The 143,079-nt window shown below is 46.6% G+C and overlaps 2 protein-coding genes across 2 annotated transcripts; one reads left to right on the top strand and one right to left on the bottom strand.

Annotated features, from left to right (window-relative positions):
• The first annotated feature begins 27,409 nt into the window (after window positions 1-27,409).
• Window positions 27,410-80,462, top strand: Sgpl1 (sphingosine-1-phosphate lyase 1). The gene is made up of 14 exons (XM_051153107.1): window positions 27,410-27,513; window positions 47,844-48,009; window positions 56,556-56,623; window positions 59,440-59,587; window positions 63,587-63,663; window positions 65,071-65,199; window positions 69,980-70,068; window positions 71,879-71,984; window positions 72,796-72,894; window positions 73,677-73,826; window positions 75,678-75,916; window positions 76,330-76,476; window positions 77,493-77,613; window positions 78,070-80,462. Exons 1-14 carry the CDS (start codon window positions 27,487-27,489, stop codon window positions 78,208-78,210), a joined length of 1,707 nt encoding a protein of 568 aa, XP_051009064.1. The 5' UTR covers window positions 27,410-27,486; the 3' UTR covers window positions 78,211-80,462.
• Window positions 80,463-83,269: 2,807 nt separating this feature from the next.
• On the bottom strand, window positions 83,270-88,250 carry Pcbd1 (pterin-4 alpha-carbinolamine dehydratase 1). The gene is made up of 4 exons (XM_051153108.1): window positions 88,171-88,250; window positions 84,911-85,042; window positions 84,449-84,529; window positions 83,270-83,485 (listed from the first exon to the last, which is right to left on the bottom strand). Exons 1-4 carry the CDS (start codon window positions 88,171-88,173, stop codon window positions 83,387-83,389), a joined length of 315 nt encoding a protein of 104 aa, XP_051009065.1. The 5' UTR covers window positions 88,174-88,250; the 3' UTR covers window positions 83,270-83,386.
• Between the last annotated feature and the right edge of the window lie 54,829 nt (window positions 88,251-143,079).

The raw sequence follows: 143,079 nt of genomic DNA, 5'->3' as shown, positions 1-143,079 counted from the left end.
TTAAAGTGCTTAGGACAAAGCTGGGCCTGGTAGCACACACCTTTAATCCCAGCACTCAGGAGGCAGAGGTAGGTGGATTGCTGTGAGTTCGAGGCCAGCCTGGTCTACAAAGTGAGTTCAGGACAGCCAAGGCTACACAGAGAAACCTTGTCTTGAAAAACCAAAAGAAAAAGTGCCTAGAACAGTATGTGGCATTGAGTTTGATCTCAACTATTATGTCTGTGTGAACTGAATGCCCAGCTTGTTCTGAAGAATAAAGGAACTGATGGGAGCGAAGTGCCTAACTATATTCATGCAGAAGATGCTCAAAAAGAGGGGCTAGGGAGGCAGTTTAGTCTGTAAAGTGTTTACCTTGCAAGCATGGGCAGACAGATTTAGGTGGTTCCCTGACACTCCTGGGCCATCAGCCTACTGTGTTGGCTAGGTATCTGTCAATTTGATGCAAGCTTGAGTCATTGGAGAGGAGGGAGCCTCACTTTAACATTAGGCTGTAGGCAATGGGGGAGGGCCCAGCCCATTGTGGGTGGTGCCATCCCTGGCTGCCCAGTTTGAGTTCCTGTCCTGACTTCCTTTGGTGATGAATAGTGGTGTGGAGCAGTGTGTATGTACCCCATACACACCCCTTCCTCCCCAAGTTGCTCTGGTGTTTCATCACAGCACTAGGGCACCTAGCCTATTTGGTGAAAAGAAAAAGTAGATGATGCCTGAAGAATGATATTTAAAATTGCTTTCTGGCTCATGTTCTTCACATGTGCACACATGTTCAGTAGCTGTATACACATGTACACACACAAAAGTGATACTCAAAAGAATGTGTGTTACATAAAATTCATAGCCTATTATTTTTTTTAAGGCAGGGTTTCTCTGGGTGCCCCAGCTTAATTTTTATTATTAAAGGCCTATAATTATTATGATTGTTTTATCTAACCTGCTATCATAAGCAACAAAAGACAGACACCTGATTTTAGGTAAGCCTTATTTTACCTGGGCAGATATTAGCCCCTAAACTACCCTTATCTCCCAGCCCCCATATCCCATGCCAATTGCTCTAGAAATTTCTCTCTGGGCTACTTCCCTCCGTAATTCTATAAATTCTCTCTCTCTCTCTCTCTCTCTCTCTCTCTCTCTCTGTTTTTTGTTTTGTTTTGTTTTGTTTTGTTTGTTTTTGTTTTTGTTTTTGGAGACAGGGTTTCTCTGTGTAGCCTTGGCTGTCCTGGACTCACTTTGTAGACCAGGCTGGCCTCGAACTCACAGCAATCCACTTGCTGCTGCCTCCCAAGTGCTGGGATGAAAGGCATGTGCCCACTGCGCCCGGCCCATAAATACTTTATGTTTTCCATCTGGGCTGCTTTCCTCCATCCATGCTGATCCAGCCATGTGCTTCTTTTCATGCTAACCCATGGCGGCTCCCTTCCTTCTTTCTCCTCCGGTACTTGTCTCTTTCTGTGATCTATCAGTCCCCAAAGCCCTCGAACCTTAGCTCTGCTCCTCACTTCTGCCCTACCCAGGTGTAGGTCTTTCATTCAGTCAATCGGGGATAATTTCTTAGGCAAAGATGACAAACATCATTTTGGGGTACCTGAGCGTCTGCTCATAAAAAAGCAAGCAGAACTCAGGGACCAAAATAATGAACAATCAAATGCAAAGCACCAGACTCGCTGCTGCTGTTTCCAGTCACTAAGTGGGAGTAGGATCTACAGTGGGGTGACATCTTTGTCCACAACTACCTTGCATAACTAATGTGTTTATTTCTCTGAAGTTCAACCTGGGTACAGTAAAGTAGGAACAGGTTTGTCCTTGGTCCGGGGCCTCTTATGGCCTGGGAGGCATGTGGACAGGCTCTGAAAGCCAAGAAGTTTTGAACAAGCTACTGGAAGCAGGCCTAGAAATAAGGCTGCTAGCCTAGGCATGGTGGCGCACGCCTTTAATCCCAGCACTCAGGAGGTAGAGGCAGGCAGATCGATGGGAATTTGAGGCCAGCCTGGTCTATAAAGTGAATCTAGGACACCCAGGGCTACACAGAAACCCTGTCTCAAACAAACAAACAAACAAACGAAAGAAAGAAAGAAAAGAAGACTGCTGCATTTCCAAAACTTCTGGGCTTGCTTTATGTCAGTGTTTTGTGAGGCATCTAGACTCTGTGGGTAGACACTATGGAGCAAGGAGTTTGAAATGGATAAAATAAGTGAACTTCTTTAAGCTCTCCTACTGTTCTGCCCCTCCCTGCGGACAGGAGACTCCAGCCATTGCTCAGGAAATTGGCCTCTGACTTCAAAAGCGTCCCTATTTATGTGGCTCAGAGCATTCTTTGTCTGAGAAACTTTTTATCTGGGCCTGTCTCTGCAGGGTTCAGGTGACCCTTTAGAAAACACCTTGAAAGCCCCTCTTGCATGTTTCTGGGCAGTCTAGTGAGGAGACAAGTCCTACTGTGTTGGAGAAGGAGAAGGAGAAGGAGAAAGGAGGGGGAGGAGAAGGGGGAGGAGGGGGAGGGGGGAGGAGGAGGCAGCTTTCATGACCAGCCCCTCCTGACAGCTTCTAGCACTCTGGGGATTTCCTACCAAGTCTGCTGACACAGCTAAGGAGAAACCCCCACGCCACCTTCCCCACAGTGCCCTTTAATACTTTCATTGTGTGTGTATGCATGGTGCAGCTGGGGTGGAGGATGCCGGGGATAACTTAAGAAATGTCTTTTCTGTCCTTGGGAGGTGGTGGTTTAATTCCAGTACTCAGAAGGCAGAGGCAGGTGGATCTTTTTTGTTTGTTCCTTTTGTTTTTGTTTTTTCGAGACAGGGTTTCTCTGTCCCACAGAGCCCTGGCTGTCTTGAGGTAGATGGATCTTTTTTTTGTGTTTGTTTGTTTGTTTGTTTGGTTTTTTGAGACAAGTTTTCTCTGTGTAGCATGGTTGTCCTGGACTCACTCTGTAGATCAGGCTGGCCTCGAACTCACAGTGATGAGGCAGGTGGATTTTAAGTTTACAGAGGAACTGGAAAACCCTCAGATCCTTCCCCCAGTAGTTTCAGAAAGAGGAGCGAGCTGGGCTGCATAAGGAGACTGACATAGGCCAGCCAGGGCTATACAGAGAGTTCTTGTCTACAATAAATAAATAAGACAGGAAGAGAGGAGAAGAGAGGAGAGAGAGGAGAGGAAAGGGGAGGAGATGAGAGAGAGGATGGGGTGTAGAGGAGAGGTAAGGAAGACAAGTAGAGGAGAGGGGAGAGGAGAAGAGAGGGGAGAGGAGAAGAGAGGGGAGAGGAGAAGAGAGGGGAGAGGAGAAGAGAGGGGAGAGGAGAGGAGAGGAGAGGAGAAGGAGAAGGAGGAGAGGAGAAGGAGAGGAGAAGGAGGAGAGGAGAGGGAGAGGGAGAGAGAGGTCTGCCTACGCGTGCTTTGAGATAAAGCCCTCTACCTCAGTCTCTCAGTAAAAGAGGAATAATATTAGACTTTACAGAAGAGGCAGAACAAGAGAATGACATTTCTAGCTGCGCATGATGGCACACACCTTTAATCCTGGCACTGGGGAGGCAGAGGCAGGTGGATCGCTGTGAGTTCGAGGCCAGCCTAATCTACAAAGTGAGTCTAGGACAGCTAAGGCTACATAGAGAAACCCTGTCTTGAAACAAAGAAACAAACAACGCTTCCCCCCACCCCCAATGAGAGTGACATTTCAAGAGGATGAGCCTAGTCAAATAAATATGAATTCACATTGAAACAGAAGGCACAGGGGTTATTGCACGTCTTCCAGACCATAAAGTCACAGTAAGCTCCCCCATCATGGAAAAACTTTGACAGGCTTCCTGTGTGTCAAGCACCATGGCAACCCTTTCAGATGTTTTATCTCATTTAACCCTTGGGCCAGGGAGATTTACGTGTTGTAAATGTGGGTTTTTTTTTTTTTGTTTTTTTGTTTTGTTTTGTTTTGTTTTGTTTTGTTTTGTTTTGTTTGTTTTTTTGTTTTTTTGTTTTTTAGCATCTGTGGCTTGTTCTTCTATCTTTAATGCGTTGGTTTTCTGATCTCCCCACCCTCTGCTTGGGACTGAACTTGGGGGCTCTGAGGCTCAGCTCTGGGTGCTCAGTCTGCACCACCATACCAACTCTAACAGAATTTTCTGGTAAAGATAAATTTCTAATGTCAATGAATCGTATCCTTAATAGTTTGCCTACCTGAGGCTATGAGACATTCTCCCTGTTCTCTAGAACATTCTCCGGTTTATCTTTGAAATGGGAGTCTTTGGTCATCTGGAGACAGGTTTTGTGTATCACAGGATAAGGGTAAAGAGCTGATTCCCCAGATAAATAGTTATTGAGCTGGGTGTGCTGCTACAAGCCTGTAATTGTAGCGTTTAGGAGGCCGCAGTAGGATTACTTTGAGCTCAAGGTTAGCCTGGCCTACAGAGTGAGACTCTCTGAAGAAGGAACAAAGCTGGCAAGATGGTTCAGCACGTGATGTCACTTGCCACCAAACCTGATGATCTGAGTTCAATCTCCAAGCCCTATAAGGATAAGGAGAGAAGTGACTCCTGCTAGTTATCCTCTGATCTAGACACACACACACAAACACATGCACACACACTCACTCTCACACATATTACACTCTCACACACTCCCTTACAAATAAAATTTAAAAAGCAACAGCAGGCTGGGCGTGGCGGCGTGGCGGCGTGGCGGCGTGGCGCACACCTTTAGCCTCAGCACTCAGGAGGCAGAGGCAGGTGGATCACTGTGAGTTCGAGGCCAGCCTGCTCTACAGGCAAGTCCGGGACAGCCAAGGCTACACAGAGAAACCCTGTTTTGAAAAAACAAAAAACAAAACCAAAAAAAGCAACCACAAAGCATCCTTACTTATGAATCTGCCTCTAAATTTACTGTTTGTTGAACTGCTGCACCCAGGCGCATCCTCTTAATTGCTGTCACTTTCAGGGCATCTTTCCCTCCATCCTTTCCTTCTTCTCTCCCTGCCTCCCTCTTCTCTTTTGTGGCGTGCACAGCATGGCGACCACTGCTGCTTGACAAAGCTCGGGTCGAGATTCTCCAGCATCCTTTTACTTTCGTCTTTGGTGATGTTCACCATGTGTTGTGGGAGGTTTCAGTGCTTTTCCCCTTTGGGGTGTTTTCTGTGGGCTTTGGTAGAGGCGGTGAATCTATGCAATGGTAATTGCTCTAAACAAAATAATCCTTCAGGGGAAAATCTCTGCCACCATGGAACCATAAAGTGTGACAACTCTGCCTATTCCTACGCAGGAATCCCCTTTGTGCCCATCTGTTTGCACCGAGAATAGAGTAGTTAAACATTTCTGCTTCCAGAAACTCTTATGCGCTTATACCTGGTCCCAAGGATGAGCACATGCAATCTAGAGGAACAACCAGCCTTGGCAGCTGATGGCAAGTGTTCAGCTAGTAAGTATAGAATGAAATAGCGCCCACGATTGATTGCCTGGGTACGTGACTTAAGAGGATGAGTGGCAAGATCTAGTGTGCCCCACGAGGAGCAGCTTCTGTTAAGAAGTTAGCCTGGCTTGATCTCCCTCTGCCATATACAGGAGGATACATTGGAGGGATTAGAGTGGTCTGGTATATTGGAAAAAGTATGAGGTATCAGGACCTTCCCTTTGGGGAGTGCGTGAGGAGAACAGGCCTATATTGTAAGACTGAGGCAAGAAGGAAGGCAACTAGGAAACAGCCCAGTGTGTATTATGCCTCATGGCGCAAACCCTGTATCATGCCCCCGAGGAATGGAAATTGCTCTTACGGGTTTGTTTCTTAGGACTCAAAGCCTTGCACCTCCTGACCACAAAGGCTGTGAGCGTGTCGCTGCTCCTGTCCATTTCTCCCTTCTAAGTGCACAGGCACAGCGGAGAGATGAAGTTTATTTTGTGGTTCCAAATAAGTAACTCACAGAAGAGTGGTTTAAAATAGTTCTCCGGGGTGGTGGTGGTGGTGGAGGTGGTGGTATCGGGAGACGGTTCAGTGGACCTCATTGTGATTCTCAGCACCCCTGTTAGTCTGCTCGTGCACACACAGACACCCTCCGCTCATCCACATACATGATACAAAATAAACAGATACCGAAAACTGATTACTCTGAAGTATACAGCATAGAGACTGAAGAATTAGAAATAATTCAGTTCAAGCTGGGCCTAGTGGCGCACGCCTTTAATCCCAGCACTTGGGAGGCAGAGGCAGTTGGATCACTGAGTTTGAGGATGGCCTGGTCTACAATGCTGAGTCCTGGACAGCCAAGGCTACATGGAGAAACCCTGTCTCAACACACACACACACACACACACATACACACACACACACACACACACACACACACACACACACACACACACCAGTTCACTGTGTTTGGTTGGTAAACAAGGTCAAGGTTTTGTCTTCATGACAGATACTCACCAGTGACCTTATCACCAGTGACCTTAGTGAGTAAGTTTGCATGGGGACACCACCTAGCTTTTGAAGGATGCCACCTTAAAGAACTTCCTGTTTTCTCTTCAAGCTGAACTTTGCCCTGGTAGCCGTCTTCTGCATCTCAGCCCAGAGATGCTCTGTCCACGAATCATCTTGGCAACAGTGGAGAATGCAGCATGAGCAGACGGGAGAGGGCTCGGAATACAGCGCAAGGCGGTCTGTCCTGCAGTGTCAGGGGTTTCCAGGCGGGACGTGGGCTGCTATGTCCTGCTTTCAAGTGCACGCTTCTAGCCCATGCTTTTAGTTTTCCTTGTTTTCTCTATGGATTCTATTATTTATCTATTTATTCCTCCTTATCTTCCTCATTCTTTGCCTTTTTGTTGTTGCTGTTCGTCCCCCTTTTGAATTGTTTGTATTTCTTGAGACAGGATCTTACTATGTAGTCCAAATTGACCACAGACTTTTGTTTGTTTGTTTATCAAGGCCAGGGTTGCTGCCCTGGACTCACTCTGTAGACCAGGCCGGCCTCGAACTCACAGAGATCCGCCTGCCTCTGCCTCCCGAGTGCTGAGATTAAGAGGCATGCACCACCATGCCTGGCCCAACTGTTGGCTCTCTTAATTACTAACGCCATCCTGCTCTCTCTGGGTTTACATTTCTAGTTCTTATATTTGTTGAGCAGACTATGCTTATTAATAATTAAGTTAATTGATACTTAGGTGATTTTCAAATGTTTCAATGTTTCATCTCTTTAGGGCCATCAGAGCTTCTTCCCATAAATGTGTCTGATTTTATTGGAAACAAATGGGACCCGAGCACAGCTTTACTTTGACCTATTCAATGAGTAAAACTAAGTATATTTTCATATGGCCGAATGCTGTATGTACTTCTGTGACCTTTGTCGTATCTTCCTAACATGGGTACATAGCTTTAACTACTAGAGAGACAACCTCTCTGTGGTATGAGAGAGATGGTTTTTTCCTGCTCTCCTTTGTATATCTTCTCACTCTGTTCCTGCTGTAAACTCATGTTTTAGGTGTTTTCTTCTGGTTATGCTGTACACTGGTGAAAGAGACCTTACCTGCCTTCAGAACTTGAGCGGGCTTTTTTTTTTTTTTTTTTTTAAGTTTTATTTATTTATTTATTTTCTGCTTGTTTGTTTGTTCATTCAAGACAGGGATTCTCTGTGCAGCCTTGGCTGTCCTGGACTCGTCTTTTAGACCAGACTGGCCTCGAGCTCACAGCGATCTGCCTGCCTCTGCCTCCCGAGTGCTGGGATTAAATACATACACCACCACGCCCAGCTACTTATTTACTATACAGGATTCTGCCTTCACACCAGAAGAGAGCACCAGATCTCATTACAGATGGTTGTGAGCCATGTGATTACTAGGAATTGAACTCAGGACCTTTGGAAGAGTAGTCAGTGCTCTTAACCTCTGAGCCATCTCTCCAGCCCTTATGGGGTTTAGGGGCTTTAACCCATCATGTTTTAGTGGGATTTTTGTCTAACCCCACGAGAGGGTCCACAGAACAGATGAGAAATTCCAGCAGCGATGACACTCGGGTCACCATCCTGTACCTATGTGACTATGGATGCACACTGGTAGCTTCTGGGCCTTTGCTTCCTCGTGTACAAAACAGGGGCAATGGTTCTGCTCATCCCATGGGACTGTTTGATAATTATATAAGATAATTGCCTAAATGATCAGCCAGCACAAGGCCTAGACCACTGTCTATGCAAATGAAGCAGCTGTTGAGAATGGCGGCTACCTTCTGCTGTTCTTCTCTGTGGGTGTGTGGGACGAACTCTTGTACCCACCCACTCCTGTCTCACAGGCTTTATGCTCTATGGTTTGTCTATGGATTCTGGCCAGTGTCACCAAGTTGCTCTCTGATGAGGGCTGGCTGCTCTGAACCTTGAGTCCGTGCCAGACTTTTGGCACCTGCCCCGGCTTTGTCGGTGCCCTGTTATCCTGACCTCTGTGGTAGCCTTTTGATGGAGTTGAGAAGAAAGAGGGAGGTGTGGCTGCCCATCATCCCACCTGTCTCCTCTGGGCTGACCAGCCAGGTCACCTGTCATTTGAGCAGAAGTCTCAGCTCTGGGGCTGACATGTGTGGGCTAGTCTAAATCAACACAGAGAAGGGTCGATGGCATGGAAGAGCAGGCACAGGACACAGGAAGCACCTGGGCTCTTGAGAAAGTCAAAGGTCAGGCACAAACAAGCTTCCTACACACACAGTCCTTTTCAACTAAAACGTCGTTTCTGTGGCCTTCACCCTAGTTCTCTGCTCACATTTTTCTTAGTGCCCGGTGCTCCTCATAATTCCATGCATCTCTTCTGCAAGCATACAAGCTCCAAGAAGGGAAAGGTGACCGGGCAGTGGTGGCACATGACTGTAATCCCAGCACTCAGGAGGCAGAGGCAGGCGGATCTCTGTGAGTTCGAGGCCAGCCTGGTCTACAGAGCGAGAGCCCAGGAACAGCTGGCGCTGTTACACAGAGAAACCATTTCTGGGAGTGGAAGAGGGTGGGAAGAGAAGGGAAAGGCTTCCTTTGTCTTATCACCAAACTCCTTGATATGTGTGGTAGCTCGGTGGGTGTGTTTGCTCACCTGTCAAGCTCCTGGTACAGCACCTGCTGCTCAGTATCATCGAATGAATGTATGAATCAGTTTCAGGTATGTATCTAATCCACTTATCTACCCCACGCTGGATCCTTGCCTAGTTCTCAATGAGCCCACCTAGTCTGAAGTCATTCTGCCCTGCCCAAGCTTGCCTTGTAGTTTGTGGTAATAGCTCTGTTGAGTGCAGAGTTCTTAGTACTCGTTGAAATATGTTTTTCTAGAGACTTTCAGGTAGTCTTGTTCTAGTCACCCACTATATAAGCCATTATTATTATTATTATTATTATTATTATTATTATTATTATTGCTATGCTCATCCTTCAGATACTTGAAATTGATTCTCATGCCTAGCCCCCCTCCAGGATAGTCCCAGAATTATTTATGAGAAACAACATGAAATAGGCTAAGGAGTTTAGAAACGTTAAAGAATCAACGGGCTGGAGAAGTGCCTCAGTGATTAAGAGCACTGGCTGCTCTCCAAGAGATAGTTGAGATCCTAGCACTCACATGGTGGTTCGCAACTGTCTGTACCTCCAGTTCAAAGAGGCCTGGCGCCCTCTTCTGGCCTCCACAAGTGCTGCACGTAGTGGTGCATAGACATCCACGCAGGGGTTCAGTCTGAGGATGAGCGGGAAATAGGGGAGAAGGTAAAGCGAAGCGGAGGCTGATCATAAGGGGCCTTAAGTACCAAGTCTGAGACCAGCTTTAGTTAACCAGGCTTGGAATGGTGTCTTTCTCTTTGATGGCTTCTTCAGATATGGTGGGCTTCATTGGTAGACGTGTACCATACTCTGACATGGCTACTGTTATAGCTTATACCATGTACTGAGTTCTCACTGGCCATGAGCTTTCTGCATGGCCTGGAGGAAGGCCTAGGTCATCTCTGTTGCTCCTGTCTAATGGATGTCCTCTGATCAGTTTTCTCCCAACAGGCCTTGGGCTCTGGCTTGTTTTCGTGGTTGTGATGTTGCTTTCAGAGACATTGGGCAATCCCCACAGGGCGTTCTGTTCTCAACCAGAAACTCTGCAAGGCTTCCCTGGAGTCAGCAGGAAGGCCTTGTTGCTGCTGTAAACAGTTTGTTTGCAAGGACGTGTGTGGTTTTTGTGTGGAAGGTACTTGTGTGGCTTCAGAAGAGAAGCCAGCTCAAACAGACTTGACAGTGGTAGAGTGGCGAGGAATGCTAGATGTCTGAAGAGAAACCCTGTGGAATGACTTAAACATTCGAAATGCTCAAATGGGTGGTAGCCAGTAAGATTGGACCTTCGAAATATGTCTGAGCAAGTGGTTTCCTCTCAGTGGCCCTTGCAACACTGGCTCCTATTGATACTCAGTAGCTGAGCATAGCAGTCCCTTCAAGCTGACCTACAAAGGCTAGCTAGCTTCAGGCTGCACATCCACCAGGAAGCAGGTAGGCAGTGGCTCCAACAGGGCTCTGGACTCTGCCCAACCCAGTCTCCCCACTGATATTCAGAGGGAACAAGAAGCTATTTTGTACCGAGAATGACCCTGGCACTTGTCCTATCTCCTTTGCCAGGCTATCATGGCTTGGGCTTCTCTGTGATGTCCCATGTGCTGCCCTGACAATACCCCCACAGCTTGGGAAATTTATAACAATCAGACATTCATTGACACAGAATGCTGGAGTCGGGAAGTCCAAGATGGAAGGGGCAGCATCTGCTGAGGGCCTTCCAACTCTGTCATACTCCAGGAGAAGGGCAAAGAAAGACAGAGAGCGAGATGAAAGTTGAACTTGATGATACTGACATTAATAATTCATTCATGAGAGCAGAGCCCCAACAGCCTTTTTCTTCTTCTTCTTCTTCTTCTTCTTTTCTTCTTTTGGTTTTTCGAGACAGGGTTTCTCTGTAGACCAGGCTGTCCTAGAACTCACAATGGCCCACCTGCCTCTGCCTCCCACATGCTGGGATTAAAGGCATGGGCCACCATGCCTGGCTCCTAATTGCTTCTTAAAGATCCCCAGCTGACTCATTATGATCATTTCTAGTCCAATCTATTTGTCCACAAATTTCAGGATCTCCTTGTTTTTAATAGCTGACTAGTATTCCATGGTGTAAACGTATCACCAGGGCATTTAGGTTGTTTCCAGGTTCTGGCTATTGTGAATAAGGCTGCTATGAACATGGTTGAGCATATGTCCTTGCTGTGTGGTGGAGCATTTTCTGGGTATATTCCAAGGAGTGGGATAGCTGGGTCTTGAGGAAGCCCTATTCCCAGTTTTCTGAGAAATCGCCAGATAGATTTCCAAAGTGGTTTTACAAGTTTGCATTCCCACCAGCAATGAAGGAGTGTTCCTCTTTCTCCACATCCTTGCCAGCATGTGGTGTCACTTGAGTTTTTAGATCTTAGCCATTCTAATGGGTATAAGATGGAATCTCAGAGTCATTTTTATTTGCATTTCTCTGATGACTAAAGATGTTGAGCATTTCTTTAGGTGTTTCTCAGTTATTCGTTCAGTTAACCCAGAAGCAGAAAGACTCACATGGTATACACTCACTTATAATTGAGCACTAGCCCAAAAGGCACATCCCATGAAAGTCTTCACTTACCAGGAGATTGGGATAGATGTGAGGACATCCTACTGACACTCTAGGTAAGAGAAATATAGGAGATGGGGAAATAGAAGGACACAGAGGGTCCTAGAAACCTATAAGAAGAACATCGTGATGGATGGATTGGGGCCTAGGGGTGTCTGCTCAAACTATTGCACTAACCAAGGACAATACAAGAGTAAACATTGAAACCCTACTCTGATCTACTCAATGGACAGGACATTCTTCACAGTTATGTGGAGAGCGGGGACTGACTTTGACATGAGCTCTGGTGCTCCATATTTGACCACCTCCCCTTGGTGGGGAGGCCTACTGGCACTCAAAGAAAGAATGAGGCTACCAAGATGAGACTTGATAGCCTATGACCATATAGTGGGAGAGGAGGTTCCCCCTCGGTCATAGACCTAGGGGAGGGGAATAGGGTGAAAGCAGAAGGGAGGGAGGAATGGGAGGATACAAGTGATGGGATAACAATTGAGTTGTAATCTGAATAAATTAATAAAAAAAAGATTCTCCAGCTGAGATATCCTTGCATTGCGGAAACTTATAGCACATGATCTTTAGGGACACGTGTCATCTAAATATTCAGGGCATGTTTATATGTGCAGCTTTGAAATCTAGGTTTACTCATTTGCTAAGTAGGGTGCTGAGATAAAATACTGCTGTGAATAAACAGAAATGTACTGTCTCACAGTTCTTGAGGCTAGAAGTCAGAGGTCAAGGTGTTGGGAAGGTGTAGGTTCTCCTGAAGGCTGAGGAGAAAGGTGTTTCTTGTCTCCTTCTTGCTGATGATCTAGTGCCCTTGCCTTCTTCTTTTTAAAGATTTATTTATTTATTTATTATGTATACAATGCTCTGCCTGCATGTACACCTGTAGGTCAGAAGAGGGCATCATATCTCATTATAGGTGGTTGGGAGCCACCATATGGTTGCTGGGAACTGAACTCAGGACCTCCAGAAGAGCAGTCTTAACCACTGAGCTATCTCTCCAGCCCCGCCCTTGCCTTCTTATCATCTCCATTCCACACCTGTCCAAATTTCTCCTTTTAAAGATTTACCTTAAGCTGGGTGCAGTGGCACACGCCTGTAATCCCAGCACTCGGGAGGCAGAGGCAGGAGGATCTCTCTGAGTTCAAGAGTTCAGCCTAGTCTACAAAGTGAGTCCAGGACAGCCAACGCTACACAGAAAAGCACTGTCTCAAAAACAAAACAAAACAACAACAACAACAAACCCCTTACCTTAAGTAAAGGATTATTGTGTATGTATATGCATGATGTGTGTGTGTGTGTGTGTGTGTGTGTGTGTGTGTGTGTGTGTGTGTGTGTGTTAGGGGATGGGGTACATGTAGTCAGAGGACAACTTTATGGAGTCTGTTCTCTCCTTCTATTTACATAGGCTCTGAGGTATCAAACAGCCCATGAGGCTTGAGTAACAAGTGTCTTTACTTGCTGTGCCTCAGTTACCCGTTCCTAAGGATTCCAGTCATTTGGGGCTAGGCACCCAACCTGTCCCGGTACTACAGCTATGTCTACCATGATTTCATTTTCTAGTAGTTACAATCTGGGGACCTGAGAGTTAAGAGGCCAGCACAGGGATTGTCAGGGATATAATTCATCCCTAACAAAGATGGCCTCAGCATCAGCACCAGACGCCACCCTGCCGGTTCCTGTTGTACTGAGTCGGGCTTATAGGAAACCATGACACCGGAAATCTGATGGTTAAGGGAGAGGCCCCAGTTCTGCTATGGTAAGTTGAAGGTAGAGCCCGTTAGCGATGGGGAGACAGCTCAACTGCTAAAGTCCTGCCAAAGTCAGTCCGGAGGGCCTGCCTGCTACAGCATTTGCCTGTCATGTGTGAGTCTCTGGACTGGATTGTCACCATTGCCAAAACATAATATAAAATGAAATAAAACATTGAGATCCTGTCTCAAAATAATCAATTAAGAAGCTGGGCATGGTGGCGCATGCCTTTAATCCCAGCACTTAGGAGGCAGAGGCAGGCAGATTGATGTGAGTTCGAGGCCAGCCTGGGCTACAAAAAGGCTACACAGAGAAACCTTGTCTCGAAAAACAAAACAAAACAAAACAAAAATCAATTAAGAAATAGCATAGATTAGTAAATAAAACTGAGAGATTTTTTATGGAGGGAAAAGAGATTTCTGTCTTGCCTTGGAAAATTGAGGATCGAGGTGCTGGTCCCCTTGTCCATGGCACTGGTCCCCATGACCTCTGGCATTAAGCCCCATTCTTTATCCCTGCTGCTTTCTTTCCCATAGCCCCAGCACCCTCTATCTCAACATACAGAAATGCATTATGCTTCTCTGTCTCTCCCATCAGGTCAGGGGCCAAAATCTGTTTTGCTTAGTGATACACTCCACACCCAAGATGCTGGCATTTTAATAGTTTAATGAATGCATGATTGAGCCTATGGCCCACATTCCAAGATGACAAGTCATATGACCTACCTGGGGCTCCTGAAGGCAGATCCACTGGCCATTATGGCCCAACACGCCTGAGGCTGCTGGGCTGCATGCCAGGCCCTCCTTCAGTGTGGCCTTGACTTGTCTGCCTTCACCAGTGGCTGAACAGGTGCGCTTTGCTCAGCCAGAGACTCTCCTGCCTTCCTGCCTCTACCTGGCTAAATCTTGGTTGTCTGTGTGCTCGGCTGTGACTGTCCTGGACCCCTTTTTTTAGGTTAATGCCACCAGCAAGGAGAGGAACTGACTATAGACAAAACCAAACCAAACAAAAGCTTATGGAGAAAATTCTTAACATTTAGGGTGTGTGTGTGTGTGTGTGTGTGTGTGTGTGTGTGTGTGTGTGTGTGTGTGTGTGTGTAAAGAGAGAGCAAGCAGGGGTCAACCTTGAGTGTCTCTTCCTCAATTACTCTTACCTTATTCTTTGAGACAGGGTCTCTTACTGAACTTGTAGCTCACTGGTTTACCTAGACTAGTTGGCTCCAGGAGTCCTTTTGTGGCTGCCCCACCCAGAAGAGGATTACAGGCATGTGCTACTTTGTTTCACTTTTTTAAAGTTCCCCCCAGCCCCACCCCAATCAGGGTTTTTCTGTGTAGCCTTGGCTGTCCTGGACTCACTTTGTAAACCAGGCTGGCCAGGAACTCAAAGAGATCCACCTGCCTCTACCTTCCAGAGTGCTGGGATGACAGGTGTGCGCCACCGCACCTGGCTTTACTTATATAAAATTATATAATTTTTATTATATAAAATATATCAATTATATATAATATAATTATATAGAATATATAATTGCATATAATATGAAATTATATTAAAATTTTAATTTATATGAAAATATTGCTTTATGTGGGTGGATGCTTTGGCTTATGTGTCTGTGTACCATCTGAGTGCTTGTTGTATGGATCAAGCACTCAGAGGGTGTAGGATCCCCTGGAACTTTAGTTATGAGTGGCTCTGAGCTGCCATGTGGGTGCTGGAGAGTAATCCTGGGTCCTCTGCAAAAGCCACCCTTGCTCTTAATGTCAAGTCATCCCTTTAGCCTGTGTTCAGCATTTTCACATGTGTTCTGGGGGTGGGGGGATCGAAGAGTCAGGTCCTCGTGTTTGCATGACAATATTACCAAGCCATCTTCCCAGGCATTTTATTTTAAAGACGAAGTCTCACTATGTAACCCTGGCGATCCTGGAATATGTTACACAGACCAGGCTGGTTTTGAACTTGTGTGTTGGTCCTCCCACCTCTCCCTAAATACTCTCCGTCTTTGCATCAGTCTTTAAAGATAACAAAGCCATTGCCATAGAAAGGTGGATGACTGCCAACTCTCCTGACCTCTGAACTGGAGACTCAGGTGTCACACAGCTGGACTCACCCCGTGAGTCACCCTAGAAACTGGTTCTACAGGGACATACCAGGAGAAACTGTGTGCCTAGGTTTGCAATGATTTTTATTGGTCCTCTGTTTACCCAGAACTTAGATTACTGGCCTCTTCAACAGGCTTTGTCTGTGGGAACAAGGCAGCCTGGCTTTCCAGAGGGCATCTGGCTATACTGTTCATCCTCGCAGCAGGACTAGGACAAATGACAGGTGTGCGCCACTGCACCTGGCTTTAACTTATATAAAATTATATAATTTTATTATATGAAATATATCAATTATATATAATATAATTATATAGAATATCTAATTGTATATAATATAAAATTATATTAAAATTTTATTGGTTCAACAAATGATTGTACTTCCCAGGAACCTGGAGTTATCAAACAGAGACTTCTGGGGATCAAAACCCAAGTAGGCCATAGAGAAATCTAGAAAACAGACATGGAGAGTGGTTTCCTCTCTCTACCCAATCATTGTTATTGATTGATTGATCGATTGATCGATTGTGATGGTGGTGGTACTAAGGAGTAAGACAGGGTCTCACGGTGCAACTCGAGCCTTCATTTAGAGACCTTCCTGCCGCAGCTTTCCAAATGCTGGGGTTAAAGGCTTGTATTGATACACTCAGTTTTGAGTTGAGGAAGTTGAAACCCAGAGAAGGTAAACGATGCATTTAAAGCCATAAAGCACGTATTCCCAAAGCCAATACAAGAAACAACTGTATTTTCTGGGCCTGGGTTCTGGGGCTAAAATATTAGGAATTCTAGGCTGTCTCTACTAGCTACAGGACCAAGGTGTAGGAAGAGATGAAGTCAAGTTTATCAGCTTTTACTCCAAAGTGGACAACGTACACGGCAGCCAATGATTACATTCTTTATTCACTCTATTTTCAGGAGAATCTCAACATGTGGACCGTGGAAAGCTCTTCGGAGGCTGGGCATGGTGGTCTCTGCCTGTCATCCCAGCACTTAGGAGCTGGACGTAGGCCAGCCTCAGCTACACAGTGAGTTTGAGGCCAGCTTGGGTTGCATGAGACTCTTTCCTCTGCCTGCGGAAAAAAATGCAAAGCAGAGGCTGGAGAATTGGATCAGCAATTAAAAGAACAGGCTGATCTTTCAGGGGATGGGATGCCCTCTTCTGGCTTCTGTAGGTACTGCACACACACGGTGCACAGTTATACACGCCTTCTTCCTCTGTAGCATCCTGGAAATGAGAAAACTTATGATTACAATTTCAGAAATGGTTCCTTTGGAATTCAGTGACAGAATGCGGGCCCTCATGATGAAGATCTGTACATCTTTCTTTCTTTTTTCTTTTCTTTTCTTTTTGTTTGTTTTGTTTTGTTTTTTTTGTTTTTAGAGACAAGGTTTCTCTGTGTAGCCTTGACTGTCTGGGACTCACTTTGTAGACCAGGCTGGCCTCGAACTCACAGAGATCCGCCTGCCTCTGCCTCCCGACTGTATATCTTTCATTCTGGGCACAGGATCCAAATTTTAGTTTCATGTCACATACAAGCAGCAGTGGTTTGTTTCCTTTCATTGCTTTTGTTTTTTGGTGCTGCTATTTTTTTTTTAACACTCTAATGTGTAATCCAGGCTGTCTTGGAACTTACTATACAGCCAAGACTTACCTAAAACTTGTGATCCTTCTGCCTCAACTCTCTAAGTGCTGGCATTACAAGGGTATGCTATCATGCTTGGCAGTGACATTTTACTTTTGGGAGGGCAGGGGACAGGGGGAAGAGCTGGTTTTATTATTTACTCTTTCAGGAAGAAATATTACAATGTTGCATGCTACACATGTGTTATGTTTGAAATTTTGTCAACTCATTTTTTAAAGATTTACTTTGTGTGCATGTGCATGCCGTGTGTGTGTGTGTGTGTGTGTGTGTGTACACAAACATGCGTGTGGGGTGCCTGCAGAGGCCAGAAGAGGTTGCCTGACATGGATGCTAAGACTCCAACTCATGTCTTCTGCAAGAGCAGCAAGTGCTCTGAGCCATTTCTCCAGCCCAAGAAATTGTCTGTTCTGTAGTTTTGGAAAATTACACGCCCTATGACAGAACTACTTACTTGGTGATTGAGTCACCAAGACACCATCTCTGTCTGGCCTGCATGTGTTGCACTCCCCCTTCACAAGGAGTGTGCTGTTGGTTCTGGGACAGTCCTCCTGGCGTTTTTATTGCTCTGGTATGCTGAGAGCTCTGAATTAAAGAGCCAAGGCGCTTCTGACCTCCTCCTCCTGCTCCCATCTCATCTAGGGCCCTCCTCTCCGAAGCACATTCCTTATCTACCTGGAGATCCAACAAAAGACTCAACTGTCACGTGCTTCTCCCTCCCCAGCAATGTCATTACTCAGGGCAGATTACCAGAGCAGAAAGTGACTGTAAGTAGTGTCATTGTCTGTCTCCTGTTCTAATGGCTGCCCCCTAGGCAACTGAGAGGTCTTTCCTGTACTTAGCAAGACAACCTTCATTGACTGCCTTCCCTCACTTCTGCCGTGTGGCCTATTGCCTAACCACCCTCAGCAGACACCCAACGCTTCCATTCCTCTCTGTAGCTCAGGTCAAGTGTCAATCACCCAGAGTTCTTCAAGGGTTATATTTGAGAGCCTCCTGCTGGGACCATCATGATATAATAATATGGTTTCTCTCTTGTTCATCTGCCTACCATCAAATTACTTCATAGCTAAATCATCGAACCTTCGGGGGGGAGGGGGGAGGCCTTTTCCAAACCGGGTGTGGTGGCTCACGCCTTTAATCCCAGCACTCGGGAGGCAGAGGCAGGTGGATCACTGTGAGTTTGAGACCAGCCTGGTCTACAAAGCCAGTCCAGGACAGCCAAGGCTACGCGGAGAAACCCTGTCTCGAAAAGCCAAAAAAATAAACAACAAAAAAAGGCCTTTTCTTTTGAAGTTTGTAGGGATTTGATTTTGAGGGGCTAGTTAAGGGTGCCTGCTGCCAGAGTTCAATACCTGAGACTCACATAGGTGGAAGGGGAGAACTTATTCCTGTCCTTAGCATGTCAGGAGTCACCTGCACTACACACACACACACCATAGCCTGCAGTCCCCCTGGGAGTCGGGGTGGGAATCAATACATGTAAAACATTTTTTTTAAAAGAACTTGATTTTGGGATAATAAAAGGGAGTTAGAAAAATATAAGTATGGGATCTGATAGGATTCGGGGACGCCCTGCTCTGCGAGGAGCACCACCTGCGGGCGCCACTCAGACAAGTGAGAGAGAGGCTGATGGGAGGGACCAATCGACTTGCTAGGATAAGGGCCTTAAGGATCAGAGATCAGACTTAACGGGACAAACTGGCTGGGTTTAGCTTATCACAGAACTCTGATAGGGACCTGGCTGTGGCGGAAGCAGATGGAATAATGATTTGTCAGTGTCAACTGAGAGACAGGCCCAGGGTGGGTACTGGCTGCCGCTGTTGCAATATGCCCATCTTATAAACTTTGATTTGAGACCCCTGGCTGGAAGCCCAGAGAGTTAAAACAACTTGCCTGCACCTTACTCCATCAGACATATCTGACAACCCCTACATTGCTGAGAAGAGAACTCTAATACGACAGAGACAAGAGAAAAACTCAATGCTGTCCAAAGAAGCGATGAAGTCAGACATGATGGCACACATATGCGACTCCAGCATTCTGGGGGGAGAGGCAGGAGGATCAGGAGTTTAAGCTATATAGAGACTTTAATGCTAGCCTGGACAACATATTACTCATGAAAGCAGAAGAAAGATGCACGCAAGCACGCATGAACTCACATACGGACACACCCCTAAAACTAAAAGAAAACAGCTTGCGGTTCTAGCTTAGTTGATAGAGCACTTGTTTAACATGCATGAAAGCCTCAGGTTTGAACCTCAGCGCTGCAGGAACAAGGCATGACATCACATACCTATAATGCCAGCACTTAGGCAGTGGAAGTAGGAAGAGAGAGCCATTCAAGGTTGACCACATAGTGCGTTTGAAGCCAGCTTGCACTCTATGAGCCCCTCTCTTTCGCTCTCTTTTTAAAAAAGATTTATTTATTTATTATTATGTATACAATGCTCTGCCTGCATGCACACCTGCAGGCCAGAAGAGGCACCAGATCTCATTATAGAGGGCTGTGAGCCACCATGTGGTTGCTGGGAATTGAACTCAGGACCTCTGGAGGAGCAGTCAGTGCTCTTAACCTCTGAGCCATCTCTCCAGCCGGTGTTCCTGTCTCAAAAACAACAAAAACAGCTCAAGTAAGCAGGCACGTCAAATGTACATTCTACAAAGGCATGGCTTCCTTTTGCTTTTTATCGCTGTGTAACTTGAGTGGATTGTTGTTGTTTTAAGTCATACTTGTGGTGTGTGCTTGCTCAGAGACCATCTTGTGAAGTCAGTTCTTTCTTTTTGCCATATGGACTGCAGGCATGCAGCGCAGGGCCTTAGGGTTCTGAGGCATCTCGCTGGATCCCGCTATATAACTCTGTAGCATGCAAAGGAATCGGACAGAGTTTAAAGGACGTTGCTGCCCCGTTTACCTCAAAGAATAGTAAACGCATTGGCAACAAACACTGCATCTACCCTTCACATCCACCTGGCTGGCTGGCTGGCAGTGAGGAAAAGAACTTGTGTGTTAGCGAGGGAGGGTGCTGGGTAAGAGGACAGACATTGACATTAAGATCTAATCTAAGGCATCTAAGCTGTGTGGCAGGCCCTGGCATGCAGTTTAGCCTGAGTATCTTTTATTGTTGTTTAAGTTATTTTATTTACTGGAAAGTTTTGTGGGTTTTTAATTTTGTTTTGTTTTGTTTTGTTCTTTTTGTTGCTGTTGTTGTTTTGTTTTGTTTTTTGAGACAGGGTTTCTCTGTGTAGCCTTGACTGTCCTGGACTAGTTTTGTAGACCAGGCTGGTAGCCTTGAACTCACAAAGATCTGCCAGCCTCTGCCTCTGAGTGCTGGGATTACAGGCATGTGCTACAGGCTTCTACCAGAAAGTTTTAAAATCTCTGTCTTGGGTGGGGTAGGGGAGGGGCTAGCTGAGGACCTGGAGGTGTGTCTGGTTACAGCCCCACCTGTCTTCAAAGTTGTCTTGTGGTAGCTCCTCACTGGTTTCCTTCTGCCAAAGGAAGGTTCTGTTTGTCTAGCTTTTGATATGGTCACTGTTTTTGATTATTTATTTTTTGATATTTTGTACACCGTAGGTCTCTTTGGGAAGAGTGAGGCTTCCTTGGAAAGTTGGTCTTAGTTTTGCGAAGGCTTGGTCACAGTGACTTTGGGGATCAGAGCCTAAGACATGACTCTAGGGAGAACAGGCGGCCACCCAAGCCAAGCCATGGGAGTGCAGAGGGACTCCCTGTTCCTCTCGGCTTCTTGTCACATGGAAAAGACCAGGCATTTGCTTTGTTCTGTGGGCACCTATCTTGTCTCCCCTCCCCGCTGTGTCCATCTGCCTTGCCTTTGTCTAACTCGTAGCTGGTGGCCACCAAGGTTGTTTCTGGCCCTGTCTGGGTGCACTTAGTTTATGAAACTTTTTTTTTTTTAATGATTTCATTATGTCATCCTGGCTGTTCTGGAACTCACTATGTAAACCAGGCTGGTGTTGAACTCACAGAGATCTCCCTATCTTTGCTGGTATTAAAGTGTGTGCCACCATGCCTAGCTGCTTATGAACTCCTTGTTGGATCCTGCAGGTTATTTTCCTGATTTCTTTAAGGCTCATATTTGTGGGGTTCCTGATTGACATCACACGATATAAGCATGTGGTTTTCTCTCCTGTTCATCTGCTTACCATCAGCTCATTTGTACTTTTTCAGACCCTTTCCAGAGTCTCAGAAGCCACAAATCTTAGGTCTTCCCACAGCTCTGGATGTGCGTGTATGCACACACACACACACACACACACACACACAAATGTACACACATACACACACAAAACGCACACACACAAAACGCGCACACACACAAAATGCACACATACAGACATACACACACAAATGTACACGCATACACATATAAACACACACAAAATGCACACACATACATACACAAAATGCACACACATACACACATATACACACACAAAATGCACACACACACACACACCTAAAAAGCTCCCCAGCTGAGCAAGGAGTATCAAGACTATAGGCCAGGGCCACTGTAGCCGTCTTTGGCTTTAATCTCAGCACTTGGGAGGTGAGTGTGAGACCAGCTAGAGACCCTATCAAAAAAAAAAAAAAAAAAAAAAAAAAAAAAAAAAAGGAGAGGGGGGAATGTGGTTGTCTAAGGAGGAGCAAAACTCTCACCCTCGGTCATGGATGGCTATCATTCTGAGCAGAACCAGATGTGCTGGTGTGAATGCTTTTTGCAATTGGTAGATGCAGGTGCTGCAATGAAATACTCCCAGCCTAAACTGATGACAGAAAATCCCAGAGTGGCTTCTTTCCTGTCCCCAAACTCTGCATCAGGAAGGTGGTTGGGTCCTCATTTAGTCCCTCTCAATCTCCTGTTACCCTGGGAGGCACCAAGGGTATCAAGGGGCAGCTTGGGGACCTTGTCTCCCGCTTCACACACATGCATGTTCATTAAACTCCATAAACAAGTGCAGACAAACCCATGTAATAAGAACACTGGCTTTCTCTGCAAACAGGGGTGGGGGGTGGGGAGGGGGAGCTTTTTTCCCTCAGATCTTGTTATGCGCGGATCAACCTGGAGAGCTTGTTAAAGTGTAGGTCCTGGTTTGGGTCTGGATTGGGGCTCTTAAACCCCAACTGTCTAACAAGTTCTCAGGTGATGCCAAAGCTGTTCTTGTGCAGCCCTACCCGCTGCCAGCTAAGTGCTGGGTAGGAGGAGGCTTCCAGGGCTTTAGGTTTCAGTTAGTCTTTGTCCCCATGCTCACTCCCAGTTTCTTTCTTTCTTTTCTGTCTTTCTTTCTTTTCTTTTCTTTCTTTCTTTTCTTTCTTTCTTTCTTTCTTTCTTTCTTTCTGTCTTTCTGTCTCTCTTGCTTTCTGTCTCTCTGTCTCTCTCTCTGTCTCTCTCTCTCTCTCTCACACACACACACACACACAGGTGATGGGGTGGGGTGGCAAGCAGAAGCAAGAGAGGCAGCGAGGCAGCATCAGGGCCTCACAGGGACCGTGAGAGGACAGGGCCTGCAAGCCTAGACCTGTGTTGCAGTCTCCACTCTGCTGAGAACTGCCAGGAGATGCAGCTCTCTCCAGCCCCAGTTCTGTTGTGTGTGCTCTCTAGAGTCCATCAGACAAATAGCTGACGGGGGTGGGGGGGGGTGGGGGGGAAGGGGTAGGGGGGCTCTCACTCTTTGTAATTCATAAACAAGTCTTCCCTGGGTTTCTTGGAAGTCTGGAGCCTTGGCTAAGTCCCACTCCCCCTTGCATGGCTTTGCTCTCTGTGCCCTTGTGTTTGTCAGTTGCAAAGGAGGGACTGAGAGTCAAGGAATCTGGGCAAGTCAGGACAGAGAATGAGCACGCAACAGAGACGCTGAGCATAGAGATGCTGAGCATAGAGACGCTGAACATATTCTCCTCAAAGAAAAGATCAGTCAAAACAGTTGAATTGGTTCGTATTTCAGGGAAGAATCAGGTGTGTTGGGGATGGAGGGGGGAGGTGGGGGAGGGGGGGAGGGGGGGAGGGGGGGAGGGAATCCAACTTTGCCTTCCACTCACCTGGATGCATGAATCCTAGAGTCAAGGACAAGGGGGCTAGGGAGATTGTTTAGCAGGTACAAGCATGGGGGCTTCAGTTCAAATCCCCAGAGCCACAGAAAAAGCCATGCATGGCTAAGCTCATCAGCGTTGGGGTGGCGTTAGGGAGGTTCAAACAGGTGGCTCACTGGGTCTTGATTGTCTCCCTCATCCTTAGGCCTCTGTACTCACGCACGGTATGTACAGCCACACACATGTACACTCACACAAAGGGGATATTCTTAGGCGTTAAATAATTCTACATATTTCCATGGCAGCTAAGGAGAAGCCTGGAGGCAATACCTCTGACCTGAAGAAGTAATAAAACAGGGGATGGGGCATATGCAGGGCAGGTCTTATATAGCTCTTGAAGAGCGGGCATTGGAAGAGGTGCAGGCCACATCACTCAACCTTATGGCACCGAGAACATGGTAAGAGCAGCATGGGCCTGGAGGCATCATGGTCTGACTCAGGGGATCTGGATGGCACAGAGAGATGCCTGGCTGTGGAAGAGTGTGGAAGGGCCCAGCAACCTGCCAGGTTTCTTCAGGGTCTTAACTTCTGTGAGAAGGAGATTGAAGGGGTCCTGCCATGGGATGCAGAGGAGGCAAAATGTTCCATCCCAGACTCACTAGATAGAGATAAGGATGGGGCTACTAAGGACACCCTCATTTGGGTATCTCCACTCACAAGGGGATGGAATTGGGTATCTTCATGGGTGACAATTCCATTCCGTCTCTCTCTCTCTCTCTCTCTCTCTCTCTCTCTCTCTCTCTCTCTCTCTCTCTCCAGGGTTTCTCTGTATAATAGCCCTGGCTGTCCTGGAACTCTCTTTGTAGACCAGGCTGGCCTCGAACCCACAGCAATCTGCCTGCCTCTGCCTCTGCTTCCCAAGTGCTGGGATTAAAGGTGTGTGCCACCACGCCCAGCTAGGTGTCTCTTAAAAGGCCCACCATACAAGTCATTGCTGTAACTATGCAGCTATCTGCTCCACTAAGTAAGTGCTGTCATACCTATTTGAAAGGCACTTTTCCTCCTATCTGGTATGAGAGGTGACCTTTGTGATCCTGGTAGGCCCTTCCACTTTGATAATAGTGATTACCAACTTTGCTTCTGAAAATACCGTTTCAGGGGTTGGAGAGATGGCTTAGTGGAGAAGAGCACAGTCTGCTCTTCCAGAGGTTCTGGGTTCAATTCCCAGCAACCACATGGTGGCTCACAACCATCTATATTGGGATCTGATGCCCTCTTCTGGCATGAATGTGTACATGCAGATAGAGCACTCATACACACAAAATAAATAAATCTTTATTTAAAAAAAGAAAGACCATATCATTTCTGCCCAGTATTTATACTATTTGCCTTCTATTGCCTCTGGGGAGTGAAGGCTGGGGTGATGTTTCTATTAAGCAAGTTGACATGCCGTTTTTCCTCAGACATCATTAATCTTGATAGGAAAACCAATCTCTTGCTTACTCAGTGAACTTGACACAAGCTAAAGTCAACTAAGAGGAGAGAGAATTAATTAAGAAAATGCCTTGGGCTGGAGAGATGGCTCAGAGGTTAAGAGCACTAGCTGCTCTTACAGAGGTCCTGAGTTCAATTCCCAGCAACTACATGGTGGTTCATAACCATCTATAGCGATCTGATGCCCTCTTCTGGCCTTCAGGTACACATAAAGGCAGAGCACTAAATATATAATACATAAATAAATCAATCAATCTTAAAAAAAAAAAAAAAAAAAAGCAAGCCAGGGCAACAAGCCAGTACATAACACTCCTTCATGGCCTCAGCGTCAGCTCCTAGCTCCAGGTTTTTGCCATGCTTGAGTTCCTGTCCTGACAGGACAGTAAGCCAAACAAACCCATTTTTCCCCCAAGTTTCTTTGGTCACGGTGTTTAATCACAGCAATAGAAACCCTAAGTAAGACACTCAGTAAAATCTCAAAGCTCTTTCTTTACAGACCCAGGTCAGGTGGTGGCTTAGATCAGTCTTGTCTGCAAGCCCACACTGGATGGAACTGATCAGCTGTGTCCAGAATGCTGGCCTTGGGGTGGAGCGAGGGAGTGGGAGCCTTGCTCTGAAGCCCTAGTTGGCCTCAAAATTGTAGCACTGTACCTGCCTCCGCCTCTTGAATGCTGGGCTTACGGGAGTGAACCACTACACCAGGTTCAAACTAGTTATCTCAAGTATTTATTTTTATTTATGTGTCTGTGTCTGCCAAATGTGTGTGTGTGTCTTCCAAGTGTGTGTGTGTGTGTGTCCTCAGAGGACAGAAGAGGATGTCAGACCTGGGCCTGGACGAATAGGTAGCTGGGAGCCATCTTATGTGGGTGCTGAGAGCCAATCTCACTGAGCCCTCCCTCCCAGACCCTTCAAACTATCCTTTTACAGCCAACTTTTTTGTTTGTTCTTGTTTTTTGGAGACAGAGTTTCTCTGTGTAGCCTCAGCTGTCCTGGACTGGCTTTGTAGACCAGGCTGGCCCTTGAACTCACTGAGATCTGCCTGCTTTTGCTTCCCGAGTGCTGGGATTACAGGCCTGCACCACTGCACCCGCCTAAACAACCAACTTCTTATGGCTATAATTTCAGGACTCAGGAGCCTGAGGCAGGAAGATTGATTCAAGTTCAATGCTGGTTTATAACTTACACAACAGTGAGACCCTGTCTCAAGCGAATAAACACCAACCCATCCCCCAAACTGCTGAGCATAGTGGCAGGCCCATGTCTATAATCTCAACATTTGGGAGGTGGAGGGCAGGAAGCTTGTGAGTTCAAAGTTACCCTCAGATACATGACCAATTTGAGGCCGGCATGGCCCACATCAGAACTTGTCTCAAAACAAAGATTATGGTAGAGGGATGTCATCCTAGCTTTTTGGAAGGCTATGCTGAGTTAGGAGAATACCTAAATCAAAGCCTCACCTGCAGTACAGAAAGAGCTCAAGGCCAGCCTAGGCAATTTAGTAAAAATCCGGCATCCTAAAACAGCAACAACAACAGACAACATAAGACAAAAGACAACATAAGACAAATTTAAAAAGGGAAGCCTGAAGGAGTTGTAAAACAACAGGGCCAGCCTCCGGCTCTAGCAGAGACCTCCAGACACCTCACCCGGCTAAATCACACCCTTTACTCCGCCAGCGGGCGGCGCGCACGCGCTGAGGGCGGAGTGCGCAGTGAGGCCAGAGCCGCGTCTGACGTGCGCGCGCCCCACATCGTCGTGGCCGCGCACGCCCGGGGCTCCAGGAGGCGGGCCAGTACCCTAAAGCCATTTCCGGGAGGGGCGGGAGGGGCGGGACGGGCGGCCGCGCACCTCCAATCTCGGCGGCGGCGGCGGAAAAGGGGACCCGGGTCCAGCGACCGGCCGGTCAGTCTTTAAGAGCAGAGGCGCGGGAGTTGGGCGGCGGCTGCGGCGAGCTGAGCCGCTGTTGTGGAAGAAGAAGGCGAGGGTCCTCGGCTTGAGGAGTTGGAGTCGCTGCGGTGGGCAGGACGGGGCTGGGGCTGAGGGGAGTCAGGCAGAGCTGAGGCGGGGGCGATCGGGGCTGGGCTGAGAGGAGGAGAGGAGGGAGGCCGAGCTGTGAGGAGCTGGGCCCGAGAGGGAGCCGAGCTGAGGGGTGGCGGGCCCGTGGCTGTGGGGGAGTCGGGCTGAGGGGAGCAGGTTTCCGGGCTTGGCGGGGAGCTGTGCTAAGGGAGAGAGGGTCCTGATCTGAGGAGAGCGCAGGCCAGGGTGAGGGGGAGCTGGGCTGAGGGGAGCGGGGTCCGGGCCTTGTGGGGGTACGGGGGCTGGGTGAGGGGAGCGGGACCTGGGCTGAGGTGGGTGGGTCCCGGGCTGAGATGTGGGGAGCAGGGCTGAGTCTTGGCGCCGAGGTTTGGGCATCTAGGGCTGTCAGCAGCCGAGCGGGAGAGACTGATCGGGCTGGGGTAGCCTGAGGTCTGGCTGGTGATCGGGCTGGGGTAGCCTGAGGTCTGGCTGGCGCTCGGGCTGGGGTAGCCTGAGGTCTGGCTGGCGGTGAGGCAGTGGAACTGTGGAGCTGTTGAGCTGGGGGCGCTGGGGGCTGCGCGGTCTAGTTTGTCCACCCTAGGGGGGAGGTGGGGCGGGGCGGGGCGGGGCTCCCGCGTGAACTCTTCTGAGTTCTTTTCCTTTTGGATTCTGGTGTTCTGTCTGGTTCGGCCAGCGTGCTGATAATCCAGGCAGTGAAATCCCGAGAGCCTTCCCAGGAGCCGGCGGCCCGGCAGCTGATCCAGCAGCTTTCAAGTCTTAGAGTGAAAAAAGTGTTTCCCCTTTTCAGAAGCTGAAAAAGAGGAAGCCCGAGGAGACTTCTGCAGAGGAAGATGCCTAGTACCGACCTTCTAAAGTTGGTGAGTTCCGATCAAAAAGAACCCTCATCCCTTAACTCTCAGTTAGAAGGATCTAAGTCATGTGGCCATTTTCCCTCTGTTTGCTTTTGGTAAAAGCTGAGCATTCTCTGTCACTTTTTTGTTTGTTTGTTTTTTGTTTTTAAAGTGGAGTTAATGATCAGGGTGAATAAATTGATAAATACAGTATACGTAGAACTTACAAATTCTTGGAGAATCTTTTACAGAGTCATCGCAGAAGGTTTTCAGCTCTTCCTGCTCTCCCCACTAGAGCAATTGCTTTTTTTTCCCCCCCTTCCTTCTGAAGTAACTCAGGGAGGCTGGAACTCAGCATATATACTTGGCCTTGAACGGTCAGTAATTTTCCTCCCTTTACCTCTTAGTGCTGGGATTTTTGTTTGCTTCGTTATTTATTTATTTATTTATTTATTTATTTTTGTTTTGTCTTGTTTTTGTTTGGCTTTTGGAGACAGTATCTCATTATGTAATACTGGCTGGCCTGTAACTTGCTATGTAGATCAGGCTGGCCTGGAATTCCAGGAGATTTGCCTGCTTCTGCCTCCTGAGTGCTGGGATTAAACAAAGAAATAACCACAAGCCCAGCTTGTTTTGTTTTGTTTTTGAGGCAGAAGCTCTCAATGTAGCGTAGGGTGGCCTTGAACTAGCAATCCTCCTTCTGCCTCCTAAGTGCACCATCGTGCTGGGCTCTTTTTGAGACAGCACATCACTAAGCAGACAAGATGTCTGTGAACTCCTTATCCAGCTGGAGCTGACCTTGAACTCTGTATGGTTCAGATAAGACAGGAATACTTGCTTTGCCTTCAGAGCCTAGTGAAAAGTTTACAGAAAATAGATTCTTGCCCAAATTTCATGAATTTTCAGCAGGTAATAAATAGCTGTATGAACTTCAAATTTATATTACAAGAGAATTATGTTTAGAAACATTGGAAACTAAATAAAAGGAACCTAATCTCTCTCCCTTGCCCTTCACCTCCTCCTTGCAACACTCTATTACCAAGAGACAGTTGCTGTTGGCATATTGGACAGTTAATGGGCAGCTTCTGGCTTTCCTCTACTGTATCTCAATGTGCATGTAAATGGCAAATTCCCATACAGAAGTAGAATATTTCTTCTTCATGTGAGGATTGTGCTTATTTGGGGGGAGGGGTGTTAATGAGCTCTTAAGTCTTAGCAGGGCTTGTTTTCGTTTAGTGTATTTGGAATCCTTTTTGTTCTGAGTTATTTCTCTAGCTGTCGTCATGCCCATCGATGGCTTCCTGGTACTCTAGAATGGGGATTTTTGTTTAGCTTATTGAAGTAAGGGATTGACATAGATAAGAATGATCCTTGACAAGCCATTTTTTTGAAGATAACATAGAGATTGCATAAAGTGTTTTCACTAAAAAGGCTGTCAACTCTTTCTTAACTGTAGTATGTTGTTGCCTGGGGTTGAAAGGTTTAAAAAAAAAAAAAAAAAAAGGACCAGAACTAGACTTTCAATGGGTTACTACATTTTTATCATGATCTGAGTTTAAGGTTATCATTCTGTTTTTTTACAATATTTAAAACTGATTTGTCAACTGGAAAGAAAGGACCTAAGAAAGTGAAAAGAAGCAACCTCAGGAAAATGTCTCGTGTGTGTATGTGTGTGTACACACACTTCAGAGTCTTACATGCTAGGCAAGCGCTCTTAAATCCTCAGCACTTCTTACTGTCTCAGGCAGGCTTGGAACTTAGAATCCTCCTGCTCACCAGGCCCTGATTAAAAACAATCTTAAGTCATTTGGGGAGCTTAATATTGTACATGAATCCAGATTCTCATTCCTTATGCTAGCAGAATGAGACCAGCAGTAGGTAGGAAATCAGTATGAGGTGGATTCTCGGAGAATAGAATAGTTCTTACAATTCACATCAAGATTGTATTAGATGCAGAAAGAGATAGTTTACATACTTATTAAATTTTTATTGGACTCTCTAAAAAAATATCCTGACATCCTCCTTTAATAAATGAAAAAACTAGACTCTACTGAGTTCCACAGCAGTTCGCTGGTGGAGTTGTTTTACCTCAAGTGGAATGATTTCAGAAGATCCCTCCCTTTCACCTTTGTCATACTGCCTGGAGCAGATCTCTGAGAGGTAGAGGCTGTTGATCATTGTGGCTGACAGTGGAAAGTTTGAGAAGAACAGAAATTGGAACTATTTGGGGGTGGGCACTTTGGAAATGCATGTGAGAAGAAAGATCCTTGTCTCAGTATCATCTTGCTGTGAAGTCCCCTGGTGTATTATAAAATCCTGTTTATTTTCCTTTATAACTGCAGTTACGAGATTGAAAATTTGAACTTTGTGCCTATAAGTATAATGTTCAAGTGCTTGAAGGGGCCAGGCGTGGTGGCACATGTCTGCAATCCCAGCACTCTGGGAAGCAGAGGCAGGTGGATCTCTATGAGTTCGAGCCCAGCATGGTCTACAAATCGAGTCCAGGACAGTCAAGGCCACACAGAGAAACCCTGTCTCAAAAAACAAAAAATAAACAAACAAACAAATGTCTGAAGGGCATTATGAAATATTTATTGAGAAGGGGATATTGAGTGATAGGGCTGAAAACCACTCTGAACAACATGTAGGTGAGAGAAAATGTGAAGATCACCTAGAGCTTGTACATGACCAAGGAGCTTGAGCTCTGTGTGTTCCTCCTCTCAGTTCTGTCTGTCTAGTAAGGGTGGTTTACATGTCTTTTTTCCATTTAGTTACATATGACATGTCATAGGACGGTTACACTTTCCATCTATGTCTCAGGGAGAATAAATGAACATGTTCCTCTCTAGAGGATATCACAAGAGGGAATTCAAGTTAGGCAATTTTGTAGCAGCCTTTCTTCACTCTGGTGACATTTTCATCCATATTCTCTTCAGTTCCACGTGATGATATCACTTTGCAAGTTGTCAAGTATTTATAGTTTTATAGGAAAATTTACTTTATAAAGCCAGTATATTTCATAGATGTCTTTGAGGAATAAGTTTGTAGGTATTCTAGGTAAAACAAGCTTACCTTATTTTGATGGTAATTGTTTATTTAGTAAGTTCTTTTTGTTTGTTTCTTGTTTTGTTTTGAGGCAGGGTTTCTTTGTATAGCCTTGGCTGTCCTGGACTCACTTTGTAGACCAGGCTGGCCTCTGCCTCCCGAGTGCTGGGATTAAAGGCATGCACCACCACGCCTGGCTATTTAGTAAGTTCTTAACCTAGGCAGTTTTTCTTTGAGGGGACTTGAAATGACCTTGGGAAACATTTCTTGGCTACTAGATAAAAGCCAGGAATAAATATCTAGTAACGTATCCAGTATCTAATAACGTATCTAGTAATGACCATGACCTGCCCCAATAAGAGGTGCGTTGTAAAATGTGTGCAGCCTTGAGGTTGAGAGCCCCAGTTGGAGGTCTCTAATATGGCTGATGGCTGATCTTGAGGTTTTCTTTCCTCTGAGTAGGGGAATGACCCTCCTACAGTGTTACTTAGGTTATTTTCCCCATGATTCAGCCCTGTTGTTGGGAGAGATATCTGGATGAATCTATAGTCTGGTTATCTGTAGGAGAACAAAGTCCTGAAGAAATTAATGCTTTCCCGTTCAATATTTCTGCAGCGTCCTTTGAAATCAGGCTGCCTTCAGTTTTTATTTCTGGCTCAAAAATAAAGTCTTGGGACTAAGAGATGACTCAGTGGTTAAGAGCACTGGCTACTCCTCCAGAAGACCCAAGTTTGATTCTCACATGGTGCCTAACAACTATACTTTCAGTTCTAGCCGATTCAAGGTGTTCTGGGTTCTGTACCAGGCAAGTGGTACACATGCATTCATGAAGGCAAAATACCCATCATATATATTTTTTAATGTTTCTAGGTTTAGAAGTTTTGCTTGTAATTTGTCTGTGCACTGCATTTGTGCAGTTCCACAGAGGCCAGAAGAAGGCATCAGATCCCCTATAACTAGAATTAGAGATAGTTGTGAGCCACCATGTGGGTGTTGGTAGTTAACACTGGGTCTTCTGGGCAAGCAACCAGTCAGCAGTCCTCTTAACCACTGAGCCCTCTCTCCAGCCCTGCCCGTTGTCTGGTTTTTGTTTTGTTTTTTTTTTTTTCTTTTTCTTTCTTTTCTGGAATACAGTTTTTCTGAATCTCAAATGGAATTTAAGAATAAACTGAGGTAAACTCTATCTATTATTTGAGCCAGGTTTCTTGATTGTAGTATTAATCGAAAGAAAGGAAAATTTCATTTGACTGATAGGACATTTATAATTGTGTGGGCACCCCAGAGATAATTATAGAGTGGACAGTGTAGTTGGTATTGTTCCAGTCTTACAATGAAGCAGAACTCTTAATAACTTCTCCAGCCTTTAGTCTAAAGGAAAGGTGATTATAAATAGATAAGCTACAAATCCCAAAGTTGGTTTAGCTTTGCATTCTGTGTGCCAGTAATTTTTAGTAACATTTGCCTTCTTAATTAATAAACATTACTCTAATATTACATACAGTTTGCACACATAGGTGACAGAATTTTGAAGCAGCCTGAGGTTAAGAATTTTCCATGGGGAACTGATTTGTTGTGAATCAGTCCTCATGTATAAATACACAGAGCCTAATTACTGAGAGAAAAACCTATGCAGTAAATGGAATAGTGAAGGCTGCAGTGGTACAGCTTTAACAGTCGTCTGGCACATTCAATCTGTGTGTTTTGAGTTTCAGGCACTATTCACCAAGGCAGGACAGGCTTAAAGAAAACCAGTGGGGAGCCATGAGTGGTGGTACATACTACTGAGGTTGGTGGTACATAATAGGATTTTCTTGAGGAACAACACTGATAGAATCTATCTATCTATCTATCTATCTATCTATCTATCTATCTATCTATCTAGGATTTGTTAGAGTTCTTTACAGGCTGTGGTTCAGCTAGTTCAAAAATAGCTGTCTCCTGAGAAAGTCCAAGAATCCAGCGGTTGTTCAGTTCATGAGGCTGGATGTTCTCATCTGTCCTTCAGTATTAAAGTCCCAAAGAAATGGGCCCTAATAACAGTGACTCAGCAGCAAGATATATGAGCTTGCCAATGAGAATGAGGGTAAGCAGGTGAAAAGCAAAAGCGTCTTTGTTCCATGTGCTTTACAAAGCTGCCATAAGAAGATGTGGCCCACATATAGGATGGGTCTTTCAACCTCACATCCTTTGGTCAAGAGAAATGGCTCACAGATGTGCCCAGGTGCTTGGATTTTTAGTTCATTCTAGATGTAGTCAGGTTTACAATTGAGAATAGGCATCTCACCTGTCATTCAGAACTCAAGGGGCAGGAGGATCCTGACGTAGAGACCAGAAGAGACCAGACTGGGTTAAATACTGAGCTGCTGGGCGAACTGGACTATCTAAATAAAGCAGAACAAACCCAAGAAACAAAGCTAACAAACGCAAACAAAAGACCCCAACTGGGAATGGTTTAGAACACCCTGGAGCCAGCAGATAGAGTATCTTTGTCTCTCTTAGGCCTGAAAAGGCAGAGGAGGGAGAATTCACTTTTTGAACCTTAGGAGTTCAGCTGAAGGGGAGTGGCAGCTGGCAGGGGGCTGGTCAGTAGGAAGGGAGAAACAGACTATTTTCCTATCCATTTTCCACTAAAGTTGGTATTCCCCAACAGAAACCAGAGCCTAGGTCATGTAATTCATAGAGGCAGCCTCATGAGGTACGTGGCCAAGTTAGAAAAGGTCAGGTGAAGGAACTGAGAAAGAAGCAATGCTTAGTACGCTGAAATTGTTGCATTTTACAGGAGGCAGTGCTTGAGCAGGTGATAGAAAATGGATAGGATGGACCTGTTAGTAACAGAATAGAGTCACAGGCAGAGTGTTACTGTTCTGGCAAGTCCAGAGCTGCTTTGTCCTGGTAGTAGCCATGGAATTTTAATTACCATCATGAAGGGCCTTTAGAAGCCTGAACTCTAACAGCTTCCCCCCTCTCCCTCCTTTCCCCTCTCTTCCCCTCCTCTTTCTCCTCCTCTCTTATTACACCCCTCCCCCACACCAGCACTTTTTGTAAAGAGGAGGTCTGGCTATATAGCCCAGTTTGATCTAGCACTCATCGTCCTCTTATGTCCTACCCACTCCCTCAGTTGCAGGCATGCATCACCACACCTAGCTTAAAGCCCATGTATGTGGAAGTCAGAGGTCACCTTGGTATGCTGTTCCTCAGGAGCCGTCCATACCTTGTTTGAGGCAGGATTCTGGGACCTGGGGCTTCCTGGCCAGATAGCCTAACTTAATTAGCATTTGTCACTATATTCCAAGCTTCAGGATGAAGGCCCTACCCAGCCTTCCTTTGAATATGGGTGTTGGGGGTTGAACATGAAGCAAGCACTTTACCAGTTCAACTGTCTTCCCAAGTCCAAAGGCTGGAAATTGTAATTGTACAGATCCTTACTACCCAGATCAAAACAAAGAATTCCCAGCACTCCAGCAGGTTCCTCCAGCTGGTCTGGAACTTGCTATGTAGGCCAGGCTGGCCTCAAACACACAGAGCTCCCCCTGACTCTGCCTCCTGAGTACTGGAATTAAAGGTGTGCGCCATCACACCTGGCTCACTAAACAGATTTTTGAATAAGAAAAATGACAGTGCCAGAAATTAACTTGTTCTTTGAACTTGAAGCCAGTTGTTATCCAGAATGGGAGTAAGTGTAAAGGAGAAGAGGGGATTTTCCAATTTGGGTTTTCATTTTAATGTATTTTTTTCTTAAGTGTATACTTAGGAGACAGAGGCAGGGAGACAGAGGCAGGCCGACCTCAGAGTTCAAGGTCAGCCTGGTCTAAAAAGCGAGTCCATGACAGCCAAGGTTATACAGAGAAACCTTGTTTCGAAAAACCAAAAAAAGAAAAGAAGAAAACTTTAACAATCTTGATTCATATACAAATATAAAATTATGACTTTGGTCATAATAGGGAAACTTGTCACTTACAATTAATTTAAAAGAGAAATCCAGCCAGGCATGGTGGCGCACGCCTTTAATCCCAGCACTCGGGAGGCAGAGGCAGGCAGATCGCTGTGAGTTCGAGGCCAGCCTGGTTGGTCTACAAAATGAGTCCAGGACAGTCAAGGCTATACAGAGAAACTCTGTCTTAAAAAACCAAAACAAAACAAAACAAAAACAACAAAAAAAGAGAAGTCCAAAGAACACATATATTTGTACATCAGGGATATTGAACATGAGCCCAGTGTGGTGGCACACACCTGTAATCCCAGCTCTTGGGAGGTTGATGGAAGAGAACTTCTGAGTTTGAGGCCAGCCTGGGTTTCATATTAACTAACAGATCAACCTGGAGCTACATAGTAGTAAGACCCTGTCTCAAAACAAAGGAAAACAACAACGGCAACAAAAACTAAGAAAAGAAAATGTGCAAGTGGAGATGAGACTAGTTTTTTCAGTAGTGGGAACTTTTACTGAACCTTGACAAACTTTGTTGTTTATATATGAAAATTTGTTTGCCTACCCATCAATTACCTACTGGTTGGAGAGCTGTAATGTTCCTGTAGAGTCAGGACCTGTAACCCAGAGGATGCTTCCATTGGAAGCAAACATTTCCTTGTTTGCTTTTCACAGATTATTAAAATACCTGAAACTCTGTCAGACGTTACTGTTAGATTGACTTCCCTCACTGCTTATTTCTGTTTTAAGATTGAATGATAGACTTTCCAAAGAGTGGTTATAAAAGATGTAGGTCAGAGAGCAAGATTAAATCCCTGTTTTCTATCTGGGCACACTGGTGTAATCCCAGCACTCAGGGAGGCAGAGGCAGAGAGTTCGAGGCCAGCCTGGTCTACAAAGCGAGTCTAGGACAGCCAAGGCTATACAGAGAAACCCTGTCTCAAGAAAAAAGAAAAGAAGAGAGAGAGAGAGAAAGAGAGAGAGAGAGAGAGAGAGAGAGTCCTTCTTTTGTCTTTGTGAACAGAATTCCAAGTTCTCAGTGATTTAATGACTGTTAGGCTGTGCATATTAAATTGTCTTGCTCTAATACTTATTGTAGGCAAAGATTTCCACAAATAGTTAAAAATTTAGAAAGTCAGGGCTGGAGAAATGGCTTACCAGTTAAGAGCATATTTTGTTCTTTTAGGGGACCCAAATTTGGTTCCCAGCACCCACGTCAGGTGGCTCACAACTACCTCTAACTCCAGTTCTAATGAGATCTGATGCTTCTGCAGGCACTTGTACTCATGTGACTAAACCTGCACAGACATACACCTAATTATAAAAATAAGAATAAATCTCTAAAAATTTTTAGTGGTCTGGGCTTCTTAACCCAGTGATACAACTAGTATGGTGATTATATTTGCGTAATTTATAAGCTAACTTCTTCCTCAGTTACCATATGCTCAAAGAAAGTTTGTATGAAGAATATAGCATTATTCAGTTGATTAATCAGTAAATTCACTTTTCCTTGGTGGGGGGTGGGGGATTTCCAAGACAGGGTTTCTCTGTATAGCCTTGGCTGTCCTGGACTAGCTTTCTCAGGCTGGCCTCAAACTCAGAGATCTGCCTGCTTCTGCCTCCTGAGTGTATAGTGATTACAGGCATACGCCATCATGCCTGGCTGTAAATTCACATTTCTAGTCATCAGGGAAATGCAAATCAAAATGACTCTGAGATTCTATCTTATACCCATCAGAATGGCTAAGATCAAAAACTCAAATCACAGCACAGCTTGCAAGGATGTAGAGAAAGGGGAACGTTCCTCTATTGCTGGTGCGAATGCAAACTTGTACAATTACTTTGGAAATTAATCTGGTACTTTCTCAGAATACTGGGAATAGGGCTACCTCAACACCACTCCTGAGCCTGTATCCAAAACGTGCTCCACCATACTACAAGGACGTTTGCTCAACTATGTTCATAGCAGTTTTATTTGTAATAGCCAGAATCTGGAAACAACCTAAATGTCCCTCAACCAAAGAATGGATACAGAAATTGTGGTACATTTACACAATGAATACTATTCAACTATTAAAAACAAGGAAATCAGGGCTGGGCATGGTGCCGCACGCTTTTAATCCCAGCACTTGGGAGGCAGAGGCAGGCCTGGTCTACAAAGCGAGTCCAGGACAGCGAAGACTAACAGAGAGAGCCTGTCTCCAAAAACCAAAACCAAAACCAAAACAAAATAAAAACAAAGAAATCTTGAAATTTGTATGCAAATGAATGGAACTAGAAAAGATCATCCTGAGTGACGTAACCCAAACCCAGAAAGATACACATGGTATATACTCACTTATAAGTAGATATTAACCCAACATAGATATCCTCTGAGAGACTCCACCCAGCAGGGGATCGGGACAGATGCTGAGACTTACTGGACTCATGGCAGAGTTGGGGGCATGGAAGGACCTGGATGGGTCATGAGATCTACAAGGAGACCCTCAAGGCTGGTAGATCTGGACCCAAGGGGGCCTGCACAGACTGACGCACCAACCACGGACGATGGATGCAGAGAACCTAGACCCCTGTTCAGATGTAGCTGATGGACAGCTCAGTCTCCACTTTGGATGGATGGTCAGGGAGCAGGGACTGCCTCTGACATGAGCTCTGTTGCCCGAGATTTGAACACTTCCTCTTGCTGGGGTGGCCTTGGGGGTCACACAGAGGAAAGGGATGCAGGCTATCCTGATGTGACCTAATAGGCTGTGGTCAGATGGTGGGGGAGGAGCCCTCCCCAGAGGATCAGGGGAGGGTAATAGGGTGGAAGCCGAAGGGAGAGTGGGAACAGGAAGATAAGAGCGAGGGGATAACATTTGGGATGTAATGTGAATAAACTATAAAAAAATAAGAAACATTTAAAAGAAAGCATCTTGTCTTTTTTGATGCTTTGTCCTTGATTGTACACACATGCACACCAAAAGTACCTTACCAAAAGTACCCGACAGTATTTTGACTCGTCCACTTTTGTGAGTTTTTTAAAAAGATTTTACTTTTCCATGAATGTATGCTCAATGACTTGGGAACATTGTAGTCTTTTTCCTTCGGTGGCCATCCTTCGGTGGCCGGGGTTGTTTGGTATCTCAGTGGCTGAGGAAGTGCTGGACCTAATACCTCAGGGCTGCCAGTAGAATCATTAAACTTGGAAGTACTTGTGGAATAATACTGAGCGTACAGTATAACGTACAGTGGGTTCTGGAAAGAACCTGTGGACTTTTAAGCTATCTGAGGTCATTTTCAGATACTGATCTTCTTGACTCCTCAGTGGAAGTTTAGGGGAAATGTTCAGTTTGCTCTTGATGGAGTCTCCTGTATCACAGCTCGTTGGTTGGTTGCAATGGCTGTTTGGTTTATTGCTCAATTCTCAATTCTTCTTTAATGACCCCAGAGAGTTTTTCCTTTGGGTTTGTGATCTGCTTTTGCTGATTAACTCTGCTCCCTTTTGAGGCTCCTAGAGATACTGTTTTCTTACCTGTTTACTTTGTACTTGGAAGTTTCATAGAATATGATGTGTAAGAGAATCAGATTCTGATTCTTGATCCTATGATCAGATTCTTGATAATAGAACTCTCAGGTAGTGGGTGGTCTAGGTGAAACAGGTTTTTCTTTTCCTTGGGAACCAATTTCTGCTTTAAAGCTCAGCTTTTTGCTTTTTTTGGGGTGGGGAGACAAAACAAATGGAGGCTGAATGGAAAGAAGAAACGAATACTTTTCCTACCTACCAAAAGTCAGGGTTTTTTTCCTTATCAGAATGTGTGAGAAACAGGACCTTAGCTTTGTACTAACAAATTCACCATAGTAGTGGAAACAGAACAGTTTGTTTGTTTGTTTTTCCAGACAGGGCTTTATTATGTAGCCCTGGCTGTCCTGGAACTCAATCTGTACACCAGGCTGGCCTCAAACTCAGAGTGAAACGGTTTTGGTTTGGTTTGCTTTGGTTTTGGTTTTTTGAGATAGGGATTCTCTGTGTAACAGCCCAGCTGACCTGGAACTTGCTTTGTAGACCTGGTGGCCTTAAACTCAGAGATCCACAAGATCCACCTGCCTCTACCTCCCAAGTGCTGGGATTAAAGGCATGCACCACCACGCCCAGCCTTGAGAAACAGTTTTTAATATATGATTCTGCATAAAAGGATGCCAACAAAAATGAAAGGCAAAAATGGCTGTGTGGTGATTTGGTTCAAGATAGTAGTTTCTAAAATCTCTGGTGGTGAGAAATTTCTACCCTCTTTTTCCTACAGACTGATATTTTAGAGTTACAATCTTCACATTCTGGCATAGCTCCCTCTCTGAACTTTCATCCCTCAGGATGCAAAGCCTCATCTAATTTTCTACGCCTTGTCTTTTTTTCTGGTTGTGGGCATTCAGTAAAGAACTCTTGAGTTCTGAGGAAACTGCCAGAAGGGAGAGAGGGCCTAACTCCTTGGCATATCTGTGCCTTTTATGAGACGAGCACTAAGTATACTTTATACTAAAAGTAGATGGTAATGATTTATTTCTTGCCAAGGGGATAGTGGCTTTTCTTAGTCTGGGCTTTATGCATGAGAAACAAGGGCTCTGTCACTTCTATGCCTTTCTTTGTAGGATTGCAAGGTAGAAGATTTAAATTTTCTCCAGTGTCTGTCCAAGGAGTAAATATTAGGAACAATTGATGTAGTAGACTTGGTGGATGATGTGGCTGATTAGCACTTCCTAAGAAAGTTTGGTGAATTTATTTTACTTCCTTCCCAGAGCTGGGTGATTGGGTCTCAGTAATATAAGTGAGCTATTTACTATTTCCCTTTAAAAAAAGGAGATGGGAAAGGTTCCTTCATATCTCCCTACCCTTTGTAGCAGGAACTGAACCTAGGCCTAGTCAAGAGCTCTACCACCTTATTACCTCCTCAACCCTCTTACCTGTTTCTATTATTTTATTTTGAAACAGAGTTTCACTAAGTTTTCCAGGCTGGTCTTGAACTTGTGATGCTCCTGTTTCAAAACAAATGTTTCTGGGCCATGTGAACTTCTAGTGGAGATATTCTGAACCATGGCCCTGGATAAAGTTGATGTGCTTTATTGGTTTAGTAAAAAGTGGTGAACAAGAAATTAGATTCTAGCTGGGCATGGTGGCGCACGCCATTAATCCCAGCACTTGGGAGGCAGAGGCAGGCAGATCGTTGTGAGTTTGAGGCCAGCCTGGTCTACAAAGTGAGTTCAGGATAGCCAAGGCCACACAGAGAAACCCTGTCTAAAAAAACCAAAAAAAAAAAAAAAAAGAAAGAAATTAGATTCTTTTTGCAGGTTTGAGCTGAGGGGAAGCACATTTTGAGATTGCTCTTTGAGCCTTAGTTTCTTCATTTTTGAAGTGAAGATTGGAGTAGATGATCTTGGAGATTATTTCAGATGGTAACTTTTTGTGATTTTTGAAGTCAATAATTAAAAGAAAATATGTGGATGATGTTTGCCTATGTGTGTGTGCATGCATGTGTGTTCACCACATGTGAACCTGTGGAGATCAGAAGACAGTGTCATATCTCTTGAGACTGGAGTTTCAGATGGCTGTGAGCAGCAATGTGGGTGCTGGAAACCTGTTTCCTCTGTAAGAGCAGCAAGCTTTCCTAACTACTTAGCTGTCTCTCCAGTCCTCAGAGTACTTTGTGAATTAGTTTCCATTTCTTTTAAAAGCAGGTTAACAGGTGTGTAAGTTTGCAGTTTGAGAAAGCCATGTCTAGAGGGCCTTGGCCTTTGTAGATACCGTTCTGGTCATTTGGCAGTGTTGTCTCTCTCGGGTTCAGAGGTAGTGAAGCTGTGGGTCCTTACTTTGGCCATTAAGATAAATGAGAGGGGAGGAACCGTGAGAACTGCAAGTGTTGAGCCTGTGGCTCTTCTGGTTTCTATCACTGGCAGTTTCATTCTGAAAACATGGTGATAGGAAATTAAAATGAAACAGGCTTGTGTCTACTCTCACCATTCATTTTGTAGTGTGATCTTTAGATCTCAATATCTTTGCTTATGAAGGACACGATATGCTCTGATGGCCTGAGATACGGTGATTTGTGACTTGTCAGGTGAGTGTATACAGAGTTCAGTTGGAAATGACTGGCCTCTTTTCCATATTCAGTGTGAAGCCATTGTGCCCTGAGCAGCTTAGTGATAGAGATATAAAACTTCCTAGGATCTTGCAAAACACATGGTCTAAAGGTTTTAAGGATTATAATTATTTCACATTAGTTAAGCTGGTGTTGGATTCCTACCATTGTAAAGCTGCTCTTTCAGGTGTTGTAGTTGGTAGGAGGTTAATAGCCAGCTTATTTATATTCTTCTAGCACTGGAAGACTGTGGTTTAAAATCTTTGAACTGTTCTCCCTCACTGGGTTTAATGCTTTGCTTCAGGTCAGATTCAATCACAATGCCCCTAGGCTAATGCAGTTTGGCTCTGACTGACTTATAAGAAATGATCAATCACAACATATCAGATATTTAGCACATAGAAGTGCAAAAAAGACATTGTACTGTAGTGTAAGGATCAACCTTCTGGGGCTGGAGAGATGGCTCAGTGATTAAGAGCACACTGCCTGCTCTTCCAAAGGACCCGGGTTCAATTCCCAGCATCCACATGGCAGCTCACAACTCTCTGTAACTCCAAGATCCGACACTCCCACAGGAACGGACATAAATTAAAATTAAATAAAATATTTAAAAAAAAAAAGGATCAACCTTCTGTTAGGAAATAGCTTTCCCAGAGTTCTAGTTTTATAGTGATCTGTAGAGATCAAGAAAGTCATTACTGTTTGAATGTCTTCCTGGGTTAGTTATTGACTTACTCTCTGCCTGAGGTCTCAGTTATGGCGGATGTGTGCTTTCAGACAGATAGTCAATTTGAGAGGTAGCTAGCTTGTATGTACTTTAATTTTGACTGTACAATCTTAGCTTATGTTCCACTACTTAAAAACCTATAGCCAGTTGTTGTGGGAGACAATGGTAGGTTATTAAGTGTTGGTTGAGGTGGAGTGAAAGTAAAAGAATAGACAGACTCTATGGAAGCGGATTATCCTTAATCAGAACAAGGAAGGGCAGCCGTCTATCAGGAAACAGAGACTGTGCCCAGGTGCAGGTGGCTTGGAGCTTTTATAGGGCAGAAAAGGTAACTTTGGGAGTGGAAGATTCCAAATGCAGAGCTGTTCCCCTGCAGTCTTGGTTATAAATACCAATGGAAGTTAGTATGTTGATTTCTTACCAGGAGTCCTTGGATCCTAACATCCTGAGGAAGATGTTATCAGTGTGTCAACTTCTCTGTCCAGAGTTCCTCAACTCACCTGAAATTTTGGGTTATTAGTCCTTATTAAGTTCTTGTGCCAGTGGATAGTGGTAGGTAGTTAGGATTTTATACAACTAAATACAACTTTAGTTGGATGTGAATGTATCATATAGCTAAAGTAGAGTCTACCCCGAACATAAATTATAAACAGAAAGCTCTTAAGGTACCATTGAATGTAATGTGTTATGCAGTCTTTTGCCCAGGGACACTAAGCATTGGAAGAAGACTGGAGAGGCTACGGCTGTAGCTCAGTGGTAGAGTATACTCCTGGTATTCAAGAAGGCCTTGGTTCAGTCCTCAGAACTGCAGTAGCAACAGAGAGAGGGAAGAGGTTGAATACTGAGATAGGAAACTTAGGTCTCTGGCTTTTTTTCTGTCTCAAACCTGTCTGTAGGAGCATAGGCACATCATTTCAAACCCATGAGGCTTCTGCTTATATAGTGAGAATGTTTATGTTAGACTTGATCACTAAGGCTCCCTTTAGCTCTTCCATTCTATGTTGGAGTGTTGCATCAGGACCCAACTTGGTGTTTACACTGTTTTTCAAGACCCAAAGGAGTTGCTTTTTTTTCTCAAGGGGATAATGCTAGGTTACTCCACACAACTATTCAATGAGCTGTCCATGTGATGAGGAGCTTTTTCATTGGGGACTGAGCCGTTGTTTGTAGAAATTTAGGATGAAGCCAGAAGTGATTTCTGTGACCACTTAGTTGCTTACACAAAAAACTTGTCATGACCCGTTTTGATTTGTAATTATTCTGTCTTTAAAGATAGAAAATTTACAATTAAACTGAATTCCAGGATTCCCATTGTCCTCCTAATAATCAACACAGTTGGGCCTAGAGAGACGACCAAGGGCTAAGAATACAAGCTGCTTTTTTTTTGGTTTTCAGTTTTTGATTTTTTCAAGACAGGGTCTCTCTGTTAGCCTTGGCTGTACTGGGCTCACTTTGTAGACCTGGCTAGCCTCGAACTCACAGTGATCCACCTGCCTCTGCCTCCCTGAGTGCTGGGATTACAGATGTGTGCTGCTGTGCCTGGCACAAGCTGCTCTTATAGAGGACCCTTGTTCAGTTCCCAGCACCCACATTATACACACACACACACACACACACACACACACACACACACACACACACACTTGAAAATTAAAAATAATTAGAATAAAAGAATTGACACAGTCACCAAGAAAGTATGTTCTTGGTGAGTTATATTTTGTAATTGAGTTAATGAGGATTGTTTTTATACTGTAATTTTAAGGTGTTTGCACATTTGTTTTTCATTACCCACTTCTTTGCTTTGTCTCTAATGTTCTGTTATTTTTCATTCAGTGCCATGAAGAATTGGCCACTGTCATCATAGCACCTTTGATATTGCTAACATGTAATTTCTATGTGAATGAGGAATTAGTACTGCCACTTAAAACTGTTTAATTCTGTGCTTTGATCATAGCTTTGAGCGAGTTGTCTCTAGTAGAAAAAATAGCATCCCTTTGACGGTGACAGACTCCTCTGGTCTTTCCCAATTTTTTGCTGGAATTGCCATTGCTTTGTAGGATTGAAGTTGTTGATAGCAACAGTGGACTCTGGGGACTAGATACCTATTGTAGATAAGCTGTTTCCATGGATAGCCCTCAGGGAACCTAAAACTTGCCTAATGTTAATTGTCTTTTATTAGTCCAATTACTAAAGGAATTGTTTTAGTCCATTTGGGATGTGTAGTGTAATACCTTAAACAGAGTGGCTTATAAACAACAGAACCTTATTTCTTTGACAGTTTAGGAAGCTGAGAAACCCAGGATCAACATAAATGGAGGCCCCACTTCTAGAAGGTAGCACCCAAAAGAGAGTTCATACAAGGCGTTTCTAAACAACTGTGACTTCACTGAGAAGGAGCAGGCACACTCTCTGGGGTCTGTCTCTTGTAAGGGTGCTAATTGTACTCATGGAGGCTTCTCTGTGACTTCATAACCTCTGAGGGTTCCTACCTCCTGATAACACTAGCTGGAGGCTTTGATGTCAGCAGAAGTTTGTGGGGGAACGTAAGCAATTAGTCTATAGCATGTTCAAGAAAGACTTGTTAAGTGCCTGTCCTGTTGTGTGAGCCTTCATGTTCTTGGCACAATAATAGATACCCAAGAGGAGCAGAACTCAAAAGCAGTGCCATCCTTTTTTCAAAACACCTTCTACATCTTTAGTTTTCCCTTTTTTCTAGTTCTGTCGTTGTTAGTGGTATACTAATCACTTAACTAATGATTACTTGAAAATTTGGAATTATTTGTGTTATTCTCACTCCATAATTTTTCACAGCCAAAAAGTTTGTTCTGTTTCCTTTCTGTTACTGTGATAAAACACTGATCAAAGGCATCTTAGGAGAGGAAAGGAAGTCAGGACCTGAACTTCATGCAGGAGCCATGGAGGAATGCTGCTTGTTGGCTCAGTCACAGGTTCAAGCTTAGTCAGCCCAATGCACCCAAGAACACCTACTCAGGGAATAGTGCCACCCACCACGCTCTAAGCCCTCCTACATCAGCTAAGAGTCAAGACAGTTCCCCACAGACATGGCCATAGGCCAGTTGGAACTAGCAATCCCTCATTTGAGACTCTCTCCTTACGTGACTAAACTGTGTCAGGTTGACAGATGTAGCTAACTATGACAGTCACTAACTCCAGTTTCTGCACCTTTAGAAATGTCTTTCAAATGTGTTTCTAAACTGAGTATGGTGGCTTAAATCTATAGTCACAGCTGAATCATAGTAGAAGCTGAAGCATTAGGATCACTGCTCGTTCAAGGCTATCTTGGGCCATGTAGTGCATTCTTGGACAGCCTGGGCTATAGTGTTGAGATCTTGTCTTTAAAACAAAACAAAAACCACCCCAATTTTTCTTTTTCTTTTTCTTTCTTTCTTTCTTTCTTTTCTTTCTTTCTTTCTTTCTTTCTTTCTTTCGAGAGAAGCATCTGCTTAGGGTTATGGCTTCTGAGGGGTAGAGTCCATCATGGTGGGAGAAGGCATAAACATGTGGTGGCAGGAGTTAGCTCATCTCATTTTTTTTTTTTATCTGAACATAGGAAGCACAAATCAAAAATACGTATTTTTTTTTTTTTTATCCTATCTACAGTGTTATATCACTTAAGGGCAAGCCCAGTTCATTTTTCTATTGCCCTTTCAGCAATCATTCAACTGACCTATTTGTTGCTGATGTCTGTCTACTCTTAGTCATCTTCACCAAATAATCTTTAAGCAAAAGATTTTTCTTATGCTCAACAATTTATGTCTAGCTTTTAAAAAATTATCCTGATTTGTTTCCTTTTACTCAATATTATTTTCTATAGGTTTTTCTTTATAAAAAGATCTTTATTTTAAATATTTCAACATGAGTACATAAAATGTGTTATAGTTTAACCTTTCTCTATTTGTGGACATTTACATTTCTTGAGTTTTTCTTTTGCTCTAACAAAGAACATTTGAAATGAACACACCTAGGGCCAGGTGTGGTGGCACACGCCTTTAATCCTAGCACTTGGGAGGCAGAGGCAGGCAGATCTTTGTGAGTTTTGAGGCCAATTTGGTCTACAAGCCAGGACAGCCAAGGCTACACAGAAAAACCCTGTCTCAAAAACAACAAACAAACAACAACAACAAACAACAAAAAAGAAATGAACACACTTCAACGCTTCTCTCTGTGAACATGATAGAGGTTTATAGACTCACCAAAGTGATGTTTCTGTATCAAAGAGGATACAGGATTTATAGTGTTAGTATAGATGCCGTATACTTGATTTACAAAAACTTCTTATTGATTTATAATTTTACTTTTCATGCTTTTTCTCTAAGCCTGTTATAATATATTTATTACTGTATCCTTATTGAGAAAGGGTTTCACGATGTAGACTAGGCTGGGAACTCAAATTTAGGATCCTTCTATCCTGTCTCATCCTCCAAATTCCAGGATTATAGGTATGGCATGCCTTCATGCGTAGCTTCCAAGCCCATTTTAAATATCCTCTCTGCTTGACTGATCCCTTTCCCTCAATTACTCAGTCCACAGTTGTGTTCAGTGCAGTTTGTGTGCCAGGTACCTGCTATATGGTAGGAACCCAGCACTGACTAAGATAGCAGCAGTCCCTGTTCTGTGTAGTTTCACTCTTAGCACATTGTAAGAATGTGTATTATTCCTGGGTTCTTTTTATGTATTTTCAGTTGCTATACTGTCTTCCTGGTATACCTTTTCTTTATTTCTTTTTTCTTTTTTTAACTTCCTATAGAATTTTCTCTTTCTACCTATACATTTACATTTACATTTACCCATATGCTTCCCCCAGTTTAGTGCCATAAAAATGTTGAGTAAATAATAAACTGCTCAATGAACTAAGTTTTACATCGTGGCTTAGTAAATAGGGATAAGAACTGGTCTTCAAGAAAACAAACAAACAAACAACAACAAAAAACCAGGCGTAGATGTGCACACCTGTAATCCCAGCACCTGGGGAGGCAGAGACAGGCCAATCTCTGTGACTGTGAGGCCATCCTTGTCTGCAAAGCTAGTCCAGGACAGCCAAGGCTACATGGAGAAACCCTGCCTGGAAAAACCAAAGAAGAAGAAGAAAAGGAAGAAGAAAAGAAAGAAGACGAACAGGTCTTAAAGGTCAGGGAGATAAGAAGTAGATGAGTAGACTGCAAGGCAGGTTGTGATAAGCCTATCACAAATCAATTCTTCACAGAAACTTAAAGGGAGAGATGAATTCTCAAGAGTGAGATCTCCTGGCCAGACTTGGTAGCTCAGTTCTGTAACCCCACTACTTGGGAAGTTGAGGCAAGAGGATTTAAGTTTGAGAGCTGCTTTGGCTATAAAATGAATTCAAGACTAGCCTGGCAACTTAGTCATACCTTGTCTCAAAATTAAAAGTAAAGAAGGGTTTAGGATGTAGCTGGACCTGGTGTACATAAAGGAGGTCCTAGTGTTAATCTCAGAGAGATTTTGGTAAATTTACAGATGAGAAATTTTCAGTTTGTTTGTTTGTTTGTTTTTGTTTTTTGAAACAGTGTTTTTTTGTTTTTTATGTAGCCTTGGATGTCCTAGACTCTCTTTCTAGACCAGGCTGGCCTCAAAACTCATGCAGATCTGCCTGCCTCTGCCTCCCGAGTGCTGGGATTAAAGGTGTGCGCCACCATGCCTGGCTGCAGGTGGGATTTTTGTTGTTGATGTTGTTTTTTGCCAGATACTATGTGGGATAAAATAAAATACTGTGAATATTGTGCCAGACTTCGAGTGGGTAAGTGAGTTTTTAGAGTAGGATTAGACAGCAATAACCTCATAGTCAAATCTGTCTCTGAACCAAGAATGATTTTAGCTTTTATTTTTTCCTTTTAGAGACAGAGTCTCATTATGTAGTCCAGGCCTCTGACTTGTGGTCATGCTTCAGTGCTGCGATTATTTGCAGGAATCACCTCACACGCTTGAGTTTTACATTTTCAGATTATTGGGAAAAATGAATATTTTGTGGCTTAGGAATTCTATGAAATTCAGATTTCAGTGTGCATACAGTTAAGTTGTGTAGGAATCCAGCTGCATTACTTAGCACACTGTCTGTACATTGTGCTGCAGCACCAGAGCTGAGTAGCTGTACCTGAATCAGTTCACAGCACCTAAAATGGTCACAGTCTGGATCCACACAGAACAACTTTGTTTATGGCTGGGGTAGAGCAGAGAAAAAGTGGCACTCACATGGAGAACTGGTTTAAAAGAGAGGAACTGTTGGGAGTACTAGCAATGAGATAAAGGTGACAGATCACACTGACTTGATCAAGATTAATTCCTTATTTTGCAAACTAAGCAGATCAAAAGTTGTGTCAGAGTCCACATTGCACTGTTAGGTCAGAGCAGCTGGTGTAGAAACTTTGAGCGCTGTAGCCCATGATAAGATTATTGCTGAGGTGGCCTCGTCATAAGTAACAGCCTTGCCCTGGGTGAGAATTGAAGAGCAAACTTAAGAACAGACTTTCTTCCTCTGAATGTAATGCTTCTGTTTTTCCTTTTAAATTTCTAGAAGGACTTTGAGCCTTACTTGGAGATTTTGGAAGCATATTCCACAAAAGCCAAGAATTACGTGAATGGGTATTGCACCAAATACGAGCCCTGGCAGCTCATTGCGTGGACTGTCCTGTGTACTCTGCTGGTAGTCTGGGCGCATGGGCTTATCTTCCAGCCAGAGAGTAAGTATACCACCCCTTCCATCATGGTAGACTGGAGTGTCACTCGTGGCTGATGGGTTGGAAGCATCTCTTTTGGTTTTGTTCTGCCTTTTAAAATCTATTTAGATGGGAAATAGACCCTGATTTATGAATTATGAAGTTCTGTTAGGACTTTTGGGTACTATTAACTATTTATGGTTTTGTGGATTTTTTTTTCATTTGTAGTTTGCATAAGAACTCCTTAGATATTAGTAACTATAAAGATTCGCAGATGTCTCAGAGTATAGCTTACATATTTTTCAGTACTAGTTTCTTCCTAGAACATAATTGTGCTATTTGAGATTCCCAGAGTAGAAATGTATTGCATTCATTAGTGGCCTTCCTTTTCATTAAAGATTTAGGAGTAGGCTCAAAGAGCTACCACCTGACTGCCAAGTGGGCCCTGGGAGAATCTGCATAAGTAATGTGTGGCCCTTTGTCCTTTAGAGTTAACTTCTGTTAAAGGACAGTGGTAGTGACTTGTCAGGTGGACAGCAGAGAAACAACATCATTTCTCAGTGGCCGCTGAGGATAATATACCTTTCAGTGATTGGCTTGCAAATGTCCCACCCTTCCGAAGGTGTAAACACGTCCTACGTGCCCATTTCTTCTCCACCTAGACCTCTATGTGACTGACCATTGCCCTGTGAGTTATTTTCTCCCTACAGGCTGTGCTCGGGAGGCTGTTTGATTATATTTACATCAGTGCTATTTTGTAATGCTCCCTGGGCTCTCCCCACACTTACTGATATCTTGAGAACTTCCTTGGCAGAAGACCTAAACAACTAATCATTTTTTCATTTATTTGATATTCCTCCATTGCTTCACTACCCTAATGACATCTGTTGGGGGCACATTAACTATCTTTTTTTTTTTTTTTTCTTTTCTTTCCAGTTCCCCAGTCAGTTTAGAAGCTAGATGGTTTTTATCTTTTTGGGGCAAGCTGGGGTGGGGATTGGGTTGAGACAGGGTTTCTCTGTGTCGCCCTGTCTGGAACTTTCTCTATAGTCCAGGCTGGCCTCAAACTCAGAGATCTACCTGCCTATGCCTCCCAAGTGTTAGGATTAAAGGTGTGCACCACTATTGCCACCGCTGGTTTTTAATCATTTATTTATTTACTTGTTTATTTATTATGTACATTGGTGTTTTGACTGCATGTATGTCTGTGTGAGGGTGTCAGATTCCCTGAAACAGTAGTTAACAGACAGTTGCGAGCTGCCATGTAGGTGCTGGGAATTGAACCCAGGTCCTTTGGAAGAGCAGTCAGTGGCGCCATCTCTCTAGCCCTAGTTTTTATCTTTTTATCATACAGCCACTGAGCTATTGTAGCATTGTAGTTACAGCAAACTAAATCTTGCAAAATGTGACAACTAACAGGCAAGTTCCACTGCTTTAGAGCTTTTTAATTAAAGTAGAAGTGAGACATGATTGTCTACTCTAAAATTATAGTTCACTGCAGCTTTAAAACACTGTCTTCAGGTTCTGTTCCTCATTCTTGGCTGGTTTTCTCCCACACTGTTGATGAGACTGGTCTGTCATTTCAGCTCATGGTTTACATGTGCCTATAGCCTTAGTTGTCCTTTCAGGTGTATTCCTTACTAGAAAGTGTTTCACTCAGTGAGCAAGGAGCCTCTCATATTCATTGATTCATATCTTCTCTATCTCCCTCTCTTCTCCCTCCCTCATGACTTCCCCTCCCCTCCCCCATCTCATCTGTCTTGTTTTGTTTCAAAATGAGGTATGGTCTCACTATTTAGAACAGGCTTGTTTCTTGAGTGGTCCTCCTGTCTCTACCTCTTGAATGCTAGGTTATACAGGTGTGTATCACCATGTCTGGCTTTTTTTTTTTTTTTTTTTTTTTTTTTTTTTTTTTACTGTGATACATATACATACATGTTGCCTTTTAAATTTTATTTTATATTTTATGTGTATGGGTGGTTTGCCTACGTATATGTTTTTGCACCCACACTCCTTATATTACCCTTTTAAGCTTGGGAAGGGACACATGCTGGGACCAAACATTGGGCCTTGTGCATGTCTAGGAAGTACTCTACCACTGAAATAAATATATATATATATATATTCCAGCCTCTCATTTCACTCATTTTAAAGTATACAGTTTAGTAGCATTTACATTTAATTAATATTCACATTATTGTATAATCTCTACCTTCAGAATTTTCTCTTAGTTTAAATTGAGCTTTTAACAAATAAACAATTTCTGAGCCAGGTATGGTACAACTTTGAACTCCTCACCCTTAGAAAGCTGAGGCAGAAGGATTCTTTGAAGCTAGCCTGAATAATATTGACCCTGTCTCAAAACCCAAGAAAAGTCACCACTTTCATTTTCCCTAATCTCCAAAATCACCATTCTGAGTACATCTCCTTTTAAGATTAGAGCTGTTGACATTCTTACTTATTTGTTACAATTAGTATTAATTTTAGGTATTTACTTCTTTAAATTAAAACTATCATTTAACTGCAAATATTATTTACAATGTGCTATTGTGAAGTATGTATGCATTGCTTAGTGGCTAAGCTGAGCTAGTTAACATTCATTACCAGTTGTCAGCTGGCTGTGGCATTCGGTTTGCTGAACTTGTTGCAGAAATACAAGCTGGTGCTTGCTTACTTGCTGACCCTGAACATTCCATTTGAAAACTACCAAAACCACTATATTAGTAAGATATGCTATATAAGTCTTTGTAGGTTGAACGCCAAGCCATTTTAGCTTTTAATATGTATTTTCAATAAAAAGGAGTCTATGCTCACTGTAGGAAACTTTTATAGCAATATGGATAACTCACTTACTATTAGATATACTTAAATCTTACTATTAGAGTATACCAATTATGTTAGTCAGGGTTTCTAGAGGAACTGAACCAATAAAATGAATACATATTGTGAAAAAGAGTCATTAGATTGGCTTACATGGGACTGAGTAGGTCCAGTAATGACTGTCTATACATTGGAAGGCTGAGATTCCAGTAGTTACTCAGTCAGAAGCTGAGTCTTCCAGCAGTTCCACTCTTGTGCTCACAGCCTGCCTAGAGGATTCATGAGAGTCACTGGCCTTAGTCCACCTTGGAAAGCTAAAGATGCTAGGTTCCAATGGCTGACAAGGATTAGCAAAAGAAGCATCTTTTCCTAGACCCCAAAGGTCTGTCCCACTCTGGGAGAGATTCTTCTCCCTGGGTTAATCCTTCCTGGAAATGCTTTGACAGACCTGCCTAGAGGCTTTTGACTTCCACAAGAGACATGTGCACTCCTCCCCCAAATATGTGTGTATATGTGTGTGTGTGTGTTTTGTTTGTTTTTGAGACAAGGTCTCTCTGTGTTAACCTTGGCTGTCCTGGACTCGCTTTGTAGACCAGGCTGGCCCCGAATTCACATTGATCTGCCTGCCTCTGACTCCTGAGTGCTGGGATTAAAGGCATGTGCCACCTTGCCTTGCTCCCCAAATATATTAAAAGGAAATTTTACATTATTTATTTATCTAGAGTAAGGGTCTCATGTGGCCCTGGCTGGCTTGGAGCTCACTCTGTAGACCAAACTATCCTCAAACTCACAGAATCTGCCTGGCTCTGCTTCCTCTCAAGTGCTAGGATTAAAAGCATGTGCCACCACACCCAGAAGGAAGGGAATTTTAAAATCTTTATTTTATTTATTATGGAAGTGTATATGTCTGTATGGTTATATATATGGTGTGTTTATGTGTGCCACAGCACACATGTGGTCAGAGGATAACTCTGGTCAATTCCCACTTTCTACCTTTATGTGGGTTCCTTAAATTGAACTCAGGTAGTGAGACAAGTGCCTTTACCTGCTGAATCATCTGCTTGCCCAGAAGACTTTTTTTATTATAGAAAAAGGAGTATAGTTAATTCATGTAAAAAGATTTATTTGTATATTACAGTGTCTAGAAGAAAATATTCTGAAAACAAAATAGGGCCCACATTGTTGCTTCATCATAGTCTGGGTCTCAATGGTTCTGTCACCAGGTGTTTTAGTTAGGGTTCTATTGCTGTGAATCGATACCCTGACCATGGCAACTCTAATAAAGAAAATGTGTAATTAGGGCTGGCTCACAGTTTCAGAGGTCTAGTCTGTTGTTGTCATGCAGGAAACATGGCGGATGCAGGCAGACATGGGGCTGGAGAGGAAGCTGAGAGCGCTACAGCTAGATCTGCAGGCAGCGGAGGGAGGCTGTGTGCCACACCGGGTGTAGCTTGATCTTGATCATTGGAGATGTCAAAGCTTGCCCCCACAGTGACACAGTCCCTTCAACAAGGCCATACGTCTTAATAGTGCACTGCTTATGGTCCAGACATTCAAAGGCATGAGTTGATGAGGGCCATTACTGTTCAGGCCACCACATTCCGCTCCCTGGCCCCATAGGCTTGTAGCCATACTGTAATGCAGAAATACCTTAGTCTAACTTCAAAGGTCCCCACAGTCTATAATAGTCCCAATTATTTTTTTTCCCTGGGTTTTTCAAGACATGTTTTCTCTGTGTAACAGAGCCCTGGCTGTCCTGGACTCTTGTGCTCCAGGCTGGCCTCAAACTCACAGAAATCCACCTGCCTCTGCCTCCCAAGTGCTGGGATTAAAGGCGTGCGCCACCACCACCCGGCAACAGTCTCAAATTTGCTTAAAAGTTCAGAGTCTCTTCTGAGATTCATGCAATCTTTTAACTGTCATTCCTTATAAAATCAAGATGAAAAATCAGATGACATACTTTCTACATACAGTGGCACAGAATATTCATTACCATTCTGAAAGGAAGCATAGTGAAGAAATAATAGACTAAAGCAAGACCGAAAACCAGCTGGGCAAACTCCAAACTCTGCACCTCCACATCTGATGTCAAAATGCTCTTCAGATCTCCAATTCCTTTCAGCCATGCTGCCTGCAACACATTTCTTTGTCTTGTGCTGGTTCCACTCCCTGTTAGCAGCTCTCCTCGGCAGGTATCCCCCCCTGTGGCATCTCTAATCTCTTGAGGTCTCCAAAGCAATCCAGCTTTACCTTCACAGCCACACAATGGCCTCTCTGTGCCTCCATACAGGGAGACCCCTGTCACATGCCTGGCCTCAGTGGCTTTCCTTAGTCTCAGAGGGAGATTCCATAACCTCTTTCTTCTATCCTTGACTCTAAAGCCAAGACCACATGGTCGAAGCTGCCAAATTCTGCTGCTTGTTGGGGCTGAAATATGGCTCCCTTGTTCAGTTACGTCTTCACTAGTTTTCTGTTTTCAGTGGTTTCTTTTACTGCCTAAACTTGGTTGTCCTGGAACTTGTTCTGTAGACCAGGCTGACATTGAGCTCAGATATCTTCTTGCCTCTGTCTCCTGCATGCTGGGATAAAAAGAGTGTACCACCATGGCTAGACCTAAACTGTTCTTTAATTCCTTTTCACAAGATGGAAGCTTAACTGGGTGGGATCTTGCCCTGAGGTCACCAGCCCCTTTATTCCATTTAATACCTTTAATATGTTTATCTCCTTGAAGACAGGATTTAGCTCGTCCTGGTGCCCCTTTCTCCTTGAACTACATTTTGTATTTTTCCTTGTTGAGCTTGTTCCTTTTCATCAAAACGCTCTACATAAGAGTGAACACTAATAACCATATGACAGAGTCTATACTAGGCTGTTTTAAGATCATTGCAATTAATCTTAATCTCTTCACTTTAGCCTCAGGCAGACTCTTTGGACAAGGATAGAAAGCAGCCGCATTTTTCACCAAAATATTACAAGAACAGTCTCTAGGCCACATATTAACATTCTTCTCCTTTGAAACCTTTTGAGCCAGCCCCCCCACAGTTCAAATTACCCTCAGCACCACTGTTTTCCATGCTTCTACTAGAATGCCCATTAAACAATGCTTAAAGGGGCTGGGGAGATGGCTCAGAGGTTAAGAGCACTGACTGCTCTTCCAGAGGTCCTGAGTTCAATTCCCAGCAACCACATGGTGGCTCACAACCATATATAATGTGATCTGATGCCCTCTTCTGGCTTGCAGGTATACATGCAGGCAGAGCATTGTATACTTAATAAATAAATAAATCTTAAACAAACAAACAAAAAAAGTGCTTAAAATGTTCAGCTGCTTTTCTAATCCAAAGTTGTAAAGTCAACATGCCTCCAAACAAAAGCATGGCCAGGCCTATCACAGAAATACCCCAGTCCCTGGTACCAACTTCTGTCTTAGTTGGGGTTTTATTGCTATGAAGAGACACCATGACCATGGCAGCTTATAAAGAAAAATGTTTAATTAGGGCTAGCTTACAGTTTCAGAGGTTTAGTCCATTATCATCATGGCAGGAAACGTGGGGGCGTGCAGGCAGACATGGTGCTGGAGAAGGAGCTGAGAGCTCCACATCTTAATCTGCAAGCAATAGAAGGAGGCGGTGTGCCACACTGGGTACAGCTTGAGCATAAGAGACCTCAAGGCCCACCTCGACAGTGACACACTTCCTCCAACAAGGCCACACTTCCTAATAGCGCCACCCCCTAAGGGCCAAACATTCAAACATGAGTCTATGGGGGCCATTCATGTTCAAACCATTACACCAGGGTTTACAGTGTTGATCGGATACAGTAGTAGAAGAACAGTGCCACCTAAGCAAGCACAGTAAAACAAAGATGCAGTCAGGCCTTGATGAGTGTCAGCTGAGGGAGTAAACATACCTATGTGGCACCACAGTTAGGAGTTGCCCTACCTAGATCTCTTAGGAATGTAACAAAGGTTCATATTCAGTTCATGCCTCAGATAAAAGCTAGTCTAGGATCTCCTAGGCTCACCTGGATAACAAGATAATGTCTACCGTGCATTTGAAGCAGTATAGAGTCCTGGGAGTCCTTGGCTACTCTCACTGCTCTGAACTGTGCCTTGAACAAATCCTCATTCTCTGATTCTTGTTTGCCTTTTAGCCTCTAAAGCCTTCTAGCCCAGCCTTACAATGCGGCTGCCAGTATCAGTCCATGTATTCGCATGAATGGACAAGTGGCCTTCCAACATGTTGACTTACAAATTATAGTTGACAGGATCAGAATTCTTTGCCCTTTGTAACTGTCTGAAAGTGGACCCTGATGTCCATGATTTTCAGGTTCCTTTTCAGTCTAAAAGATGTCCTCAGGACCAGTGTTGTTTGACAGACTGGAGTATAGGTCCTGAAAGAAAGCATGTGGCCATGTACTTTGGGGGTGGAAAGTCATCTGGATATTTGTAAACCTTGGGCAGGTCAGGAGCTCTGGAATGTTGACTCTGTTTCTTAGCAATTAAACTTTATTATACAACCCAACTAGCTTATACAAGAAGTAAAAAGGTTAAAGGGACAAAAGAGTGAACCTTCCAGTAGCCGGTCCACGGGACGGGTCCTTAGGTGTCTCTCTGGCCCACAAGCTGGTCCAGCTGGTCCTCTGCTCTCACGCTCTCTCGCCCAGCTGACTTTGTTGTTCTCTCTTCCCCAACTGCCTGAGTCACGTGGGAAGGACCTTCTCCTTCTCCCGATGAGGGTCCATTAGAAAGACAATAGTCCAGGTGGGGTTTCCAGGTCTGTTTCCTGAATTCCAGACCCAGGATGGCTCCACTCAGTCTGTCACAAGGTATTCATGGGGTGCCCCAAGGGTAAAGCCCGCCAAGACTGCTCCCACCTGTGACAAGGCTTATTCTTTCCCACACAGGAATCTGTGTATCATTTGACTGGCAATTCTGCTTCTGGGAATTTATTCCATGATATACTTGTATGTGTGCAGTGTGATGTGTATTAAAAGGTTATTTATTTTGAGCATGGTTGGTAACAGCCAAAATTAAGATGAGCTTATGTATCCTTCAGTGAGGTTAGATTATGAAACTTTCCTTTAATGGAATACACGTGTGCATGCACAGTGGCACATACATGAACATGGGCACACATCTTCTCATACCTTACACACACGGAGACAGGAACAAATGAGGGAATAATAACCTTTACTATTTCTAAATGGAAAAGCAAGGTCTAGTACAGTGGTTTGCTATATTACCTCTTCAGTAAAAGAAATAAATGAGAATTTATCTTTACTGTTACTGGTAAATACAACAAACTCAGGCTGGGCCTGGTGGTACATGCCTTTAATCTCAGCACTCCGGGAGGCAGAGGTAGGTGGATCACTGTGAGTTCGAGGCCAGCCTAGTCTACAAAGTGAGTCCAGGACAGCCAAAGCTACACAGAGAAACCCTGTCTCAAAAAAACAAAAAAAACCCCAACAAACTCTGCAAGTGTATGCTGGAAGCAAAGGCCTTATGTAAAGGCAGGATGAGATATGGGTGGAAGAAAAGAAGGATGAAGAAACATTACCACATGTGTCTGTTGAAAATTTGGGCCACATAAATATATTACTTAAAAATTAAAATATTTTTATCAAAAATGAAAGAAAATCTCCCTCTAGAGGAAGTGAAGTTGTAAGAGATAACTGAATAATTGCTGTCTGTTGACTAGTAGGTTATATCCATGGAACTTCATGTGACTAATAAAACTTTTTTTGTGCAGGTTTATGGTTACGGTTTAAAAAGAAATTGTTTAAGTTCATCAGGAAGATGCCACTTATTGGACGCAAGGTGGGTGCAGTCTGTGAGAGTCTTTGGTGTGCGACCTCTTCTTTCTCTTGCCAGATCAATATTCTTGAGGAAGAGGAGTGATTTTTGTCTGCCAGCCTTGGGCACTTGACTCCCCTACAGCAGATGTGGCTTAAAATGTTGGAAAGGCCAAATTTGAGAACACTTTCTCCAACGTATTTGGCCAAAGGAGAGATGAGAAGTCTTCTAAGGAACAACTTGGCAGAACCAGATAGTAAACATTTTTGAATCTGCAGGCCCAGGCAAGAAGAGGTTAGGCAGGGACTGAACCTGCCTATGTTTCAGAGAAACTATGAGCCTCTGCCAAGAATTCCCTGATCCCAGGGTTGGAAATTTAAAGAGATAATAGCTGTTTTCTTGCTCTTTGCCCCCTCTTTACAATAGAGCTGCTTTCTTCACTGTGCCCTCTTTGCTATCACACAGGGATAAGATATTTCTCCTCAGGGCTGGGTATTTTATCAAGGGTATTTTATAAGCAGGACAGGCTCTTCACAAGATGTAAGAAAGGCCTTTGAATCCTGAGTCTCTCCAAAGCCCTAGTGCCCTGCCTGTTTCTCACCTTTTCTCCAGCTTTTCCTAGCTTTACTTTCTTTTAGGTTTTCCTACATCTTTGACTCTGAGTCTTTCCACCTTTCTCCCTCAGTTTTAAGATAGGTTTGATTTGACTGATTGATTGGTTGATTTTGTAGAGTTTTTAATAAAATCAGACACCTCTCTGCCACTGAGCCACATTCTCAGAGAAACATTCCTTCTTTGATGGTGGTAGTGGTGGTAACTGGGAATTGAATCTAGTACCTCACCAATTCTAGGCAGGCACTTGACTACTGGAATGCAGAAAAATGTTCCTTTTGTTGAGGTTTGGTGGTGATGGTGTTGGTGGCATTGTTGTCAGTGGTGATGTAGGTGGCAGTGGTGGTGCTGATGGTGGCATGGTGGTGCTGATGGCAGCAGTGGTGGTGATAGTCATCAAACATGCTAGGCAAGCAGTCTACTGCTAAGCTGCATTCCTAGCCCCTTGAAAGTTGTGAGACAAACAAATGCTAGGATTTCAGAACCTATTCTAATTTTTTTGAAATTATAGAATTGAAGATCCTTAGAGGCCATATAAGTACCTTCACTTCTCAAAAGCAAATTCTGAGGCTTAGAGACAAGAAGTGTTTGTGTGTGTATAAATGTGCATTTAGGCATCATTATATACTGAACACATGTTTATTGAGTACTTTCTCAGTCCTAGTTCTTTTTACTATTGTGCTAGGGATACAGTGTTGAACAGCACCAAGTCCTTCCTCTTGTGGAACTTGCATTTTAGTAGAAGAAACAGAAAACAAACATTTAACAATTGCACTAAAAATAAATTTTATAATGTAATAGAAGTAAAAATTGGGAATGCGAAGTACTTGCTGTGCTTTTTAATATACTTCCCAATGGGCCTTTCCCCCTCCCCCCCCCCCACCTTTGTCTACTTTCCTTTCTTTTGTTTTTGTTTTTGTTTTTTAGAGACAGGGTCTCTCTGTGTTAGCCTTAGCTGGAGTCCTAGACTCACTTTGCAAACCAAGCTGACCTCAAACTCACAGCGATCTACCTGCCTCTGCCTCCTGAGTGCTGGGATTAAAGACGTGCGCCACCACACTCAGCTTATTTTCCCTTAAAACAGCATGATCTATGCAGGAACACTCAGCTTTCATAGTTTGTTCTTGTTGCATGATCCTTATGCATGTAGCGTGATCTTCTATCTACTCTGTGTCCATATATTCCTGAACATTGTCCAGGAATGTGGACTCTGCTACTTGCAGTGCTGACATATGTTAAAGTCACTTTCCTGTGGCTTCACTGAGAGCTACATATAATAAGATGCTCTTGTATTCTAATCATCCATGGCCAGGACTGAGGAGAATGGGGATAGCTGGTGTGAGATATTGGACATCAAGATTGATTGTAACACAAAGCCTTTCTCTACACTTTCAATCACCCAGGAGTCCCCAAAGTAGCAGCTCCTGCCATTTTGTGTCCATAACTTCCTCTTTTTCTCTCCTGAGCACCATTAGTAGTCTTTTCTGTCTCTCTTGGTAAAAGTAAATGTCATGAGACCAGGCCTTTTTTTTAAAACTGTTGTACCATAGATTTTTGTTTTTTAATGACTGTATCTCAAGCCTGTATTAGTAGTTCAGCAAGTATTTGTTGAGCAAATAAGTAAGTAAACGAATGAAAGAAATGGCTCAGAAAGTGTAGCTGTGAGGATGGAAAAGAATCATAGTTGATAAGTTACATGGCAGAAAGAACCATGGGTCAAGCATCCCATAGCGCCTTAAGGAGATGTAGTGTAGTCATCCTGGCACTCCTTAAGTCTGTCTGGGTATCTGGGAGCTGTGTAGATCTCCTTACTTAAGCTATTTTGCCAATATCTGTCGAGTTTACTCATCAATTGCACAACACTCAGGATCCCCTTTTATTGTAGCTTGGACAGTTTCCTGACTGTCAAACACAGTATTGCTGTGATTGCCGACACAGCCTTCAGGCTAGTTCTGACTTCAGCCTGTTGAAACCAAGTGCAGTGTACAGCCTGGAAAGGGGAAACTTACTGGCTTTTTAAATTTCTAAGAGGCATTGCACACTCTGGCTGGATAAACAGATAAAATGTTCATTTTCCTTAAAAAAAAAAAAAAGACTAAACTGTTATAATTTAGTAGCACCTATGCTATGCCTGGTGTTGAGCAATTGACTGCCTTAGAGGTGGCCTTTCTGCCTGTGTATTTCACTCTTTTTCCCATCTAGTTAACTTTTTTCCTTTGTCCTTGGAGATCCAAGAAGATATGAATAAGGCCAAGAAGGATGTCATCAAGCACATGCCATTCCTGAAGGTGAACAAGGAGTATGTGAAAACTCTGCCTGCTCAGGGTCTGAGCACAGCTGAGGTTCTGGAGAGACTCAGAGAGTACAGCTCTATGGGTAAGCCTTGGCCCTGGGTGCTGCCTTTGTCCTTATCACTGGCTAATGTTGGCACAGGCCAAGGATCACTTGGCACTTACATGTGCAAGACGACCTATTTTCTACTTCAAAGACCAAATTTCATGCTGTAGATGAAATAGAGATTTATGTCAAAATTATGGTATCTGTCTCAAGGCACAGAAGGCAATAAAAATATGAACAGAAAGTTGGGTGTAAAGGTGTCTGCCTGTAATTCCAGTACTTGGAAGATTGAGATAAGAGAATTGCCACATGACCAAGACAGCTTAGGTCATATATTATCAGGCCAGATAGGGCTTATGTGGATGCTGTTTCAAAATAGAATGGGCAAAATTTAAAAAATCAATAATGAAGAACACAGGCAATAGATAAGTAGGCAGGGACCGGAGTGATGGCTAGTGCTTAAGAGGACTGGCTGTTATTCCAGAGGCCTGGGTTCAGTTCTCAGAACCTACCCAGTGGCTTACAACCATCTATAATTCTAGTTCCAGAGGATCTAGTTCCCTCTTCTGGCCTCCCTGGCATACATACATGCAGGCAAAACGCCCATATACATTTAAAAAAATTAATTGGAAAAAAGAGGAAATAGGTAGGGGGTGGATGACTAGATGACTGGTCTGTACGAGTACGTATTTGTCTACACCTACTGAGCTATACAAGTGTCTATTGGTCTTCTGTATGCATTGGCATATACTATATAACCTCATGTTCAAGAGCATGACCTCGGAATCACTCACATTCATAATTACTTAGATTTTCAACTTTAATAGGGAGAGATATTTACCTTGTGTGTGCTCCAGTTTATCCCTACAATCTCTACTTCCCTAAAAGTCTGATTAAGAGATGAAAGGAAATCATACATGAAAATGTATGGTACCTAGTACATATCATATAGTAGTTGTTCAATAAATGTTAAGTATTACTGCTGCTATTATTAATGTAAACGCATGCATGTCTATTGTAGATGAGACTTTAAAAAATAAGCCTTTTGGTTTTTGAAACAGGGTCTTAATGTAACTGAGGGTGACTTTGAATATTTGATCTTCTTGCTGCCTTCCCAATGAGCTTGGGTTGCAGGATGTGTCACCATGACCAGTTTATGCAACTCTGGCATTGAACTTATGACCCAGTGCATGCTAGCCAAATACTTGCCAGCTAGGCAACTTCTCCCTCCAAATAAGCTTTTTAGTTTGACATCTTAATTTATAAGCAAATAGCAAAAATGTTATAGCAATTTCCTCTGTGCCCTTCACTCAACTTCTTGTAAAGCATGTTACATTTGTCAAAACTAGAAAAATAACATTGGAATAGCACTATGAACTAGGAACAAATTCTGTTTCATCTTTTTTTTTTTTTCTTCTCTGAGACAGGGTTTTTCTGTGTAGCTTTGGCTGTCCTGGACTCCTGTACAGACCAGACTGGCCTCGAACTCACAGTGATCCACCTGCCTCTGCCTCCCCAGTGCTGGGATTAAAGGCGTGCGCTACCACACCTGGCTAGTGTTTCATCGTTTTTATTTATTTATTTTTTTTAACTCATAACTATTTTCTATTCTAGGGCTCAATTCAGATAACATTTTAGCAAACAGCTTTTAAAATTTCTAACTGACATGTGTGGATTTCTTTTTTAAGATATTTATTTGTTTGTTTATTTCGTACATAGTACTTTGTCTGCATGTACAGGCACCAGATCTTAATATAGATGGTTGTGAGCTACCGTGTTGTTGCTGGGAATTGAACTCAGGACCTTTGGAAGAACAAGCAGTGCTTTTAACCTCTGAGCCATCTCTCCAGCCCCCGGGACAAGTATTTCTAACCTGTAGCCTATGGGAACACGTTTCCCAAAATAGCTGTGAATGAAGCGCAACAGGTTTGCAGAAGATAGTGCCTTATTATAATGTTAAAAGGTTGGTCACGTCTGGTCTACGATATGATGATAAGGAACAGGGGTTATAAACCCTGGGACCTGTATAGCCAAGACTTCCATGTTTTTAAGGTCATGTTGTTACCATCTTTCCTTTGGTCTTGTTTTTTTTTTTTTTTTAAATGCCATGACCCATTTGGAATGGCGAAAGGGCAGGATGCGAAGCTGTGTATCCTGTCTATCCTTAGGTGTGGTTACCATAGGCCAGAAGACATGTGTGGTACATGGCCATGTCCTGTAAGAACAGAATGAGACTCAAACTGGAAAGCACACATAGCTGTGGCAAGGAGGGCTCTGCCTATACATCCATCTGCTCTCTTTAGAGTTGGAGAACCTTCTTTTGGAGAGCAGGTGGTTCCATGTGCTTTTCAGTTAGCATGTTTCTGCAACACCCGTCTCGCAGACCACTTTCAGTAGGATGCAGCCTGTTGTAGCAGAAAGGATCCATCTTAGCAGACGTGTTAGTGCAATAGACAATGTTTCTGAGACAGCAGGTGGATCTCTGGTGGGGAACCCTTCTCAACCTTGTCTCATGGTCACTTCCGTGCCTGCTCCTGCATGTGGAAGGTGGGTACTGCGGTGTGTATTTCCAGGCCTAGAAAAAAGGGTGGAGCCTGAGATGGAGGTGCTCCCTCCTCCATGGTGTGCTTTGTGCTCTGGAGGTTCTATAGTGAGATCTCACACTTGCTCTTTTCTCAGCTTTGCTTATAGCAGTTCCTACACTTCCTGTGATTAGATGGGGAAATGAGGGGAACTACAGAGAAAAAGGGTCATATGGAGAACAGGAAATACATGAGGCAAAGAGCAGCTTTTATGTTGAAAGAAGATAGCCAAGGATACAGGCAACATTACCGTCTGTCTCCATTATAGCCTGATGTAGTTCCTGTCCTTTCCTACAACTGTTAACATTAATGAATGACCTTTTATCTTCTGTGCTGTGGTAAATGATCTTTGTTCTTAATAGAAGAACAGCACTGAGTTTTTACTGAACTTATTCTTTTACTTAAAAAAAAAACAAAAATGAAAAAACTTATTTTTCTCTATGGAACTGTCCTGGAAGATCCTCAGCTGAGAGTACAGCTCAAGTGGGAAGGGAGGTAGGACAGGATCTAAGACACTGGCTGAAACTGGGTTGGGGGCTGGACCCCCTTTCATCTTCTTTGCCTAGGTTGTTACTCCACTCACTCCCTGTCACCACCATCCCTAACTCTCAGGTGCTTCCAATTGGTGCTTCAACTCTGGCCCCTGGAGGGAGCAGTTCTTGGGCTTAGTAAGGGTTGGAAACAAGTGGGCAGGGCAGACATGCCTTGGTGCCAACCATATTCTACTTGAACTGATGTACCTGCTCAGGTGCTGTGTCCCAAGAGCCATAGTCGTGGTGGGAGGTATTGGAAAAGGGTGGCGTAGTTACAAGAATCTGCCTTGAGAGAACTTCTCTTTGCATTTACCCAGTGGTGCCCTCTCTGGCTATTTATTTCTTTAGTGCTAGGAGGGCACGGCATGGGAACTCTGATTTTTAATAAATCTTGAATTGTATTTATTAACTTGAAAGAATACTTTTTAAAATTATATATGTGGGTGTGTATCTATGTGGGAATGTGTATACTTGGGTGCAGATGCCCTCAGAAGCCAAAGAGGGCATTAGGTCCCTTAGAGCTGGAAATGTAGGAAGCTGTGAGCTGCCTGATATAGGCACTAGGAGCCGAACTCTGGTCCTCAGCAAGAGACTATGTATTCTTTTTTGTTTGTTTGTTGTGTTTTGTTTTGTTTTTAGAGAAGGATTTCTCTGTGTAGCCTTGGCTGTCCTGGACTCACTTTGTAGTGCAGGCTGGCCTTGAACTCACAGAAATCCATTTGCCTCTGCCTCCTGAGTGCTGGGATTAAAGGCGTGTGCCACTGTGCCCACCAGACTATGTATTCTTAACTGCTGAGCCATATGTCTGATTCCTGAATTTTTTACTCACATGCCCTGAGGTTTTTCCCTGTCCTATCTGTATTAATGCTTGTTTCCCCAGTGATGCCTGCCTGCTGACAGAGTGACCTTAACTTTTTCTACAGATGTCTCCTGGCAAGAAGGGAAAGCCTCAGGAACCGTGTACAGTGGAGAGCCGAAGCTCACAGAGCTGCTGGTTCAGGTGAACACTGAGTGCTTGTGTGCATAGGTGCCATTCCTAGTTTATTTAATTATTTAATTATTAATTTATTTATTAATTATTTAATTATTAATTTATTTAATCTCATTATTATTATTATTATTATAGGGAATTTTACTATTGAAGTAAAACCATAGAGATTCAGAAGTTTCATTCACTTATATAGGCAAATGTGTGAAAAAGCGTCAAATGCATCTTCAGACTGTGAAAAGGGGAAATGTCATTTATATCTCTGGACTTTACTAGTAAAGGAGCCTGCCATTTGAGGATACTGTTTTTGTTTTTTGAGACAGGGTCTTTACCTACATAGCACTGGCTATCCTTGAACTGCTTATGTAGACCAGCTGCTTCAAACTCACAGAGATCCTCCTGCCTCTGCCTCCCAAGTGCTGGGACCAAAGGTCTCTTTTCTATGCTGGACTTCATTTGAGATTGTTAATGCTAGAACCAGTGTTGTTTGATACAGGAATCAAGGCAAGACTGCTCCATCATAATGTCCTCAAAATATACTCCACAAGAAGAGCCTGACTTGAGAATGGAACATGGCTGCTTCTAATAGAGCTTAGTTTTGAAACCCATTTCTTATATGAGATTACAGTTAAAGTTGTGACTTCTCAGGCCTTGTGCTTCTTACATTTGAACTCCCACCTATCATTTTAGCCATCCCTGTTACCTTCCATGTCGACGTTCATCTTGCTCTTTCACAATTCTTTCCCACCTGTTTCATGTGATGAATTTTCATTCATCTCTTGAGGTTCCTCTCATCAAACACCTCTAGAGCACTCAGGATATTAGCAGTTGCCTCATCAGGGTCCCTTAGCACATACAGACATGTTAACTCAATAGTAGTGGCTGCTTTGTGGTAGGCCAACTATCATTGTTTTTCATGTATAATTACTGTTAGGACCCTGTAAGGTAGATGGCATTAGTCCCCTTTGCATATGAGGAAACAGTCTCAGAGGGCTTATTTGGCCTGTACAGATGAAAATGATAGGCAAAGCAGTGTCTTCAAAGTGATGGTGATCTTTTGGTGTTACCCTTTAATACTTCTGTTTTATTTCTTCCCTTATCACATTGTAGAATCATTTATTTACATGTCTTGTCTCTTACATTATATTCTCGTCTTTAAGTCTTCCATCTTCCAGTTCTTACTGTTGGACCCAGTCCCAGTACCTGAAAACCTTTGTTTGCTTGTTTGTTTTTGTTTTATTTTCCAAGAAGGGGTTTCTTTTGTATAGCCCTGGCTGTCTTAGACTCACTTTGTAGACCAGGCTGGCCTCAAACTCACAGAGATTCACCTGTCTGTCTCCCTGAGTACTGTGATTACAGGCGTGCCCCACCATGCCTGGCTGTAACAACTATCTTATACCTCCTTGCATTTCTCTGCAGGCTTATGGAGAATTCACATGGAGCAATCCACTGCATCCAGATATCTTCCCTGGACTGCGGAAGTTAGAGGCAGAAATTGTAAGGATGGCTTGTTCCCTCTTCAATGGGGGACCAGACTCCTGTGGATGTGTAAGTGGCTTATAATGGAGGTTTTAAAATAGCCTGTTATGCTATTATTATACTGTGATTGTCGAATGATTAGGATGAAGTCTAATTTTAAAATGTTACTTCTTTAAAAATCCTGAGTGTCAACATATTGGTATATATTCTAGGTATTTTTTTTTTCTTTTCAACTTCATATTTCAAAAATCTTTAAGCTTTTATAAAGTTGCTAAGACAGTTTAAAGAACACTCTGAGTTCACCAGATATTTTGCCACGTCTCTCTACTTGGCTTATTCTCTTCCTCTCTTCTCATGAACTCATCCACATACCTATTGCTGTACTACTTGTAAGCGTTAGTTTTTAATCTGTATTTTATTTGGGGTTCCTTATGCCTCTACCTACCTTACAAACCCCCCTCCCCAGGTAGGAGAGAAAGAAGGTTAGATGGGAAAGGGGACTTGGATCTCTTTAGACTTAGTAACAGCTGGTTAGGGTCATCGGGTTCTTTGGGGCAATCTCAGTCATCAGGATATCCAGCAGCAACTTCTTCCTTCTCTGTCTCCTTGAAGCATCCTCAAAGAGTCCTCCTCTCTCTGGACTTTGGTAACTGCAGCTGGCAAAGACCACACTCCTTTCTGAACTGCGTGAGGCTATTATCAGCTGTGGACAAACTAAAAACATCTCCATATCCCACATTTGGGATTAAAACAAAAACCTGTTTATATAACATAACTGAGTTTTTAAAGAAACCAAAACTTCTACTACAGCTAATCCCGCCCCCCATTTCTTTTTGGTATGTGAAATAGAGTCCCATAGCCCAGGTTGGCCTCAAACCTGCTTTGTAGCTGAGGATAACCTTGAACTCCTGATTATAGGTGTGTGGTACCACAGCCCTGCCTCTTTCTGCGTTTTCATTTTGTAAAGTGTCTTTCTTGATACCAGTGTCAAGTTATAAAAAGCCACTTTCTTCCACATCACAGAGGTTTATTTCTTAAACAATGAAGAGTTTGGGTTTTCTGCAGGTTCTTGTTGCACTGTGACCTTGGACAAACCCCTGGACTACACCCTGTTAGAGAGGGAAGATCTAGCTTTGGCAGATTGTCTTGCAGAAAGTTGGCTTATGTTTTATTTTAGGGTTTAGATGGTTTTTAATGTTAGTTCAGTGATTAATATAATTTTCTTAATGCTTTGTCAAGCTTTTTAGTTATTTTTATTAGAAAAGTTACTTAAGGTATTACTATATGTTGCTGGAAATAGAAGCTTTTTTTTTTTCCCTTACATGATAGGCCTGTATCAGTTGAAACCCCCTTTCCCTCTGAGTCTTCTTGCCCTCACGTCTTTTCTAGGCTATTTGGGTATTTGCATGATTCCTTGGGTTTCCAGCTGCCCAGGCGCTGACTGTACCACACAGCTCTCTTAAATAAAGTGGCATTGGTCTTTCTTTAAATCTGGATTCACTAAACGTATCTCAGACCCTTTTTCTGAGTCAGATTTTTTTTTTCCCCAAGACAGGGTTTCTCTGTGTAGCCTTGGCTATCCTGGCCTCTATAGACCAGGCTGGCCTCAAACTCACATTGATCCTCCTGCCTTTCGAGTGCTGGGATCAAAGGCGTGTGCCACCACTCCCGGCCATGAGTCAGAATTTTTAAATGTTCTTGACATACGTACTCCTCTGTTAGTGTCATTTGCTCCTTTGTTGTCGGTTTGTCATCTCGTTTTGTTGTTTTGTTGTCTGGCGCTGATGGTCTCCTGTTGTATTGAATTGTGATCTTATGCTCATGTGCTAGAGCAGTGGTTCTCAACCGGTGAGTCTAATGGTCAGGATCCACAGATTTGCTGTTCTGTCTTTCTGAGGTGCTCCTTTCTCCCCATCAGTCATGTCCACTACACATAGAAAGGTAGAGGATAAGGAAACCTCTGCTTCTCTGTAGCAGGAGGGTGGTCATGAGACTTCTCAAGACTTCCCTGACTACCCTGATTTCCAGAGTTGTCTAGGCTCTTGTGTTTACTTGTACCTCTGCATCTATTGTGCATTACTGTTTGTTTTAGTTAGGGTTTCTATTGGGGCTGGCTTACAGTTTAAAGGTTTAGTCCATTATTGTTATGGCAGAGGCATAGCGGCCACATGGTGCTGGAGGACTGGAAAGTTTTACATCTGGAACTGCAGGCAACAGGAAGAGAGAAACACTGGGCCTGGTTTGAGCATCTGAAACCTCAAAGCCCACCCCAGGTGGTACACTTCCTGCAACAAAGCCACAACTACTCCCAATAGTGCCACTTCCTGAGAGCTGTTTTCTTTCAAACCACCACACTGTTTCTTTGCCAATGTTTGAAATTTGTTAAATAGATTTCTCTTTCCTTATTTGGTTATTATTGCAGAGCTATTGGAATTTCTTTGTGTTTGTTCTAGTCAGTCTTCTATATTAATACAACCCTAAGGACCTTCGTACTGCTGCAGTTAAACCTTGTCTCTCTCCAGTTATCCTCTTTTTAGTGTTATGGCAGGGACCAAGAGAAAGGATGATGTCTGCTTCCCAGTCTTACGTTTAGACTTCAGTAGAGAGCTCAGCTTGTCTCACCCTCTCTCTTTAGGTTTTTTTCTTTTTTCTTTTCTTTTCTTTCTTTCTTTCTTCTTCTTCTTTTATTTTTTTTTCCCCCTGTCTCTCTCTGTATCTCTCTTGATGAGCTGTTTTTGGTGAAGGGCTGAGGAGGAGGGTGGTATTCACTGTTGAGAGAAGCAAGAAGGCTAGGCTAAATTAAAGTCTTCCCCACCCCCCGAGACAGGGTTCTAGACTCCCTTTGTAGCCCAGGCTGGCCTTGAACTCACAGCGATCCACCTGCCTCTGCCTCCTGAGTGCTGGGATTAAAGGTGTATACCACCACTCCTGGCTGGAAAATCTTTTTATTTATTTATTTATTTAAAGATTTATTTATCTATTTATTTTTTTATTATGTATACAGTGTACTGCCTGCATGCCAGAAGAGGGCACAGTATCTTCTTATAGATGGTTGTGAGCCACCATGTGGTTTCTGGGAATTGAACTCAGGACCTTTGGAAGAACAGCCAGTGTTCTTAATCTCTGACCCATCTCTCCAGCCCCTAAAAGCAAATCTTTAGACTGAAACTAGCTGAGGGTCTTAAACACTTAATCAGGTTTTTTGTTTTGTTTTTGTTTTTGTTTTTCTGCTTCAAAATATCTTTCCCTCCATTAACTTCAATTGCCTCATTCACAGTGAATTATACTAAAAAATTAGATCACAGAATGTTGCCTGGCCTGCAGGCAGATCCAACCATATCTGAAAGAAAAATGTTTTGTGTTCTGAAACACATAACTCAGAGTGAGAGTTTTTATATATGTTGAAAGAAGTTGATAGGCACTAGTGACTTGAGACCTGTTTCTGTTTTTTGTTTTTTGTTTTTACAGCGTTTCTTTCTCTGTGTTACCTTGGCTGTCCTGGACTCAGTTTGTAGACCAGGCCAGCCTCAAGCTCAAGGAGCTCCACCTACTTCTGCCTCCTGAGTTCTGAGATTAAAAGTGTGCCACCACTGCCCATCGAGGCCTCTCTTTCTTATTCCACGATGAAATTTCTGTCCTGAAGACAGGACACATGATGTAGATGACTAAGAATTTGGAAGTATTTTTGTTTAGGTCATTGTCAGACTTGGGTAAGAATGTAAGGCCTGGTAATTCCCCAACTTTCTACATAGCTGTCTCGGTACCTCATGTGACTACTCTGAGGTTTAGGCTAGACCACAGAGGGTTGTTGCTGATTTGTAGACTTAATCTCAATTATAAGCTGTCTTTTCCAACATAATGGCCTACAAACAAGGGTCCTGTGTCCACATTCTGTGAGCTATTTTAGGGTGGTCACATGTTTCATGGAGGGCTTCCTGAGTCAATAAATTACTTAATTTTCTGAGTTAATCTTCTTCGTAACTCTTGATACACTTCATGGTATTTTTATCCTGTATGTAGATGTTAGGAAAGTTTAGTAAACATTCTTCATTCTGTCTCCAGTTCATACATAATCCAAAATACAGAAAGTTTTACTTCTTATCAGCAGGTGTAATGGCTAACACTTAATGAATTGCTTAGGGACTTTAGTTTTTGTTTTGAAAAGAAAAACCCGGGCTGGAGAGATGGCTCAGTAGGTAAGAGCACTGTCTGCTCTTCCAGAGATCTTGAGTTCAAGTCCCAGCAACCACAAGGTGGCTCACTTTCATCTATAATATGATCTGATGCCCTCTTCTGGCATGCAGGAGCACTTATACATAAAATAAATAAATAAAATTTTTTTTTCAAAGAAAAGAAAAACCCAAGATTGTATAACTCTTCACAGATGCTAAATCTAAGATAATATCCTGTTAGCTCAGCACTGTAGCCTTTGACTTGTTGGGAAATAATTTAAGCTCAGTTACTACTAAAAGATAGTGAGGTGATAGTATGTGTCTACTGAATGTCAAGTTGGGTTTCAGAAGCGTTAATTGCTGGACACTGCAGCATGCCCTGTAGTCCTGAACTACACTATCTGGAAGACAGAGCATATCTGCTCTATAGCATTGTCTACATCCTTGTCTGTTTCTGCATCAAACATTTTTTAAGGTCAAAGCAGGCTGTACCTCCTTATTCCTACCCTTAACTTATTTTGAGACAGGATTCCACCGTGTAATCCTGATTGTCCTGGACTCACTTTGTAAACCAGGCTGGCCTGGAACTCACTCACCTGCCTCTGCCTCCCTGAATGCTGGGATTAAAGGTGTATGCCGCCACACCTGGTTACCCCTTGCTTCTTTTCTTCACGTAGATGACTTCTGGGGGAACAGAAAGCATCCTGATGGCCTGCAAAGCTTATCGGGACTTGGCCTTTGAGAAAGGGATCAAAACTCCAGAAATGTATGTATGTGTGTCCATTTCCCCTCAGATACTGTTTGGAGCAGTACAGTGTAAGCTGAGCCCAATCTGTTTCTCTGCTGCTTCTCTTCCTTCTACAGTGCCAGTCTCCTTGCCTTTGGCCCAGACCTTCTACCTTGTCCCTTCACATCCAGTGGTTGGTTATGCGAGCTTAAACTCAGTGCACACTATTAGCAAGAATGCCATTCTTTTTCTAGAGGTGACAGCCAGAGGCCTACATCTCTCTTTTTTTTTTTTGTTTTTTTTTTTTTTTTTTTTTTTTTTTTTGGTTTTTTGAGACAGGGTTTCTCTGTGTAGTCTTGGCCATCCTGGACTCACTTTGTAGACCAGGCTGGTCTCGAACTCACAGCGATCCGCCTGCCTCTGCCTCCCGAGTGCTGGGATTAAAGGTGTGCGCCACCACGCCCGGCTTGAGGCCTACATCTCTTTATCCTGTGTTGTTAATTTATCCAGAGCCTAAGGAAAACTGTCTGTGGAATGTAGTTGAGTGAACATTTCTGAAGTATCTTAGACTACCTCTAGTACTCCCCCGGAGCATTTCTATCTGAGTGTTAGTTCTAGAAGAAAGAATTTAAGCCGGGCACTGGGGCACACGGCTATGATCCTAGCACTCTGGGAAGCAGAGGCAGGTGGATCTCTGTGAATTTGAGGCAAGTCTGGTCTACAAAGTGAGTCTAGGACAGCCACAGAGAAACCCTATCTCTCCAAAAATAAAAAACAAAACAAAACAAAGCTGGGTGATAATGGTGCAGGCCTTTAATCCCAGCACTTGGGAGGCAGAGGCAGGCAGATCTCTATGACTTTGAGGCCAGCCTGGTCTATAAAGGGAGTCTAGGACAGTCAAGGCTGCACAGAGAAACTCTGTCTCAAAAACAAAACAAAACAAAAATAGAATTTAAAAGATATATATATATATATGTATGTATGTATGTATGTATGTATGTATGTATGTATGTACGTACGTACGTACATAGCTAAACCTCTATATACTGAGGTTTAGTTACATTGCTATTTGTGTGATTATAAGTTTAGTTCCAGGCTGACTTTCTCTTAAGCACCTTCTATATGATATACTGATACCTATACCCTTTGGGCTAATTTTTTTCTCTCCCAAGTATAGGTAACTAAATAGTTTTTATTCTGCGTGTCATTAAACTGTGAATCACTTTGCCCAGGAGAACAAATCTAGCTGCCATTATTTTCTTCACATGTAAACCTTTGGTGTCTGGTACTTAGTGATGGTAGTGATTTTTCTCCCTTAAAGGTGGTGGTAATGGTGAGAGAGAGCTATCTGGAAACAAGCATGTATCTGTGACTCTTGTGCAGGAGAGACTGATTTTAGTTTTTCATAGGTTCAGGACTGACAGTGCCCACTGGCCTGATGTTGACTGCTGCTTCTGCATCTATGCTGGGCAGCCTTACTATCGAGTAGATCAGCATTTTGCATCTCACAGAGGTCCTCTGGATGGTCAGCTCTCAGGACATTCTGCCTCATACCCCTCATCTGAACCCTCTGTCTGTTCGCTTTTTCCTCTCTGGCCCAATTTATGCTCTGTGTGCTTTTGTGTTCTGAGTTTTCCTTCCTGTTGCCAAAATGATTTCCTAAATCATAGGGAAAAATTGTCTGCAGAAAATCACTATACCTCTTTTTGTTTGCACCAAGAAAATATAAACGTAATGGTGCGAGGAAAAATAATCAGATGTTTTAACTGGTGATCTTAATTGCTTCAGTGTTCTCCTGGGTCCTGATGTGCTCTGCATTTCATCAGCACCCTTCTCCCCCATCACCTAGTGTGGCTCCTCGGAGTGCCCATGCCGCATTTGACAAAGCAGCCCATTACTTTGGAATGAAGATTATACGCGTTAAGCAGAACAAGAACATGGAGGTGGATGTGGGGGTGAGTCCTCTGAAGGTTCGAGGGGCAGGATGTCACATTGACCTCCTCTCCAGCTACACACAGATGCACTCCCCTGCTCAGCCTAGAGCAGTCAGAGCAGAAAGCAGACTGGCAGTGTGGCAGCCAGCCATGTTTCTTAGGGCTGAAGGTGCATGACCTGGTCCCTGATGCTGTAGAGCTGGCTTTTAATTTCAACACTTTTACTTTCTTTCTTTCTTTCTTTTATTTATTTATTTATTTATTTATTTATTTATTTATTTTGGTTTGTTTGTTTGTTTTTTTGAGACAAGGTTTCTCTGTGTAGCCTTGGCCATCCTGGACTAACTTTGTAGACCAGGCTGGCCTCGAACTCACAGTGATCTGCCTGCCTCAGCCTCCCAAGTGCTGGGCTTAAAGGCGTGCGCCACCACGCCCGGCTCTTTCTTTTATTTATAAAATGACTACAGATTAACTTGTCCCAGCACTCCCTTTCACGGAACTGGCCATGTTTTTATATCTCACATACGTGTAGAGGGATTTTTTTTTTTGTTTTTCTGAAGCCATTACATTATTGGAATTTTTAGGCTTCAAGGTTAAGGTAAGGTTTTACCAAATCGTCTCTGATAGGTTGTGGGGCTGGGGCTTTGTCTCCTAGCTTAGTGTTGTTTCTATTTCCATATTTCATAGTGGTTGCATTTCCATTTGGATTCTCCCAGAGTGTGGAGACTTGTGAACCTGGGCTTGTAAGCCAGTGATCCACATTGTCCTCACAACAAAAGTCATGAACAGCTGTGACTAAGATTCTTATTTCTCTTAAACTTTAAACCCCTAGGCAATGAGAAGAGCTATTTCCAGGAACACAGCTATGCTGGTCTGTTCTGCCCCACAGTTTCCTCATGGTGTGATAGATCCGATCCCCGAAGTGGCCAAGGTGAGTGAGGAGACATTTGGGCCTTGTAGATTTGTGGTGTGCAGATTTAAGGTAGATGTGATGATTCAGGGCTTTGTGAGGAGAAAGGATTTTAGGTTTGAACATAGCAGGGATTGATAGCTCTCATCAACCCAATGGCAAAAGCCCCTGCATCTTTTCTGGGAGCCTCTGAAAGTCACTGGCATCTTCATTGGGGGAAGGGTAGTATATGACTCAGGCTGCCTTTAAACTAGGTATTTTGAAATAGTAATGATTCTTAGATTCCTATCTGCCATTAGGAACATGCCTGCCACATAATGACTAAAGTAGGACCTTCTCCCCTAGAGGCTGTTAAATCAGAGCTCTGCTGTTTCTCATGTGATGGCCGAGGGAGCTTGAGGTCATGTATATTTCAATACAAATGACATGAAATACATTTCAGATGGACACCTGTGAAGACTGAATATACATGAAAGATATACATGGGATCTGGGATTATAGGTTAGTTGGTAGAGTATACTCCAAGCATGTTTGAAGTCCTGGGTTTGATCCTCAGCACTCCTAAAACTGGGCATGGTAGTATATGCTGGTCATCTCAGGCAGGAGTATCAGAAAAGTTCAAGGTCTTCCATGGGCCACATAGCAAGTTCAAGGCTAGGCTGGGATACATGGGACCCTGTCTTCAAATATATGTATAAATAGCTACTTGTTAACACCTATAAGTTGTACTGCAGAGTAGCCTACTTTTCCACTCAGTTTCTGTTTAGGGTTTATTTACATTTTCATATGTTCTTTTTAACTAGCTGGCTGTCAAATATAAAATCCCTCTTCATGTGGATGCTTGTCTTGGGGGCTTCCTCATTGTCTTCATGGAGAAAGCAGGCTACCCGCTGGAGAAACCATTTGATTTCCGGGTGAAGGGTGTGACCAGCATTTCAGCGGATACTCATAAGGTGAGGTAACCAATTGATGACAGCTAGTGATTTTAGCTATTCTCCACAAAACAAGTTGACTTTAGCACTAATTCCCCCACACACATACTGTCTCAGTGTTTCTATTGCTGTGAAGAGACACCATGAGCACAATAACTCTTATAAAGGAATATAGTGAATTGGGGTTTAGTCCATTATCATCATGGCTGGAAGCATGGCAGACATGATGCTGGGGAAGTAGCTGGGAGTTGTACTTCTGGATCCATAGGCAGCTGAAAAAGAATGCCACTCTAGACCTGGCTCGAGGATCTGAGGCATCAAAGCCTATCCCCAGTAACACACTTCCTCCAACAACACCACACCTACTCCAACAAGGCCACACCTCCCAATAGGCCATTGCCATTCAAACCATCACACATACCAACATATAAAATAAAGTCTAACTCTTGTCTGTCAGGAGGTTAGCTATCAGGTGATTACAATGAGGAGGTGATAAGAAAAGGAGCTCCTGCCCTTGCTCATACTGGGCTGAGAGGATTTACCTATCAGCCGACTGTATAGCCAGGGCCCTTGTGCAAAAAGCCCGGAAGTCTTGAAGTTATTGGAAGTGGTTAGGATTGACCCTGGAGTCACTGAGCCTAGGTGACAATATGCCAATAGCAGAGTCCTTTTGGAAGAGGAAACCCATGTGTTCAGGAGCAACTGGCTTACAGTGTTTGTTGAGAAAACATGAGAAAGCAGGCATTACCATGTGTGATTCTGCGGGCAGAGTTGCCAGATACAGCCACACTTTGACCTCTCTGCTATGTCTATGCCTGCCATCCTTGGTAGGGAGGAATGAAATCAATCTTGGTTGGCAACTCTTGAAAGTATATCCAGATGTGGAGGAAAAAATCTTAATGGCTTCCGGATGTGTACCTTATTTTTGTTTGTTTGTTTGTTTGTTTTTTGTTTTGTTCTGTTTTTTTGTACCTTGTTTTGATTATATTTCTAGAGCTTATTTTAAACTAGATCATAGTTGAAGACTTGTTTTTCAGACTCTAAATGATCTACAATAAAATTTTAATCACAAGTGGTCTGCATTACAACCTGGACAACTCCTTTGTCCTTTCCCCCTTAACTGTCCATTTTTTTGTGGGTCTGGTAGTGAAACTTGGATTAGCTGTGCTAAGCGTTCTCTAGGAAGAATCCAGTTGCACAGTATATTTCAAGATGGAGTAGTTTTGCATTTGGAACACCAGTATGTTCTTAAAAAGAAGAGTAATGCCAAGCAAAAAAGATAGGAGTCAGAAAAAAAAAAAAGATAGGAGTCAGATCAGATAATAATTTGATCTTCCAAGTGACTTGGATCCTTTGTTTGTTTGTTTGTTTTCCTGGCTTCTACTAGAAATTTGTTCTTGTTTTCATTCTGACATGCTATCCCAGAGAAAGTTTTTTGTTTTGTTTTGTTTTGTTTTTATGATAAGGTATCTATATAGCCCAAGCTGGCTTGAAATTCACTGTGTAACTGAGGATGGCCTTAAATTTCTGATTTTCCTGCCTTCACCTGCCAAGCACTAGGACTGTAGGCATATGACACTGTGCTCAGCTTCCCAGAGAAAGATTTTAAGCAAGGAAATCCAAGGGCTGAATGAGAGAGGGAGGAAACCTAGCCTTAATTTTCCCTGGATCTCAGATGGCTCATCCCTTACAAAAAGAATGTGGAGTCTCTCCTTCAAGTTCCATCTGTCTGTTAACACTGTTGAGTATGACTCTTACCTGAATGGGAAGCATCACAGAGCTCCCATGAGAAAGCAGGCATTACCATGTGTGATTCTGTGGGCAGAGTTGCCAGATACAGCCACACTTTGACCTCTCTGCTTCTCCCCTCAGTATGGCTATGCTCCCAAAGGTTCATCAGTGGTGCTGTACTCTGACGAGAAGTACAGGAAGTACCAGTTCTTTGTTGATGCAGATTGGCAAGGTGGTATCTACGCATCTCCAAGCATAGCTGGTTCACGGCCCGGTGGCATCATTGCAGCCTGTTGGGCCGCCTTAATGCACTTTGGTGAGAACGGCTATGTTGAAGCTACCAAACAGATCATCAAAACTGCTCGCTTCCTCAAGTCAGAGTATGTGTGGAAAACGGGGTCCTGCTTTATCTCTTCCTCTTTTTCCTAGTTGGCCCAAGGCATTTCTCTTGTCTGGTGGCACACCCTTTGACCACTTACTGTCTCCTGATAGACTGGGATTTAGACCAGTCCCTTTCCTAATGGTGCTGGAGGAAGAGAAACTTGCATTCTGTCATGTGACTTAGGAGTACGTAGATTGGGAAAAGCCAGTGGTTCTGGGTGGAGTTTGGGGGTTGGAACATTTCTGATGTTCTGTCTGGGATTCTGATCTCCATAAGAGCTACCCACCCCAACATAGCCTCTTTGGTGTAGAAGACAAGAAAAGTCCCAAGAGTAGGCTGTGTTCATCAACTGAGGTAAGGACCAGTGGAATGGATATTGCTCAATTTCTTTCTTCATTTACTTATTTTCAGACTGGAAAACATCAAAAACATCTTCATTTTGGGGGATCCTCAATTTTCTGTTATTGCCCTAGGCTCCCACGATTTTGACATCTACAGACTGTCTAATATGATGTCTGCTAAGGGGTGGAATTTTAACCTCTTGCAGTTCCCAAAAAGGTATGTCTAAAGCCTCCGTCCCTCCCTTCGTTTCATGACCTGAAAAGCTGAGGTAGCAAGGTAACCTGATAGAGAGTTCAGCTTCTAAAGCTCAGCTCATTGGTAGCAACTGGAGATTGTAGGTGTAAGGAACAAGACGGTTTGCTTTAAACTCTCGTAGAACTGGCTGCTAGCCTCCTGAGACAAGTTGTTGCTTGTAAGATTTTCTTCTGTTCTTTCTCTGGCCTCTGCATTCTGCGGTCCATCTTGTCAGTAGCTATCAGCTAGCTTCTCTAAGATACCATTACCTGTGCAATGTTTATTTCGCTCAGAGCCCTCTAAAAGGTTTCCCATTTCACAGGCCTGCTGGACTCTTCAATATGCTTTTCTGACTTAATATTCCACTCCAGCTAAATGGGTCTGTACTTATAGCTACAGCCCACCTTCTGCAGGTTACAGTCGTTGCTAACTCTATCCTTTCTAGAATGAGTTAGGGTTTCTTTTTCTTTTTTGGTTTTTCGAGACAGGGTTTCTCTCTGTAACCGTTCTGGCTGTCCTGGAACCCTCTCTGTAGTCAACGATGGCCTTGAACTCATGGAGCTCTACCTGCCTCTGCCTCCCAAGTGCTGGTGTTAAAGGCATGCACCACCACCGCCTGGCAAGTTAGGGTTTCTTAAGAACACTGAAGTCCTTCAAGACCCCAGCTCTGGCTTCTCCCCACCAGGGCTTACCCCTTAAGACAAAAGCCTCTTACCTTTCATTGTCCACACATGATGGAAGGTAGCCACCATTGACAGTCTGTGGCATGGAGACAGGATAGAAGAGCCAGTTGTGTTCATTTTGTTAAGATGGTTCTTAACATGCCAAAAAACACCCATCTCCTGGGTTAAAAACCCGCAAATTTAAGAGCTTGATTCCCAGAATTGGAAACAGCAGCAGTATGGAGAGTCAACCAGTATGTCCCTCCACTGGAGTGGCTTTATTTTAGGGTTTCTTTTTCAGGGTCTGTCCCTCTCACTTTCTCTCTTCTCCCACAGTATTCATTTCTGCATTACGTTAGTACATACTCGGAAGCGAGTGGCAATCCATTTCCTAAAGGATATCCGGGAGTCGGTCACACAAATCATGAAGAATCCCAAAGCTAAGACCACAGGAATGGTAAGAAAACCAGGGCATTTCTGCTTAGAAACATTAGGAGTAGTGTGGGAGTCTGAAATAATCAGACTATTTGGAGTCTGTTTCTGCCTCAGCTCAGTGTGCACAAACTCTCAACAGTTAAGGTTGCTGCTGGTTTCTGTTCCCTTCTTGTTAGGTATCTCTGATGAGATAGGAAGCAGAAGCTGTATAACCAAAGTAGGGATGCTCTTATCCTGTCTGTCTGACACAGGAAAAGCAATCAACATTCTGAAGGTTTCTTTTCTTTTCTTTTTAAACCAGTAAATGCCTGAGTAGTTTCTTTACCTGGAAAGGTAGGTTGGAAAGTACCTATGACAAATATCCTGTGGCAGTTGCTTTTTTGATAGAAAGATGCCTGGGCTAGGCATGGGGGCTGGATGCATAAGGGTGGCAGCTGTGCTTACATCACTAATAATATGTCCTTGATTGGATTTGCAGGGTGCCATCTATGGCACGGCCCAGGCAACCATTGACAGGAACCTGGTTGCAGACATATCCTCCGTCTTCTTGGATAGCCTTTATAGTACGGACCCTGTGAGCCAGGGCAGCCAGATGAATGGTTCTCCAAAGCCCCGCTGAACTTTGACCCTTGTTAGTTCCATGGAGCGTCGGGGCCTTCAGAAGGCTCTTGGTGTTCGGAACAGAGCACACACAACATCTGGACTGGCTCCTTAGAGCACAATACGCTAAACCATAAGATAGCTTCAGCCTCAGGACTCCTCTTGTTTCCTTTCATGGCTTTGAATTTGAAGACCCTGAAGGATTCCACTGCATAATGAGTCTGCCCTGGTTATAAATGTTACCCTAGAAATTGTTTTAACCATATTCTTCTCTAATGTCTTTAGCATCCTCTTCACGTAATCATTGTGTGGTGGCTCTAACCTGCCCCGATTACTTAGGGAAAGTGTGATATAGCAAGAGGGTGTCTTTGCTACCTCAGTCAAATGTTTTGGCTGTCAGACAGGAGGCATTTATATACTGTGTACCCCATGTGGGTGTTAGTATGTCCCACACAGGAGGTGATTTCAGCCTCTGCTTCAGGTGATCAGGTGACCTGTCTCTCGGGATCACTTTCATTGCAGCTTGTTTTACTTTTCCAAGCACAGGTTGGCCAGGTCATTGACCTCTTTCTTGCATAATCGGAGCATGTTCCCTTGGCAGGTTTTGAAGTGCTCGTTTCTCTTCCATGCATGGCCATGGTTGCTACCATCTTTGGAGATGCCTGTTGGCAGTGATGCTCACACTTGTTTGTTCTTATTGCTGTAGGGTAGGGAAGGAACATGTTTTTCAGAGAATCTAGGGCTTTCTGGCTGTGGTGCCACCTCTCTGGAGTAGGGGTAGATCATACCTGAGCCCTCTCCTAAGCCAGAGAGCCAAAACCAGACCCTTTCCTATAGTATCTTGACTAGCAGCATAGGTAAGCCCCCGTGTGCACATGTGGCCAGTGGTCCTCCCTTCCACATTGCCTTAATCCATCATGTAATGAGAATCTGTTTTTATTAAAGGAAACACTCCACAAGTGTCCTTGACTTCCCTCAGTGGGTATGAGGATGTGCTTTCCTATCAGTGTGTTCCTCTTGCCCCTCCCCCTTTATTCAGCTTCCAAAGGTACGATGACATTTTAATGTTCCTCAGCCCCCACTAAAAGGTAATAGCACAGGACAAAAGGCATTTTGGAGTAGGAATGCTTAGCTGCAGCCATTACGCCTGGGGTCTGGGATTTCCTTCATAAGACTGATTGCCCAGGGTGATGCAGGGACAGGACCAACCCCTGTGCCAACTTGCCACTTGCTTCTCCCTTTTAGGGATTGGGGTTCTGACTGAGGCTGAGCCCCTGTCCTCCTCTGATGATCATACCACGTGCCTTTCTCCCCAGCAGTGAGTAGTAAACTTACTCCTCATCTAGGCCCTGGCAGAAACGGACCAGTCTTTGAGGTGTGTCTGTTTGTAGGAGAGAACTTGAGACAAGTCAGAGCTTTGCTCTGTCCTGTCCCCATTTCAGGGATTCCTGAGTATTCAGCCTGAGTATAGCTAGCTGGGAGAGCCAAACCACTAGGCTCTTCCTCACCGTCTTTGGGAAGTGTTCCTCAGCACTGTTCTGACCCCATAGCCATTACTAGCTAGCTCATTTCAGGGCAAGTGTGTATGTCCACTTCCCTCCTGTACGCTCTACGGTGAGTTGTCAGGGTCAGGGATGGTTGATGTTCCCATGTGTCAGAGAGAGACTGAGTTCTTGAGCTCACACACGTCCATTGGATAAAGCTTGCAGGACTCAACTCTGGGTCTACAGTGCATCATTGCTGGAGAGGACCAGGGACTACCCAGCAGGCACCACTAGCTTACTAGTGGCAAAAATGGAGAAGCAGGTCCTCTATAGTCTCAACAGAACCAGGGACTGAGCCACTCCCTTTTTGGCAGCACCGGGGTGGGGTGCTGGTGGTTTTCAGAGGGACCTGCTGCAACCATTTTAATTTATGGTTAGGAACCTTAGTGTGACTTAACACTTTCGTTTTTTTGTGTGTTTGCATGTGCATGCCATGCCTAGCCGGTGCAGGGTGGGTAGGGTCTAGTATCATGGTATCATGTGACTTAGTAGGTACCACGGTGGCTTCTGCAAATACTACTGTCTTGTTTCTGTATTAGATGTAGATAGTACTGTGAATATACTGCCATGTCACTTTTAATATTACCAGTTTTTATAATCGGAAAATGGTACTTGCCTCTTTGAATTCTGTTTTGTCTTCTCTAATGTCCCAGTCATCTCCATGCCCTTTCCTGACTGCAGCAATAACTCTTAAAAAGCAACTGAATAATAAATGTCCTGAACTGTAGTCACTGGATAGTTGCATTATTTTCTACAGATCACAGATAAAGTAGTTGCTGAATGGGAAACTGATGAACACCCCTCCATCACTCCTCCCCTCAGGGGTGGGGGAGTTAAGTTGTTACACACCTGTAGCAGGCGCTTCAGCAGGGAGCTTAGTCGTCTCCAGGAGCTGTAGTTATGTCCATCTGGGGAGGTCTTCCTGGGGCTTTGGCCCTGAATGATCTCCTCTCCATCCACTTCTACCAGAACATACTGATGGATTAGCTGTCTGGGTGGTCACCCACTAACTGCACAGCCTGGCTCTGTCTGACCAGTCAAAAGCTCGTCGTTCATTTTGGGAGCCTATACTGCTCCTGGATAATGAGTGGATGTTAGGGGTCACATTCTGTTCTAAATAACAAAGAGAAGGATTCCCATGGTTCAGGGAGGTTTAACACCAGCGAGCTTTTGGGGCATTCCAACTTGTCCGGTACAAAGGCAAAGAAGGTTATCTTTTCTGTGGTTCCTGACAAATGGCCTAGATCCCTGGTCACCAGAAAACCCTAAGATCGTCACCAGTATACGTGAAGATAATCAACCTAAGGCGATTGATGGATCCGCAGTATGCTTTGGGCAGACCTGGGTGAGCTCAACAGAAAGCAGCCGAGGTGCTGGTTGTATACCTTTCTGTCTTCTATGTGGGTCCTGATAATACTGAGCTGCCTCTGCCATACCCAGTGATGACAAAAGCAATGGCAGGATTACCCTGATAGCCACCAAGTATAGCCTGGGTGGGCAAAAGTCAGCCTTTGACAACCTGTTCCCCCCTCCACCCCCCACCCCAACCGTAATGCTGGGTATTGAACCGAGAGCCACATGTGTAGTGGGCAAACGTGCTACCACCAAGCTGTTTTCCCAGCCCTTTTTTTATCTTGAGTTAGATTCTCACTCAGTTGCCCAGACTTAGGATTGAACGTGTGATTCTCATACCACAGCCTCCCAAGTAGGCGGATTCCAGGCCTCTGCCGTCAGGCGCAGTTTGACAGCCTTTTGTTGCTACTGTGTTTCCACTTGTGATCTCATGTGATCTTCCTTTCACCTTGTCTCTGTTTAGTTACCTGGGTTGATCTGAGAATAAAACTAGATTCTAAAAGCTGTTGCCCGTCATTTGTGGATAGGTGTGCCTTATTCAGATGTGGAGCCACTTGGGTTGGCATTTTCAAATCCAGGTCCATGGTAAGTAGAATAGGAAGGCCATTAACAAGAGTTGGGTTCTCCATGCTTCCTGTCTTTGTCCCATGTCCTCAGCTGTTAGATCTGAGCATACTCGGGAACAGTCTGAAGTAGTAGAACAGATGGTTGGTTTTGCTGTTAAGCTGTGTGGTCAGGTTGATGTCATAGTGCCAGCCTCTGCCTTTTCTGGCCCTGGGAGGACCAACTTATTCATGCTGCCTCAGCTCCAGGCCAGGGGTCATAGGTGAGGACTACAGTGGGGAGGATTGTTCTGTCCCCTGCTCTGAGTGTCTTACGGCACACACGAGTGAAGAGGCCTTGGCTCCTATTTTTCCCGTTTTGTCATTTCTTGGGCATTTTCTACCCCTGAGAATTGCTAGCCAGGGTCCTTAATAGCCCATCATTATTCACTCTACTTCGTGTCTAAGACTGAGAATTGCAAAAGCTGTCAGAACTGGAAGTCTTAAGGTGTTTCTGGTCTTTGATTTAGGCCAGTGTATTAGAAAGTGCATTGGAAACAGCCTTTATGTGAGGAACCGATTCCAACGATAATGGAAGCCAACTTGGCTATCTGGAAGAGCAGTTCCAGTCTAGAGCTCAAGACCCACGAAGTCAGTGATACATACCAGCTCAAAAAGGAGTCCAGAACTCTATATAGGCCTTCAACTGATTGAATGAAGCTCACTTATATTAGAACAATCTGCTTTACTAAGGGCCAAAGTTTAACCTCACCCAGAACACCCCTGCTCCAACACACCCAGAATCCTATTTGATTTAATGTCTGGTACCTCATGGCATATCTAGGTTCATTCATACAAAGTTAGTCATTGTAGCAGAAGGAAGAACATACCTGCAGCACACTGCCTTTTTAGATGTAGGTTCACATGCCTTGTACACACTGTCCTCTTGCAGATGCCCTATTGGCAATTGTGGTCTCTGAGGCATAACTGGTATCCTCCTTTGTCACCATTACTCACTTCTCTGTGTTCCCTTAGCTCACGTCTCATCTTGTCTAGTAGCAGCTTATGGTTTTCCTCTTGCCGGTTTCCAATATTTCCAGCATAACAATGAACCTGAAGATAGGGTTGCTCCTCTCCCTCCATCTCCCTCAGTACCTTGTGACCATTCTATTGCATTTGGGCTGGAGACAGGCTCAGTGCCTTACTGAGATAATTCCTGTTGGCTGAGCATGTGCAAAGAAAGCCCTGGGTCTTATCCCCAGAGCCACAAAGACAGGACAGACCCCTCAAAACTAAACATGACTGATTCCAGTTTCGCATGACCCATGGAAAAGAAGGTTCTAGAAGCTGAGCCAATTGATAGCATTGTTTTTATTGGAGGCATGAAGTACATATTTCCATAATACAGTGGGGCTTGATTTAGTTGTGGGGTCTGAGACTGGACTTTGTGTCATGGTTTAATCACAGCTACTTGGAAAATGAACTAGAAAGGAGCAAGATACAACCTAGAAAGAATACTACTGCCATTGGGAACCCTACAGAGAAAGGGAGAGCTTATTCAAATTAGTGTAACATGGCAGCGCCCCAGTGAGAAGAGTGACATAGGTAAAGATCTGCTGTTGACACTAACACTGACATCTTTCTTTTTTTTTCTTTTGACACTGACACCTTGCTGAGGGCCAGCCTCCTTGGTTTCCTCCCTAGGTCCCTCATTCACTCACCCCCTACCCCCCAGGAAATACAAAACAGCGTGGGTCTATGTCATAGACACGGCGACTTGTTCGATGAAGCTGGCCAGATTTATGTCCCGTTCTGAAAGACCAGCACACTCATGTGTGCTCAAGGTGATATGGACCTGAAGGAGAGAAAACCAGGAGTTCAGGCATGGGCAAGTGCCCTCCCGGGAAGAGCAAGAGAGCCATCAGCTGTGGGCTCAGCTCTACCAGGGACTGCAGGATAGTAGCCAGTCGCTGTAATGACTTCTAGGACGGAAACTGGTCACTAGTTGTTCTGAAGACAGTAGATTGTGACTGCTTTCCTCACAGCTCTAAGAAAGGTGCAAAGCTGCTTACACATCATTTTCCCTAGTATCGTTTCCAAAACTGGTGACTTCAGCAATAGGATAAAAAAAATCCAGGTATCAAGAACAAAAAAGAACTGAAGTCAGGGGCCAGCAAGATGGCTCAGTGGGAAAAGGCATTCACCAACAGGCCTGACAACCTGAGTTCAACCTCTGGGGACCCACAGGGTAGGAGGAGAAAACAGACTCCCATAAGTTATCTTCTGACTCCACATGCACAGTGTATATGTGCCCATAAACATACACTAAATAAATGTTAAAAAAAAATTTTTTTAAGCCAAAGTTAAAATCAGGCCTTGAGGTAGGCTCCTAAACACACCCTTGATGTTTTTCTGAAGAGTCCAGCAGAGCTCTGAGCACATTCATCAGTCTGATCTGATGGCCATGCACAGATATCTGAGTTCCATTTTATTGCTCTCTCATTCTTCCATCTAGAATAAAGTCATTAGTGCTGTTAGCAGTGGGTAGGCCCTTTTATTTGCCCTCTCTTCCTGAGTCGTGCCTTCTTAATGTCTGGCCACAGCATTTTAGAGTGTTTTAATTTGCACTTATTATCTGTAGTGAGACTGGCTGTTTGATGGGGAGTCTCTGTTTGCTCCACGAAGGACAGAAGAAGTGGACAACAGCTAATTGGCGAGAAGGGCTTACGGTCAGGTCCAAGGGTGAACCTTCAGGAAGACTTGGGGTTCTAAGAGATGTACAGAGGCAGGGCATAACACAGGGGACAACTTCACTCACCTTGTTGTAAACATTAAACCACTCAGGATGGTGGTCCAGCTTTTCAGCCTGCAGGGCAACTCTTGTCATGAATCCAAAAGCCTGATAAAACGAAGGAAGACCCAGATCTTGTCATGGGTAGTAAGGCCTTGATGCAGGAGAAGAGCTTAGCTTCGTCTATGGAGTCCCAGAGCTCTATCTTCTCCCCTGTGACATCGCTCCTGATTCTGAGGCCCATGTTAATATCTCTAGCATCCCCAATGTGGTGCAAACAACACAGGCTGTTAGTATTTGCCAATTCCTTGCCGTTTATTAAAGCACCTTCAAAAGGGCATATGCTTGCTACCTGGACTGTCTTCTCCAAAGACTTCCTCAAGTTCCAGGAAGGGAGGCTCCAAGGCCCTTCTCCTTTGTAGGTCACTTAGCTAACAGAACAGGACATGACACACACAGTATGGCCCACTCAGGCCCTGCTTCACGTACCCTATTGAAGTCTTTAAAATGGAACTGCTTGAAGATGGCATCTCGACCTTCCAGTTCATTCCATCCCACAGCCCTCAGATTTGGCAGCAGCTGGTCCCGCTCCTCAGCACTCAGTCTGTGTGCCTTGCCAGCCTACAAGAGGGAGAACAAAGGCCCCAGGGCGTTCCTTTTATATGTCAAGAGTTGCCTTAGACCTTTGGGAGAAATTTAGTCTGTGCTAGCTTCAGTGATACACGTGTCTCATAGCAGGCAACAGGCCATTTGGTTTCCACAGATATGCCCTGCCAGGAGGTGAGGTCTAGGCTGGTTTATGGATAGGCTCTTGGGTCTTAATATTTTTTTGTTTTGTGTTTTTGCCTTTGGTTTGGTTTTGGTATATGTGTTTGTGCGGGTAGGTGCATGTGGAGGCCAGAGGACAAGCTCAGATGTCATTCTTCCGGTATCATTTACCTATATTTCAATTAAAAAATTTTTTTTTATTTTATGGGTATGAATGTTTTGTCTTCATATAAGTCTGTATACCACCTGCATGTCTGGTCCCTGCAGAGACCAGAAGAGGGTGCCAGGTGCCCTAGAACTGGAGTCACAGGCAGTTGTGAGCTGCCATGAGGTGCTGAGAATCAAACCCAGGTCCCTTGAAATAGAAGCCAGTGTTCTTAGGAGCCATGGAGCAACTTTCCAGCCCCCTTTATTATTATTATTTTATTTTATTATTTTTTTTTAAGACAGGGCCTCTCACTAAGTAGGCTATGCTGGCTAGCCAATGAATCTCAGAGATCCATCTGTCCTGCCTCCCCAGTGCTGGGATTACGAGCACACACTATCATGCCCAGCTTATTTTATTATTTTATTTTATTATTTTATTTTATTTTCTGAGACAGGATTTCTTTTTGTAGCCTGGCTGTCCTGAAACTCGCTCTGTAGACCAGGCTGGCCTCGAACTCACAGAGATCTGCCTGCTTCTGCCTCCCCAAGTGCCAAGTCTGCACCAACCCCTCATGCTCAGCTTCTTAAATATGCTTTCTGGGACTGAAAACTCTGAGCTTCATACGTGTAGGCACTTTACAAACTAAGCCACATCTGCAGCTCAGATCCGGGGTTTTATGCCTGCTTCAAAGTTAGAGAATGCCAAAGAATATGTGACGCAGAGAAGTGTTCCTCAACTCCTGCTCCCAAAGCCTCACAGATCCCCCACCCCATCTTCCCATGTAAGCGCCGTCCTGTTACCAAGGGAGTTAAAGCAAAATCCAGCCCAATTCCTACGCATTGCATATGCCCTTCCTGGCATCCCCGTTGTTCAGGATTCTTTCTGTGTCCCATCCCCACAGCCCTTCTGCAACTAGATGGACTAGAGAAGAAACAGGCCCAGACAGAGGGGATGTGAGCGGTCTGCTCTTCCCTCGCTTGTCCTCAGTGACGTCAGGGACTCAAGGTGTGGCCTCTCATACCTACGGTCCCGGGGCTGGATGCAGGAGCCAGCATTTTAAGCATAGTCCCAGATGATTCTCAGCCACCTTACAGATGTGAGCACTGCCTCCATCATGCCCCTACATCGTCCACAGCTGTCAGGCTGAGGTTCTCAGGGCGGCTGTCTCTGGCCCCTTGTGACTCTGGACCCCACAGGGCCCAGTCCTAACATGGAAATAGTGTGTTAAGGGCACTTAGCATATTCATTAGCCCTGTTGTGCAAAGTGCCAACGGTGGGACCCTCAGCACACACTAGGTCAGGTCCTGAGTGGACCGTCCAGAAAACAGAAGTTAGAGTCAATCTACCCTCTGGGGCATATGGAGCCATGAGTCTAATAAACAGGATTGTAAAATAGAACCACCACCCTGGGATGCAGTGTCAAATCGACGCCAACTCAAAGCCTGAAAAGTGGGAAGAAGGCGAACTCAGCCCTGCAAGCCACCCATAAGTTTTGATACCGTGGGGTGGGTTGGCAGGGTGGTTTTAAGCCTTGGCTCTGCCCAATTACCAGCCAGATGGCCCCTGGCTTCATGGGTAAAGGGCTGAGACCCTCTCCTTTGACCTAGAGATGCCAGCAGAATATTTCAATGGATGTCAACTTCATTTAAAAAGTGCTTCCTAGCCAAGTGTGGTGGTGCACGCCTTTAATCCCAGCACTCGGGAGGCAGAGGCAGGCGGATCGCTGTGAGTTCGAGGCCAGCCTGGTCTACAGAGCGAGTCCAGGGCTGCCAAGGCTACACAGAGAGACCCTGTCTCGAAAAAAGCTCTTCCTAGGACAAGAAGGAGACCTGTGGCAGGTCTGGTACCTACAGAACCATCATTGTTGTATGTGCTCTCATAAACAACCAGGTTCCATCTCATCACTCCGCTGCCCTGGCTGGGCGTGGCTGTAGAGGAGGCAGCAGAGATCTGCACTGTGGTTAATAGGGAGGTCTTTCCAGAGCTGGTCCTTCAGTGGCTGATAAGCTGGGCCCTTGTAACCAGGCAACCAGATATCACTGGGCACCAGTGAGCAGTGGTGGGTAGAGGTGAGCTAGTGGGATGTGGCGGGGTTAGGAGTACTTTCTCTTTAGAATTTTCCAGAACCAAGACTCAGACAACACTCTGAACTCTGGGGTCAGAGGGGTAAGGACCTTGTTTGCTTAGCAAAGCGCTGTCAGCCTCTGGTAGTGTGGGCTGAGGGGGTTACTGATTATCCAAGCCTGTGTCTTTGGTCCCCAATGACCCTTCCCAGGCCACAGCTGCAAAAACTGCCCTCCCATGCTTGACTGTTCCCAAGGGAGTGTAGAGAACTTTGTTGATTGGGAAGGGTTGCCAGGTCTGGCAGCTGCAGAGACACCCCTTTCCTAAGGGCCTAAGATCCTGACCCACCACCGCTCAAGGTGGGACACAGAGCCCCAACTAGGTGCTAGGCCGGGGCACAAGGCTGAGGACCGCACTGGGGTACACAGAGAAATGAGCCCGCCAGATCCGACACCCTGAGAGACCAACCAGCTAGTCTGTAGGACCAGGACAGCACCACCGAGACCCGCCTTCCTGCCACACCCTGTCGGAGCCCGCCCCGCCGGCAGACCAGACTCGGGAGACAAGTCAGGCTCCTGTCTCTCCAGGCCGGCCGCCACCGCCACCTCCCATATCTGCGTCCCAGCGCCCCTAACGGCGGCTAGGTAACCCTAGCCCGGCTCAATGGCGCTGCGGGAGGCTCGGCAGGACCCTCACCCCAGCATCGGAGCCCTCGCCCCCACTTCCTGGTCCCCGGTCAGGGTCCGCCAGACCTCCTGTGCTTGCTTACCATGTCCAGCACAGAGAGCGGGTGGCAGCAGAGGAGGAGAGAGCGGCCAGCAGGCAGGAGGCCACCGCGGGGAGGGGGGGGGGGGGGCGGGGCAGAGATCCGGCTGCCGCCGGTAATAATTAACTAACGTGGGTCCTATACGCCCTTCTAGCGCTTTCCATGCTCCGTGCTCTCTGTGCATGGCTACGTGATGGGCTCCAGGGCACAGACTTTGGCACGCCTCTCTGCTGCCAGTCTGCTGGAGGACTCTGGGCACCAGACTTCCTGACCTATTGCTGTATTAACAAGAACAACAAAAGCCACCCAGATAAATATGACACACACTGGACTGCACATATGTAAAGCGCACAATTGTAACCGACCTGACAGGAAGGCAGATATTCAAAAGAGAAACGCTGTGTCCCTTCCTTGGGCTGTCAGGCTATTGAAACAATGGACCCAAGAAATCAGTATTTCCCCTAAGAATCTTGTGTTGGAAGAAAAAGGCTGAGAGCTGGTGCCAGCCAGGAAAGACACCTGTCTACTGGAAAGATTTCACACTGTTCTGACAACATTTTCCAGACCACCGCGAAGGTGACCACACCTTGACTGCGTGCAACTGTTTAGTTAGGTACTCCTCTGTTTTAATCGGTCAGACCCATAAAATGGACATGGCGGCGGGGGGGGGGGGGTCTTGGACCTCTTCAATTCTCTTCCTAGTGTGGCCATATTGAATAAATCACCTTGCATTCCACTGTTTTAATAAAAAAATTTTTTTGTGTGTTTGTGTGTGTATGTGTGTGTGTGTGGGGGGGTTATATGCACTGTACGTATGTAGGTACCATGGGGGCCAAAACGGAGCATTGGATCCCCCGGAACTGACGTTTCATGGTGTTTTGAGCTGCCCGATATGAGTACCCCGGGAGCAAAATTCAGTAAGGGCTCAACCTCTGAGCCACCTCCCCAGGCCCTTGGCTATGACTTGTCTCTTTAGTTGGCATTATAGTGAGCAGGTGGCTGAGCCTGGCTTGTTAGGGCTTCCAGGGCCCAGGCTCTGACCCTAACACTACAGTAACACAGTGAGACACATGCTTCTCTGAGGAAACCATCATCGGCGCAATCAGGATCATAAACATCAGCTCTGAAGTTTCCCAGTGCCACCTGATGCCCTCCCTCCCTCCCTCCGGGGCTCCTCCTAGGCCAACTGTTTTCAATGGCTGTAGAGTAGTTTGCATTTCCTAGACAGTCCCATACATGAAATCATATAGTACATAAATCAGCTTATTTGTTTTGAGGTCCACTCATGTTCCACATGCCAATTAATTCCTTGTTTTCGTGGCTAAGGGAAATTATTTCCTTAGCTCTGGAAGGGGTGGTGGGTATAGATGAGTTGTGGGAAGGGGGCTTCTCTTTCTCTCCAGTGTCTTCTAGAACCTCCCAAGTCTCAGACTGACAACCCTCTGAACTCACTGTTTGGGCTATGTGAAAGCTCCTGTAAAAAAATGCTGCCTTCCACTGAGCCTTCAGCAAGGCCGATGAACCGATGCGGTGGTTCTCAAACCTTCCTCACACTGCGACTCATGCGGTAGTGACCACCCCACCCCCCAATGATAAAATTATTTTTGTTGTTACTTCTACTTCATAACTGTAACTTTTTCTACTGTTACAAATCATAGTGTAAGGCTGGGCGTGGTGGCGCACGCCTTTAATCTCAGCACTCAGGAGGCAGAGGCAGGCAGATCTCTGTAAGTTTGAGGACAGCCTGGTCTACAAAGCAAGTCCAAGACAGCCAAGGCTACACAGAGAGACCCTGTAGCATGAGTTCTCTCTCTCTCTCTCTCTCTCTCTCTCTCTCTCTCTCTCTCTCTCTCTCTCTCTCTCTCATGTTCACGTGGGCACCTGTGTGCCACATGGGTGTTTTAGAAGTCAGAAAACAATGTGCCGGAATCAGTCCTCTCTTTCCACCAGGTGGGTCCCAGGAATTGAACTCAGGTCAAGTTTTAGCAGCAAGCACTTTACCTGCTGAGCCATCTCATAGGCCCAACTCCTCCTATCTTCCCTGCATTGTCTGGACTGTTGTTAGAACACCAGTGGACCGTGTGTCTGTGGGTCGATGCTGGGTGCTCGGTGATCTGCTGCCCTTGGAGACACCCACACCACTGTCTTGACCACATTTTTTTAATAGGTCTTGAGTCTGGTACCTAACTCTCCTAACAATTAACACATTGCTTTCTGTTAACAGTTCTTCCTGCATGTCTCCCTTCTGTAGCAAAGTAGTAAAGTGCTAATGTAAATTTTGTCCATATTTATTCTTTAAAAACTTGTGTTGCTTCATCTAGATTTATGCAAGAGTACTATATTACACATGGTTTGGTGTAAAACATAGCACTTAAGCTGAAAGTTTTGTCCTACCCATGATGCCAAGAATACACTTAATTTGTAGTGGTAAGGATTTTGTTTTTGTTTTTGTTTTTCGAGACAGGGGCTCTCTGTGTGGCCTTGCCTGTCCTGGACTCGCTTTGTAGACCAGGCTGGCTTAAAACTCATAGGGATCCACCTGCCTCTGCCTCCCAAGTGCTGGGATCAAGGTGTGCGCCACCACGCCCGCCTGTATGAAATTCTTAATACTAATACTAATGCTAATGCTAATGCTAATACTAATGCTAATACTGCCTCTGCCTCCCGATCCAATACAAGGAAAATTATATGTTTTAATTTTGCTTAAAGGTATTCTTTACCAAATTGTTATAAGCTAAAGATAGCACCAAATGAGAAAGAAACAACAACAACACATTTTTACACATACCCCTCTCTCCAAAATCCTGGGAACAAATATCCAGGGCTTCACTTGTGTCAGCACAATTGACTGCAGCTCCCTGTGCCAGCAAGATTACAAACAAAAGCCTCGCCAGAAACCTTAATCTAGGAGCTGGAGAGGTAGCTCAGTGGGTAAAATGCTTGCTGTACAAGCCTGGGGGCTTAAGTTCAAATCCCCAGCACCTGCATAAAGAAGCTAGCCATAGCAGCAGGATCCAGCAATTCCAATACTGGAAAGGTGAAGACAAGAGCATGCTGGGGGCTTGCCCAGCCAGCCAGCTTAGCTGAATTGTTGAGTTGCAGGTTCAAAGAGAGACCCTGGCTCAAAAGAATAAGGTAGAGAGTGATACCCAGCATCAACCTCAGATCCTCACATGCAGGAGCACACACATGTACCCACAAACACAAACTTGTATATACACATATACACACACAAGTACACGCACACACTCACACAGGTCATGATTCAGGCTGGACAGCAGCTCACACCTGGCATATTCAAGTCATTTGGCTCTTTCCCCAGCCCTGCAAAAATAAATTACAACAAGCCAGGTTTGGTGGTACACACCTTTAATCCCAGCACTCTGAAGGCAGGGACAGGCAGATATCTGTGAGTTCGAGGCCAGCCTGGTCTACAAAATGAGTCCAAGATAACCAGGGCTATACAGAGAAATCCTGTCTCTAAAAACCTAAATACATACATACATACAAAACAACATACAAATATAATAAAAATAAAAGAGAAAATGAGCCAGGCATGGTGACACACATCTGTAATCCTGGCACACATCTGTAATTCTAGCCCTTCCCTCTAGAGACTGAGGCAGGAGCATTATGAGTTCAAGGTCAGCCTGGTCCACATAGTGAGACCAAAACCAAACAAGCTAGCAGAAAGCCTTTGCCCCCAAGCATTGCACACCAGTTGCATGGAGGACTCGCCAAGGATGCTGACTCCGTTCCCCTAAGCTACCCCTCTTCTGCCAGAGGCTGGGGCCTGTCATACGTGGGCATACTCCAAAAGGCACTCCTGTAGCCAGGACGGCTAGCCATGACTCACACAGCTAAGACAGGGATTTAGTGTCACATTGATGTGACCTTTGAAACCCAGATAAGTGTTTCTCAACATCCAGGCTGAATAACATGGAGAGAGGGGAAGTGGAAAGAGCCTCTGGGCTTTCAAAAAAAACAAAAAAACCAAAAAAAAAAAAAACCCCAAAAAAACAAAAACACAAAAACTGGTCCTTGGATGTGCCACTTGAGGAAAGGCTAGGCTCAGCTCTCACTCCCTTCCCAGATCTTTTGGTCTTTCCCTATCCTCTTCTCTCCTCCTCCTCTTTCTTCCTCCTCCTCCTCTTCCTCCTCCTCCTCCTCCTCCTCCTCCTCCTCCTCCTCCTCCTCCTCCTCTCCTCCTCTCTCTTCTTCTCTTCTTCTTCTTCTTCTTCTTCTTCTTCTTCTTCTTCTTTTTCTTCTTCTTCTTTTGGGGCCAGGTTTTTCTGTGTAACAGCTCTAGCTGTCCTGGAACTCACTGTGTGGACCAGGATGGCCTCAAACTCACAGAGATCCGCCCGCGTCTGCCTCCCAAGTGCTGGGATTAAAGGCATGAGCCACCACCATCCGGCCTTTTTTTAAAAATCTTTTTTTTTAATTAAATTTTTATTTTATGCGCATTGGTGTTTTGCCTGCATGTATGTCTGTTTAAGGGTGTCAGATCTTGGCGTTACAGACAGTTGTCAGCTGCCATGTGGGTGCTGGGAATTGAACCCGGGTCCTTTAGAAGAGCAGTGAGTGCTCTTATCCACTGAGCCATGTCTCCAGCTCCACCCCCTTTTGTTAATTATAGAAAAAAATATGTCCTGGAGACTCAGGTGAATGTCCTATGAAAAGAATAGAAAATAAAAATATTAAAATATAGAAAATTTAAAAAAAAATAGTGGAAACAAATAAAAGAGAAATGGGGAGAAGAAAACAATCAAAACCAAAACAAAACAAGTAACAGACACAAAACAGAGACAGGCACATGCCTGTGGTCCCAGCACTCAAGAGCTGAGACAGGAGGATCGAGAGTTCAAGGCCAGCGGGGCTACATGGCATTACTCAATCTAAAAAGGGGTGGCAGAAGCACACGGTTGGGTGTAAGGGAGAATGCTGCCTGCCAATCCCAGCCCTGCACCTGCCATGGTCCCACACAGACATGCCCACATTTTTAAATGTAGCATAGGCCCCGAGGCCCATTCCTCTCTGGGTGTAGTGGGATTCTGGACAAGTCCCCTATTTGGGGTACCTGAGAGGTGGGGACAGTTATGACAGCTTTGTGGGATGGCTGTAATGAGTGCTGGCATTGCCACTCTGTCCTCACTGCCCCAAACTTGAAGGTCACCTTCACAGCCATGATTGTTGACCTGTCTGGGGACAGTGTCTTTACTCAATCCTTATAGACTTCAAGGTGCAGGGAGTTAAGGCTCCCCTCTCAAACAAAGGCAGACAGGTTTGAGGATGAGCAAGAACTTCCTGTCCCTGGGTGGACAGTGAGTGGGGACAGTGAGTGCAAATCCTTCTCAGGTCCCCAGCAGGAGCCAGTGACCACCTGCTCAGGTGCAGGTGGAACCGCTCCAACCACCCTACTGTCTTTCCTGCTGCCAGGCGTCTCCTTCACTCACAGACTTGCAGGGAGAAAGCCTTTGTTGAAGATCTGCATCAAAGAAATTCCTTCCAGTCTCGTTTGTTTTTCAGCTTAGCAACTTAGACAGACATCCTAACGATTAAATTCTTCCATAGTCCAGTCTGTCTGGCTTGTTCTTTATTTTTCTGGATCTGTGGCCTTCCGAGGAAGACTTTCTCACCCCAGTATTAAAGAGGATAGGTCTGTGATCTAATATTTTGTATATTAATGGGTTTTGTTTTGTTTTGTTTTTGTTTCTTTAAAGCAGCTGGCCTAAACTGTGTTACTCTGTTATACAGGGTTTGACTTAGAGCCAAACAACCACCATCTTGGGGAGTTCAGCTGGGTCTCCTCACAAAAAGATCATCACAGCTGGGCTCGTTAACTGCTGACATTCCTTCTTGGAAGGGGGAGGTCGAAGGGTCAGAGGACCTTCACCTGAGTCTCCAGCCACACCTCCCAACCAGTTGTATGCAATTCTGCCCTAAGGTTTCTGGGAGGGGCTAGAGTGTATAGGGGCAGGGCTCAATCAGTGAGAAAGGCCTCATCCCTGCCCTGTGAAGAATCTCCTGTTCTGCGTTTTGGGGGGCCAGACTCATACTCCAATAAGTTGCCCTTTAGGTAGGCTCTGTAAGGAAGCCTGATACACTATTGGTTCTCCAGAGTGAAGTTGGGTGGAATTGTACCTCGGTATGCTCTTGAGACCTAGAAGAAGGAGTAAATAGATGTTTATAGCTCCCTGGGAAGGAATTTTAGCCACACCATCTCTTTGGAGTTTACTTGGTGGCATCTTGTGAGATACAGTAACGGTACCCACAGATGCATTCCCTGTGCTTATCACTCACATATCCAAGCAGATAAGCGACTATCTCTAGCATTGAATGTCTCAACTCACAGAGATCCACCTGCCTCTGCTTTCTGAGTGCTGGAATTAAACGCGTGTACCACCATGCCCTGCTCTTTTATTTTTACTATTTTTTAAAGATTTATTTATTTAGTTATTATTTATACAATGGTCTGCCCGCATGTACACCTGCAGGCCATTACAGGGCACCTCATCTCATAGATGGTTGTGAGCCACCCTGCGATTGCTGGGAATTGAACTCAGGACATTTGGAAGAACAGATAGTGCTCTTCTTAACCTCTCAGCCATCTCTCCAACCCTGTTGTAGTTAATTGTCATTGTCACTGACTGGAGGCACACTTTCAGGCTAGTCACTAAAGGTCTTTCCAGAGAGAGGACTTTTGTTTGTTTGTTTGTTTTGTTTTTGTTTTTTGAGACAGGGTTTCTCTGTGTAGCCTTGACTGTCCTGGAACTTGCTTTGTAGACCAGGCTGGCCTTGAACTCACAGAGATCCACCTGCCTCTGCCTCCCGAGTGATAGGATTAAAGGCGTGTGCCACCACCACCCAGCTTCCAGCGGACTTTAATCTAGGGAAGGAAGCCCCATTCAAGTGTGGGTGGCACTCTCCTGTGACACAGGGTCCCTGACTAAAATGAAAAGGGGAGGACAGAGGAGCTGAGCTGAGCACCAGAACTCACCTCTCTCTCATTACACTTGGCCGGTTGCCTCCCCACCATGGTGGACTGTATCCCCTCAAACTGTGAGTCAAAAGAAGCCCCTCCCCTCCTTTAAGGTAAGATTTTTGTGGGTATTTTGTCACAGTGATGAGAAAGGTAGTGACAAAGACACAGTGACCTTTGTAACCCGCTTCTTCCATCTTCCTGGCATTGGTCTCTGCGTTTCCTGTCCCATCCTTTTGATCTGCCATCTCTTATGTGTTTGAATTTCTCTAGCTTTATAGTTTGTTTTGATATCCGGTAGGTCAAGTCCCGTCCCATTTTTTTCTGCTTCCAAATTTTCGTGCTTGATCTTGCTTGTTTATTCTCTCAGATGAGCTCTCCAGTCAGCATGTCAAGTTCTATAAAAATCCCCTTAGGAATCTGATTGGATATGCATTGGATTTATAGATTTAATTTGGGAAGAATTGACATCTTCCTATTATTGCATCTCCCTGTCCCCAAGTATGATATATCACTCCATTTACTCAGGTCTTCTTTATGTCCTTCAGTAAGCTTTTATTGTGTCCCCATAGGAAGACGTGGACATTCCTACCTTATCCCCCCCCCCTTTTTTTTTTTGGATCAGGATTGTCTGTGGCTCATGGGATGCTTTTCCATTATAATTCTAATTGGCCTTCAGGGTGCATGAGAGCTGTTTGGATTTTAACATGTTATGTTGCCTCTCTAGTCTTGCTGATGAACTTTTGGTCTTTTGTTTGCCAGTGAGTTAGAAAGACTGCGACCTCTCTGAAGGTCACAGGGCCCTGTTCCCTCCTGGATGGCGGTTGGTGCCGCTTGCAAGGGCTGCTGGCTTGGAGCAGAGCAGAGCTTCTGAACTTCAGTGAGGTGACTCTGGGCCTTGTGTCTGTTCTGAGAACTGCCACCCCGAGCTGTGCTCCCTCTCTGCTCAGCCCTTTCTCTGGTTTTTGGTTTTCACAATCTCCTCAGAATAAGTGCTGGGAAAGCCAACCGTATGATACTCTGTATCCAGATCCCTTGGGACGCTGGAGTGTCACAATATTCTCCAACCATCTGGGGGTGTCACCTGTATCCAGGGGTTCCTCTCCTCTGCACTGCCTCCTTCCAAAGAACCCAGGGTTTTGCACAGTATGGAAGGGGAGCTAGGGCCACGCCCCCGCCCCGTAGCCCAGCTTCATTCCTTGCTTTTCCTGTATGTGGTGTCATTGTCTTGGCTCAGGCCTCCGTCTCTCTTATCCTCTCTGAAGCCTTCTCGGGCTCCCTGCACAGAAATGGCAGCTCTCTGAACAACATGCCCTGAAAGAGGGCATCGAAAGCAAGCCTCTGACCTCAGCAGTAGAGACAGCTCCCAGGGATAGTGGTAAACCTTTTGGAGGCCCACAGAGAATGGCGAGTGAAGTGTCAGCGACTCCTAAGACTTCTAGAAAGATCCTGATCCATAGCAGACAGTGTTGGTCTACTAGGGACTCCTAGCACAGGAGAGAAGTCTCAAAATGGATACGAGGTTAGGGTGGTGACGGCGTCCCCCTTCTTTACAGAAGACTCCTGAGGTGCCCCCCCCCCTCCTATTTCCTTTATAGGTACACCAACCTGATTGGTTCCTATTGGTGCTATTGGGATGGTCTGATTGGCCCTTTAATCCTATAAAGGCTCATACACTGCAAAATAAAGTTAGATCTGTACTTTGAGTCTGGTCTCTGGAGTCTGATTCCTGGGATTCTGCGTGGGCTCTGTTGCCACTCATCCCCTCCCCCTGGCCTCCCCCCCCCCCTTTCCTGATCCACATACATGTGTACTTCTCCACGGAGCCAACAGGCACAGACTGGAGGCCTGGCGCTTAGCCATCAGTCCTGAACTGGCCACCTCTGGTCTCTTTCCTGGGCCACAAGCCTTGCATTCTTTCCTTCCATTCCCAACACAAATGTCCTTCACAGGGATGTGATTAGCAGAGGGTCTAGGACAGTGGTTCTCATTTGGGGTGGTAGCGGCTCTTACTTCCTCAAGGGGCCAGCTGGTGATGCTTGGAGACATTTTCAGTAGTCACATCTAGGCATGGAGTGGTATAGTCTTCAGTGGGTACCAACTAAAGATGCTGCTAAGCATCATCCAGTGTCAGGGTACTTCCAGAGCCAGCTCAGGAGCCTGGTAAACCTCTGTCTCCTAACGTGCCACTCAGCATAAATGTAATAGGAGCCAAGGACGAGGGCTCTACAGAAATTCCAGCTCTCTAGCAGTTTCACTTAAAAAGAGCAAAGGGAGCTGTGTGTGGTGGCGTATTCCTTTAATCCCAGCACTCGGGAGGCAGAGGCAGGCGGACCTCTGTGAGTTCCAGGCCAGCCTGGTCTACAAAAGCAAGTCCAGGACAGCAAGGGCTACACAGAGAAACGTTGTCTCAAAAAAACTTAAAAAAAAAAAAAAAAAAAAAAAAAAAAAGAGCAAAGGAAACATATACAATTACTTTTACTTTGTTTTCCTTTGACACAGGTCTTATGTAGTCCTGACTGGAGCCAGTCAAACTTACTGTATAGCTGCTTCTACCTTCTGAGTTCTGGAGATGGAGGCCTGCATCACCACTCATGGTTTATACCATGCTGAGGATCAAAGTCAGGGCTCTGTGAATGCTAGGCAAGCTCTCTACTCACCAAGCCACATTTCCAGACCTGTAATTAGTTTTAATTTAGTGTCTGGTATTTATCTACCAAATCCCAGATGTTATCATTTTATCATATAATTAGAATAAAATTGAAGCATGTACTTTTTTTTTTTTTTTTAATACTAGGTTTCTGGAATACAATGTGAATCTTAGGCTTATGTCCTTTTCATACTGAACACTGAATTTCCATCATCAATGTTTGATCTGTAGGTAGAGTTCAGAAAATTGGTGGTTGGCAGCCAAGTGCTTAGTATAGGTGTTTAAATGTAAATTAAAACCAAATAAAGGGGCTAGAGAGATGGCTCAGTGGTTAAGAGCACTGGGTGCTCTTCCAAAGGACACTTGTTCAGTTCCCAGTACCCACATGACAATTCACAACCGTCTGTAACTCTCATTCTAGGGGTTCTGGCACCCTCACACAGACATGTGCAGTCAAAAGGCAAATGCACATAAAATAAATAAATAAATAAATATCAAATAAAGTATCACTTAGTCACAGGTGATACGTAGTTCAGTGTTTACTGGTCACAAGTGGCCACAGCTACTAGACTGGGCAGCACAGGCCTGGCTGTGAGAAACAGACCTGGAGGCAGAGGCAGGAGTGTTTAGGCAAGTTTGAGACCACCCTGGCCTACACAGCTAGCTCCAGGTCAGCCAAGGCTACATAGTGAGTCCTTGTGTCAAAAGCCAAAAACAACAAAGGTAACAAAACTGAACAAAAGAAAAGAAAAGAAGTAGAAACCAGGCGTGATGGCACACACCTGTAATCCCAGCACTCAGGGGGCAGAGGCAGGCGGATTGCTGTGAGTTCAAGGCCAGCCTGGTCTACCAAGCGAGTCCAGGATAGCCAAGGTTACACAGAGAAATCTTGTCTCAGAAGAAAGAAAGAGAAAAAGAAAGAAAGAGAAAAAGAAAGAAAGAGAAAAAGAAAGAAAGAGAAAAAGAAAACTAGTAGAGAGCCTCCCGCCTTCCTAGGGACAGAGGAAGCTTTTGTCCATAGTTTGGAGAACTGAGCTCAATTATGTGTCCCGGCCATGATAAGACACAGCTGTACTGTCATAGACCTTTTGATCTCAGGAAGGAGCTGTCCCCACAGTGCTGCAGGCGACAAGTGCTGTGACAGATGGTGTGTGGAGCAGGAGACACAGGGACTCTCTGCCCCGCCCCATGACAGTGAATCATGGGTGGCAAGTGCTTAAGAGTTCATAGGAGACAAGCTGAGCCTGGGCGCGGAGTGCTCTTGGGCGCCCCCTGGAGGGAAGGCAACCTGAACAACAGCAGGTGAGGATCCTGTAAGGAGAGTGTGTAGGGCTGGAGGGGTCAGGTGAAACGGATGGATGGTGAAGGTCTCCACGCGTACATTAAGCAGTGGTTCTCAACCTGGGGGCCGAATGACCCTTTTACAGGAGTCACACATGCGATATCCTGCACATCAGGTGTTTACGTTACGACTCGTAACAGTGGCAAAATTACACTTATAAAGAGCAATGAAAACAAAACAAAACAAAAAAACAAAACAAAAACAAACAAAAAAAGAGCAATGAAATAAATTTCTGGTCGAAGGTCACCACAACATGAGGAACTGTATAACAGGGTGGCAGCGGGACTGCCTCCGACATGAATTCTGGTGCCCCCAATTTGATCACTTCCACTTGGTGGGGAGGCTGGGTGGCACACAGAGGAAGAGGGAGCAGGCTATCCAGATGAGACCTGATGCTGTGATCATATGCTGGGGGAGGAGGTCCCCTTCTGTCAGAGGTCTAGGGAGGGGAATAGGCCGAAAGAGGGAGGGGGGTGGGAACGTACAAGTGAGGGGATAACAATCGGGATGTAATCTGAATAAATTATTTTTTAAAAATGTTTGCAGCATTAGAAAGGTTGAGAACCACTGATATTAAGGGCTCCCCACTTAAGAGCTGGGTTGGGGGGATGGGAGGGGAAGGGGTGAGTGAGTGATGGTGGACTGGAGAGTCCTGCTCAATGGCCAGGCACCCCTGCAATGCTGCCTTCGACCAACAGGGGGCAGGGCACACTCAGGAAATGATACAGGTTTTCTGCAACTCGGCAATCAAGGTGGAGCCTTGGGTGAGAACTTGTAAAGCTCAGTGGACATTTTTCTAAGCTTCAGGCCCTATGCTGGGATCTAGGTGAGTTATGAAGAGCCCCATCCTTTGCAGGATGTGTCTCCAGGCACATGGGGACCCCACACTGCCAGGGAAGACCTGAGAAGTGTTTTCAAGCAGGGGTGTGCTGTGGAGGGGAGTGTCTTTCTTTTTTTTTCTTAAGTTGGTAAAACATATTTTTATTGGTAGGAGTGGAACATGATTCTATAATTTTAACACTGTTAACCATCAATTTTGTTCCCACTGCTGTTCCGTGTAATTGTGGTTTTCTTTTCTTTTCATTGTTTGAGCATCTCATCATGCATATAATGTGTTTTGATCAAGTCCACCCCCATTCCCTCCCCTAAGATCACTCCTTACTCACTCATTATTCCTTCCCGACTGTGTGTGTGTGTGTGTGTGTGTGTGTGTGTGTGTGTGTGTGTGTATGTGTGTAACTCACGTGGTCCACTTAATGCTGCTAGCGTATGCCTGGAAGTTGGATTATGTACAGATGCACGGGCAGCCTCTTGGGGACCACAGCATTAAAGAAAACCGACTCTCCTGCCACAGTGCCTTTGATTGCCAATAGCTCCCCAGATTGGGACAGGGATTTTGTTTGGCTCGATCTTGAGTCACTCTGAGTTCTACAAAAAAAAAAAAAAAAAAAAAAGCCCACTCCACGAGACGGAACCCATGCCTGGCACCATTATTAGGGCCAAGAGGCTGTGGCTAGAGAGGTCATAGACCCTAGAGGAGAGTCTATCACTTTTATTCTGTTAAATCAGTGGTTCTCAGCCTTCCTAATGCTGCCGACATTTAATAGTTCCTTGAATAGGAATGCCTCATGTTATGGTGACCTCCAACCATAACATTATTTTTGTTGCTACTTAGTACCTGTAATTTTGCTACTGTTATGAACCATAACATAAATATTTGTGCTTTCTGATGGTCTTAGGTGACCCCTGTGAAAGAGTCATTCGGTCCCCAAAGGGGTCGCGACCCACAAGTTGAGAGCTGCTGTGTTAAACTGGCACAGTATTAAGCTGATTGTGTATGACATCATTATACTCTGAGCTTAGGGCACACCTGCCCAACCCTCATCAGGGAAGCTTCTCTTTGACGTTAACAGCAATCGTTACAGAGACCCACAGCTGCTCAGTGTGAGGGAATAAGGGATTGCGGCGTGTTTAGCTCTACCTGGCCTATCTATACCATGTCTCCACCTCTCAAAACTCAGGGTTCATAATAGGAGAGGGGACAAAAAGACTCTAAGAGCAGGATGGGGGTGTCTTCAATCAAACAGTGTTTTCCAAACACTAACACCGCATCTGTGTGCATGAGGCATTTCTTGAGCTGTGCATAAAGGAGGTTGCTAGATTGCTACTCAGAGAGGAAGGGCGTGGCAAAAGCAGGGCTGAGGAAGTGAAGCCAGTCTGTGTGGCCACGCCCAAGTGGCACCTCTACAACACAACTCCTCTCTCTCTCTCTCTCTGTGTGTGTGTGTATGTGTGTGTGTGTGTGTAGGTGTGTAGCCCTGTTTATCCTGGAACTTGTTCTGTAGATCAGGCTGGCTTCAAACTCACCTGCCTTTGCCTCCTGAGTGTAGGGATTAAAGGCATGCACCTCCACTACCTGGCTACAACACAACTCTTAAGCCTAAGGCTGAGGGATCATTGAGGAATAGGCAGGCAGAAATAGTTCAAGAGCCACATAAATGGAGAGTTCACTGTGAGATTGTGTCTCCTAAACTGTCAGAGACGCTACACTCATGAGGTCTCAACAACATAGATGCCTAAACACGGCCTGAAGGAAGATGACACGAAGATGACTGACGTGACTATAGAAGGGAGAAAGCTCACAACATCTCAACCCCACACAAAGAACTACAGGCAACCAAGGCATGCTGGGAGCAGGAGAAATAGTCTTCCCCAGAAAAGAGTACATTAGTCGATTATCCAGTACCAAATGATCAGCCCTGACAATACACACACACACACACACACGGCCTGAGCAGGTCGTATTTATGTAGTTAGGAATGTGTGAGCTTTAGTAGGTCACTTCACTTCTCTGAGTTTAGTCTAACTCAGCCTTGATCAGATAGAGCCATATTACAAGGAAACCCTGTGCACATGGAAGCGGGAGGGAGGCTTTCCCTGCATGGCTACAGAGAGCCTGGATAGCAGCACCACATATTCAGAAAGCAGGGCTGCAGAAGACTGTAAGCTTGTTTGTGTGTATAAGTCTGTGAGGGTGTATGTGCATGTGTATACATGTATGTGAGTATGTATGTGCATGTGTGTATACATGTGTGAGTGTGTATGTGTGTTTATGTCTGTGAATGCGTATGTGCATGTGTGTACATGTGTGTATGCATGTACATGTGTGTATACATGTGTGAGTGTGTATGTGTGTTTATGTCTGTGAATGTGTATGTGCATGTGTGTACATGTGTGTATGCATGTGCATGTGTGTATACATGTGTGAGTGTGTATGTGTGTTTATGTCTGTGAATGCGTATGTGCATGTGTGTACATGTGTGTATGCATGTACATGTGTGTATACATGTGTGAGTGTGTATAGATGTGTGTTTATGTCTGAGTGTGTATGTGTGTGCTGCACCGAGCCATGCACGCTCTCAGAGGTCAGAGGAGGGCAACAGGTGCCTTTTATCGCAACAGGTTCCCTTTAGTTACAGCCACATGCAACCACGCACAGATTTTTTTTTTTTTAACTCGGGTTCTGGGGATCTGAACTTGGGTCCTTACACTTGCAGAGTGAGCCACCTTCCCCTCTAAACTGTTTTCCCAGCCACACTATAAATATTAACTCCTGCTCTGTTGCTTCTTTGTTGTGTAGCCTAACCTCTCTGGGCCTCAGAAAACCATGGAGATAAATGATGCTCGGTGCCTTGTTGCCAGCCTCCCAGCAACAAGGGGAAACCAGATGCAGCAGCTTCTCTACGCTGCTCAAAGAAAGGCCATCCATAAAGGAAAGCGTTACTAACTGTACCCACTAACCTTACTGTGATACTGCCTTGAAGTTGGGTGGGGAGAGCTGCATAGTTTAAGCGGGGCTTCCTCTGGGCTCCAGTGCTGTTTACTGGCATCGCAGCACAGCCTGGCCTCTAATTAGCTCCTCCGAAGTATGCCCAGGAGGTGGGTGAGAGAGCAGGCAGGAGCAAAGCTTCAGGAGGGGTGGGTGGGGCTGGGAACAGAATGCTCCCCCAGTTCCCAAGGTCCACATCTGCCTCTGTCCACACTAGGGTAGCTGGATTTTTCTTTCTGGGCCTCAGTTTCCCCTGACCGAGGTAGCATGGGATAGTGGGAGGTGTGACTAAGATTGCTACCTTGTCCTCTCTGTCACAGGAAGGACACTGCTTGTACCCTTAGGTCTGTGCATCTTGTCTATGGCCAGGTTCTAGTGGGGCTTGCGACTGTCACTGTCACAAACATGCACGTAACTCAGGGGCCTGTTTCTCACTTGTGCCTTGGTGTGGCAACTGACCCCAGGCTGGCCCCAGCTGCAGGGAGCTGCTTAGACCTGTTCTCCTGCAGGGCCTGTTGGGTTGTAAGACAGCACTCAGCTGCATAGGCAGGTTGGTGTAGCCTAGAGATGACTGCCCTGTCTTGTGGATAGGGCCAGTGGCTGTCACTTTCCACCCTTGCTGAGGCCCATGGGGACTCTCCCCATCCTTGGTTTCTCCTGACCCCCCTCATATGCCCCCCCCCCCGCCCCTTGCTTCTTCTGTAGACAACTGTTCTCATTCTGTCTTCCTTTTACCACAAGACCTATTTTTAATTTTCAGCCTTGTGGGAGGGGAGGGAGAGTAATGAGAGGTTGATGGCGGGGAGCGTTCCCTCTCTCCCTGTCTGTCCTCTTCCCTCTTCAGTTGTGCTGTTGTGCTAGTGTCCTCATCTCCTCCAATGTCCCATCTTCCCCTGTATACCCCTCCCTGTATCTGCTGCTCTCCAAAGGGCCCCTCCAGGGATATCTCTGTGCAATGCCCTTCCCATCCTCCAGGTGGCAGCAGTTGTTCATGGTGCCCCATTCCTATCCCGAGACCGTGCCCCTCCCTTCCCCACTTCCTGCTCCTTGACCACTAGTGACTATTTTCGTGCCTGTTCTGTGGCTGCTGCAGGCACTGGAAGCCACTCCCTCTTTCTGGAGCCTGACCTTTCCCTGGTGTCCATGACCTTGAGTCCTTCAGGCCTCCTCTATCCTTTTCATTAGCTCTTGGAGTCAGCTGGTGACTTGGGAGCAGCAGGGTCCCTACCTCCTGAGACTTGCCAGCTCTGCAGCCCTGTTTTTCAGAGGGTCTGATTGATTGACGGTGCTATCAGAGATGTGTGTGTATCTATGCCTGCTTGGGCTGAGCCCAGCCTCGGCTTCTGTTGCACAGAAATGGGTCTGTCCTCACTGGATGGCAGCGAATTTTTCCCTTTGCCTGGTATTTTGGGAGCATTGCACAGAGCACCAGGTTGAGGACCAGGTCAGCAAGAAAGAATACAGAGCCAGTGATGAGAAGTGACCACCTTGAGCACACAAAGAGCTTGAGAGCAGGTCTTACAGGACAAGGCTGAGGCTATAGCATCTTGTCTTTACCACCATGACCCAAGTGTATCCTGAGCCAGGCTCAGACCTTTTGAGCTTACTAACTCTTGAGAGAAGAGAGGCCGAGGACCAGCCTGGAATCTCTTAAAGTCCTGAGGACACTTGGATGGAGTTAGCCTGTGTTTTCAGGAGTGTTCCCAGTTATCCCGAGAGCCTCTAGGCCTGGGCATTCGCTCACTCAGTTGGGTCTTTCTTTTGTTGGCTGCAGCTGTTCATCTTGCCAGGCAGGGTGAGGGCCAAGTCAGGTACAGTTAAATAATGCAGAGTCCCTTTCCTGACATCTCTGATACTTCTCCCAGGGGCCCTGGTGATAGCCAGGGAGAGTGGATACTATGCTGTGTCCTTTCCTGGTGGCTGCCTCCTGAGAGGGAACCACTCACTGGTAGAGGCATCACAAGAATCTGAGTCTAGGTCAACAGGGGGCAGCCAAGTCCACAGTCCACCTTGCAGTGGGCTACTGGGCTGAGTCTATTGCCCTGGGGGTGAGGTGGGGCTCCTCCTAGCTTTGCAGGAGGTGGCTGAGGAGACAGATCTGTGCCCAGCCGAATGAGTTGCAGTCAACTGCACTGCCTTTGAGCCTGAGGGAAGCCAAGATGCTGGGGTGCATCAGGTGGGGGCTGAGACAATGACGGATGGATGGCTCTGTGTGTGTTCCAGTGGGGTTCATTGAGGGGAACCCGTGGCAGTAGCCAAGCCTGTAGACTTGACTCTTCAAGAGAAGCTACCCAGGGCTGTGGCTGGCAGCCTGCTCTGCAAACCCACCCCTCACAGCCACCCCTGCCTCTTTTCATTATGTCTAGTCGGGGACACAACTGGAGAATCCTAGATCTGGGCCACATTTGGGGTGTCGAATCCCCCAGTGGACTGTTTACTGTTTAGCTGAGATGTGTTCATGGCTAGGCTTGCTGAAGCTCGTCCCACTTCGTGCTATTGTGGTGTCAGAGCACCTTAGTCTGTGGGTTCCTGCCCCTCCTGCTCCTTCTCCCCTGCACCCGCTGTGGGAATATCCCCAGTGACTCTCTCTTTTGTGACACAAGAGGCTCTTGCAGTACCCACCGTGCAGGCAGGAATACGTGGCCTAGAAACACAACAGCTCCCGCAGCAGCACCACAAAGTCCAGCCTTTGTGGGATTCTGGGAGCAATGGTTAAAGGACACAAGTTACTGTGCTCTGCTCTGGGACCTGTCTCTGCCTCACCGGCAGACTCCGGCTATCCCTGCAGCCCTGAGCTCTTTCCCACGCCTCCCTGGCCTTTGAGGGCTCTGAGGAGTATTGGAGCCCCGACACTCTTTGATGATGCTCTGGCTCCACTTCCTAAATTCACAGAGGACCATTGGGATTGAGCGTCTTTTCTGCAGCAGCACTGAAGGTCTGAGGTAGGCTGGCCAGGGGCGTGGCCTATTCGGGGGCGTGGCTTCTCCTGGACCGTCCCTTCGATTGGGTGATTGCCTGGCTGGCTCCTCTGCTTACTCTGCTGGTCTTCCCGCAGCCTCTTGTCCTCCAGGAGCAGCTGACTCTGCACAGGGCATCCTGTGGAATTGGAGGTTTCTGACACTCATAAGCTGAGGACCAGATTAAAGGAGTAGCTTCCCTAGGCCCGTAGCAGGTTAACTATAGTTCAGAGTCACCAACCAGCCTCTTAATGTCCTAAGGCAGCCATTGGGTACTGGTGATAAATTCTAGCAGGTTTCCTGATAGAGGTGGGACCTAAGATCTAGAACCCAGGGCTGGAGAGATGGCTCAGAGGTTTGGCTGCTCTTCAAAGGTCCGGAGTTCAACCCACACGGTGGCTCACAACCATCTATGAGGTCTAGTGCCCTCTTCTGGCGTGCAGGCGTACATATGTATACACTGTACACACATAAAAAACAATTTAAAAAAAATCTAGAACGGCATGAGAGACAAGCCTTCAGGAATGCCTATGATGGGTTATCTTGATTAGGTTATTTGAGGCAGGGAAGACCCACCCCTCAAATGGGCTGCTGGGTTAAAAAAAAAAAAAAAAAAAAAAAAAGGAGAAAACTGAGTCCAGCAGGTGTTTCTCTCTGCTTCCCAGCTCCAGATACATTGTGTCTAGCTGTCTCCTGCTCTTGCTGCCCTTTCCTCCCCTGAAGGTCAGGACCTTCAGATTGTGAGTCCCAGCAAACCTTTCCTGCCTTTTTTTGTGGGGGGGTATGGTCAGGTGTTTTGTCATAGTACTGGGAAAAGTAACTAACACAGACTCTGAAGGAAGGCATGGGCGCAGAGGCAAGGGGCTTGTGGTTGGCTTCCTGGATACTGCTTCCAGGTAGGGGTTGAGAGGGAGAGGTGTTCTATCTGCCTGTCTCGGATTGGGGGCCCAGGGAAAGGCTGGTCGTTCTGAACTTGGTCCCTCCTGCACAATGATGGGGACACATCTCCCTGGAGGCCACTCCCCCCACCCCACCCCAGCTCAAATGGGATGGAGATAGCAATACTTTCTGAGGGACTGAGCTGTCAGAGATAGTTTATGCTTCCTGGGCACCTGCCCTGGTGCTCAGAGAGACCACAGCAACGTGAAATCTTAACAAAGGCTGCATGTTTCCTGGACACCTGGGAGCTACATGGCCAGGGCCAGTGCAGGAAGGCACAGGGCCCAGGCCCAACCCACTAGGCTGGGGGTAGCCGCCCTGGAGTTTTAGCCACAGGTGCTTTCCTCAGTTGCCCGGGATATCTCCTCATGGTAAAACATCGCAGTCCTTGAGAATATAATGCAGCCTCTCCCCATATATTATTGTAGTTATTCATCCCTTTTCTTCCCAGCTCTCCAGGTTCCTCCTCCTAGGCCTATTTGGAGGTTTCTTCCTCCCAGAAGCCTCCTGGGCTTGTCCTTGCCCTTGCCCTCAGGGTGCAGGGAGAAGCCATTCTGAGGGCCCACGGCAGTACATAGAGCACCTGGGGAAAGGAAGATCTGGCAAGGCAGCACCAGATTCAACTGGGGAGTTCTGCGGTTGACTAGTGATGTCTGCCAGGGTCAGGGTAGAAGATGGACTAAGAGCTGGCTCTCTTTTATTTTTGGTGTGCACATGTATGGGTGCCTGTGGAAGCCACAGCACAACCTCAGGTGTCATTTCTTAAACAGGGTCTCTAATTGGCTTAGAGCTTGCCAAGTAGGTTAGACTGGCTGACAGGGACCCCAGGGATCCTCTTGTCTCTGTCTTCTAGTGCTGGGATTCCATGTAGCACCATGTGTAACACTTTTTATGTGGGTTCTGGGGTACTGAACTCATGTCCTCATGTTTGCAAAGCAAAACTTTACCAACGGTGCCAACTATCCCAGGCCTCACCCTTCTTTCTTCAGCTCCTTGTTGGTACAGGAAAAGGGCCACCAGATGTTCCTCCCATATAGGTGCTCAGACTCAATCTTCCCTGGGCCAGAGGGGAAATGTCATTTCACTGAGCCCAGGAAACTGGGTGACTGTGTGTCAGGGGAGGGCATGCTGGGAAGGCTCTGCAGGTGGCAGTGTGGCATCCTTGATCTCAGGTGTTTTGCAGCCAAAGTGCAAAGTGGCTTCCAGGCTGTCCATCGTTCCTTCAGCTCTCTGGGCCTTGTCTTTGAGAGAGTCTTTAGCACACGTGGTTCACAGCCAGGAAGGCCATTCACTGTTGCTAGTCCTGTTTTCCATTTGAGAACTAGAGAGAGTGCTTGGTCTGACCTTAACCCTGACTGGTCTCTGAGGTGTACCCTGCAAGTTGTGGGGTGGTGGTGGCTGTAGTGGCTCTTACAGTTTTAAGGCCTGTCAAAGAGGTTCCTCTTCTGGTTCCCAAGAGTTACCAAGCTAGAAAGCCACATACGGTTCTGCATTCGGGGTCCTTTCTGACCCAGAGCCTCCCCTGATGGTCAGGCTTCTTGGTAGCTGCCCTCCCCCCCCCCCCCGCCCCTGGACCTCAGCATGGAGGGGGAGCTGTGGTCTCCTCTCTCCATGACTGCCTGCTTAGGCTCTTCTTGGGGCCCCACCTTGCCTTGGCCCCACACACCGAAGAGAGAGCTGGCAGGATCCTCTGTTAGTTGCTGTGCCAGCCAGCCTGGAAGGAAGACAAGTCTTTCTTCTCCACCAGAGGGGACATTTTGGTATCTCACCCATCCTGTGAGAAGTACCAGAAGCAAGCCTCATGGCCTGGGAGGCCATGACTCAGGCCTGTGGTAAGGAAGTGCTCAGCGTAGCCACTGATGAGCTCGCCCTGTGGCCATTGCCCCTCCCCCCTCTCAGAGCCTCCGCTTCTTCATCTCTAAATTGAGAGGGATCCAGGCACCTGACGGTCTGTCTTGTCTAGTTTCAAGTTCTCACTATGGTATAAGTGACTGATAGCAGAGTCTTTGTGGGCTTGGGAGGGTACTGAAAGAGGGGAAAAGATAGTGGGGGGGGGTCCTTGACACCCCACCCTGCCTCTGCACCACCCCCCACTAACCTCCTCATCTCCTCTCAGCTACTCCTTGCCCCTCCTTGTCTCCTGCAGCAGCTCTTAATTTGGTCATCCGCCCAGCATGGTGCGCTGTAAAAATGCTGGCCCCCAGCCAGGTTTGCCGTGTTTTATTGATTTCATTAAGCCGGGCTGTAAGCAGGGCCCCCCACCTGTGAGAGGAGCTGGGTTGAGTATCCACGGGGCAGATGGTTGGCGCTAACGACCAAAGGAAGCTCTGCTGGTTTCAGCAGCAGCCTGTTCAGGGGCCTGTGCCTCCGGTGACCTCCTCCTCCATCCGTCTCGGATTCCAGAGAGGTGCTGTCACAGATGACAGTGATGGGGCCCCTGTCAGGAAGACAGTGCCTTGAAGATGTGGACAGAGGCTGCCACCTTCCTGCTTCAGCCTGGGCTAGCTGCCTTCCTCCCACAGGTACCCCCTCTAGCTCTGTCAGGGCCATTCCTCCATTCCCCTCAGTGGGGCTCTGTTGGAGGCTTGTGCTGGCCCTACCTGTGCCTTGGTGGAGGCAGCAGTGACTTTAGGTGACCACTGAACCTCTGAACCCCACCTCTGACCCAGGAATGCTGGCCTGTGGGAGATAGACCTTGGCTGCTGGCCTGACCTAGCTTCAGGGGCTCTTTTCCAGCCTCAACAGCCCAAAGGGCAAGAGGTGGTTTGAATAAGAGTGGCCCTCATAGGCTCAAGTATTTGAAAGTTTAGGAAATGGTACTATTTGAAAGGATTAGGAGGTGTGGCCTTGTTGGGGGAAGTGCGTCACTGGGGGTAGGCTTTGAGGTTTCAAAAGTGCATGCCAGGTCCAGTCTCTCCCTTCTCTTCTCTCCTCTCTCTCTGTCTCTCTCCCCCCCCCCCACCCCTTCCCCTTTCTCCCCCCTTCCCCTCTTTTTCTGATGCCTGTGGATCTAGCTGTAGAACGCTCAGCTCCTTCTCCAGCACCATGCCTGCCTGCACGCTGCCATGATGACAATGGGCTAAGCCTCTGAAACTGTAAGCCAGCCCCAGTGAAACACTTTCTTTTTTAGAGGAGTTGCTGTGCTCATGGTGTCTCTTCACAGCAGTAAAACACATACTAAGATGTTCTTTCTGGGTGTGAGTTCAGTGGGCCAGGGTCCCTCTTAGGATGTTATGTCTTCTGGCTCCAGGTTGTCTGTCTTTCCATGGTCCATGGAGACTCTTAGGCCACTAGTGGGCTGGGCAACCTTCTCTCATCACAGGGCATCCCGCCTGCAGCTCTCTGCAAAACGTGGAGTGTCACCCCCACCCCGCATGTAGAGATGAACTCAGAGAGGCCTCTGGTCACTGTTCTGTACACAGCTTGGCTACAGCCCAGGCAGTCCCAGGAGGGCTGATCATGATGAGTCTCCCCTGATGCCCCTCTGCCCACCTCTGCATCAGCCCCTCTTCTCAGAACTCAAAAGAAAGGTTGCCAGGGGGACAGGAGGACCCCAGGGATGGAGGTGCAGTGAGCAGAATCTTTTGACGAGAAAGATGAATGCAAGCTGGGCGTGGTGGTGCACACGTTTAATCCCAGCACTTGGGAGGCAGAGGCAGGTGGATCAGTGTGAGTTCAAGGCCAGCCTGGTCTACAAAGTGAGTCCAGGACAGCCAAGGCAAAAAACAGAGAGACCGTGTCTCAAAAAACTAAGAAAGAAAGAAAGATGAATGCTGCTGGAATCGGGGTGGAGGCTACAGAGTGACCTCTCCGTGGGCTGGAGACTTGCCTGGGTAACTCAGAGCCTGAGCATCACTGTCAAGATCTAGAAGTCCATTGCCCGGATGAGAGCAAGGAGGCTCTCGGTGTCACACGTTTGGGAGGAGTCTCCGTGGGGAAAACCCTCCTACACTGGGCCCTGCTGACCCTCCTTCACTGTCACCAAGATGGACAAAATCAGCTGGGTAGGTCTCTATTGGGGCAGAGAGGGGCCCCAGAAGGCTGTGTTGCCTGCATTTGTCCCTAATTCACAGCCACAGCTCAGCATCTGTGTGAGCCCCTGGCAGCCCTACTTCCTCTGGAGGCAATGGGTCTGGTCCTTTCTCTTCCGTCTCCTGCCCTGTCCTCCATGAAGCCTGTTGGGTCCCTGATTCTTCCTCTCTTCTACCTCTGTCCTTCTCTGGGACTCAGACCTGGTCACCTGGGTTCACCCATCTGCCAGTGATGGCCTTCCAGTCCCCAGGACCCACAGGGAGGTGGGATCTATATCCTTGGTGAGTGGGCTGGCCTCAGTATCTGTGGACAACCTCTCTGAACCTAGCTGATAGTCGTTGCTATGGGAACAGAAGCAGTAGTTGGTAGTGACAGTGACTGAGGGCTACTTATGACTGCCAGGATCCTGTTTTGCTCCTGTCCAGTGGTCCACTTGTTCTGCCTGATACATTTTCCTTTCTGTGTGGTTTTCACTCCCGGTGTCCTGGGACTATTCATACAGCCAGTCACAGATTGGATCTGGCCTCAGTGTGCTCCTCTGTAAAACGGGGGACCAATGCCCCTGTGTAAGCCCTCAGGGCAGAACCTGCAGGATAATGGGGCATTTTGCTCTTGTTGAACAGACCACTCAGACTTGGGATGAGATGAGGATCCATTCTAGATAATTCCTTGACATGTCACAATGACGTGGGACCTGACCTGCTTCAACTGAGCCCTTTCTGCTATGTGGGAAACCTCCCTATACACCATATGGCCCTGCCTTCCTCTGGCTGCCCACACCAATGCCAATCATCCGTGTTTCTGTCCCTCACTTGGGAAGATACAGACCCACTGGGTAGTTCTCTGCTCCCTTTGACCCTGCTTACCCCAGTTTCCATCTGCACACAGACAGATTAAAAATTTACTTCTTCCATTTTTGTATACGAGTATCTGCCTATATGTATGTGTATGTGCGCCATGTAGGTGTAGTTCCTGCAGAGGCCTAAAGAGGGCATCAGATCCAGATCCCTAGAATGAACTGGAACTACAGACAGTGTGACTGTGTGTGGGGTGCTGGGAAGCAAACCCGAGTGGCTTCTCTGTGTGAGCAGCAAGTGTGCTTAACTGCTGAGTCATCTCTCCAGCTCCTGAAGAGATGTTTTAGAAACTGGCCTCATCAGAGCTTTTTCTTGATATAAAGCCCTCAGATCTGAATTAGAGACCTCGGCTGATTTTCACAGGCATTGAACCCTGGGTGGATGCTAGCTAGATCAAGATGTTGGCTCAAACATGATAGCCTAGGAACTTTCCTCATGCCCAGCCAGCAATCCCTTCCCCACTATGTAGACTGGAGCCACAGAATTAATTACATCTGTCTGCGAGCTTTCCACACAAGGCCACTGAGACCCTCTCCAGGGTGGCACAGTCCTCTGTTCTTTTTCATTGCTATGTGGTATTCATCAGAAGTTTGTACAGTGGCTTCTCTGTCCGTTCTACAGGAGCTGGCCTTTGGGGGTGTTTTCATTTTAATGGCTACCGTGAGTCAAGCTTCGATGACTGTTCTCAATTGTGTCCTTCATCAGTCACTTCCTTTCATCCTCTTTGGGTAAGTGCCCGTGAGTGGGAATGCTGGATCATACATAGCCGTGCACTAAGCTTCAGTCACTATCACCTAGCCCTCCCCCAGACAGTTGGAAAGAATAGCCCTTTGGAGCAGCAATGCAGGAGCGTTCCGGTTGCTCTACACCCTTGCCAGCACTTGGAGACAGCATTTTTTTTTTTTTAAAGATTTTATTTATTTGGTACTTACACAGTATTCTGCCCCCATGTACACCTGCATGCCAGAAGAGGGCACCAGATCTCACTATAGATGGTTGTGAGGTACCACGTGGTTGCTAGGAATTGAACTCAGGACCTTTGGAAGAGCAGACAGTGCTCTTAACCTCTGAGCCATCTCTCCAGGCCCCCAGCATTTTTTTTTTTGAATGCAATGGTATCTCACAGCTGCTTTAATTTGTTTCCTTGACTGTCCATGGTGTTGGGAGCACTTCACTTATTACGTAGCTCTTCTGCCTTGTGTAGAGAGCTCTCCCTCTCTCTATTTCTCTCTCTGTGTTCTCTGTGAGTCTTTGTTTCTAGAACCCCCCACCCCCACCCCATGTATCGAGGGTGACTTTCAACTTCTGATTCCCCAAAGTGCTTGTATTTCTATCTACACCCCCATGTGTTTTAGGCAAGATCTTGCTACGTAGCCCTGGTGGGCCTGGAACTTGCTGTTTAGGATGAGATTGCACACCAACCCCTTGGCAATCCTCCTGCCTCAGCATCCTAAGTGCTAGACTACGGATGTGCTCTTGAATCTTCCATCTCCTTCTCTCAGGCTTCTCGCCTTGCCTAAAGGCACCCAGACTCTGAATGTGGAATGTCTTCAGTCAGGTGGACCTTTTCAGGAGGCCCAGGGAGAGGTGGGCAGCTCTTGAGCAGAGGTGCTGCCCAAAGGAGACAGCATGAGTTCAGTTCTGAGCAGTTTACAGTGGGATATGAGCTCTCAGGCACAGCTAACCCCTGTGCCTCAGTTTCCCTTCTGTGGAATAGGAGAATGAAGCTCCCATCCAATCTTTCTCACTGAGTAGTCATAAAGGAAAGGAAGGCAAGGCATACACCTATCCCAGCACTCAGAAGGCAGATCTCTTTGAACTGAGGCGAGCCTGGGCTACATAGTGAAACCCTGTCTCAAAAACAAGACAGCCTGTTAGCCAGTGTGGAGGTGCATGCTTGTAATCCTAGCACTCTGGGAAACAGAGGCAGGTGGATCTCTGTGAGTTCAAGGCTAACCTGGTTTACAAAAGCAAGTCCAGGACAGCCAAGGCTACCCAGAGAAACCCTGTCTCAATACCCCCCCTCCCCACTCCCCGCAAAAACCCCAAACAATTAACCAACCAACCAACACAACAGAAAATCAAAATAGCCTGTGTCCAAGGTTCAGGGGTCGTTGCAGGAGACAGGGTGGAAGGATAGTGAGAGCCAGTGGATCAGGGAGTCCGCTGTGAGTGTGTCTCTTGGTAATGTCAGAACTGACACCCCTAAATTCTCACCAACATGGCTGCCCAAACAACAGGCTGAATAAGGACAACAACATAACCAGGCCAGACATAACTGTGAGTCACAGATACAGACTGAGTGGGTTGTGTTTACGTATTTAGGAATATAATGGATATATATACACACACATATACATGTATATGTACATATACACATGGGTTTGTATCTAACAATAATTTATGGAAAAAAAAGAAGCCATGAATTTGAAAGAGAATAAGGAGGGGCACATTATCATCTCAAAAACCAAAATAAATAATTAAAAAACAAAACAAAACACCAAGACCAGCATGGTGGTACACACCTTAATCCTGGCATTTAGAGGCAGAGGCAGGCAGATCTCTGTGAGACTGAGGCCAGCCATGGCTACATAGGGAGACTTTGTCTCAAAAAAATAAAACAAAACCCACCCACCCACCCACCCAACAAACAAACAACAAAAAAATAAAAAATAAAAAGGTGCCAGAAGCCAGGCGTGGTGGTGCACACCTTTAATCCCAGCACTCGGGAGGCAGAGGCAGGCGGATTGCTGTAAGTTCGAGGCCAGCCTGGTCTACAAAGTGAGTCCAGGATGGCCAAGGCTACACAGAGAAACTCTGTCTCGAAAAACCAAAAAATAAATAAATAAATAAATAAATAAAAGGTGCCAAATGACAGTTGTGGTTCTCCTCTTCCTTGGTTCCTTGGGGGGCTGTTGGCCACCAGCCCACCAGGACAGGAGAAGAAGAGGAGACACAGGGTCTGGAAGGCCGTAGGCACCGATCAGATTCTCTGGGAACCACTTTAGGAGCTAGTTTAACTTTACTCAGGGAGAACGAACGAAGGCTATGCAGCCCTTGGGGAGTGGGTGGGGGCTTCCAGAATAGGTGTTCATAATTGGTTGAAAGCAGGCAGTTTTAGGATGCTTATTATACATTTGGTAGCACGCTCCTACCATACGAACAGGAGCACAGCATCTAATTGTCCTATAGGCGCAGGGAGGGGAGAGGAGCTAGCAGGAGCTGTGTCAAGGGCCATATATCAAATGTGGTTAGGGGCATCTATGGCTAAAGACACTCTCCAGATGGAGTCAGGCAGAGAGCCGGGAGGCCCTGCTGGGGAGAGAGAGACCTGCACCTAATGCAGATCTCAGAATGGCTCTCCGGCCTGGGAGGACTGCAACCTCGAACAGCAGGGTCCTTCCAACACAGAGTGTGGCAAGAGATGAAGCAGGAAGCTGCTTCTGTCCCCTTGCAGGCCCTGCCTCACTGGGAGGATGCTGTCAGGCCCACAGGTTCTGCTGAAGCTCTGGCTGGTTGGTGAGAGGAGGCACTGAGCATGCTCAGAGGGAGCAGAGGTCTGACAGGGAGCTTTGGCTGAATTAACACTGGCAGAAAGCAGCAGGTGGTTTTAAATTCTTTCTTGGCCTTTCCAAAATATTGCACAAGTACAGTTTGTTTGTTTGTTGACATGAGCTTGACGGATAGCAATCAAAAACATTTACAGATGGTAGTGTAATTTTTTTTCCTGTGTGTATACATAGTGATGGGTTTGCCACAGGCAACATTCTGCCTCCCTCCCTCCCTCCCTCCCTCCCTCCCTCCTTCCCCCCTCCTTCCTTGGCAGGGTCTCCGCAATGTAGCCCTGGGGCTTGAACTCTGAATCCTCCTATCCTAAACTCCCCATGTGGGGATGACAAGAGTGTGCAGCCACACCTGGTTCCTTGGCATCATTTCTTTCTGTGCTGGGAACATTTAAGGCCCACTCTTAGCAATTCCCAAGTACAGGCTGTGGTCCGGTGTTAGGAGCCACAGTCGCAGTTACACACTCCACCTCCTGGTCTTACTGGCCTAATGGAACTCTCTGGTCTTTGTTCCACATCTCAGGTTAATTTAGACAAGCTGTGAGGCTCTTCCTGAGCTGCTAGAGCGTGCGCGTGAGACAAGCTTCCGGTCGTTCACTCTGGCCTTAAAGGGAGAGTGCTGTGCAGTGGGTTGGGGGACGCTGGACCTTAGGTGAATGAACTCTTCAAACACCCGTGGGTGATGGCTGAGAACAGGTGCGCAGCAGCTGAGGGAGGGACAGCAAGTAAGAGCACCTGGGGCTCAGTTGGGGGTGGAGGGTGAGGTGGGGGAGTGGGGGGGGGCAGGGAGTGGCCAAGGAGGCAAGCTTGGCAGACCTGTCATGGTTAGAGAGGGACCTCCAGAGGTCACAGTCCTCGGGCATGTCCCTGCATAGATGGGGAGGCAGATGTCAAGAACATCTGGAGTTTGTTCAGGGTTGCCTGGAGACTTCTTGGGTCTGAGTGGCTCCCTGGCATCGAGTCCTGCCTCTCCAGCATGGTGAGGGATGCAGTAGTGTTTCTATGGCTCATGCTAGGGTGTCAGCAGCTCTGGGCTGCCCTCACCATGGCTGACCACTTGGGGTCTGGATCTTGGAGGTCTTAGAGCACTGAGTGCTGAGGACGCAGCTGGCCCTGGCAGGTGTGTGTGTGTGTGTGTGTGGGGGTCAGTTACAATCATTACTAGCTGTGCAGGCCGAGACAGACTGGGATTGCAGATTGACACGACAGAGGCCACAGTGCAAAGCAGTTCGTCAAAGGATTAGTGTAGACATCTTTCAAAACCCCACGCTCAGGCCCCTTGAACCAAGGCAGCTCTTCTTTGTCCTGTTCCTGGCTTATGGCTGGGATGCCATTTGCAAGAGGGCTCCACGGTTTAAAACACACTAAGAAAGTCAGTGTAGACCAGTCAACCTGCTACTGTTTATCAAGCCTGGGTGTACCAGGTAAGCCTATGATGGACAAGCCTGGGCTAACTTGTGTCTTTTGGGTAGCTCTTTTGATTTTACAATAGGGTGTGTATAGTACAGTGTGAGTTCAGGCCAACCTGGGCTAATCTACTTATGGGTAACTGTGAATTAGTCTATGGGTCTGGGCTTTCCCAAGGACTTTCTTAGGCTGATAAATAGGGGCCCAGGAGGCATTTCCCCATTACTGAAATAAATGAGGGGGGCGGGGCTCGAATTCACAGCGATTTGCCTGCCTCTGCCTCCAGAGAGCTGGGATTAAAGGCATGTGTCACCATGCCCAGCTCTCTCTCTCTCTCTCTCTCTCTCTCTCTCTCTCTCTCTCTCTCTCTCTCACACACACACATATATATATTAAGATAGGATCTCATGTAATCCAGGCTGGCCTCAAACTGTCTATCTAGCCACGGGTAACCTTGGGTTTCCGATGCTCTGCTTCCACCTGCCCAGTGCTAACACTACAGAAGCGTGTCACTATGGAACCTTCTAGTTCTTTAATGGTGGCAAAGAATCCTTAACTTTTCTTCTGATAAGTGGGAGCAGAGATGACTGGAATCAATGGGGCTCCTTGGAGAGTGAGCACCTGGCATGCAGGAGAATGGCTGCAGCCTCCCTGGGCTTGTGGGGGAGGGAGGGAGAGACATTTCCAGCCTCTGTTAGGCCAGCAAGCAAGGCAATAATGGGTGACGTACAATGGGACCATTGTGGTTTCTGGGAGCTGCACAAAGGAACACCTGCCCTTCTTGCTTCCTCCACTGGAAAGACCTGAGGCCCTTAGAGAAGGGCTGGCTCCATGCCAACCTTTCCAGGTCCTCTCTGGCAGGTCTGGCATCTGACCACCTGTCTTCTGAAGAGTCAGAGGACTGTGTGCCCTGCTAGCAGATGAGGCAACTGAGGCTCATTAAGGGACGGGGAAAGCAGAGAAGTCCAGGTGTCCGCAGCTCAGGTGCTTTGTGTGCTGTCATCTCTCTCTGCCCTGTTCTGTCCCATGCCACCTCCCCAGTGCCCAGGACCTCTGCTCTCTGGCTTCCTGAGTTCTGTGGAACCTCCTGGGAAGACATTCCTGTCCTGTGGCTGCAGTGACCATGGCATCATTGAGATGTCATCGTTCTGTTTTTCGGTCTCTCTCTCTCCCTTCCCCTTCCTCCTTCCCACCCATTTCTTCTTCTCTCTCTCCCTCCCTCCTTCTCTCCCTCCCTCCTTTCTCCCTCCCCTTCTCTTCTCTCTCTTCCCCCTCTCCTTCCCTCCTCCTCTCTTCTCTCTCTCTCTCCCTCCTTCCTTTTCTCTCTCCCCTCTCTTCTCTCTTCTCTTCCCTCTCCTTTTCTCTCCTTCCCTCCCTCCCTCTCCTCATCCTTCTCCTCTCCCCCACCTACACACACACACACACACACACACACACACACACACCTCTTCCTCCTGGAATTACATTTGACCTCTGAACTCTTCATGACAATAAAGAGGTGCTTTGCCTGCAGAATGACGTATAGACAGGAGACTGAGGATCAAGGATAGATGTAGGGAGGCCATCACGAAGCCTGGAGCTAGGTCCAGACACGAGAGTGGGCAGCATGGGAGCCCGTGTCTGTCCTTGGTCAGAAGCCCCATGTGATGAATATGATGGTGGCCTCTGGGATCAGGGGCCAGTGGCAGTGCTGGCAGGGTCTTGTGTTGTGGGGAGGGGCTATAAGCACAAAGATCTTTGGCTTGAACAGCTGGGGACGGAGTGTTGCTAGTCACAGGAGGAGTTCATCTGAAGTTTGAGCTGCCTATTAAGCTCCAAGCAGACAGCGGGCTATCCTGAGCCAGTGGGCTGTGACTTAGAGGTGTTCGTAGGCACAAGAATGCAAAGTTTTAGAGTCAGATGAGTTTTGAAAAGACACAGGACCTACCTGCTTGATGTGGAGCAAGAAGGGATTCTCTGCCTTGGGAGCTCAGGAAGGAGCAGATGGGGGAGAAACAGTGGTAGGTATCTTTGAGTATTGGGGAGAGGAGGGAAGATGGGAGCTGGGGCCTTAGGGAAGTATAAAGAGTCTGGGGAGTGTGGTTAGGGCTGTCTCAGAGAGGGCAGTGCATGCCACCAAAGAGAAGGGCTATTTTATTCGTGGGCAGTAGGGAGCCATTGATGATGAAGGTGGAAGTGACAGAATGGCAGGCTAGGCCCACTTATTAGAAGAGTGAGAAGTGCTGAGGTGGGGACGAGGCTGCCTATGGATCAGAGTATTGAGAAATTTAAGTTTTGGGGTTGACCTTGTACTTTAGTTTCTTTTTCTGTCAAGCGGGGTAAAAATATTAACAATTACCCACCCAATAGAGTGCATCTGTGGCTCTGGGTGCCACAGCCTGTAATTCCTATTCTGACCACTAGGTGGCAGCCAGTGCCTGGCTGCTCTGGCACTAGCCTCTATGATGGGGCCAGGACCCTGAGAGCAGGGGCCTGGCTTAGGGCAGGCCCATCCCTAGTCTACAGTTTTGATGTGGAATCTCCTCTTACCCTTCCACCAGTTCCTCAGAGGCCCCAGGGCCATGTCCCCAGGGGGTGGCTGTCCATTGCTGGCTAGATGGGGCATCTTTAGAGGCAGCTCTGGGCCAGGCATGCAGTGCAGGGAACGCATGCATAGGGTTGCTAGAGGTGAAAAAAAAAAAAAAAAAAAAAAAAAAAGCAGCATTTGGGCCACAAACACATATCAGATTGTTCTTCACAAATATGAAATGAAAATCTGTCTGTCCACCCATCATGATGCAGTGTTATGGACCCCTTGCCGTTCACATACCTGTACCCAGCCGCAGAACTCCAGCCCAGGTTGTCAAGGCTGAAAGATGCCAAAGTCAACTCGTGGTCACCTGCCATGAGTGCTCATACAGGTGTATGAATGCTGATGCACCTGTCTGTCTGTCCATCCTCCATGAGGATGGGCCAGAGCTGAGGACACATAGACCCCCTCCCCCCAACCACTGTTCCCCCTGCTCTATCCTTCTGGCTTCTCTCTGGAGTCTTCACAGAACTAGTGGCAGAGCTGGCTCTAGTCTACCGTGGGAGAGGAATTCGCCTACACAGAGACACTGTCTACCTCCTTTGTCCCAAGTAAGGAACACGTGATTCCAGACCCGGAGGGCCACATCTAGGGGCCTGCCTAAATACCCATTCTCTTCCCTCATTGGCAGGTACTAGGTGTGGAGACTGAGTCCCCTAGAGAGACAGTGAACAACGCGCAGACTCACAGCATCCTGCTCCAAACCCAACCTGTTCTGACACCCTCTAGGTTCTGACTTGCCTCCTGAGCTCGGTGTAGACCCTCTGTCCCCCAGAGGCCCTCTTAGCAACCCCCAAACCAGGCCATCTGCAGTGGTCCCTCCCTGGGTCTTTGAAGATGTAGCCTTGTCCACCCTCGCCATTCAAGAGAAGATTCACGAGGCAGGTAGGCTGGTTTAAAGGGACCTGTGGTCTTTTTATCACCTTGATGGCCTCCATGGATTTTGTCTCAGGGAGTAGCTGCGAGACTTTAATTAAATCAGGGACTCGGCCCCTGCCAGCTTCCAGGCTGCTTATCAGTTTCTTAAGGCCCTGATTCATTACCTAGGATTATTTTTTCTATCCCTGAAATAATCTTTAAAGGCCTTCTATCAGGGAGATTAAAGTCGTAAGTCACACACATCCTCGTGGACGCTTTGTTTTCTCTGCCCATGGGTGGCATGAAGTCACCCAAGGGCCTGGGGCTCTGATGCTGTCCTGGGGTGGGACTTCTAGCTGGGTGGAGGATTGGGTAGAGATGTGGGTGCTGGGCTGGCTGTGATGGGTAGGAGTAGTTGAGAGAGAAATTCCCTGCTTATTGACTATCGTTCTTTCTTTCTTTCACACTGATATGTCTCCTGATATGTCTCTGGGTCTTTCTCTCTTCTGGGCTGAGCAGAACAAGACAAATGAGATGCCTTTGGGAGCAGAGACAGGTGACTGCGGGCATCACATCCCTCCTTTTCTTGTTTCTTTGTCTGAAGTTGGAGGGGCAAGGCTCTTTTCTAGTGGTAATGGCTCCGAGCCCACCTTCAATTATGACTGTCCCCCGAGCCAGCTCCTTTTGAGGCACAGAGGTCTCATCCAGGGCCCTAGGCCCTTGGCAATGAACACAGCCTTGAGTTTGATCTCTAACGGGGACCAGGGAAACCACAGGTATGGGCGCAGACTTTCCAGAAGAGGTGACAACAGGGGCCTGGGTCAGGGCTCAGGAAGCTTGTTGGTGAGATGGATCCTAAGCACCAGGTCTCAAGTTCTGCTTCGTCTCTTGGGGGAAAACATTAGGGTGGGGGAGGGGCTCTATCCTGAACAGATCCTTTCACCCCAAAGGAGGCCTGTGGTTCCTGCTAAGTTCATAGGCTGCTAGTCCCATGGCGAGTGTCCCCTGTCTACCTTGGTTGGTGGCAGGTGATGGCAATGGCTGTGATGTCCCTTTGACAGCGGCTGCTATGTAGGTGGAGGTAGGACATGGGGTGGAGCTTGGAGACGTCATAGGAAGGTCCCAGGTGAGTCTGAACAGTGGCTCAGATCCCTTTGTGCCTTCTTGCCCGGAGTCACAGGCAGCCCTCGGACCCCTTATTTGGGTATACAGAGCTGAGGGGCCCGGAATCTGGAGAAGAGTGTGAGCCCCTTGCTTGGAGCACAGAAGACATGTCTGAACCCCTGCACCTGGCCCTTCTATTCCTTGTTCTCTCTGACCTCCAGGTCATTGTGCACTGTCTTCCTACAGCTTCTTGGACGCCATATCACACAGAGTCACCCATCTGTGTAGACATACCCCACCCTGGCTCAGCAGAGATGGGTTGGTCCCTCTGTCATAAGCTTCTGGCTGGGTGCCCTCATGCCAGGCCCCCCATTCAGAGCTCACTTCATGGTGGCTGGCTGGGGCCAGGCTCCTCTGAGGCAGGGTGCTGACAACTGGGCCTCTTCCCATCCTACATAGAACAGACTTTCAGTGAGCGTACACTGAAGGAATCAGGCTCAAGGAGGGGCATGGGCCTTGGGAGAAACTTTAGAGACATGGAGGTTCAAGTCCCTGGTGGGCTTTGCATTTAGCAGCTTAGAAACAAGACTCACCCCATGGCTTGCTTTGGCCTGGGCACTGAGGGTCTGTGACTCCCAGGACTGGTGGCAACAGGTCAGATTGCTGGAAAGAGCCGGGCGTGGTGGCTCATGCCTTTAATCCCAGCACTCGGGAGGCCAGAGGCAGGCAGATCGCTGTGAGTTTGAGGCCAGCCTGGTCTACAAAGTGAGTCCAGGATAGCCAAGGCTACACAGAGAAACCCTGTCTCGAAAAACAAAACAAAACAAAAACAAAAACAAAAACAGGCAGATTATTGGGAAGGAATTAGATCTGTCACCCCAGCCCCTTTGCCATGAGGGCACATCTGTGGGTAGGTCATGAGCATGCGGGGGGCGGGGGGATGGGGGGAGAAGAGGGCTCACATCTTCCTGGGGCAGGGTGGGGTTGCTGTTGAGTGAATCCAGGCTATGGTCTCCTCCCCCTGCCATCCAGATGGGCGGACACTCAGACTGATCTGTATCCCCCACGATTACTTTGTTTTCTAAAACAAAGCTCAGAAATATCTGCAGAAGCTTTCAGCTCCAGGCCAGCCTGACTTTCAGTACCATCCGCTCCCCATACTTGCATGCATGTGTTCTGTGCATCGGCAAGTGCTTGTGCAGCCCCAGGATGTAATTAGACAGTGATTGAGTTTCAGGGGCTATAGGTTGATCCGTGGTTCCTGCAGGAGTTGGGGATGACAGCCAACCAGGGAGAAGCAATTAGCTCATGATCCCCAAAGGGCAAAGGCCTTTGCCTATATAATGACAACTACATCTCCAGTGCTCACTGCACAGCATGCTTGGTGCTGGCTGTGTTGTACACGGCAATCCTGTCTCCTAGTGGCCACCATCCCAGTCCACTGCTGAGGGAATGGAGATGCCAGGGCATTTGTGCACCCACTTATCTGATCCTGTGTCTCTCAGTATCTTCACTGTCAATCTCCTGTGCAGGGAGAGCCTGGGAGCTTGGCTGAAGTCCTGCCCTATTGCAGGCTCACCTCTCCCAGCTGCTTAGATGTAGCACCTTATACTTGCCAGAAGTCCTGAGACTAACAAAGTTAAGAACCCCGGGGCTGGACAGTTGTGGCGTGCTGCATGCCTTTTATTACAGCACATGGGGTGACAGTTGGGGTAGGGGCAGAGGCAAGTGGATTTGAGTTCAAGACCAATCTGGTCTATATAATGAGTTCCAGGACAGCCATGGTTACACAGAGGAAAACCAACCAACCAACCAACCAACCAAAAAAGAAGAAAAAAAAGAAAAGAAAAACCGAACCCAAAGGAAGCCATGTATGACAGCATGCACCTGTGATGACAGCATTAGCGGAGACGGAGGCTTGTGAGATCAAGGCCAGCCTGAGCTACACAGCAGCACCCTATCTTAAAATAAACCAAAGCAAACAAATTCAAAGAGATAGCCATCCAAGAGTTGGACTCCTGAGTGGCTAAGCTGGACCTGGGTGCACATGCAGAGCATTTTTGGTCTAGCCTTGGCATCTGAGCCAAACAGCTCACAGGTTCCACTCACACAAAATCCTGCTTGGGAATAAAAGCCTTAGCTGTCCTCCTTCTCTCTGCTCCCTTGGGCCCTCAACCCTCAGACCCTCATTAGGGCAGGTCAGCTTCTCTCAGCCCTGCCCGCTGAAGCTCTCAAGACTCTGTGCAGCATCTTGTGTCACGTTGACATAGCTAGAACAGGATGACCAAAGAGTGACTCCACTTCCCTCTGCCTCCCTGGAGGGAGGAGCTTCCATTGCCCCTCCTCCCTGCAGTGAAGGAAATGGAGGGTCTCACCACATCAAGGTATAGTCACCGTACTTGAGTCCTAGGTCGGGTGGAGAAGGCTGGGGAGGCTGAAGCTCTAGAGGCGGGAGGCTGTGAAAGCAGGTTTTAAATTTACACAGTCTTAGCGTTGAACCCACGAGTGCTCTGAGCCTCCGTTCAGTCTGTGCAGAGGGGCTGCCACCTTTGTGAGACTGGTGGGCATTAGTAGGATGATGGCACTGTCCTCCCCCACCCCCACCCCGCCGCCGGCCCTCACTCAAGTTTGGGCACATAGTAGATGGGATAGAGGGCGCCTGGGAGGAGGAGGGGGGCACACAGGAGAAAAGATAGCCACTTTCCTTTGTAGATGCAAGCTGAAAAGGGCACTACGTGGTTCTGCTGTGTCTGTTCGGGAAGAAAGGCTTGTGTTACCACGTGCTTATCCAGGGGTTGGGGAAGGGGTGTGAATGGCCTCCAGCCCCCCCCCCCCCCCGTTTCATTTCTTCCTTTATGGATTGGGGCAGGCGGATAGGCAGGTGTTTTTGTTTTTTGTTTTCCTAGTGCCCCCTCCCCCCATAGCTACTGGAGGCTACAGGTCTCTGAGTGGCCAGGGAGGTTCAGGTGGAAGGACACAGTGACTGTAGCCCCACTTACAGAGGTGCTGTTTACCTTCTTGGTGGTGGTCAGAAAGTTCTGGATGCAAGCATTCTTTTTGGGGGTGTGTGTGTGGCTCCAAGACAGGGTTTCTCTGTATAGCCCTGGCTGTCCTGGAACTTGGTCTGTAGACCAGGCTGGCCTCAGAGGTCCACCTGCCTCTGCCTCCAGAGTGCTAGGATTGAAAGGCATGCCCACCACCACTGCCCAGATAAGTATTCTTTTTAAAAATTATTTATTTACTTTTTATTTTTTTACATGTACATTTATATTATTACACATATATGCAGTGAACTACCTATAGCAAGAAGAACCATGACACAATCAGGAATTACATAAATGTTACATTCTTAGTGTTTTGGCTATTTGTATTTGACAGCCTAGAGGAAAACATCTTTCCTATCTTGATGCGTCTACAATTTGGAGTGTAAATCAATCTCCACAGCTAAGTATTCTTGACTTTCGGCATGAACGGATGTGGTGAGGCTGCACAGCCTCCAGCAGAGCCCTTTAAATGCTTCCCAGGCCTCTGTTATCACTGCCTCAGGTCTTGCCCTTGGCTGTTCTTTGCTATTTGAGTTGCCAGATCCAATACACTGGCCCCTGGACCTCAGAACCTCCTCCAAACAACTGGAACTAATGGAGGACCCAGCAACTGGTGTGGCATGGCCACTGGCCAGTGTGGTCCATATGAGATGCAAAAAGAATAGCAGGCCACCCTTCACCAATGTCAGCTCCCTAATCTATGAGTAAAGGAGACTAGGACTTAAAGATAGCAGAGTGTGAGACCATACTTGAGGCAGCCCCACGCAAACACCAGACATCACTAATCAACTGGTAATGCCAGACATCACCAATCAACTGTGGACAGCCTCAACATCCACATAAGAAGAGCCAGGGAACCTTAACCAATCGGTCTGTGGATGGCTTGGATTTCTAAGCACTAAAATAGTTTGGAAAAGGCAAGGTGTAGCCATGCCCCGTGGAGAGGTTACCTACTGCTTGCTGTGTGGAAAGAGGAGGAAGCTGCTGCTGCTATATCTATGGGTTTGGCCTTAATTCCAGACTCTTTTCTCTAGAGGGAGAGTGGCCACAGAATTGTGCTAAAGGAAGCCAGGAGCTCTAGGCCTTGACTGAGCACCTCATCTGTGCCAAGCCTTGAGCAAGGTCTGTACATCCAGGACCTCATCAGTTCAGATGCCTGCACCCCACTTTACAGATAGAGAGGCAGAGGCAGGAATATTTAGTGTGACTTGGTAGCCCAGTCAGACAATAGCTGATCTCAGGCCCCCATCTTACCCTGCTGGATTCACCCAGGCTAGAAGCCAGGTCCCCAGCATCAAATGAATTCCATAATTTGTAAACTCAGCGGAGTGGCTTTTACAGAGGCATGTCGGGAAGTGATAAACAATATCTTGGATAGATTTACAGAGCCTCTGAGCGCCCGCATCTCACTGACTCCTGCTTTTGCTAAGAGCCACATGCGGCCGGACTACAGGACCAAGAAGGCTTTTGTGGCTGACAGCCAGGACTTTCATGGTTTTTATAAGACAGGTTTACTGCGTGGAGGAGCCTGGGGACACAGGGAGGGGGAGAGCTGCCTCAAGAAGACAGCTGCATAGAAATGCAGAGGAGGAGGGCCCCCCCAAGGCTCCACCCCTCACCCAGGGACCTCTCTCAGGACCCCTCCCCTCCCACAGGGCACCCCCTCACTTCCAGGGCCTCAGATGGCATCTCTAGGTCAGGGCCAGGAACGGAGGAGGTTCTGTATTCTGGCTGTTCTGTTTCCTTTATCTGGGACTCAGTTTCTCCATTTTTTCGGCCCAGTTTTTAATCCCTTCTGAGCATCAGAGTTCATAAATCAGGGAGCCTTGGACTGCGCTGCCCTGGTCCTGTGGGCAGAGATCTGGTCCCTCTGTGGATCCCACTCTGATTTAGGTGGGCAGCACGGGCAGAGAAGCATGGCCTCTCTGTGGGGAGAGAGGACATCCCTAACCGCCAGCTGGCTGGTGGGCTCAGGAGGTCATTACTGTCCCATTCCTCTGCCTGAGTCCCATTTTCTGGGAGCAGAGTCACCTGGGCATAGTAAAATGCGGGGATACATGGCCAGTCTCCTCACCCCTTGTGGTAATCCAGGATCAAGTAACATCAGCTGTGTGTGCCCACCCCAGCCTGCTCCCAGACACCGTGGCTCTCCCGATAAACCCTGTTTGCTCAGACTCCCCACTCTGCCTCCTCTCCATAGTGGGTAAGTTGAAGCCCTAGAGCTTTGGGAGAGGGGTTTTCTAGGTAGCCAAGCAGGGGCGAGGGCCACAGCAGTTGAGCGTCAGTGGAGGCCAGGTGTGCCCTGCTATTCACTCTCCACTTCTCACCAGCATATGTCATTTGCTGGAAAGAACTGGCCCAAATGGCCCAGGGTGTGAACAGGGTCCTCAAGGGGTTGGAAGGACTGATGGAGAAGAGCAGGCAGTGGACCTGCAGGTGGAGGTAGGGGGAGGGGTCAGTGACCACAGGAAAGTGCCATCAGCCAGCTGCCGGGATCCCCCCAGTGCTCACAGATGCTCTTGACTGGAACCATGGGAGGTGGTAAGACGTGTCAGCAGTAGGGCGGTCAAGCGGAAGCAGGGAGTTGGTGCTTTTCTCTCTGAGACACGGTCTCTCCTGCAGCCCAAGCCAGGCTGGCCTCAAACTCACCCTGTAGCTGAGTAGGACCATGAACTCCCGACCCCCCTACCTTTCCTCCCGAGTGCTGGGATTACAGGTATATGCCATCACACATGGTTTCTGCAGCACTGGGGTTGGGACCCGGGATCTTATGCACATTGCTCAAGTGCTTTACCAACTGAGCCACATCCCAGGTTTGCAACGTGGTCTTTAAGGCCCAGCCCCACTACTTGGGCCTGTGTGTGGGCCACCATGCCCGGAAGCCAAGGAGAATAAAGTCTTTCCAGGAGTATGGGATGGTGGGTTCTGAAGCCAGGAAAGGTGCAGGCAAACCAGAATGGTAGATCACCTTACATCAGGGCGTCCTGTGGGAGCGCACCCCTCCCAAGTCATTGTACCTCTGTCTCTGCCACTCTGAGGCTGGCAAAAAAGCACTCTGGCCTTTCTCTCGTGACCAGGAAGAATGAATGGAGCCTCTAGACTTGTAATTCTTGGTGATGATAGACCAGGCCCACACTACCATCGCTTCTTCCCTGGGACTTTCTTTTCCTCTCTGTAAAATGGGGGAGTGTATCTGAGCATGGTGGCTCATGCTTGTAAGCTCAGCACTGTGGAGATAAAGACGGAAGTATTAGGAGTCAAAGGTCATCTTTGGCTCCATAGTGAGTTTGAAGTCAGCTTGAGCTCCATGAGTCTCTGTCTCAAAAAAAAAAAAAAAAAAAAAAAAAAAAAAATCAAACTCAAAAAACGGAGTCTGGAGATGTGGCCCAGCTGCAGTAGTGCTTGCTGAATGTGTGCAAAGCCCTGGCTTTGATTAGCACCCAGCCATAAGACAGGGTGATGACACATGCCCAGAACCCAGCGCTTGGAAAGCCGAGGCAGCACAACAGCTCAAGGTCACTCTCAGCACATAGAAAGTTTGAGGCCATTTGGGCTCACTGAGACCCTGTCTTAAAACAACAGTAACAGCGGGGGCAGGAGAAATGGCTCAGTGGTTAAGAGCCCTGGCTGCCCTTCCAGAGAGAGGACCTGGGTTCAGTTCCCAGCACCCACAGGATGGCTCACAATAATCTCTAATTGCAGTTCCGGGGGATTCAACACACTGGTCTGGCCTTCTTTAACACCAGGCATACACACGGTGCACAGACATACATGCAGGCTAAACACCACACACACAAAATAGAAATGTAACAACAACAACAACCAAAACAAAACAGGATCCTTGGGGAAAGGGCTTAGGAGGCTGGCCTGTGGAAAGCCACTGTGCTGTCTCCCTACTTCTCTGTCCATGGGCAGAGGGCTTCGTGTCTTATGGGTAGCCGGGCCCAGGCTTTTCAGGCCATCCTTAGCGAGGCCTTGGGGTTCTGTCACATCCCAGTTCTGGCAGGAGGGGTAGGCTGAGTTGGCCCTTCTCTGCTCCTGGGGTGACTGGCGGGTGAGGGTCAGTCATTTGCTATGAGGTCAGGCAAGAGCAGATGACAGAGAAGGGCAGCCTCACCTAGGAGCTGGGAGATATGGGCTCTACGCCGGCCCCATGCCATTAGTGGGAGACGGTCTAGTCCTCAAAGCCCAACACATTTTCCTTCCTTGCCAATTGCTGGGTGGCTTTGATGACAGGACCTGAAGTTCTGACACCTCTGCTAGATGCAGGGGTTACTCTGCTAGATGCAGCGGTTATTTCCTAGCAGGAGACTCCTCCCCCACCTCAGACATATGCACATTCACACATAGACTGTGCATATATGCATACAAGTATTTACATACATGTATACCTTTAAATAACTAACCTTACTACCAGACACCCCCACTTTTCTTTCTTTTTTAAAGATTTATTTATTATGTATACAGTGCTCTGCCTGCATGTACACCTGCAGGCCACAAGAGGGCATCACATCACATTATAGATGGTTGTGAGCCACCATGTGGTTGCTTGGAATTGAACTCAGGACCTCTGGAAGGGCAGTCAGTGCTCTTAACCTCTGAGCCATCTCTCCAGCCACCCCGCCCACCTTTCTTTATCCCCACATTCACAGCACTGGATACCCCTGACCACTGCCATACCCTCACACATATCCCTTTGGGCTTGGGTGTCCACGCACACACGCACGAATGACAAGCAAAGGTGGATACGTGAGCATGAAAAACTGCTGGAGGGGCTTAGTCAGGAGCAGTGGAGGTTACAGGTCTAGGGTGGTGGGGGTGACATGTGGTACCCTTGCCCTTGAAGTGGGGAGTTCTGAGCTCGGGGCCCCAGTTTTGTGCTGAGCAGCCCAGCAGAACACTCGGGGATCTCCATCCGACAGAGCCATCTGCTCTGCTCCTCTCCTGCCGTCAGGCTCTCTGCAGCTTTCCTCTCACTAGCCTCCATCCCAGGCTTAGCTGCAGACCTCTTTAAAATGCTAGAAGGATCAAGGTGGCCAGCAGGAAGGTGACTGGCCCAAGGTCACCTGGCAACCAAGGAAGGAAACCAATCTCCCCAGAGAGGCCGCACGCCACGCTAGCTTCCATTAGAAGTAGCAGTGTGCTGACCCTACCTGACCACCTCCATACCCACCCTCAGTCTTGGCCACACTCCCTGGGCCTCAGTTTCCTTCTTTGTCAGTGATGAGGTCCAGCCAGTCAATACTTCACGGCTGTTTTCCTGCCTTCGCACACTCCTGAGTGATCTTCATCTTCAACTCTTACCTCCACCCTCTAACCTCCCCCAGCCCCCTTGCATAGGGCAGCAACTAGCCAGGGCTCCCGTGTGTCCCAGGGCATGAAGAAATGCTCATCCATAGCAAGTGACTCTGATGGACCCCAGAAGTAACCCTGGGAATGTCCCACTGCTGCCTGACCCTCACTTGTTCTTTCCTGTCTGGTGATATCAGGCTGCTAGCTTTCTGGGGTATGTTCCACAAAGGGGCATGCGGCAGCACAGAAGGCCCCTAGGGCAGTGTGGAGGAAGCCCCCTACAGCTCATATGTGAAGACTGCTAAGAGCATTGCCTCCTCTTCCAAAGGTCCTGAGTTCAATTCCCAGCAACCACATGGTGGCTCACAACCATCTATAATGAGATCTGGTGCCCTCTTCTGGCCTGCAGGTGTACATGCAGGCAGAACACTGTATACTTAAAAAAAAAAAAAAAAAAAAAGAAGTGGCCCCTGTCTTGGACTTCCGGGCCCTGCCATTTTACAGGTCTCCTTGCATTTGTTATCTGGCATGTCCACTTGCTGTACCCATCTCAGACACTTTGGATGTGGTGATGCACACTTGAGTCCTCACCCAGTAAGAGTGTGAGGCAGTGTGAGGCAACTTCTACCCAACATTTGGTGCTCATTCCTGGGTTCCGGATTCCTTGGGCCTGGAACAATGGCCCTCCCACCACCCACCCTCTCACCCCCACCCCCGCTCCATCTGTGGTCCTCTATGGTTCTATTCTTAAGTTACGCATGGCACAAGCTCTTTCCTCTGAGCTTCTGGGATCTGCTTCGGGTCTTAAAGGTGGGACATGGTTGGGTCAGGCCTGGAGGCTGTGGCTCACTTCTCTGTAGTGCTGGATTCATGGTCCTGTTTGGGTTGTCTCCTCTGGAATGCAGCTTCTGAGCAAATCTCCTCTCTGGGTGCAGGGTGAGGGTGGAGGTGATGCTTTGATTTGTCTTCAGGATTCTAGTGGGGCCTTTATTATTATTATTATTATTATTATTATTATTATTATTATTATTATTATTATTATTATTATTATTATTATTATTATTTTGGTTTTTCAAAACAGGGTTTCTCTGGGTAGCCTTGACTGTCCTAGACTTGCTTTGTAGACCAGGCTGGCCTCGAACTCACAGCGACTGCCTGCCTCTGCTTCCCGAATGCTGGGATTAAAGGCATGTGCTACCATGCCCAGCCCCCTTTATTATTCTTTATTACATTTATTTAGCATGTGCGTGTATGCATGCATGCATGCCTGTGTGCACACATGTGTGTGTGCGTGCTTGTGTGCACTCACACATGTGCCATAGTACACAGCTGGAGGTTGGAGGACAACTTGTGGAAGTCTGTTCTCTCCTTGCAGGTCTCAGGATCAAACTCAGGCTTAGCTGCAGGTGCCCTGACCACGGCTGGGACTCTCACTAGCTTTTGCACAGGACTATCCCCTGCCCCAAACCACCAACGTCTTTATCAGATTACTCGTGCCTGCTTGCAAAAGATCATCACCGTGGCCTTTAATGACTGTTGATGTTCCTTCATAAAAGGTCTCACATCTGAGTGTCTAGCCAGTCTTCCTCTCCTGAAGAATGCAATTCCTTCCTAATTGTACGTGGTCTCAGGAGGGGCTAGAAGATTTAGGACTCAGGGAGAGGTCTCCATCATCCCTGTTGGGTCTGGAACTTCCAGTGTAGTTGTTTTTAAGCCACCCATATTCCTGCCCTTAATCCCTCTCCCATTGCTCTGTGTGTAAGCCTAGTAAACTCATTGGTTTCCAGGGTGACCTTCGGCAGAACTGAACCTTGGTTTGTCATTGGGAAGGTAGGAAAGGGGGTAGACACTCTATATTTCCTCCCCAAAAGGAATTTTAGCTGCAGCTGGCAGCAAAGGCAGGATACAACTGAACTGAGATAAAGATGGATTTGGGGAGAGCTGACGTTATGCTGCCTAAGGGTGCAGTGCCCGCTGAGGGAAATTTGATATGGCTTCTTATTCCTGTGTGGCATGTGGCAAGTGTGCCTTTGGGGGGGGGGGGTAGTGGCATTGGCGTGGTGACAGCAGAAGGTTGTGAGATATGGAACTAAGGTGAGGCCACCTAATCGAGGCTTGTCTTGGGGACATCCCTGGATGGAAGTCTTCTAGGTGGTATGGGTGGCATGCCTGCTTGATGGGTCGGGTCTGTGCTGGGAGTATAGAGATGCTCTGAGAACAGATGAAGGTCCAGAGCAGATGTCACCAGCCCTGGGAGCCGCAGAGCAGTGGTGGAAGTGCCAGCAAGCAGCTGCAGAGGTGACCCGACTATGGCTATGGGGAATGACAGATCTGAGACCAAGGTGGCAGACTGGAGGGTGACTGCCAGAGTCAGGAGGGGCTGAAATGAGAAAGGCATGCAACTGACACCCTCTGGGATGGCTTCCAATCTAGGGGATAGTTGGGTAAAAGAGGGAGGCGATGGAGGTGCTGATTCGGTACTTCTCACAGCTGGGAGGCTGAAGGGGAAAGACCCCCAAATCATCTCAGTATTAACGAGCTCTTCCTAGAACCCTAAAACCTTGAGTCTAGGAATCAGGCAGTAAAGAGGAAAGAAGTAAAATACAGGTGATAGAAGACAACCCTAGAGTCTGAGGTTTAATCGAGAGAAAGGAAACATGATCCAGTGTGATCATAGGGGTCTTAGCAACAGTCTGGTGTACGAGATCCTGCACAGGGGTCTTAGTGTCAGTATGGTGTGCAAGATCCTATACAGGGGTCTTAGTATTGGTATGGTGTGCAAGATCCTGCACAGGGGTCTTAGTGTCGTTATGGTGTGCGAGATCCTGCACAGGGGTCTTAGTGTCAGTATGGTGTGCAAGATCCTGCACAGGGGTCTTAGTATTGGTATGGTGTGTGAGATCCTGCACAGGGGTCTTAGTGTCGTTATGGTGTGCGAGATCCTGCACAGGGGTCTTAGTGTCGTTATGGTGTGTGAGAGCCTGCACAGGGGTCTTAGTGTCGTTATGGTGTGTGAGAGCCTGCACAGGGGTCTTAGTGTCGTTATGGTGTGTGAGATCCTGCACAGGGGTCTTAGTGTTGTTATGGTGTGTGAGATCCTGCACAGGGGTCTTAGTGTCGTCATGGTGTGTGAGATCCTGCACAGGGGTCTCAGTGTCGTTATGGTGTGAGGTAGTCTGGTAATCAGAGAATAGTCTAAAATTGCTAAAATTGCGGGGAATTAAGGAAAAGCTTTAAACAAGCAGGAAATGATCTCTCATAGCTGCCTTGTGAGGCCATGAGACATGGGGGCAGATGGGACAGTCTGAGCCCTGTGAAACTGAGTGACATAACCACACACCTGTCCTTGCTGCATGTTCTGCATAGCTTGAGGCAGGACGAGAGGAATCAGCCCCCGATGGACTGGCTCACTAGTGTTATCAGAGACACTTGTCGATCACCAGTGGATGTCCCCAAAGGTGGCAGTGGCTGCGGGACAGTAAAGGAGAGACAGGCACTACTGAGGGATCTGGGTATAAGGGAAGTGGCATATGGAGTGTAGCTCACAGGAAAGGCCTGTGTTCATCAGAAACGTGAGGAACTGGACTCAGTAAGGATGGCTAGGCTGGCATGGAACTTTGACAGCTTTGCTGAGTTCTTTTGTGGGACAAGATTTTTATCAAGTAGGAAAGGCTTTGGAGACTCGAAGTAACTTAAACCCCCATGGACAGAGTGTTGTAACACGAGAGCAGTCTAGAGATAAAAGCAAAGTGGAGAAAGACATCTGTCTTGGCTATTTTAAGGCAAATGGCAAGATTTGTGTGGAGCCCAAGTTCCTAAGGAAAAAAAAAAATTAAAAAGCCAAATTGTTTTAAGGAGCTTTGGGAAGGCTTTAAAGCCAGAGGAACAGTCCACAGAAGGCAGCCATGATAAAATAACACAGCTGAAGATGATTAAGCCCATCCCTGGGATGGGCAATTATCACCTCCACACCAGGCTAAGCAGGTTGTGCCAGGGGTGGGGATGCCAGGACCCCCCTTACTCCCTGACAGCAGCCAGGTGTGGTAGATGGAAAGGCAACAGCTGCAGCCACAGCAACAGCCACAGCACCGACCCAGGACCTCTTGGGACCCAGGTAACCAGCAAGTGCAGCAGAGAGGAGTGGGAACCTCGTTCTCACCTGGTCATTGTAGGGTAGAGCTGCTGAGCGAGTCCCACTGGGTTCATCTGGTGGGGAAGTAGGGTGCTCCGTGGAAGAGCTCCGGAACACTGAGGTGAAGCAGGAGGCTCAGAGAGAATGCCTGAGGACCGTGGAGAGCTGACTTGGTGCCTCCCATCCACGCCACCGTCCCCAGGCAAGCAGTTGGTACAAATGGATGAATCTGTGTTAGGCCTTAACTTTGACCTTAGGTAATATCTTCGTTTCAGACTTTAATAATTAACCCGACTCATGCTTGGAACAGATGATGACAAGCTTTCAGAGTGCTTCCCCACGGTTATCTTGGTAACCCCCACTATTCGCTATGGGAACGGCAGCTCAGGATGCCAAGGTGCCCTGCCCATCCTCTGGAAGAAGGGTTTGTAATGAATGGCACAATGCCAACCTCGGTGTGTTTGGAAGATTTGGGAGCCCGTTCAAAAGACACAGGAGTGCACGCGAAAGAGCAAGCAGGGGACGTTAGTTTACAAAGGGTACAAAGGCCAGGTGTGGCGGTAGCATTCCTGGGAATGTTATGGTTGGGCAAGAGTCAGGTGCCATCTGGAAGAATTCTGCACCAGCCTGGACCCATAAATGCTAAAGAATAAACAAGGGTATCTTGTGTGGATGGGAATAGGTGCTCCCAGAAGCCCTGTATGTGCTGAGAATTCCAGGGCAGGTGGAGGGTCAGTGAAGGCTGTCGGCGCTGCTGCTGGTGGCATTCCAGAACCAGATGCCGAGGCCCTATTGCTGAAGGTATCACATGTGCTGTTGGCAGGAGTAGGAGACATCAGGCTCAGGCTGGGTTAAAAGTGTCTCCTCCCTTCAAGCTAGCTTCTGTGGTGCCTACCAGAAGTTGCTGCTAAGGTTGCTGGATCTAGCATGGTTTACAATGGAAGTGCCAGACAAGATGCTTGTGTAATGGTCCTCTCTCTTTTCCTCCCTCCCTCCCTCCCTCCCTTCCTCCCTCCCTCTTCCCTCCTTCCTTCCCTCCTTTCCTCCTTTCCTCCCTTCTTCTCCCTCCCTCCCTTTCTCTCTTTCTCTTTGTTTATGTTTATGGATAGACCCAACTTTTTGATCGAACTTAGGTCTCTACCCAGGGGAGATTCACATCAGGTGCTGGGACCTTAGACAAAACCCAACCAGGGAAGTCATAGGCTCCAATGGAGAAGCAACTGTGGTTGCTTTGTTAACTGATGTAGTGCCTAAGGTGCTCCCCCATACTTATGTTTGCAATCAATCTTAAGTCATTACTGCAGTCAGTCTGTTTGGATAGTTTCCTATTTGGCCCCCTTTCCTCACTTGTGTTTTGTAGTGGGAGGAATACCCCGAGACTCGCCAATGTTGAGAGGGTGTGAGGGTTCCATAGTTTGATTTTTTTTTTTTTTTTGAGACAGGATTTCTCTGTGTAGCCTTGACTGTCATAGACTTGCTTTGTAGACCAGGCTGGCCTCGAACTCACAGTGATCTGCCCGCCTCTGCCTTCTGAGTGCTGGGATTAAAGGTGTGTACCACCACTCCTGGCTTGGGTTCCATACTTTGAGTTGGTGACATCTCTACCACTCCCTCCGAGGACCACAGACCCTTGCAGAAGGGAGAGGGTGAAAGGAAAACATGAGCTGGCGACAAAAGGGTTGGAGTGTTGTCCTGGACTATCCTTGGAGCCAGACCGCCACCATCTTCAGGCCAGCTGGGGCTCTTGCAAAAGATAGACCATCATGGCTGGGCTGTTGACTATTATATTCCTTTATAGAAGAAGGGGTGGGTGGGTCAGAGACTTAGCCCTATGTCTATCCTGATTGCACGTTGCCTCAGGGAAATGCTGACTAGAGCATATAGGCACGGAAGGATGAGGGGAGCAAACCCCCATCTACCCAGCCATGGGTGGAGGCAGGGACATCATCTATCATGAATGATGATTGTCTGGTTATGGCTTCTTTAAGGCCACCCAGGCTCCGGCCTATAAATCCCTCACCAGTTGCTCTGTAAATAGGCCACATATACTCATTGGTTCCCCAGAGTAAACTTTGGTGAAATTGTACCTTGGTTTGTCATTGGGACCTGAGGAGGGAGGGGTAAACACTGTTTATGTCTCTGCACAAGGAAAGACCTTTAGCATCACTAGCCTATAAGGAACAGCCCTCCCAAGAGAAGCCCCCCTCCGACTCCCCCAAGTCGGTTCCTAAAGACTTTCCATGGCAGAGACACTTGGGCAGATGAAGACAGGAGATTCGACATTCAGCAAATGTTGACCCATCACTCAAACACTAGCCTGAGGGTCACTTATACAAAATGTACTCTGGGGCTGGACTACTGGTGACTTTCCAGCCAGAGCATGGCCACCAACATGCTTGTGCATCTTCAGTGTGTGGCAGCTGTCCTGTTGTGCTCAAACTACCCAACCTCCACCTTGGGTAGGGGACAAACTGCCCTCTGGAGAGGGAGTGGGTTTAGACCCAGGCTGGGGACAGGGCAGTGAGTGCCATTAGGCCAGGGAGGACTGGGCTGCTGTCAAGTGTCTTGCGGGTCTGTCTCATTACTTCCCCTCACTACTTCCTGAAGGCAATGCTGACTTCAAGGCAGGGAGAGGCAATCTCCGGCTCAAATAGGGAAGATGTTTCTAGATTGCTATGATTCCCCAGTGTAGTGGCTACAGAAGGGGGAGGGGTGGAGTGTCTTGGTAATGCAAGCCAAGGATGGTGCTTGGTCTCCCCGACCCTGCCCATCCCAAGAACATGGGTCCCAAAGATGCCCAAGGAAGTGTGAGGGACCCTCCTCTTGGGGACTAGGCACTCTGAGGGAACCATGCCAAAGGAGCACGATGAGGCTCCAGCGGCCTCTGTCTTTCTGGAAAAAGTTGGGCTTAGTGAAAGCCATCATATGCTGAGGTAGGCTGTGTGGCCAGCAAGCATCCCTGCCCTTGGAGGGCCACAGTTGGGACCCGATCACCTTGGGCTTGGCCCACAGGAAAAGGGATCTTGGTTTCAGGTGTGAGGAAGGGTTTGGATGCGAGCAGACGCCTGACCTCTGCGGTTCCTTTTGTATCCAGAGTTCCTTGGCAGAGAAAAACAGATGCAGCACTCTAAGTGGTGCACAAGGTTACTGAGGACGGAGCAGAAACCCGAATATAGCCGGTGGGAGGAAGGCGGCAGCTGGGAGGAGAAAGTAGGTCCTCGGGAACAAATAAGGTGGGGCACGAAATTAACGAGGCTGCAAAGGGCTGAGCTCAGGGACTCATTTTTTAAAAACCGTCTCTTGGCAAGAAAAAAAAATGAGGGGAGGAAATTTGGACATCGGGAAAGTAATGGAGGAGGCTGGGAAGGTAGCCCCTTGTAGAACAAGGGAGAGATGCGGAGCAGTGGGTCGAGGGTGACTCTTGCTTGCCAGGCAAGGCACACAGACCTTGACTGACATGATGCTGGGGGCAGCAACTAGGGCGAACTCCTGCTCACACCTGGCAGCCCTTCCTGTGCTCCAGCCTTTTTGCTTAGCTCAGTGGCTCCCAACCTTCCTAACACTGCGGCCCTTTAATACACTTCCTCGTGTTGTGGTGACCCCCTCCCCCAACCGAAAAATTAATTTTGTAGCTACTTCGTAATTGTGATTTTTGCTACTGTTACAAACTGTAATGTAGATATCTGGGATGCGGGGTAGCTGATATGTGACTCCCGAGGGAATCTAGACCCACAAGGGAATCTAGACCCACAAGCTGAGAACCACAGGGTTAGCCATTGTGCCTGGGGGGGGGGGGTGCCATGCTTTCTCTACCTTGTCTTATTTTCACCCATGCCCTTGGGCTGCCACCTTTCTGGTTCCACACTGAAGACTTAGCCGAGTCCCCTTCCCTTTAGAAGCCTTCACTGGCGGGCTCAGCGTTCACCCTGTTGCTCCTGTCCTGAGCATTTAGTGGTCATGCCACCCGCTGGGCACCTAGCCACGGGCACATGTTCTTAGGAGCCCGGATGCCTGTACAGAGGAGTTCATCTGAGATGACATTGAGAGTCCTTCTGCCAGGCCACTTTATGTTCGGATGGCAGAGAGAGGGGCAGCCTGGGCCTCTCCCTAGATGACTAGTAGAACTCACTCACTCTTGTCTCTTTGGGGCGAGTAGGTCCCTTGGGGCCCTGTCTACCCTTTGCTGTCTTAGGGCAGGTGGCCTTGTTCATGCTATTGGTTTGGGGCTCTCTCGGGACACATGTTCTGTGGTATTCTTTCCTGGCCTGCCCCAGCCTCTGGTCTGATACGATAGCTAATGCTGTGACCCTTTAATATAGTCCCTCCTGCTGTGCTGACTCCCAACCGTAAAATTATGTTTGTTGCTACTTTATAACTCTAGTTTTGCTATTGTTGCAAATTGTAATGTAAATACCTGTGGTTTCCCATACTCTTAGGCCACCCCTGTGAAAGGATAGTTTGACCCCAAAAGGGTTATGACCCCACAGGTTGAGAACTATTGCTGTAGCTAGAGGGCATGCAGGGGTGGGTGGATACATGCATGCATATCGTCTACTTGCATGTATGTCACCTCTGTCGCAGCTGGGGCTGAGACATTCAGTCCTGTCTTGGTGTGATTCTGTCCTTCACTGGGTCGGGAGAGGAAGAAAATATGGGAGGTGGCACGAGACGTACACGGTTCTTGCTCAGATGGGGCCACCAGTGCCTGCCTCTTCCTGCCACTTAGGAAGAAGCCACTTGGATCTCAGCCAACAGTCCCTCAGATCTTGTATTTGGGGGGAGCAATTCAAAAGAGCTCATCTTGGATTAAAGGAGGTGGGATGGGCCTACCCTTGAACGTTAGAGCCCTGCTCAGATGACTATGGCTGAAAAGTGCTTGTCCACCAGTGTTTGCTCCACAGTGTCACAGAGTGATGGCTCAGGGCCCTCTTGCTTTATTCATGTAGAGACCGTGAACAGAGACCTCTCAGCAGCCTGAGCACTCAACTGCCAGCGGCTTCTGGACTGTGTGTGCATTCCCCAAGGTCTGTCACTGAGTCAGCACACCTGGGCATACAGCTCTTGTTTCTACCCAGAGACTCAGCATTCTCAGTGCAGAGGCTTCCTGCCCGAATGTGGGGTTAGTGCTGCAGCCCCTGAGCTCTTAGGCTATTGGGTGGCTTTGGGCTTAGTCCTTAGCAGCTCTTTCTGGGCAAATTTCATTGTCTTAGTACATCTGATGCAGTTTCTCACCTTCCTCAGTCTCCATCATCTGTAGTCTCTACCCCCGACCACCCTTGTAATCCACCGCTGTGTTCTTTCTGCTCTTGCTGCTGAGGTAGAACACGCTAGGCTCACAAGTCAGTGGGGCTGGAGAGATGGCTCAGAGGTTAAGACCACTCACTGGCTGCTCTTCCGAAGGTCTTGAGTTCAATTCCCAGCACCCACATGGTGGTTTACAACTATCTGGTGCCCTCTTCTGGTGTGCAAGTGTATATGCAGGCAGAACACTGTATACATAAGTAAATAAATCCTTTAAAAAAAAAAATCACAAGTTAGCAAAAACACCAGCTGAGAGAATACTTTCCTGGGCCTAGAATCCACAACACTGCAAGTGGAGTAGTCTATAGAATAGAAAGAAACCTCCCAGGCTAACTCCAAATATATGTATCTAGAAGGTAGGTGTCATAATCCCACCAATCATAGCCCTGTTCATGCATGTACACATGGCTTCAGGTGCCCCCAGTCCAAGCCTCATATGACCACCAACCACAGAGTTTTGGCTGACTCACTAAAAAGCCCTCCTCCCTTGCAGTGAGAACAGCTGTAGGATGGCAGGGTCACCTGCACTCCATGAGGGCTTGCAGCTGCACAGGCTGTTTGCAGCAGTCATGACTGGAGCAGGGCTTTGTGAAGCAGAAGCTGGGATCTCAGAGGATGCCGTGGTTGGGGACCAGAGCTTCTTCTGAGTGACTGTCCTAGAGGCTGCCACAATTGGGGACCAGAGCTTCCTCTGAGTGACAGCTGAAGCTGAACTGCTGCGGTGACAGGCTGACTGACAGAGAAGAAGGTGCCTGGCTGACAGCTTCCTGATCAAGGTGTCTGGCCAAAAAGGGAGAGGCGGCAGTTCTAGCAAGCCAGCTGCCCTGCTCCTGGTAGCTTTTGCCTGTTTAGGACACTAAAGGGCCTTGGGACTGTAGCTCAGTCGGTAGAGTGCTTGCCTCAGATGCACGAAGCCTGAGTTGGATCCCCAGTAGCAGCAGCAGCAACAACAGCAGCAACAACAAAAGGCCTAGGAGCATACATCTATTACCCTAACGGGAGGTAGCGGCTGGAGGATCTAGGAGTTCAGTGTCATCCTAGGCTACATGGGAAGTTTGAGGCCAGCCTGGGCTACATGAGACCCATCTCAGAAAAACCCCTGGTGTGACTGGAAGTGCTGCACAAAGCAGGAGGAGGTGGTGGTGGATACCAACATTTGAGAGATTGGAGGTAGGACAGCCAGGACCAAGGCCGTCCTCAGCTCTAACGTGAGTTCACGGTCTGAGACACAGAAAATATTATCTCTGCTGAGTATGATGGCGCATACCCCTAATCTCACCAGCCAGCCCGGTCTATTTAGTGAGTTCTAGGTGAGCCAAGGCTATACATCGAGACCCTGTCTCAACAACAAAACAAAACAAACAAAACTCCATGATATTATCTCAAAAATGAAAAAAAAAGTGCATAGAATAAAAACTTAGCAAATTAACATTGTTTTTGTTGTTTGTTTCAAACGATACGCTCCCCCCGCCCCCGCCTTGAGAGGGTTTCTCTGTGTAGCCCCTGGCTGTCCTGGAACTCACTCTGTAGAACCAGGCTGGACTCAAACTCACAGAGAGCCATCTGCTTCTACCTCCCAAGTGCTGGGAATAAAGTTGTGTGCTACCATCGCCTTGCAACAGCATCTCTTGTAGCCCAGGCTGACCTAAAAAATCTGTCTATCCAAGAATAGCCCCAAATTCCCAATACCCCTCTTTTACCTCCCAAATGCTGGTGTTGCTGATGTGCAGTAGCACGTCTGCCTTGTTAAATTATCATTTTAAACAACACTTAACAATGCTAACCCCTAACTCTATGCTCTCGGGGGAGGATTGGGTCCTTCTGATATGTTTCAGAAGCAGCCTGTGAAAGCCTTAGGAAGTAGAGGAGTCTCAAAGCTCAGCCACCACCATCTGGGCTCAGAGGCCCCGAGGGCAGAGCTGTGCCCTTTCCAATATCCTGTCCTGTAGCCAGGCCCAGTAGTGAGGGGAGAGTGCTAGAGCCAATGAGCTTGGGGTCGAGTCTTCAAAGGGCTCTTAACCTACTGTGAACCTAACTGCAGATCACCCTGTCTCAGCCAACAGGCCTATGTCTCCTGCAACACAGGATGTTGCCATTTGGAAAAGCCTCAATGGTACCCATAGCTTAGGACCTGAGAGTCACCCTACCTGACCTTACTTGATCCTTGTCCTATAGGGACATCCTATAGACAAGACTCGTAGGCTCAGAGTGGCAAAAGAACTCATCCGATGTCACACAGCACAGGACAAGGGCAGACAAGCCAAGCCAGAGCCCCGTCTCCAGAACCTCTTCATGGCGGTTCCAGAGCTCTGTAGAGACACCCCTAAATCTCCATGGTCCTCTAGATCAGTTCTCCTCAACTTTCCTAATGCTACGACCCTTTAATACAGTTCCTCATGGTGTGGTGACCCCCGACCACAAATTATTTTTGTTGCTACTTCATAACTGTAACTTTTCTACTGTTAGGAACCATAATGTATATATCTGATAGGTAACCCCTAGGAAAGGGTAGTGTGACCCACCCCCAAAAGGGGTCATGACCCATAGATTCAGAACTACTGCTCGAGGGCCACTGATTAAGTGTGTGTGGGGAGCATGGACTTGGGGCTCTTCTGCTGGGTGCTGAACTGAGTGTTCTGGCTGCTGACCCAGCAGCACAGCCAGCAGGCAGATGCAGACGATGGAGGACAGCTCTCTGTCCTCACTTTGCTGTTCTTCAAACCACTGAGACTCTCAAGGGGTTCCCTCTGGGTTCCTGAAAACCCAATGGCCCCAGGGGCCCAGATTATTGGTCCCCTGCCACTAAACCAAGCCTAGTCTGTGGTCCTGCCTTGGTGACAAGGCCCCAAACTTCTCAAGAGCCTGTCACAAGAGGCACAGGGTACAGGATGGGTACCCCTAGGCAGGAAAGGCAAGAGCAGCTTGGGGTAAAGGGGAGCTTACAGCGCAATGGCCGTGTCCCACTTTGCCAGGTAATTGCCACGTTGATCCGAATCCCAATCTCCAGAAGGGCCGGCCCCCAAAATCAATGCTCTCCACTTACTCTTCAACCCAGAGCTACTTAAAGCCACAGAGTCTCATGCAGTAGCGAGTAGAGACCCCAGAACATCCATCTTTCCTCTGACTAGGAAAAAAAAAATCTCACTCCAGTGGGAGTGTGGCCGCCTGGGTTGTGTGTGCCTGGAAGGTGTCTCTAAAACACCTTGATGTCTACAGTTCTATCAGTAGGAAGTTATTCTTCAGAGAAATTCAAGTCAATTGTTGCAGCTTTATAACTACAGAGGCCCCAGGAAATGGAATGCTCCTTGGGTCTGTCATGTGTTTTTGATCCTTGCGAGCTGAGCACGGGGGTTGGGGGTTGGGCCCTGGACAGCAGAGGAGCTCATATAGGAAGATAGCAGGATGTGGGGAAGTGGGAAGGGATGCCTTGGGCTGACCTGGTCCTCAGATTTACCAAGGCACTCCAACTAAAAGCCCAGGCAATGTGATGCTCAGCATAGGCCTTGGGTAGTGGCCACAAGTGTGGGACTCAGCAGGGCCAGGTAGGGTGCCATGTTCCTTGGGACATGAATCTGCTTTGGGATGGCACAGAATTGTCCTGTACAGCTCACCTTGAGTAGAGAAGTGTTCCACTCTCCAAGGAGGGGAAGCAGAGGCCTACGGTCAGCCAGAAGAATTGCTGTGTGGGGGGTTTGGGCAAAGAAAGTTTAGATGTGACTGTGTACCTTGGGTCTCCATCATAGGAGTCAGGCTGTCCCCGTCCCACAAATGGCTAAGGGTGCCACAGTCCTGTGACATGGTGCTGCAGGCTGCTCTAGTTCTTAGAGGAGAGGCTGGGGGCTCTGCGGTCAGGAGGTTGGCCAAGGCCACACAGCTGCTCATGTGAAATGGAGAGCAGCAAGGGTCTGTTGCCTCCCACCTCTGAAACTCTTGGGGGTGACTTCAGTTTGAGGTGGTGAGGAGGCTTCTGGAAAATCAGCTGGATGGGGCAGGCGCTTTGCAAAGGGAAGATGAGGTCAAGTGCTCCGTTATTCCGAGGAGCCAAGGTTCTGTG

This window comes from Acomys russatus, chromosome 11 (assembly GCF_903995435.1).
Source record: "Acomys russatus chromosome 11, mAcoRus1.1, whole genome shotgun sequence".
NCBI lineage: Eukaryota > Metazoa > Chordata > Mammalia > Rodentia > Muridae > Acomys > Acomys russatus.
Note: the sequence above shows the minus strand (reverse complement) of the source record. Positions and strands in the feature narration are given on the sequence as shown.

Coding starts and splice junctions, on each gene's coding strand:
- Sgpl1 (XM_051153107.1), top strand. CDS start 27,487: ATGCCTAGTACCGACCTTCTAAAGTTG. Junction 63,664..65,070: donor TCACAGAGCTGCTGGTTCAG/GTGAACACTGAG, acceptor ATTTCTCTGCAG/GCTTATGGAGAATTCACATG. Junction 76,477..77,492: donor CTCTTGCAGTTCCCAAAAAG/GTATGTCTAAAG, acceptor CTTCTCCCACAG/TATTCATTTCTGCATTACGT.
- Pcbd1 (XM_051153108.1), bottom strand. Junction 84,530..84,910: donor ATTTTAAAGACTTCAATAGG/GTACGTGAAGCA, acceptor TCGTTTTATCAG/GCTTTTGGATTCATGACAAG. Junction 83,486..84,448: donor GGTTTAATGTTTACAACAAG/GTGAGTGAAGTT, acceptor TCTCTCCTTCAG/GTCCATATCACCTTGAGCAC.